The 144,162-nt window shown below is 45.0% G+C and overlaps 1 protein-coding gene across 1 annotated transcript; it reads right to left on the bottom strand.

The window, feature by feature from the left end:
• Positions 1-37,376: 37,376 nt before the first annotated feature.
• Positions 37,377-102,195, bottom strand: ABCG1 (ATP binding cassette subfamily G member 1). The gene is made up of 15 exons (XM_072847072.1): positions 102,039-102,195; positions 98,509-98,752; positions 58,989-59,106; positions 58,093-58,225; positions 56,616-56,666; positions 52,102-52,247; positions 51,282-51,405; positions 50,100-50,214; positions 49,254-49,402; positions 48,969-49,070; positions 46,235-46,403; positions 45,358-45,458; positions 44,728-44,886; positions 43,211-43,329; positions 37,377-41,803 (listed from the first exon to the last, which is right to left on the bottom strand). Exons 1-15 carry the CDS (start codon positions 102,078-102,080, stop codon positions 41,575-41,577), a joined length of 2,001 nt encoding a protein of 666 aa, XP_072703173.1. The 5' UTR covers positions 102,081-102,195; the 3' UTR covers positions 37,377-41,574.
• Between the last annotated feature and the right edge of the window lie 41,967 nt (positions 102,196-144,162).

The following is a 144,162-nucleotide window of genomic DNA, read 5'->3' as shown; positions in this document are numbered from 1 at the left end:
TGCATTGCCAAATGCAAGGTCTTTTTCACTGGCAGCCCTGCCTGTTGTGTAATGCCAGACATCCTGCATGTGTGCTACACTGGGATTAGCATTTCCCACCTTTCTGAATCTGAGGGCCACAGAGTCATTTTAAACAAAGCTAGGGACCATCCTGCACCATGCAGCCAGGATTATTTTTTCGTTTACAAGTAGAGATGCTTCTTTATTTATGCTAGTTCCCTTTTTCTATTCACCCACCTATACACATGGGCATGCATTCATATTTATATAGAATTTTTTCCTTTTTGTTTTTTGGCAGCTGCTGTGCAGATCACCCTCTGGTCACTAACAGACTGGGACTGGAGACTCAGAAATGTTGCTCCAGATGATGAATTAATTCCCCTTCCCGTTGCAGTAGGACAGTAAGCAAATGCTGACCGCTGAGTCCCGTGGGACTTGAAGCTGCTCATTCTTGCCTGAGACATGTGTGAGCTGGAGGGGAGAGCAGCAACTGCTGTTCCCGGCAGCCCTCTGAGCGCTGCCAGCATCCCTTCGTGAGACCACAGGGACGTCACTGTGAGGCCCGTCCTTACGGAGATCTACGTGACACGGGGGATTCGTCACTCGCTAGAACTGCATAAATCACACACACACACACTGAAGTGTGAAGACTGTGGCAGAGCAGGGACAGACCCGGGGCCATCCCAGGGAAAGGCCAGCGCCCACCTGGAGCTTGGGGACAGCCCCCAGCCCGCACCGCAGGCTTCCCCCCAGGAAGGGCTCCTGCAGCCCAGCGAGGGCTGCCCGCACCCAAGGGCTGCCTGCACCCCAGGGCTGCCTGCACCCAAAGGCTGCCTGCACCCAAGGGCTGCCTGCACCCCAGGGCTGCCTGCACCCAAAGGCTGCCCGCACCCAAAGGCTGCCCGCACCCAAGGGCTGCCCGCACCCCAGGGCTGCCCGCACCCAAGGGCTGCCTGCACCCCAGGGCTGCCTGCACCCAAAGGCTGCCTGCACCCAAGGGCTGCCTGCACCCCAGGGCTGCCTGCACCCGGCTCGCGCCTGCCCAGCATAACCCCTCCACCTATGCTGCGTGGCAGGCAGCTGTGTCACCCCTTTTGCCACACCGATGTCACCAGCTCTGCGATGTTGACTGACCCTTTATCAGTCCTTATGGATAGCATCTGCAACTGCAATGAGCGTAATATTTTACAGGCCTTTCTTTACGCCCTGTTGAAGTTCCTGGGAAGCAACAGAAACCACAGACGTACATGGGAACTTGACTTCTTCCCGACCATTTTGCGGTTGATGTTTTTGCAGCATGAAGAGGAGAAGTGCAGCTCCACCTGACCAATTCTCCCAAGTGCTACAGACAACCTGCGTATGCTATCCAGCAAGGCAGCAAGAGCTGGGAAAGGAGGGGCTGATGGCTGCTCCTCCTCCATTTACCTGGGAGTACATATCTACCAGACACTGTTAAAAGAAAGGAGGGGTAATAACAAGCCCCTCTGCAAATCCATTTGCGTTTGGTTCTGTGCTTGTGTGCCTCACTAAAGAAGAAACCCCATTTCTTGCTTTTTTTCCCAGCACTTGCAGCCGCTGTTCATTTTGTCCCTGGACAGAGCATTATTTGAAGGCTCCCCATCACCTGCATTTTAAGAAGTAAATAAAAGATATCGCTGTGCACACATATAAAAGCATTGACTTGGTGATTCACCATGTTGAAGGTAACTTATTTAGCAACTGGCAGGACACACACCCAGTGACAAACAAAAACTGGGCTAGCGCCGGTGAGAATGACCAATTTGGTGGTTGAGCCTCCCTACGACACAGACCTGACACTGAACTGGGTATCGTTGCCAGCCTTTGCCCAGGATCAGCCGCCCGCCTGTTTATGGGACACCAGATGTGCTAACAACATGTTAATCAAGAGTGACTAAAAAAAATAAAACAGCCAAAAAGCTCCTCCTCAGGCAAATGTAAATCGGAATATTTGGACAAACACAACCGATATAAAATAAAAGCCTCAAAAGTGACTTTTTTCTGTGGACACGCATCCTGCCTGAAGTCTGCAGACGGAGGACAGCCATGCAGAAGCCGTCATTCTGGCTCCTCACCACCCCACTGGCTGTGGGGCTCAGCAGCACCCCAGAGAGTAAGCGCAGGAGTTTGTCTATCAGCATCCAGCAGTTGTACCGGCTGTAAAATCAAGCCTTCTGAAATTAGCCTGTGCTGCTAAATAACATTTTTCATAGGGAACTTGCTTCATTATCAAGAAATGCTAAACATTAAGTGAATATTATGCATGTAGGTGTAAAGCTATGTGCAGAGGTAAAACATAATTCAGTACAGGATGATGAAAGCCATGATGGACACAGCAAATTAAGACCTTTTCAGTGTCGTTCCTGTCAGAAGGAGGGAGGGGAGAGATTGGGGCACCAATGATTTGTGTTTCTCTTAGCCATGGTAGCACAGTCACATGCAGATCTGCTTTCCCAGCAGCGCTGCTTTTTGAGCAGCTCAAAACTAACATTTTTCTGAATCTGGTCAGGAATTACTGCAGCTTTTTTTTTCTTTCTTGAGTTGGTGAAAAGCAGATTTAATTTTGTATTTAAACCATTCAGCAGCTCAAAGGGAGCAGCCCCATTCTACTAGCAGAGAATCAGGGAGTGAAGCTATGTAGCTGCTTTCAAACTGTGTATGGGTGCCGCTCACTCTGTTGTGTATGTGACAGCAGGAAAAAATAAAGTGGCGTTGAGAACATCCCTAAAGGCTTACATTACAAAAGATCTAATCAATTTTCATTCTCCAAGTTAAATGAACTCAAAAAATAAGCCAGTATTCAGAAGTAAAGGAGATTTTCTAAATGTTTAGTTAATCTAGTGTTAATAATGTAAGGAAGATTTATTTAAATAAGTTTGTACGGCATCATCCTGTATAATCCTTGCTGTACAAAGCTCAGAAACGTTCCTTACGCAGGTGCCTTCAGCTCCCCTGGCAAAGGAGATGTATAAGAGCCACAGGGTCAGTCAGAGAGTCTCTCAGGTGTTTACAGTATGACGTTTATGGGCAGTACTCTATAAAATATGAAAAAAGGATTCCTGCTGGGGGTGTTCGTGCCCAGGCAGGGTGCGACAGGCTGTCATGACTCAGACCTTCTGGCTCGATCTCTGGTCCCTGGGGCATCCTCAGCGAGCTGGCTGTAGCAGAGCATTTCCAGCGGAGGGAGGGGAAAAGGCCTGGCTTTGCCTTGGAGGGGGCTGAAGGCAGGCACCCCACCGACCAAGCCCATCGTCGCTGCCGCGCTGGAGCTGAGACTTTTTGCATGAGCCCCCTTTGCTTTTCACATGGACCGTCCCTGACACATTGCCTGCAGTTTCGGTGGCATCGCTTTCACATTACAGCCAAGTCATACCCTGCTTCATGTTTACACCTAACCAGCTTTTAATACCTGATGTTTACAACTTGCCACCACTGTCAGCAGTCTGTTTCCACAGGGAAACAGAGGCTTGGAGACTCCTTGGGGAGACGTTTAGAGGCATACCAGTCTGCACAGCAACCTTATGGCCGTACGCACAGGTAGGTGCTAGGGACTAATGAGATGAGAGAGAAACCATTAAACTGTGAAGATTAGCATATTCCACTTCTGATGGCAGGCCAGGACCATAGCCTACTTCACTAAGTAGCCCTTTGCTTAGAGCATTGACCTGTGTTGGGCCTATTTATAGTAAGAGGCAATACACCCCTGAGTTCACAGCTATTTTTGATATTTGACCAGGCAGATCAAATATCAAATGCAACCCTGGAGTGGCTGCATTTCCTAACTGATTAGTTAGGAAAAAATATTTATGTGTCTCTATGCTTTCATACGTTTTTATATAAATGTATGTATATATGCGTATGCATATGTTTGGCAAATAGATATATATACATGTTGTTTACCTTATCCTTTGCTTTAGATAGACTGTAACTAATGTGATGTGCACCCAAAAGCAAGGGAAAACCGTGGCTTTCTAGGCATCACAGAGTCACCACGATGCTTACAACAGATGTGTTGCTTTGGCCAACCACCCCAGGTGTGCCCTGGTGCTTCAGACCTGTCTCCAGGCGGTCAGTATCCACCAGAAGCACTGCCAGTTCTCCTCAGTTTTTAATGACAGGCCTTTCTGTCCGTGGCTTTCTCCTGGACCTGCGCTATGCTGAGGGCTCAGCACTGGTGCATCTGCACTTTAAGACTTGTGCTGGACCTTGCAGAATGGATCCCAGGGCCAACTAAACATCACACCACCTGCAGCTCTGTTGCTCTCTGGTTGATAGCACAATGCCATGGGTTGAAGGAAAGCGGTATGCGGTATAGGGACATGGTTTAATAGTGGACTTGGCAGTGTTAGGTTTACAGTTGGACTCGATGATCTTAAGGGTCTTTTCCAACCCAAATGATTCTATGATCCTATGATATAGATATACGGCTAGCTACCTGCCAACGTGCGCAGCAGCAAGGGCAGGTATGGCCCATGAATGGGAGGCCAAGGAGAGGCTGCTCCTTCCCCTTCCCTCTGCTGATGCCGGGGCCCTGTGACTTGCAACCTTCAGGTCCTGCCAAGGAGACAGCCTGTGCTGTGGTGCAACCTTGGTGCCTGATCTACCAGGGCTGCAGCGTGGGAGGAGGCACTTGGGAATACCGGGGAGGCCAACGCCACTGCCTGCTTATAGCAGAGGTCTCCTCCTCCAAGCGAGCACAACCGGGGAGCAAGAACAAGTGCTAGGAGGAACTCGGGGTTAGCCACGTACTGGCCTGAGCCAAAGTAAACAATTCTATCTTGAGGCCATTAAGTACACGAACTAACCAGAAACAATTGATTTCTTTCTCTTGCAGCAAGCTGGAGCGCTGTGGGGCAGCTCAGGCACGGGTGTGCTCAGCTGGTGGTGGAGGGAGGGAGGGGAAGGGGGAAACAGGAGGATGACCCCTCGGCACCTCTGGTGCCCAGATTACAGGAACCGTTTGAACAAGCAGCACTAGGTCACCTGTGCGCAGCAACCATGACAGGGAAGAGAGGCTGAGGGCTGGACTGGGTCGCTCACACCTGGGTGTTGGGTGCCCTATAGCAAGCCCCCCAGGTCCTGTGTGATACCGACCAGCACCCAGGAGTGCCGTGGACGCCATGGGGTAGTGCAGCCAGCGCTAGGGGTGCAGACAACCAAATCCAGCCCTGATGCAAAGCTCGCAGGGCCTCTGGCATGCCCAAACCCACCAGCAAGCACCATTGGGGTCATTTCCCAGGCGCAACCCCCAGAGTGAGGTTTCTGCTTAAGGAGACCCTCCCACCGGGGTCTGCCCCTAGGCAGCTGGGGCAGGAGGCTCCTGTCAAAAGAGAGGCAAGTGGTCCCCCTTGCAGAGAGGAGCCGAAGCCCCTCCAGGCGGGTGAGCACGGCTGGGGAGAGCCGAGTTGGCAGCAGCGGGGCCGAGAGGGGCTCAGGGCGGGCAGGGTCCCCCATTGCCAGCACCAGCAAGCAGCTAGCAGCCTTTCTGCAGGGGACCACCACCGTCCCTCCTCTTCCTCCCCCTGCACAGCCGGTCCGTGTGCCAGAAGGGGGAGTGCAAAGCCCACTCATAAAGCAGGGCCCAGCGCTTTGGAAGATCAGCGCTGCCTAGGTTAAAACGTGCTCAGTTTAAAAAGCAAAAAATAGAGACCCCTATCCCTGGTAATTAATCCCTTCATATTTCCTGTCTCAAGATTGCTGAGGAAGAAAAAGCAGGAGGAAAACACGGGGTTTGCAATTACCAGCCCTTGCTGTGCAGCCCTGAGGGCTGGCAGGGCAGCAGCGTCTCCCCGGCGCTGCAGCAGCTCGCCCGGGCCAGGGGCCGCCCCAGGTCCGGGGCTGCAGGCAGGGACAGGCAGGGACAGGCAGGGAGCGTCCAGCCATGGCTGGGGCAGCGTCAGCCCTTCCTGTGCCTCAGTTAAAGCTGAACTGCTGCCGCTTGAGCCATGAACACTTGTGTTTTGATGGGAATTGGGGGAAAAAGGCTCAGGCAGCACAAGGAGCAAGTGGATCTGCGGATAGCCCCAGGGGTCGGCAGCCTGTGGTCCTGGCTGTGCTCTCTGGCAGGCAGCAAGGTGTTGGTACAGGCAAAGGCTGGGGCAGCAGAGCTTTGTGCAGGCTGCAGCGTTAAACCTATGGAATACGGACACTGTGACCCCCGTCTCTCTCCATCTCCTGCAAGGATCTTGCATTTCAGAGGGAGTTTGCCCCTATGATTTCAACTCCGGATAATTAACCCTACCCTAGAGCCTGTGGAAGAGGGTTTGAAGAACAGTTTCGCTTTTAGGCCCAGGAGGCTTTGTATGGAGGACCAGAGAGGAAAGACATCTGCTAAGTTTAAGTGCATGGGAAGGTGGTGGGCTAAAGGACCTGCTGAAATCTGCCTTCCTCCTGCTCCTTTTTGCTGAGGGGGCTTGCTGCCTATGTCCTCGGAGCAAACTGGGCTAGGCAAGACCCTGGCGGGGGGGGAGGCTGGCACCTGAAGCTCGGGGCGGAGGGCTGATCCAGCATGTGTGACCTTGTTTCTCCAGGAGCAAGGACTGACCCAGCGTGAACAGAGGGGCTTGAGACACCCCTGCTGCCTCCTGGTTTGTGAAGGCAGGAGGAAAGGTGACTGGCCATCTAAGTCTGGGGCTGCTGTCACATTCCCCTGGACACTAGTCCAGGGTGCATCGGATTAAAAGCCACCAGCCCAAACAGGAGCAAGCCAGCAACATTAGCATAAGCCTGGGCTGGGCTGTTTTCCCCTGTGGCAAGGTGCAGTCACATCAAGCCCTATGAAGCTATTGCTGGCCCACACTGAGCTTCAGGTGACATGTAGTCGGAGGGGTAACCTGTAGTGCAACCAGGAACCTGAAGCCCTTAAAGCAAGTATTCACTGTCGCATGTATATTTTTCATTTTAAAATGTCTATAAAGGTAAAAGGATACTCGGAGAAAATTATTTCCTTCTCCTAAATCTCGTCCACTTTCTAGCTGTGTCATGGGAGAGTAATGAGTTCAAGACAGGGATGGCCCAAATGTTAGTGTAACAAAGCACAGGATTTAAAGCACATCTGCTTTGTAGAGGTCTATATGCCCAGGGGCACTTTGATTTAACCAACTAAGAAGAGAAAGAAAGAAAACAAAGGAAAGAGAGAGAGAAATAAACAATATTTAAGGGTTTATTTTCTCCCCATCAGTCCTCCAGATAGATGACTCACATTTCTATATCACAGAGGAACATAAAGATGACAGATGGATCATATAAAGCCATTTGTCCTCGTCCTGTCCTCATCCACCCATTTCGCTACAACCACAGCACAGAATTGGTCTCTTCAAGAACACACATAAACTTGTTTTCTTTCTTTTTGTTAAAAGGTGAAGTGAATGAAGTCAGGCCAGTAGCAGAAAGTCCTGTTGGCACCAGGATGACCAACGTAATGTGAATGGGAACCAAACATTGGTGCCGAGCTGAAGCCCTGACCCTGGGGCCATTAAAGCCAGCGAAGCTCACCTTCCCAGCTCCCTCCATGGCCAGACAGGCCCTTTCAGAACAGGAGCAAGCCTCATTGCCAAGGTTACCCTCTGCAGACCTCCCTGTCCTGATGGCATCTCCCACTGGAAGTCTATTTGAAAGCTTTTTTTTCAGGAGCATTTTAGCTGAGGGTATCTCATCAGGGTCACTACTTCGCACCATCTGCAGCTCTGCGTTTCCCAAGGGCCAACAATAGGGATCGTTTGTTTTGAACATTGAAAATCTCTGAGTCTAATGTAATACCAAAAAATTGACCAAATTAGCCCTTAAAGAAGCAATCATTTTGTTACATCATGCAGTTACAGTGGCCAAGTTTCGTTACAGCATGGGAAGAAAATCTCTGACTGAAAATTTCTGACCAGTGTGTTGGCTCCCATAACTGGGCAGGGAATGATCTAATCAAAGTTTGTATAAAGCTACACTTAGGAATGGTAAACAAAGCATTTACTAAATAATATTTATTCTGAATAGACCCCAACACAAACATCAGGGTGGCTGTATAGGTGGCAACAAATGATTTGAATTAAATTATTGGCAGAACTTTTTCTTACTGCTAATGTAATTTTACTAAGTAAAAGTATTTTAAAGGGGCAAAGGGACTGAGCCAGGGATTTACTTCCAGTCCACGCTAGAGGAGAGAATAGGAAAAAACCCCAACACCGAAACCTTTACATGAGGGCACCTGGCCAGGGCTCCCGACTTCTGAGGCTTCGTTCTGACTCACATAGTTCCCCTCTCAGTTTCTCCCCTTGCAGGTGGCCCTCTGTAATGCAAACAATTAAATGCGCATTAGGTGAAACTGGCTGATCCTATTGCCTAATGAGAAGGACATTTGGCAGGAAGGGAAGGGCTCCTGCTTGTTGTTCAGAAATCAGGCCCTTTCTTATAGGGGCCTCATGTTCTCCACCTTTCTAAAGCTCTCCTTTGTTATTGAGGAGATGAATAAAGAGGTTTTGAACCTCTCCAAACAACGTCCAGCCAGCCTGAGACTAAAACCCAGAAACAGCGTTTGTAGAACAAGGTGACAGTGGGTTCCAGGAACCAGAAACTCATCGTCCGGTTTATATGTAATTAAACCTTGCTGGCCCTCCCGTCAGCAATGGGTGCTGCCATTGCAATGGCCTCGGCCGCAAAGTGCTGTGCACCTGTGCTCTGCACTGGTAACCAGCTCAGGATGCGGCACAGGGGGTCTCTAGGGGTGTGGGAGGGGGGCATTTGCCACCAAAGAAGTGTTTTCAGTGGGGCAGGACTGGTGAGAGGGCTGGCCTGCTTTTCACTGCCTGCCTGGCGCGAACGTGCCTGTAAGGGCTGGGCAAGAGCCTGTTCCTGCTTTGGGAAAACTGGTTTCACTTTGGGAAAAAAGCAGTCTTCGATCTCCAGCTGGTGAAATGAGAAATGCCACGGACTCAGCCTGAAGTCCGCCAGGTTTGCGTGAAGTTCATCAATGGCAAAGCCTGCCCTCTGCGCACATGTGCTTTTGCAGATGTTGTTGCTGAAAAAGGCCATCCAGAAGCCTCGATGGCTCTTACAACAGGTCACTGAATCTCACCGGCACTTCTTCTCCAGCCTGGGTGTGGTTAATGTGCCTTCATCTATGAACAAAGTGCAGCAGAGGGCTGTAACGCAGATACCACATGTGATACCCAGGGGACCAACAGGAAAAAGAGTTGGGGACGGCCGGGGCTGTGCGCACAGCCGATCCCAGCAGCTTTGTCCTCCTTCAGCCCAGGGTGCAGGTCTCCCCCAGCATCCCTATGGTGTGGGGTAGCCCCAGGGGAGCAGCAGCCCCTGAGCTCCCCGAAAGCCTCCTACAGAGCTGGGGCTGGGCCAGGCTGTGGTGTACGCTGTCAGGAAGCAGCTGCCTGTTGGTGACTGCCAGGGTGGCCAAGTGTCACTGGAGGTAACAGAGCGTCCAGGACGGTGTGGTGCTGTGGTTCAGTATTTGCCTTCCCCCTTCAGGAGGGATCTGTGATGTTACCTGACAGTGATGCCTGGTGGGATGGTTTGCTGCCCTCTTGGTTAATCAAAACCACAGATGCAGCCCCTTCCTTGAGAAAAGGTAAAAGCCCACAGGACATCTCCGATTCTGCCCTCGAAACCTCTCCCGGAGCAACATTGGTTAGCGGTGACACCAGCGCACCCCCAGCCCTCTCCCTTCCTCGGCCTCCCCACACACCAGCGTCCGGCTGTCTGAAACGGCGCCCGGCGTACTGCCTGTTTCCTTTTTCTCTCTCTGTTCTTACTTGTAGTCCCTTCATCATTAGTTCCCACAGGACTATCAATAGCATATTTGTCTGACGCAGACAGTTTCACTGCTATAAATTCTCCACAGCCCATTGAATAGAGACTTTTTAATTAGGTTTTAGAATTTTTTCCATTAGCAGAAAGACATTGAGAATTCAGGTCTCACTTCTGAAAAGCAAAATATGATAAAGAGGGAAGCTGATTGATTTACTGCAATATTAACATTTTCCTCCCTGTATTTATGGGCATGAATCAATTGCTGTTTTGCTACTGTGGACAGAAATGTGTTTGACAATTTACTTTATTATGCTACAAATGAGAGATTTAATCCAGTGATCCAACGTGAGAGCCCTCCTAGGCTACTGTATTGTCTGTCTGACATATACAGAAAATATGAACAATATCTTTTATCATAAAAATTTGATTGCTTTCCTTTTGGCACCCAAAAGGCCATACGTTCTCACTATTAAAGGATTTTTCTGGCTTTAGCTCTCACTTTGCCTCACAGATCTGAGATTGGGCCTTATATGAAAGGGGAAAAGACTGAGCGGGTGCCACCTCCTCGACAAGTGCGAGAGAGCAAAGCTGTGCTGCCTTCGGCCCTAGACACCGGCCTCCATGGTCACAGCAAGAGGGCAAGCGTTCATTGCTAGTGCACTCCCAGCTGCTGGGTATTCCTGACTCAGGGAATTAATGAACCAACTGTGATATTTTTGGTTCTTTTAAAAGCCCGGATGGATTTTCCCTTCCAGGAACTGTTGCAAATGGCTTTTTGTTGAGCTGACAGAGAGCTCTCTTGCTTGCTGTCTGTCACATCCCAAAACACCTTCAGATCGGGGAGAACTGTCATGGCAGTGTTTTGCCAATGCAGTCCTCGCAGGCATCAAGTTTCTGTTTCAATCTACTCATCCTGACAAGACTGCTTGTTGAAAAAAAGTCCCAGCCAACTCTAACGAGCAATGTTTTAATCCTGCTGGGTCCATTTGATCTAGTTCTGGCACCTCAGCTACAGCCCAGTGTGTTGCCTCGTCTTCTGTCAGGTTACACCGGGTAAGCAGGACGCAGCAAGGGCAGCCTCAGGTGCCATTTCATCTGCCGTGGCATCCTTCATCCCAGTTGGAGCCCACCAACATGCTCGTCTAGGCCTGAGCTAAAGACCTTTGTGGCTTCTGCGATGCTCTCACTGGCAGTAACGTGTTATAAAAAAACACAGTAAAGAAAAATGTTCTTATTAAGATTTTATAGTTTCAAGAGGAGGAAAATATTTTTTTTCCTTTTCTGATTCTTGCCAAAACTTTACAGTTCACTTCATACGCTCACTCTCTTTAAAATCCTTAAAAGGAAGGTTTCGAAGGAATTTTGTAGCTAGCCTTCTTTTTTCTTTTGAAATTTCTACTTTTTTCTTTCTACTTTCTACTTTTTTCTTTCCTTATTTTGTTAACTCCTTTGAAGAATTTAACTATATAGAGAGACAGTTTTCCCCTGAAGTAGCTCTCCCATTAATTCTCATATGCTCTTGCTAACATTAGAGCTTAATATTTCTCCCTCTATTTTTAGCCACATTTAATTGGTACAGAAGAAACACTTCCTGGCCAGTATTTCCTTCACTCACTGTCATCAATGAAGAGAGCAATAACTGAAACTTGCTAAAAGCAGCAGTGGTCTTGACTCGACTCTGCCACCACAGGAGGTAATTTTTGCTAGCAGCTCAGCTGAGCCACTCCAGGTCACTTTCTACCCTCTAATTTTTTTACAGACCCTGCCACACTCTACCTCCCTCCGAGCCTTCTCCGGTCCTCACCATTATTTGGAGACAGCAGTTCAGGCAGTATCTTTTTGCCACCCGCTTTTGCAACGGCTAGGGCAAAACTCTGAAATGACCTTTTCCTCCCACATGATGTCTTAGGCTCACTTATTATTTCCTAGGTTTCCTGCTTCTCCTATTTCAAGAATTTCTCATTTGTATTTCTCTCTTTAGCTGTTTGTGCCAGAAATAACCTTACAGCCCTTTGCCTGCTTTGCCTGGTTTTCAAAGTTTTGATCACCCACTGTTCCCAATTGTAGCAAATGAGAACTCCAGATTTTTTTTCTCATGTGTCCTGAATAATATTCAGTCCTTGACATGTAAGGTGAAAACCACGATTCGCAACGCAATCTGCTCTAAGAAGCTGCAAGAAAACTAAAGGGGGAACATTGACCTTTAGCTTACAGGATTAATGGCTACTAACCCCTGCATGCTATTTATTTTACCACCTGCTCTGACATTAATGAATGAATTATGCTAAAATAATACAATACAGGCAACATTTATCAGCTGCTCCATGCCATTGCCCTCAGCACATCCATGTTTGGAGCTGCTGACCGCTCTCGGTGCCTCCCCGTGCCCTGTCTCGGGCGCAGGTAGGAGGTGTTGTCCTGCTTGTACCCCTTGCTGGCTGCACCGTGGGCAATGCATTTCCCTGCACCTGCAAGCGTCCCTCCTGCCAGTCACTGTGGGAGGGAACCAACCCAGAAACCTTCCCCCCTTCACAAGCGGTGCTCGAGTTGGGTCTTTCTTCCAGTAGTCGCAACCGATCTGCGGGGGTGGGTTTGCTTTGGGTTTTGGTGAGTTTCAGAAGCATCCGTGAAACTCCACCCATCACAGCATTTTCCATTCTCCAAACTGGGACATTTTTACCAGATTCAGAATTAAAAACAAACTAGATTTTCTTGATTTTGAGCTCAAAACTTTCACCAGATGATTAAACTCATCAATTTGGGAGAGTTTGAAAAGATGCTCCTAAAAATGATGAAAATCAAAAGATGCAATGATAAAATCATAGGATTGGCCAGACTAAGCCAGGCTAAATCTATTCCCAGCCCAGTTCCCCATGCCATGTGTGGCCAGTCACAGTTGCTTACAGGAAAACTTCAAGAAGGAGTACAGAGAATACAGTCATACACTGTATTTTTCTCATTTACAACCCCTGCCTCATCATTTCATTGATTGTCTTCTGGTTGTTGTATTCTGAGAAATGATGAGTAACATTAGCTAAAGTCCAGCCAGCCAGTGTCCTGTCTTCAAGAGCAGCAAGAGTAGTCATATGGGCAGTGATACTTTCCCAGAATACTCTTCCAACCTCCAGTGATTTGCAGGTTAGATATTCCCTCATAGACATATAGTTTGTGGATTTAATAGCCCCAAACAATTTTTCTTCAATGAGTTCATCCAATTGGTTTTCAGATCCGTGTGAAGTTTCAGCATCCACAATGTCCTGCAGAAGGGAGCTCCACAGCTGAACTGCACCATACCCACGTGCTCGGTGAAGAACCGTCTTCCTTCACGTGATTCTAACCTGCCACTCAGACTTTTATATTAGACGAGACAATGAGCTCTGCCTCCTGTGACCTGTGTAGACCTCCCAGCCTGGAGAGACCTAGTGTACGTGGTCGTTCCTGGTGTGGATGCTGTCCCACACCACCGTCCCTGTCATGGGACCTTCTACAACCTGGAGATTGAAAACACGGCATGAAAAAAGTGGACGTACTGTGGGTTTATAAGATGGCATACCAGTGTGAATCTATGTGATTCTCTATCCCTTCCCTAATAATTGTTAACCTGCCATTTGCTTTTCTCACAGTTGCTAAGCACTGAGCTGGTGTTTTCATAAAACTCTCTGTTATCCTCCATATGCTCATGTCATACTTACATTGCACTTGCACGTACCCAAGTGATCATAATCGGCTCAGGGCCCATAATTTTATTTGAAATGGTAGGATTGCTCCTTTCCCAGGTGTGCATCACTTCATATTTACGGACATTAAGCATCACCTGCCATCTTGTTCTGCAGTCATTCAATTTTGCACAATCCATCTGAGCAATTGGCTCATATCTTTGCCACCACAGAAATACTGTGTTGTCAACAAATTTTACCCTCTCACCTCCTCTTCCAGATGGTTTATGAGTTTGTTAAGCTGCAAAGGTCCCAGCGTAGCTCTCTGCAGGAGCCTCCTCATGATACTCTCCCTGCAGTGAAAACCGTCCACTGGCTCCCACCCTCTGCCTGTTACCCTGTTATTTATCCAGGAGAAAACTTCCCCATCTGTCCTATGACAACTTAGTTTCTAAGATCCCTAAACTCTTCAAAATTTTTTTTCATAGCTCATTGCTCCCATGAGCCAGAGGGCTTTTCTCAGCATCTCTTCTAATTACACTTTCTCCCTCTTAACTTAGGGCAACCAGAACATCACAAAGCGATGCAGGCATGGGAGCAGCAGGGATTGTGGCAGTGTCAAAATTATGTTTGTCACTTTGTACTCAGTCCCTCTGCTAATAACTGCTCTAACTCAATTTGCCTTTTTGACACTTTGAATATTCATTTGGCATATCCACAGTGATGCAAAGCTCTCTGAGTGACAGTAGCTAATTTGCAGCCCATCTTTGTGTTTATATAATTAGGTTACTCTTCCTCCATGAACTTTACTTTGCACTTACCCACTCCGCCTTTCATTTGCCATTTATCACCCAGTCACTCAGTCTTGTAAGACATTTCTGCAACTGTTCAGCTACCTGCACTTTTGAAAAATATGAAAAATATTCTGAATCATCAGCATATTAATTGCCTCATTATTCACCAACCTTTCCTGATCATTTATGAGTATGTTGAACAACAAAAATCCTCTCCTCTCCCTGGTGATAGCTGACCTTTGTCTCCTGTCTTAAAAGAAGTTATTTGTTTACCTCTTTATGATTTTACTTTCCTGCAGTCAGGTTTTTTTTCTCTGTTTTCTTTATTTAGCTTTAAAAAAAGTCTTTTTTCTTCTAGTAGCTTCCTTTACTCTGCCGTTTACTTATTCTGGGTCTATATGTGTGCCTGCGGACATCCTTTTCTTTTTTTTTTTTTTGTTTGGTGGTAAATATTTACACTGAGTCTTTCATATTGTGTCTTTAAATAGCACCCTGCTGTTTGCGAGCATTTCACCCATTTTACTCCTCCTTTAAGTTCCAGTTAATAAGATTCCCTGGTTTATATATTTCCCTTTTTAGAAGGTAATAGATCAGGATTTGGGCTTTTTTCTTCCTTGGGGCATGGTAAACTGGAATACATCACAACCACTATCATAAAGAGGCCTTTCAATGGCCATGTCTTGAACCAGACCTGCATTTCTCAGGCCGAATTCAAGAGTTTCTTCCCCTCTCTGGGTCACTGCAAAGACTGATGGGGTCTAGAAAAGAGATTAAGACTACATCTTTCCCTGCCTTGCTGGTTACAGCCAGTGTGCCCTTTTCTCCACAGGCTGGTCCCCACCTCATCTCAGGAATGACAAGCATTTTCTGGTGTTGCTTTGGTGCTCACTAAAAAAAGGTGAATGCTGGCAATGCAGGTATCATGTGCTGCCAGGAGAACCCAGAAGCATTAGGAAAAATAATAGGCTCGGATCTGTATTTCTAAATTGGCACTGAGCTTTGCAGTAGCAACCAAAACTTTTTGCAAAGTATTGGATGTTGAAATTCACGCTTTTGGGTCTGACTCAGCTCTGAGTTATACATTTGATTAACTTCAGGTAATTATTTTTTTCATTTTACTTTGGGCAAGGATGTTGGCCACAGAAATGTGACAAAAGCCCTCCTCCGGCACTGCCTCTGGTTTGTAGAAATGACATATTCTTTTACAAAATTCCCCTGAAGGAGTCTGTACACACCAGCTTAAAGTTGGTTTTTGACACCTGCATTAGTATATCTCAGGTAGGTATGTTTATCAAAGTGGTTTATCAATGGTTACTTTGAACTGTCCATTCCCAGAATTAAGATGTAGGGTTTTCTCTATTTTTTGAACCCACAGTGTTATTTGATAGATAGGCAGATAAGATTCTGAATTGGGGGCTTTTGTGTGCTAACTCATCTAGTTAAAACATGTAGGATGCTAATGGCCCTCTCCCTCATTTACACCAGAAATGCCAGGGGTTTGCCACTGCTCCCAACCATGGATCAACACACCTTACACAACAGGTTGTTGGAGACCGTACAGTACCTCTTATCCCTACTACTTTCTTCTTCTTTTTTTTTTTTTCCTTTGCAGCTCAAGGATTCTTTCTCTTTCTGTAGTTCCTTCTCCAGACCTGTTCAGATTTTAATCCCACAGAGTTAGTGAGTTTAGCAGCTTGGGGAGACAAGAAGTGCGGTGGGACACTGCCTGCTGCAGTAACCTACATCCGAACTTAGGTGTACGTGAGGGTCGCAGAGTTCCTCTCTATATCCAATTTCTCCTGACTCAGTGCCTCCCCTGTTTTCCCTAGTGACACATATCTGCCCCTGCTCTGATGACTGATGTTTATGCAACAGGTTTCTCTGTAGCGTGGCTTGCAAAAGTAAGCCAGGCAGCAGCCATGCAACTGGAGCATTGCAAAACCTTTGGCTCGACTCCAGGGGCTTACATATGTAAATGAGTGTTTAAATTTTTTCCAAACATCTCACCTGTCCTGTATTTCAGCCTGTGTTTAACAACGTGCACAGGTTCAAGCTTTAGAGTCTTATGCACTATAGTTAGGTCTGGCTGTGTTTTCCCAGATGTGGTATTTTTAAGCTTCCCTGTGAAGCATTGCTTGGCTGATTGCTTCTGAAATGGGGGCCACCCTGAAAGAAAAAGGGAAAGCCATGCCCAAGAAGGGTGACCCAAGTGAGCGGCACAGGTCATACTGCTCTGCCCGGAGACCTCCAAGCTGCAGCACAGCTCCTGCCTGCTGTGTGGGAAACAAAATTTTTGAGCATGTTTTACAACACACCTATATCTAAAAATGACATGGTTAGACACCTCCCACACACACTCAAAATATCGATCTTTAAGCTTCAAAAACACGGGAATTTCCTGTGTGGGCTAGAGAATAACCTCTGCTAGGGAAGCCCAATACAAATCTGAGACCGTGATGCTTGTTAGGGGCGTTGAGCTGCAAATGTTACTGGGAACCTCTTCCTGGTATTTTTGGTTCTGTTCAAATGCATGCTCCTGCCCAATCCCAACAACCTTGCTGACCTCTTGGAAGTCCCATTCTCAGATGCGTTTGGCACAGAAATACATGAGTGCAGTCTCAGAACAGGAAGGAACGTTAGGAATTGACTGCAACATTGCTTAAAGTTTCCGTTACAAGTTTTTCAACCTCAGGGAACTATAATTTACACCAGGGACTGGGGAGGACTGGAATGATTTCTGCTATTAGCCCAGGATCCTTGCTGCATGCAGAAACCTACAGCTCCAAATCCAGCCCTCTACTTTATTTATCTTTATTTAATTTTCTCTAGGTTTTAACAGGAGCAGCAAGGAAGCTCATCGCTGTACCATGCCTTGCAAGGACAAGTGGCATGTGGGAATGTGCCTATTGAAAACACAAGGGTCCGCAGGATGGTACCTGGAAGAGACCCACGTCCCTAATTCCACAGCATCTCATCCAGAGATGCATGCTGAGATGAACGTCCCCGCATCGGGAGCCCAGACCCTGCCCACAGACGCAGCAGCTGCCCTCTGTGCGGGTACCCTGGGTACACACACACATAGGCGGTTTGCGTTGGTGCCTGCTCTGCACGTGGTTTGCCTGCTCACCGTCTCACCCATTCCCCTGGGCACCGCTGCCACGAGCTGCATGGGGGGATCGCCTCACCTCCTTAAGGCAAAAATAAACCCCAGGTCCCAGTCACACGCCTGCTGTGTGAGCCGGCGGCTGGGACCTCCCAGCACAGGGAGAGGACGAGCCCGGAGTGCTGGCACAGCACAAAGCCCGTGGCCAGGACCGCAGCTCCCTGTGTGCAATTCCCAGGAGGGATGGGGACCCCTGGGAGCCCCAGCCCCCTGCTGCCCCTGCCCTCGCTGATGTCCCTGCCGCCCTCTTTGCACCAGGACAGGGCCAGGTGCCGGCAGTCACTCGGGGGTGCTGCCAGCCTTCGCAGAGGGTCGTCCAGACCCCACGGGGCTGTCGCGGGCAGAGTCATATCAGCTCCTAGCCCTGCTCTCTGCCTCAACAGGGTCATCACAGGGATCCGACGTTGAGATACGCCCCTCTGCGCCCAGCAGCTGAATGCCAAAACCTCCGTACGCAAATCACCCATATACCTCATCAGGGTAGAGCAGACCCACGGCACAGTCTTATGGGCCCCAGGGAAAGTACACCCTGGAAAATACACCCTTTAAACGTTGTGGTCCTACAGGCCATACTGTGGTGGAGAGCAGGCACCTGCGCTGCCTGTTCCCCACCTGAACCCTTGTGTACCTGCAAATGGGATGGAGCAAGGGAGATATAGCAGGGCACCAGTGGCCGTTGGAGCAAGGCAAACAGTAAGCCTAACGATAAGGGAGGAGAGTATTGCTCATTGCTATGGTTTCTAGAAACACTCTAATAAAAACTGGTATTGCAGTGAATGAGTGGCATGTAGTGAGGTTCACCTAAGCGGTGTTGTCAGACTATCCCTGCCCTGAGTCTCTCCACCTGCTGAACGCCCCTTGCACAGCTGGAAGGAGCAAAATTGCTGAAGACTCCCTGCCTCTTTTGTCTCTGATTTTTTTCTCTTTTATGATGATTTATTTTAGGGAGCACTCAAAACTTGGGATTTATTTTGTTGGGCTCACATGCAGTGGTGTTGGCTCAGTGACAGATTTCTCAGGTCAGCACTCATACTAAGTTACCCCAAAAGGAAATTCCCTTTAGGACAAAAAACTCCCTTTAGGATGAAAAACTAATTTGTGCTGTTGTTTGCTGGTTCGTTGTTTTTAAGTTAAAAGGAAAAGAAGAAAATATGCACATCCTTTAAAAGTTCTGCAATATCAGAATACAAAGTTGCAGCCCGTTATTCACCCACAGCAAGAAGGTCCGTGCCAGCCATGGTGATTTCTCATTTCCTTGCTGGGAAGGAAGTGAGAGCACCACAATTCAGCTAAAAGCCCCGTGGGACTGGAGGAGGGTGGTGAGGGAGGACACGGAGGCTGGAGAGGAGGGAGGAGCCCTCCAAGCCCCTTCTGGCCATGGGCACTTGCTGAGTCCAAGCACCCTACGCCGAGTTACCAAAAAGTCGAGCTAGGTGCCGGCCTCAGGGTAGGAAACACGTTTACAGGAAAACCCCAGGTAATTTTCAAGGCTTTGCTATATAAACATATTAAAGATGTTGAAGTAATCCACTGGCAGAAAGCAAAAAGCTTATTTCTGTCGGTATGTTTGTTTTAAGATGCCAATCAAACGCTCTTTCCGCAGCAAAAACTCGGTGGTAGATTTGCCTTTGTGCACGCTGTTGGGATCGGGCCCAAGAAGTGACAGCTGACAGATAAGGACTTAATTAATGTCCAGTAAGAGGCAGGAGGGATGAATGTTATCGGCAGTTTCACCTGACTGATGCGATGGGCCGATAATCTACTGAGAACTGTTATGGAGGTCTGAAAGCAGCGTGGTCCCCCCTGGGGATGACCACTTTCCTTTCGTGCACGGGCAATGTTTCAGCCAATCTCGCCCCCTGCACCGTGAGAAGAAAGCTGATGGAAAAATTGCTAATGACTTTGCTGGACCAGGCATCACGATGGACATTTGGGAGCGCTGTCGATGTTGCACATAGGGAGAAAACTGGATTTTGAAGTTTTAAATCTGATGTTTTCTCCCAGTAATGGAGGTAAAAGGTGTGATACGAACTGCTGAGTGCTGGAACACAGTCCTCTTCTGCCTGCAGCTTGGTATCTTGTGAAATGAAAGATACACAAAATGTTTGGTTTACAAATCATGACTTTCAATGAGAAGCACCATCAATGTAAGGATGGGCATAAATAAAGTATTAAAAAAGTTAAACAGCAGGAAAATGAGCTCTATTATTTTTTTCCTTGTAGACCAAAATCCTTCCTACAGGATTCGGAATACTTTTCAACAAATAAATTAACCTTCAAAACACAACCATAGAAGTTAAAAGTTCTCACTTTGAACTTTGCCAAGGAAAGAGGCACAAACCAAACTCATATATTAAAATCAAAGGCATGAAGACTCAATTCTGTCAAAGATCAAAAAAATGCGTTGAATCCCTTTTCTGGTGAGGAACAGGAAGAATTCCCTGGCAGTTTTCCCATGGGAAAAGGGACGCTGCGGAGCACCACGGGGCCTGCGGCCGTCCCTGCCCGCTCTAGGGGTGCCTCCTTTGGGAGGGTACGGAGCTGGTCCCACCGTCCCGCTGCTTGTCTCCCGCTCCCTGGCACTGCTCCGCTTGTGTTCAAGCATTGGGAAGGAGCTAGAAGTTAAGAAATGTTACAGTAAATGGTAGAAGAAAGTCCAAAAGGGAGATCAAAGCCTGGCCGGGCAGCCCAAGTCCCAAGGCCCGTTGTCCTGACACAGCCCAAAAGCTGTGTTAGAGGGCACCTTTGAAACCAGGAGAAAAGCAATCGGGAAATCAATAGGTCAAATGTGGTGCTTCAGAAGTTTGTTTTTGGCAAATCACGTGCCTGTGGTGTTGGGCGGGTTGCGAAGCAATACGCTGCTCTGGGGACCGGGCAGAGGGGACGGGGCAGCCCCCACTGCAGCCCCCCTGGGGCAGGACCCGCAGGCTGGGAGTGGGTCTGACCCAGGATCCTGACCTTCCTCCTTGTGCAGGACCTTGAGTCCAAATTATCGGCTGGGGTGCTCAGGGCTCGACCCCTGGACGAGCACAGTGCCTTGTGGGCCAGGCTGAGATCATACATAAACTCCTTTCCTCTCTCGAGTCTCTTTATGCTGTTGCCTCTCTTGGTTTTTTGTTGTTTTTTTCCTCTGATCTTACTTTCTTTTCCTATTCCACAGTGGTGTAAATTGCCTCATGTGTGGAAGCAAACAGCAGCCTCAGCTGGGCTTGGTATTTCACGGTCACACCTTCCACGTTCTCTGTTTATGTATTTCTCCAGGTCTGTAGCAGCGGTTCTCGGTTCCCCAGCACGGTTCACCCTGAGGTCTCCTGAAGCTCAGAGGTGTCACACCGCCAGCCCTCCTGCCTTACCCGTTTCAGAGTAAGCATAACCAAAACCTTAAGGCCAGGGAAAAATTCAGGCAGAAAAGGTACACTTGGATAGGAAATATATGTATGTATTTTTCAGTAGTGGCAAACATCTAAAGCTGCCCAGAAGTCTGAAATACTCTTAATGGCAATGAAATCAGCTAGGGCTGCCAGAGGCACCCAGCAGCATCCAATTAATAGATTATGGGATCACGTAATAGATATGTACCTATAGGTACGTAATACATACGTGATCAATAGATCAAGGGAGCCTAGAAATTTATCTCAGGGATATCAAAATATGCACGGCAACATTTCCTAATTAAACAAAAGAAAACCCAACCTCTGGGTGAAGCATCGGATGGAACAATGTTATCAGACCTCGCTGGGCAAACACAAGGAGCGTATAAAACAAGCTACTCCAAGGGAGAGCGGCACTTCTCCTCCACCCACCTTCCAAGAGCAATGGATCTCAAAGTGATCTGTGTGCTCTCCGTCATCCTCGTTGTGGCCCTCAGCACCTTGGCAGAGGGACAGAGGTTACCAAGTAAGTACATTCATCTGCTGTTGCCTTCACAGGTACGTATGTGGGCCTGATCCTACTGACTGTAACTGCAGCAAGGCCACGTATCAGACAGCGAATGTCTTGCTCTGGTACTATTACCAAAGTTGGAGTCTACTTTTTAATTTTTCCAAAGGAATCTATGGCAAAATAAAAAAGGCTGCAGGCGAGCTCTTGATTTGGTGGTATAACCAGGAACCAGCTACAAAGGTGGAGGGACAGACATGTCCAGGAGCTCTCCAGAACAGGACCAGGACAGGAACAGGAGCTAGCTTTGTCTAAATAGTCTTCTGACATTTATTTTATGCTACTTTGCCACATGAATACAATTTCAAAGAAGTCTATCTGCCTCCTCAATAAAAGACAAATCATTTAGCCAACTTAAGAATTGAAAGCAAGCAGATACCTAGGGACATCTCCAGAATTTCTTGGTTGCAGATGACTGTGCAGTAGACTTAAAATATTAAAAGGCGAGCTGCAACTATTTGCACGTAATCCTATGTTTTTACAGTCACCTGACGATAATGCAAAGATTTTGGTTTTTTACACCTGTTTGAATATCCACTGAACCCTTAAGTCTTTCTTTCTTCACATGGGATGGGCAAAGCAACAAACATTTAATAGCATGACTTTTGAAGTTATGGGTTTTTACCATTTGATGTGGTCTATTTGAAGTCCAGAGACCCCACTGAGCTGGGCTGGCTTGGCTGCAAGTGAGACCACAGATTCTCAAAGGGTGGAGTACGACCCTTACTGAAATTGGTGGGAGTTTAAAAGCAGCTTTTAAACCACACAAGTTCTGGTCTTAGCAAGTGACAGAAAAGGTGCACTTGCAAGGATGGACAGAGTCTAGGGAAAGATCATTGTTCCCAGTGGACATCTGATAAATACACCTCTGCTAACGAGTGTGCAAACTGACACCCAGTAACTTGCTACTTCTCTCCTGAACAGCAAGATGCCAGTGTAAACTGGCCCCCAGGGAGCGGAGGAACTGCGGCTACCCGGGAATCTCAGCAGCGGAGTGCAGGAAAGCTGGGTGCTGCTTCAACAATTCAGTCCCCGGCGCTCCCTGGTGTTTTGCTCCTAAAGCAAGGAAAGGTAATATCTCTGCCAGAAACATTGATTTACCTCGTGTTTGATTATGCAGAAATGTGTACAACCGGGGAGCAGCTCTGCTTTTCTTCTTAGGCCAACAAAGTGGGCACAAACCCCTATTAGAACACCACTGGTAGTAAAATGCAAAGTCAAATCTTGCTTACCCATCAGTCTTTTGTCTCATCCTCTTCACACAATATATTTCCTCTTCCTTCAGGCTTCTAGTTATCAAATAACCCGTGCTGATTATGTAAAAAGATTTCACTGCCATTTGTGGTCTTGTTCATCAGTAGAGCAAGGGATCCTCGGCACTTATTTAAATGGGTTTTCTATGTGGCTGAGGAGGACTTTAGCACTGCATGTCAAAGTCCTGAGTAGATGAGCCCCTCTGTAGTTGTTTGACACCTGTACAAAAGACCACAGGCATCCTGTAACTTCTAGGTTTTTTTCTCTTTTCTCCAGCCTGTTTTGATAATTGCTACTTCCTTCCTCTCCTGCCTGTTTCCCAGCATAATTCCACTTGGTGGTGCTTTTTTCATCTCCCAGTTTTGCTCCCAGTCTTCATTCAATGGAATCACCAAAATATCCCCGGGGAAATCCTTTTCTCCATTAGATTCTTCCTTCTAAAGCTTCTAAAGTCCTGCTTCCATTTTTTTGCCTTTGTTTTCTCAGAGATGGTAAGAACTGCTCTCCCAGTCCTTCAAGGACTGGGTGTATTTTTTACATAAGTGCTGAATGCAAGCTACGTTTGCTGGGCTGACTGCGTGACTCCTTCTTAGGAGAACTTCAGGGTCATCTCAGCATCTACACAGGTGAAATGAAAGGAAGTGAGGGTGCAAAGGCAACGCTACCCAATAAAAGAACTTGATATGAATCAAGATTGGTCAAGAGGGCTCAGAATTGTCAGAGGAAAAAAAATAATTTTGCTTTTGAACACTGTTTGCATTTCATGAAAATCTTGAAAAACGAATGGCAGCACCTTACAGTGTCATTTTCATAGAATTGCTTTTCTGAGCAGAACTGTTTCAGGACAGGAAAACTGAATTATTCAGGCTGGGTGGTATAACCTCGTTACCTATGATTTTACTTTAAATTGCCCGGATGAGCTGTGATTTCTTCCTAAATGACCTATGTCCTTTCCATAACTCAAGTTGGCATGCAGAAGAGGCTGGGTTTTCCTCTCCCTGCATTAGCCAGGCTGCTCTGGGGTTAGCATTGGGTCAGGTCATGAATATACCTGGCCCAAGGCCAGCATCTGCTGTACCATTACGGGAGACACAGGGCTTTTCACCCCGTTGCTGGATCTAGGAAAGGTAAAGCTGGGTCGCTGCCTACCAGACACTTCTAGGGGTGAATTTTGCCCCCTCTGGCCCCTGGGGTACAACAGCAATTCCTCAGTACTTAGTTTTGCCTGACAGGCATGGTGAGGATTTGGATGAACCTGCTGCCTGAAATTGGTATGGAGAAGGTCACCACGGCTGTCATGTCTGCTCACTGACCTCACCTTTGTGGCCTGCTTTTTATTTGTGAATTATGCTGCCAGGTAGACAGAGCATAAAGTAACATGGCCTCCTTCCTCCCTTCGTTTTTGCTTTACGCAGTTAGGAAAGTATGTCCCAACGATCCTCACGCCAGGATAAACTGCGGCTTTCCCGGCATCACGGCTAAGGAGTGCAAAAGGAAGGGGTGCTGCTTCAGGGCATATCCCGCTGGTGTTCCCTGGTGCTTCTACCAGCGCGTGGTGGAGGAAGGTAACGTCCTGCACGAGACATCGTCCCCTGCGTCCCCGTGGACGCACCATGGCTCCTGGCAGGGTCCATGCTGTGCCCGGGCTTGGTGTGCTGCGCCAGCCCGGCATGGCGGGAGGCCACGCTCGAGGGAGCGAGCAGGACGGGGTCTCCTCCCCTTCCCGGTGTGGGTGCAGAGCTTTCTCACCCAGGGTGTGAGTGGGGAAGAGGTGGCTAAACCCTAAAAAGACCGGCTTCTTGCGCAGAGGGGTGGGTGGTGCTGATGCATCCGAGCCAGGACCTGTGAGCAATGCGGCTGCACAGGTGGCTGGGGCTCAGGTGTGAGCTCAAGCCCTCAGCTGATGCGATGGCAGAGGTGCAGCTACTGAACTCACATCTACTCCATCACAAGAGAGAAAAGGCTTTGCTTTAGAAATATGGAATGAAACTTACAGAAATTTCTGATCCGCTACTTCCATTTTTTTAATTAGGATTGGCCTTTCAGCATATCTAACGTAGATAACCAATAGCCTCTGCCAATTCCAACCCACCCCGCAGTGTATTTTGTACTGGAAACATTTCACCATAATTTATTTTTACTGATCTGAATCATAGTTAGGAAACACATGTATGGGGTGGGAGGGGCAGGGGGGGAAGCAATTGCTAAAACAATGTGATTGCCTTTTTGATGTCCTGCATCTAGGCTAAACTCTTCCTAGCATCTTGTGGAATTCGTGGAGAAAACATGTTCCTTAATCTGCTTCTCCTCTTTCCCTCCCCAGCTTGTTAAAGGAGAAAATTCCATCAAGACCCTTGCGATCTTTGGACCTACTCCAACAGGAAACAACAGCCAGAGGTCCCAACTCAGACTTTATAGTTTGTAACAGCTATGACTTCTAATTTTTATCTTGGATTGACTGCTTTCTGATGAAAAGTTACTTGCAGCTTTTATTCTTTCAGTAGGTTAGTACCGTGCAGGTTTTCACTGTAATAAAAGAACTAAGACACAATTCTCTGCTATCTTTATTTTGAAGCTGTGTATTTCTCTGTTTCCCAGGAAATTTGGCATCTTAGCGACCTGCCGATGAGAGAGTAGTCACTAACACTTCCGAAAGGAACATGGCACTCAGCTTTTTGTGTTAGTTACACTTCACACTTGCAAGTGACTGCTTGCATTTGTTAGCTGATATGTGGCTTCACAGAGGCCACTTTCCCTTCTGAATACTGAAAATATTCAGTGTTTCCCTTTATATAGCTACAGCTACAGCTGTGGGTTTGGGCTTTTTTTTCCCCCCTCAAGACATAGGGAAGGGTACCTTTGTTAGCCGACCACCGAGCTGGTCTGCTCAGACACCTCCTGCTCTCTGCATCACCGTGTCTCTGGTGCTGCCGGTCCCTCGGTGCCACTACCAGCGGGGCACAGAGCAGCTCAGGAAGGCAGTGCCCAGCTGGTACCCTACCTAACCCAACGTGGGCCCCGGCTGCTGATGCAACACACAGCTGAATCGCCGGGCAATATTGGTCATGCTCAGGAAAAGTCTCTGCAACGCTAAAAGTGAGAAAACAGGTCCTCCTGACCCTGACCTATACCTGAAATAGAGCCTGCTGTGTCTCACCAGATGCAGGAGAAGCTCCTGGTCCTCAGGTGAGGGTGACTGCTTTCTCCTGGGTGTCTTCAATGCCAGGCACCACAGCTTGAATGCTTCCCTGCCTCAGCTGAGTGAGAGCACAGTAAAGAGCCTCTAAGGGCACCGTTGGGAACAAAGTGGGTAATGCAAGACTGCCCCGGCAGCAAGCCGTGCTCAGGGCTTAACAGGAAAGAACAGTTGTGCAGGGTTGTGCTGCAAGGAGAGAGAAAATGGTCTCCACACATGCCTCCTTAGAGATTTCTCCAAGTACACTTTTGTGATAAGTAAGTTTATCCAAGCGGGTAAAAATTAGTCATTCATAAAACTGCATTATCTCGCACTTACAAAAGGCTCAACAATGTGATTTGGATATGGTAGGATATTGGTTGTAATATGAGCAATAAACTGACAAGTCTACTGAAGGTCTTTGAAGGTCTTTGCTAAGGAAGGTTTGGCGCTGTGGCCCAGGTGAATTGGAAGGCCTAAGCACAGTGTAATCACGATAATACCGCACTGCAAAATAGCACTGCAAAATCTGATGCAACAACTAGGTGCACTCACCAGGTAACGGGGCCTTCATAGGAGTCTCTTTGGGAGAAAGAATGAAAATGCAGCCACGCTGCAAAGAGTAACCCTAATTAGTGCTGTGGGAAATCATCTGCAGGGACTGAAATTAGGCTGCCAGAGTCAGCGCTCTTCCAGGGCAGAGCTCTCACTGAGCCGCACAAACTCACCAAAAGGCTTTTCCTTCTGCAGAGGCACATGCTGACGCGCACAACACGGAGTGTAAGGGGGCACGCGGGTGTTTCAGGGGGACAGGCTCAGATGGATAACTGCTTACTACTCATCTCACCCTCCCAGATCTCTCCGCTGGGGCTGTGCCAGTGAGGCAGGCGCAGGTCTGTGGTCCTGCTGAGCTTCCCCCACCACAGCATACCAGGGCTGTATTTGGCTTTGCAAGAAGAATTATGAACAGAAATGTGTTAGTAAGGGGGGTGGTGGGTACTGTGGTGTCCTCTGCTGCAAAACCTGATTGGGAAACTCAGCCTGGCAAGGCACAGCAGCTGAAACTCCTGGGAACTGCTTGAGCCCCTCTGTTGAATGGTCTGCATGTTGGCATGGAGAAAAACAGCTGTGATGGTGCAGGAAAGCTACGCTGACAGCAGTCTAACCCCAAAGGGATGAAGCATGAAGGGCTGAACTTGCTCACTTGCTGTCCCTGGACATGGCATACCTTGCAAAAACCATAACTGCTGTGTGCTGACCAGCAAACCATTCCCAACAGCATGCTAAGCCAAGGCATTGGGTCATGCCGTTGCTCTGGACATTTGAGGTTATAAATCAGAGTTAGTTGCTCATAGCACAGAGAATTATGACCTAAGGATCTGTCATCATCAGTAAGTCCTAAGGGACATTGGCTATTCTGGGAATTTACATTAAGTAAATATTCGAGGTCTCTCTATGTAGACTGTTATCCACACTCACCCAAATGCACTTGAAAAAACTGCCTAGAATTCTTAAAATTAACATTTTTGGTGAGAAAATAAGCTGGCAAAAACTGAATAAAAGCCACAGCCACTGAGGATTTGAAGATGGCAGGCAGAGCCAAGGTAGAGCAAAGTAAGATCTCAAAAGAGGAATGCACACCAAAGAGGAGTGTGCAGGACCTGCAGAGATGTGGATACAGAAGGAGGGACCTTCCTCTCCTCACCTTCAGGGCCACACTGCAGGCTCCCCACACCTGAGTCAGTCACCACGGACCCTGTTCACAGCCCTCAGAGAGAAAAAGACACCTCTGGGCTGGAAATCATCTGGCTCGTTCAGATGTCCCCAGTAGGGCGAATTGAATTGCCCAGAAAGACCTTCCTGCTCAGCTCCAAGGGGTGTCTAGACAAGCAGCTGTATCTGCTCTCCTTCCTTGGGTTTTCCCATCAGTGCCTCTTGATGCTGGAGAGAGCCACTCAAGGGACAGGAGAGAGAGAAAGATGGGGAACACCACTGCCCTGGCACAGATTTCTGACTTGATGCTAGCTTTCCTAGCCGACCTGGTGGCAGAGGCCCAAGAAAGAGAAATCACTGCATGGGAACAGAGGCGTCCTGGCTGCTGGCAATTGATTGCCTTTTGGAGCTCACAGTCTGGCCAGCAGATAGACACAAGTAGATATGTGCAGTTTGTTCATGTATTTTGCATCAATAGATTGACAAGCTTCACTAGCTAATGTGATTGAAATAGCTTCACATTATTGGCTTGTGTAAAGTCTGTCCTTTTCTGTCCCTTCTTCATCTTTTTTTTTTTTTCGTTCTTTTTGCTTGTATGTAGCTCTATGCAGCAGTAGGAAGAGAAATTAAAACAGAAACTTTAAAACTGTTTTTAGTGTTTCAGGCTGGTTACTTTACCCAATTAATCTGTATAATGGAAAGACATTCGAGTGCACCCACAACACCTTGAGACTGATGGGTGGCCACAATGGGTCATTTCAGATGTTCATCTAGCCCTCCGTCCGTCAGTGACCAAAAGGGTTGCCTAGGGAGAGGTGCAGGATAAACATATAACAAGGCTTCTCTTCTAACAAAATGCAGGACTGTCACAAATGTGAATCAGTTTTAACAAGCAAATATGAGCAGCCCAAATGAAGACTTACCCTTTGTATCTCTGCAACTCTGCTTGCATACCCACATCGCTGTACAGCGAGTGCTGAATAAGTAAACAAAGTTCTGAATATTTTTCTGGGGAAAAAAAAAAAGTAGGTCAGCTACATGATTTTCGTCAGCAAAGGTGGTACCATAACAGGAATCAATTCTCTGTGACACAAAGCATTTGTGCTGATTAGGCTATTATGTGGATAGTGAATGACGTTTAAAATCACGAACGCCTGGTAGTCCTAAACTGTCTGTAATCATGACAGCTGTGTGCAACCAATGCTTCAGCTTCTACTAAAGGCTGAATAGAAAATGTTTGACATTGCAGACTGATTGCCTGTGTGGTTCTTCAGTGAGTGAGGACATTCTGTGCTTTTTTTAAAGCAATTGTAGCCAAGGAAAAGGTCTCAGAAATCATTCATTTTGAAGCAATGCAGGAAAGCTGTATTTGGCCGACATGGAGAATTAACAGGGGAGAAAACTAGGACAGACAAGGAGCTCAGAGCAGATGGGTGCTAGCAACAAAGAACAAACCTATAGCAATGTGAAAAAGAGATATAACTGAAAACACCTCCAAAAATGTGTATTTTAATGTGCCCACTTACTTCAGATCCCATTCCCAAATGTGTCTGGAAAGGGTATGCTTCCTGCTACAGCTAGTATCACACATCTCCTCTGGCAAAGCTCCCGTTCAAAAGGAAGGTTTCAGACAAGGTGCTAAACCAAAGCGAAAAAGAATACAGAAACTGAAATCTTCCTCTCTTGAGAGCAGCTAAATCGCACGGTTCTGCCACAAGTCTCTAACAAGCTACTGGTTCTACTAAAGCTTGAAAACTTGACCATGATGCCATTAAACAGCTTGGAAAGCGGAAGGTAAAACACAAGAACCAAATCTGATTCCCTGTGTTAAAACCAGGCAGAATGATGATCTCAAGACCCAGATTCAGTTTCCAGGAGGTTGCCCTCGCTGCCAGGCTGAGTCCAAAAAGGGGGACTCACTGCTCTGAGGTGCGGGTTGCAAAACCTTCCTTATGAGCAAAGTTCAGGCGAGAGTTTCAGAAGCTCTCAGGTGAGTTTCCCAAGCAGCTCTCTGCCAGAAACAAAAGTCCTCTTTGGGCAGAACAGTCCATTATTACTCTGTAGGCTTCTTTTTCCCCATCTGAACCTTCTTCTAAAGCATCTGAAAGCTGCCAGTGTCGGTATGCAAACCCGTGAGCTGCCCGACTACCTAAGACAGCATGCATGGTCCCTGTCCCAGTACACTCCACTGGGTACACAATGGGAGGATGAGACTACACACGTGTGCTCAGTACTAGAAGACACTGGCCAAACAGATCGACTTTGCTCTAAAATGTGTGCTGCAATGCGTAATACATTCAAGTGCTAGAACTAACTAGTAGCACTCACACATGCTATTGAAGTGAATGCTGTTTAGTTCAAGTGTTTCCAGTCATTTGGTGCTACTCCCCCTGCTAGTGAATGGTAAAATTTCTGTGTGCCTATCAGAGGTGAGCAGGGTAAGAAAACAAAGTACTTTTCTGCTGAAGACTAGTGTATCTATTCATCTAGCTATAATAAGTTCTTGTGCTTTGTGAGCACCCTTTGTATACCCATTGTGGTACCCAGAAATTCCCCTCAGAGAAGACACTAGACAAAGACAGGCTCTTTCAGGGTCTTGCTCCCATTTGTCTCCGAGTTAGGTCTCCCAGGCTTCCTTAAACGTGCGCTTCCGTCCCTGAGCGTAACAAAAAGTTGCTTTGGAAAACAGAAGTTTTGAAGGATTTAATACTGAAGTACCACAATTGAAATGAAACTCTGGAAGTCTTGAATCAAAACATTTCACTACAGCTGAGCCAAACACCTTCGTTGCTGAACTTGTTGCAGAAACTCTAGGAAATTCCCAGGGTTCAAAGCCCGTGAAAATTAGTTGGGTCTGACTAAACACAGGAGTGGACTGATGGTTGTTTGAAAGCAGGTATCATCAGTTTGATGATTTTGGCCAGTGGTGTTTCCAGGAAACTTCATGATAGGTAAATTTGGTAAGTAAAACCCAGCCAGGACGCACGCTCCCTCCTGCCACAAAGTAGGATTTCCCCTGCTTCTTACCCTTTTTCAGACTTGGCATTATGCCCCATCCAAGGGATGCTTCACCAAGACTCAGGATACGGGTTTCAACAAACAGAAGGAGTAAAATCAAAAGCTTTAGAGTAGCTTTTGTTTTTTCTCTAATTACTTTAGGGCTACTTTCTGATTCTTACACAGGAGAAAGACAAAAAGCACCTGCAAGACTCTTGATAAAGCAATGAAATCTACTTAATATTTGACTCTACAGATGCTGGTGGGGATGAGCGAGAAGGTCCTAGGAACAGGTAGAGCTTTATTCAACCTGCCCAGCAGAGGAGATGAATTGGCAATGGGACGAGAGAATGACTATGTGCTAGAAAGAAGTGGGTGGAAACAGTGCAGCTCCAAGGGGTGTTTTTGCAGTCAGAGGCTGACAATGGATCAGCTTCACGGGATCAGTGTCATGTTTTGACAATATTTTCCATCTGTGGAAGAGATCAAGTATTGACTTCCTTCTCAGCCTTCCTGTGCGTGTGTGGGCACAGGCACAAAACCAGAATGTCAGGTGCCCAGCAATGCCATTGCACAAAGTTAACATTGCATAAAAAATTCACAGATCTTGAAAAAATCTTTGAGGCACAGAAAAAAATAAAACAAAATGAGGCTATGAAATTTAAAATAAAAAAGAAATTGATGCAATTAGTGCCAATCCAGCCCTTGACAGCTTTTCTGCTGTAAACAGAGCTTGCAACAGACGCTTCCCCGCCAAGCCCTTTATTAAGGCTCTCCCAGGATAAGAAGTCAGTGCTAGCGACTGGCAGCACGACGGCTGCTCATTGCTCACCTGGGCACTGCACAGACCCTGGTATCCTCCCATGCTGAAAGAGGCGATCATTCTTCCCACAGCAGCTTCCCTGGCTTCCAACGCCTTTCAACCTGCATTATGAAGCAGGTTTTAAATGGATAGCTATTAGAAAATACAATATAAAGTCTCCTTTATTTTCAAACGCTCTTTCTTTTATGAATCCATTTGGAGTACACAGTGGATGGTAATTGCATGTGAGGTATATTAATTTTTGCAGTGTTGCTAATGAGAAGTTTATGGTTGGCTTATTTGATAGCATTAACTGTAATATAAAACACTTAAAGTAATTTATGTTGCCACTCAGGCTACAAAGGACTCCTGTTCCTCCTCTTGCCTTCCTGCTCTATGGACAGTTGGTGTGGGGAGGCATCTAGTTTTTGGGACCGTAATTCCTTCAATCTAGTATTATTTGCAGGTCCATAAAACATAACATAAAGTATTATCTCTGTTATCATTAGAAAATTGTCTTGCCATTAGTTTCGAAAATGCAATCCTATTGTGTCCTTACGGTACTTTATCCTTTAAGCATCACTGCTCACGTTATCTAGGACCGGGCACTTAACTCACTTGTAAAAGTTACAGCTGTTATCCTTGAACTGTGGTGACCAATGCAGGTGATTTTGTTGCTGTGGCAGTCAGGAGGGGTGGCACAAGGACAGCGATGTTGTCTAGGCTTGACCTTAAGTCCAATATGCAAACAGGCAGCTTAATAGCATGAAAAGCCACCCAGCCAAACAAAGTATATGGCAAAGCAAGGGATACCTACATTGAAACCCTTCTTCTGATACTGGGCTGTTCTTGGAGCCTTACACAGGTCGTGTTTTCTGCCCAAGAGTTTCCCTGCCAGTGCAATAGGAAGCAGCAGTCCCAGTGCCTCATGGAATGTATTTTGGGAGTATGTATTTTGGAATGTATTTGTTTCTTCAGAACAGCAGAAACAGTAAGCATGTCATTTCTTGGACAATGTGGACCTTTAGGAGAAACATGAGAGGAAAAATACTGGCTTTTTAAACTAGCTGAAGAGACCTTTCATGATGACAGAAATGCACAGAAGGCTGCAGAGGAACATAGCACGAGTGTTGTGGCTGAACAAGGGAGAACGGTGTTTTGTAAAATGGGGAATGGACAGGTGTGACTGGCAGAATAAAACATGGTTTATCTTCGGCTGGGAACAAGGGAGGAGGAAATCTATACATTCCAGAGTGCCAAGCAGAAGGTAAAGCGGGAACGATCCTTTACTGCCTCCTGTAATGCAAGAGCATGGGGAACATCTGCTGACACTTGCAGGTAGCATGGTCAAGATGAACAGCAGATAAGTCTGTGGAAGAAAAATCCATCAGAGGCAAGAAAATACAAAGATAATCCCACTGGCTCAGGAAGTCCTCGAATTGTGAAGGGTTTGTCAGGGAAGCACCCCTTGTTCTTGCACTCTTCCCTGTGCGGTGCTGTGGTTCACTGTCAGGTACTGGTCAATACAGTGCCTTTGCTCTGAGCCGATGTGACTGCACTTACATTTTTAAGAATTTTTACTGGATATTTCTGTAACCTACCTGTATTGGGAATTACCTGAAACCACCACAATGTACATCTGAAACAGGCAATTCGATGTCCTTGCTGGTTGCCAGAACCTAGGAGTAGGCAGTGAAAATGTATCACTGCCAACACACCTGCCACTTCCCTTTGAGAGAGAACAGGGACAAAGGCATCTGTCTGAAAATAATAACACTTTATTTGATTTTTTTTTGTTACATTATCATAAATGTTCTCTATTCTCAGAAAACAAAGCCCTAGTTTGGAAAATAATGCACATACAAATCTCTTCTTACCGGTATTAAGTATACAGAAATATACAAAGATTTCTCTATTATTGTAATATATCATCAGAATGCCCCACATCCCACAGTTTTACTCAGGTCCACTGTACCAGTAAGCGTAAACTACAAAGGTAACAAGCAACCTGAAAAAGACATGGTTTATATAATATAGTTATATATATGTATATATATATATCTACAACAGTGCAAATATATCACAGCGTGCAGGCAGCAATAGTCTCTAGAGAAGCATAATAAAATTGATTCATAGTAATGCAAATGCATTACAGAAACAAGAGACAACAATGACATATTAGATATACAGAATATGCACACTTTAGCACGCTGATTTAAAATGATACCTTGCATTGACTCTTGCTTTAAAAACAAAAGAACAAATGTTAAATAATTCAATAACAGATTCAAGGGCAGTATCTCACAATAAGGTCAACTGACTCAGATAAGGTATTTCACAAATCTTTACTGACACAGGTAAAGGCGTGGCTACACTGCATGACTTGTCTGTCTTCTTTTTAGATATATCAGTGTAATCTTTTCCTTAAATATCATTTACTTTTATGGTAATTTAAGAGCATTTTTTCCATATTTTTTAAAATTGCTCAACAACTAATTCACATTTGTAAAGGTTGGTACAATTATCATTGAGGCCAGGAAAGCTGGTTTTTGGAATAGAAAGGAGTTTGTATAATGATTACCCTAAATAGGCTACTAAAATAAGCTACAGTGGGGTCAGAATAAAAGACATCACAGATGCCACTAAAGTAAAAAAAACCATCAACCTTAAAAGTAAAGATTTCCATGTTCCCTTGCAATCTGCTTAAAAAGACATTTTAGATTTTTTTCTTCTTGAAAGAGTAAAGCACACCCATAGATCCAGCACATTAGGTATTCGGTAGCTCAAAGAAGTCTAAAAGTCATCCCTCCACCTCTAGCTACCTCTCGCTGTTCCCAAGCAGCTCATTTTTACACCCCATGTGGACAGCAACCACGAATATCTAGCCATAAGCACACAAGCAATTGGTAAGCACGGGCTGAGCTGCATGGAGACCCCCAGAAAGAAAATGGGTCGACAAAATCTTGATGTATCTTGAAGGCATAAACAATGCAGAGAATGCAGGCTGGCAGGCTAAGCCATGGGGATTTCTTGTGCCAAAGGATATGTATTTTGACTGGTCACCCTTTGTTTTACAGTGCTGGCAATGGGTCTCAACAGAAATCTAAATCTCTTAAAGGAAGGTTCTACAGTTGACAACTGCATAAAGTTATGGTTCGTTATAAGATTTCAAAATAATAACAACACAGAAGCTAGATTTCATGCTCTACAGTACCATTACTCCTTCACAAACTCTACATGAAATGTGTACAGAAACAGAAATACGCTAACATATGCACAGAATTACAAGGAAACTTGTCATACTTGCAGGCTCAACCTTCACCTTTTGGACATGTAATATGCAGGGTGATATCCGGGGTTATAAAAGCCACTCAGTGGGATACATTACAACAATCTCGTTATATATTATCAAAACAGGTATTTGAGAACAGGACAGTAGGAGTTGATCCCTGAAAATGCTACTGCCCCTGTCCACGAACAGCAGAGCTCATGATTAATTTCAGTGACACTCAGCACTTAATTTATGCACGCACTAGTGCTGTGTGGCAGGATTAATAGGACCGGTGTCACGGGCACAGCAATGATCAGCCTGTCACAAACTGCTACAGAGGACATGACATGGTGTCATTTTCTGCCTACTTCTAGTTCCCAATGGCTTTTCAAAATGCCTTTTGTTATTATCATACTTTATGAATGGCTTTCCGTACAGAACTAAAGGAAAGAAATTCCTGAGCAATGGCACCCCAGCGAGCTCTTCTGGTAGGAAAATGGATATACACAAGAAGATCATTTTCTCAAAGAAAAAAGAACAACATGTGGGATAGTATCTCTGCAGCTACCACTGAGATCCCCTCTGCAGAAATACAGACTGATTATCTATCACAGTCAACCTGCTCTGGAGGAGCCTAAGGCTAGCTACTGCCAAAACCAACCTCAATGTTTTCTAATATTCTTGCTTTTGGCAGGGATCTTTGCTGCCTTGTGTGAATGTTAAAGAGAACAACAATCCTGATACTCGGGGCAAAGCCCAGACCTTTTCCAACTTACAGTAGGGCTACAGAAACAAGATAACTTAAAACACCACATCTACTTGTTAAGTGTGCTATGGTACCCACAATGCAAGACCAGTTTTAACAAGTTTCCATTTTAGCAAGGAATTGCTTGAACTTTCAGCTCCAAAGATCTGAGCTCCAAAGGTCTAAGTGCCAAAGCTTTAAGCTCTAAAGTTTCAATGCACAAGGGCTTGTCTCCTCTAACATTATGTGTCCAGAGCAGGTAGGCAGACTACCTAAGGTACCTTCCTTGGCTCCCTCGATCCTCAGTGCAAGTTATGTACCTTTCTGAGGGTAAACCATACTTTTTTGTCACATTACCTAATTCCAAATCTTCTGCCAGTACCCAAAACACAGGCCTAGGAAAGATCACAAAGGAGATGCTACGTTCAGTGTGAAGAATTGCTTCTGTAGCTGCCTGTCTAGTCCCCATTAACTAGAAAAGGAGCTTGGGAAACCAGAAGAAATGCATAAACTACAGCTCACTAAGTCCAGAAAGCTGAGTTACAATGCTAACATTTCAATTTATCCACTTCAGGGCTGTTGCAAAAACTGGAACCACACTGGCAAAACGAGGATCCAGTCATGCTCCAGCTGACATTGCCATGAACTCCCCTGGGCACAGGCGTGACTACAAATGTGGCAACTGCTATAAGACGACTCACCGTATGGGCCAGAATTCAAGTCACTAGGAAAAATACCTACCTCAGGGAACCATGGAAGTACCATTTGTCCTGGAGATGGCCGTTTCCTTCCTTTTATTACAGAGAAAAGTAGATGATTAACTTAGACTGAGCCTCTTGTTTTTAGACAGCTGTGGTTCTGTGAGATAAGCCATGTCCAAAACCAATATCCAGTTGATGAAAATGAAAAAGAATTTAATTTCACTGGCCAAATCACCATATCTATAGTTAAAAGCAGCATGCATATAATTTCCTCTTACTCCACGCCTGGATCCTAACAAGTAGGCCACTGCTGCGGCTGGCCACCTGTACCCCGAGCTCTACCCATGCATTCAGAAGGAAGCTCTGCCTTGCTGCTACTCCTGCAGCTGATGTCCTTTTCAACCGTGTTCATACTACCTCACAAAGCTTGGCCCAAAACAAACACAGGTCAAGAGAACTGTTCTGTTTGGGAAAGCATTTGAGTTTGTGCTTACATCCCACTCAGCCCAAGACAGCTGATGCACTTCAAAATCCTCCGTGAATGAGGATACACCAGAGTAGAGCCAGTGCCAGACTGGGACAGAAAATGTTGTGCTCAACCCCTGCGAAGAAGACTCCAAGCCAGCTTCTGCTGCACTAAGATTAAGGAGCATCAGAGCAGATCCCACAGGTATCAAAAACTCCACACAGAACTAACTTGGCCCCAATGAAGGAGCTGATAACCAGCCCTGCAGTGCTGGGGGGCTCTCCTGCATTACGCAGGACAAACACGCGTGACCCTCTGTCCCACACAGCCATCAAATGAGACTGGACCTGAAGCTCAGTGAGCAAAGGCAACGTGGAAGAAGGTGCATCAGGCTGCAGAAAGAGGTATGCATGCCATTTGCACCCTCCTCACACATGTTTTCTGAGGAGCATTGTTTGCAAACATCATCATTGCACCTCAAGTGTCTCCCTCTGCCCTTTGTTATCATTCCGGAATATGATCATCACAGAGCAGAAGACAAAAGAATAAAATCATATTCCAATAAAAGTTAACACTGAAAAATAATTAAGATCCCTTCCTGCTTAGTTTGGAAAGTAAAAATAAATGGTGACATTGTTCAAATGTAAAGCAGTCCTGGATTGGCATTTCTAGTACAGAAAGAAAAAACATAGGAAGTTCATTTTTCCTTACCAAAACTATCCAGATAACAAAAGCAATTATGCAAAGCAACAGTAAATACACAGAGAAATATGCATTCATCTCCATGCTTGATTTTCATTCTCCTCTTCTCCTCAAAAAAAGTGTTTTATGATTTGAAGAGATTAATTCAAGATCACTGTAAAGCTGTAACCTCCTAGAGACTAACCCAAAGCAAATGGATTTTTCAGTATAGTCTCTGAGTCTGTTTAGACAGCCAACACCTCAGTCTTCCTGTGCAATACAGCCCTCACCCAGCAAAGCACTTAAGCCTGGACTTTATTTTAAAGACATTAGTTGTTCCACATGAGACAATGCAGATGTGAGAAGTTATTAAGATATTTAAGCCCTTTGTTGGAACAGGGCTTCAAAGGATCCCATTAGAGTCAAAACCACCCACCCAGTGTTGAGTAAATAGGACAGATAGGACCTCCTCTGTGAGGATCACTGGGGTGGTACAGGTCAGTATGTACCACACTGCTTTCTAGAAACAGATGTTTAATGAAACATTCATTTCTGTTGACAACACAGACTTTGACACCAAAGAGTAGATCGAAATGCCACTCATCAGATACATCCAGTACTCAGACTCAAGTGTTCATTATCTCCCACTTACATAACCAGCTCTCCCTATTATGTGTATGTATATTCCTCTCCTTCAATGAACAAAAGATATCTTGGGCTCCAAATATTAAGCAGTGGACAGGATTTCAGCACCAGGTATTCTTCTGTTACTCCCTTTGATCCATAAAGATGAAATTTTCTCAATTTCTTATGTAAGTAGAACCTGCTTTCCAAATCTTTTATTTAATTATAAATAATAATGTTTTAAGTTATTTTTAAAAAATTTCAGGGTTTTTCAGATTACATGGAAGTTTCCGCGAAGAAAAACAACAAAAAATGTTTGAAGCACATAAAGTCTTAACTGATGCACACAGTAACCAAAGCAACATGCACAAAACGAGTCCAAATAAAACAAGGAGGCCAACAGAACACTAAAGTCTTCCTGCAATCCCAACAGAAATCATACATTCATTCTTCAAGAGACCTTTAAAAAACCTTTAGCCTCTTATGCAACTTTTAGCCAGATTGTGACTGTAATAATGGCACTGATTTCAAGCAGTTTACGGCTATTTATATATGGCTATATAAACTGAGGATCTGAAGTCTTTAGAATCTTGCTGGCCTCATTATTCTTTTGCATGAAGCCTCCAGAGCTTCACAATGTGCTTGCTTAACACTACAGCACGTGCATGCTCAGTCCATTAAGCTGGGAATGCATTTTATAGCAGCCTGTTAGAATTTATTTCCACATAAACAGAAAAAAGCCAAGTTGAGACTATGTTAAAAATCTTTGCAGTATATGAAACCATAATTGGGATGGACTTTAAATACTTCTGTCGCACAGCAGTGGCAAAAGATATCATTAGTTAATTTTAGAGCTAAGGAGGGAAAGAATGATTCTCTCATTTATGTGTAGCACTGAGTTTCAACAGAATTAATTTATTTCTTTACTGGGATACTACAATTTGAAAGTGTTCCTTAGAATAGTAACTTTCAGCTAAATGCTGCCAGCAGATGGCTGGGAAAAAGCATATCTAACAAAAAAAGGAGTGACAAAAATTATTCCAGAGCATGCATTTTCTTAGGAACATCCGTGGAGGACGAGACTTTTGGCTACCGCAATACAATACAAAGTTACACTACAGGAGGCCATGATACAGACTAAAGAGGTAAAATAAGAAAGTCTACAAACAGAGGAATAGGCACAGATAACAAGACAGTATCCAAGGAACTCATACTGCTAAACTGGTCTAGATGGGAGAAGACAGCATTGTCATCACGTAAGTTAACAGTGTTGAAATGTCAGCAAAGTTACTTAATTTGGTAAATTGCAAATGATTTTCAATGTTGTATTTGGTAAATGGTGTTGGTAAACACAAAACATGAACCCTGAAGGTATTTAATGCCATGGATGTCACACTCTTTCATACTCAGCTAGCCTACAGCTGGACCAGCAGTGTGCAACAAGAGTAATTTGGCAAAGGTAGTCTTTTGTCTGCTTGCAAAAAGCATTTGAACCACCTGTAATATTCACAAATATTTTGAGAGTCTTGAAATAATCAAGGCACGTTGTGCCAAGGGATTTCAGCTTGTGACTTATTTAAAAACTGTTCACAGTTATGAGTATTATTTAGAATAGTCAAAATTCTTAATTTCTCGTATCTGACAGCCATATAGGCCCATACATGCTTGTGATTATGCCTGGAGAAGCTGCAGAGCTGTATAAAAGCTCTACTGGCTCCAGGACATTTTGTGAAAAAACAGCAACAAAACTATGCAAAGAGGTTGTGTAAGGATTTTTTTTTTCTTCTACAGTAAAGATTGACCTTGCTTTTACAGGTCAATCTCATTTTCAGGGAAAGTTCAGCTAAGCTTCCTAAAACATGTGACTTGACTTAAAATCTTCCAGAACACAGTCTTAACTCAAGCATCCTGAGTTTAACAGATACACATGGTCTATGTCTGTATTGGTAAATTAAACAGAGCCTGGGCATGGGCCAGGAAAACTGGGAAACAGTTCTCTTCAGTGCTAAATGGCAGACCTGCAGCCCAGCACAGCTAGAGCTTTTCCAGACAATGTTTGGGCTCTGTTTAGAAGTTAGTACAGTACAGGGACCATTCCTATTAGCCCCAGTTGTCTGAGGACTAACAGAGCTGGCCCCGGCACTATGCAGTTTACTAGTATAGAGATAGCCATGGAGTCCTCAAAAAGAGTCTGTGAATTGTGACTGCTGGTGACCAGCAGGTGCGCAAGGTCTCTCTTCATCTACTCTACTGTCATGAGCTGCTGAGCTCCTGAATGGTTTGCTGACATCTAGCTGCTTCCAATATACAAGACTTCAGCATCTTGATAGGAATAATGCATTTATAGAATTCATAGGTCTGACTCGAAGGTCTGTGACACTAAGGTAAACACACAGTAATGGCAGAAGGTAGTGGAATTTGCACAGAAGTTCACCAAGGTGTCCAACGTGAGTATGGGCCCCACAATTTCATTTTGGGTTGAAAATCCAAACCCATGACAATCAGTGACAAAATTCACATCAACTTGGAACCAGAATTCCCCTTGCCAAGTTTACAAAGGTGAGATATTAAAAACAAATGCATGCTTCTTTTAATGGTTTCACTGGTGTTTAGATCAATTTGCTATTAACTCCCATGTCACGCATGAGGACTTCGGGATGAGAACAAAACTGCTTTGCATAATTAGACCTGCAGTATTACAAGGTCATTTGCATATTTTGAGGAGAGTCCTACACGTAGTGTGTTGCAGATATAATGAACACTGCCATATGAGGCAGTCACAAGTGTTTTAACACAATACCCCAATGTCTGAGCTGTGGATAGCTCTTGAGCTCCATCAGGCTTTAACAATCGCTCAGGCTTTAGGGATAGATTCTGCTTTCACAATTTAAGAAAAAATGAGCCTTGGAGTGCTTTGATTTTTTCATTTGCAGGAGGTAGATCAAACAGATAACGAGCAGAGTTAGTATTTTAAATATCACAAATATTGAGGATTTGAAAGACACTGCAAAATAACATTTTTTCAATCATTCAGCAACAGCTTGAACATGTCTGACTGCCTGTCCTATCTATTGTTGCTTCCAAATATGGACCACAGGTTGAGTGCAGACTCAGAATCTGCCTTTTCCTCCTATCATTACAATTTTCAGATATGAGACCAGCTCAGCAAGTAAAGCACCAGAATTCTAAATTTAGAGAGAAACAAAAATAATGACTTGAATCATTTAAGGTTTGTTTTAAAAAAGTATCCATATTAAAAAGATCTCTTTACCTTATTAATTAATACATTTACAGACTTTTGGCCAGAAGGGGTAATTCTGTGGAAAAGAATTGCAAAATAATACATAGGAAACTGCAAAGATGAAACTCTGAATTTAAAAAGATGAGAGAATCCTATTTTCTTTGCATTCCTCATTTTGCATCTCATTACCTTGTCACCTGTAGATGACATTATACTATTCTGACTACCAGGACTAGTATTACCTTATCACGAAACTGTTTTTCATAAGGAAAGTTCCTGCAGCCAGGTTTTTTATTACAGTTACATTGCCTCAGTATTGATATTCTCTGGTGTAAAATTCCCTTCTATTTCTTCTTCCTAGTTAAAGCTAGAAAGTGTAATGAAAACATGACCCAACCCAGCTGGACTGATTGGTTTAACACTATATGTCCACTATCCCATTGTGGTTCTCTATGGGCTAGGTCATAACAGCATCTAGCTGGGCACTGGAGACTGGCCTGCCACAGTGAGACAATGTCAAGTGCCCTCTACAGCATGTCTAAAGATCTTCTTACTGCATCATTTTAGCTGTTTTTTCTTTACCTCTCTGCTCGGATTTTGTATCTGAGAACAAAATAGGCAATCAGGCGCAGAGAGAAGAAGAAAATTCCAAGAACAATGAAGTCCAGGTAAAGTTTGGCATTTTCTACATCCAGTTCTCTCAGAATGGCCTCTGATTTTTGAAAATGGCAAGTATCATCTTTGTCACAATGCAGATCTTCTCGATCCAGTCCATAGATGGAGAGAATAACTCCTTCAAACCCATATCTGGAAAGAAGAAGGATGGATTACAAGGAAAAGTCCTGATGATCTGTTTAGAAGTACTCCACCAGCAATATAATCCCTATGAGAGCTCGGCTGGAAACACCGAGGGGTTCAATCTCGTTCTGACACATGTGTCTTGGGGCAAGTTCTATCCTTGTTACAATCAAGCAAATGACATGTCACTGGCATTTTACATAGACTGAACAAAGACAGAAGTTTTGCCTTTAACTGCTTCCAGTTAGTGTATAGTGCAATTTCTCCAAAGAAAAATGTTAAAGTACAAAGCAGACTAATTTCATATGCAGAAATTCCCCTTTTAAAAGTGACATCATTAATTCCATTTTTTGAAACTAAGCAACGGGGATACAGTTATGATTTGAAGTCAGAAATATATTAAAACTGGCATAAATCTAGAACATCTCTTCTCTTTCCTTCCATGTGCTATAGTTTCGCTAACAACGCACAGTTTCCATGTCTCCCCTGGCACCAGGTGCAATTAGGATTTGACTTTGTGAGCAGATACACCATCATGGATCCCGTGTGTACAATAGCACCCTCCAGCTTCAGGAGACCCCATGTGGGCTAGACAACAGCTTAAGGCCTCATCTTGAATTCTAGCTACTAACTCAGGGGGTGTGGTCTCTTAATCTTTGATAGGTCTCTGTGTAAGACCTCACTTGCCAAATGAGAGGATATTTTAGCTTGGATTTTCTCAGCAATAGTGCAGCTTGGGCAGGGTAGGGAAAAGGGGGATGGGAAAATTCACCTGACTTAATTTCAGCTATAAACATTTAAGTGTCTAGTCTAAACTATTCCTCCATGCTAGCCTCCACAGGTTTCCTGACGGCAATCATCCCATCTTAAGATAGCTGTCTCAGACAGTGAGAGTGACAGACATAGATAGGATATAAGGTGCCTATGGGTCTTAAAACACTAGTTTAGATTAGAGATGACATAAATCCCATGCCTCTTGTGGCAGTGCTACTGCAAAACTTAAAAACAGGTCTTTATGCAACAAGTCTACCTAGGATACAGCACTCATTTATACCACATTTTCTTCCAAAATGAGGTGCTGGCATCAATTTCTCAGTTGGGCATACTGTCCCTATTATTTCAGAAATCTGCTATTGCAAAATCCAGGAAGATTTGCATGCTGTGTAATCCCACTGAATTCAAGGGGACTGACACAGACTTGTGGCTGATAATCTGTACTGAATGTTCCTATTTATTTCACATCATATACAACATAAAATGCTGTCAGATAATGTGGTGTACATCATATGTACATTTATACTCTAAAAGAATGTGCTGTGAACATAGGCTCTTTGGCACCCAAAATAACCAACTGAACAAGCAAGGGCAAACAAACAGCATTTCCAGATGGGAGGTTAATGGGCTCCCTAGCAGTACCTGACATAGGAAATGTAGGACATCCACTGGAGGTATGTTGGGATGGTATCAAAACTGACAAAAAACCCAGAGAACAGAAGCACCGGGATGGCAGTAACTGGGCCCACAAAAGTGGCTACCTGTGAAAAGAAGGAAGAGACAGTCTCTTGTCAGACAGCCAGAGAAAAAAATAAAAATTAACTTGCTCTTTCATCTGATGTCCTGACCTCCAGTGAGGAAACCAGCCTTTAAAAGAGCACTCTTTCCTTATGGCAAATCCTCTGTTCCGTGCCAAACCCAAACAGGCAGTGGAAACTTACTCTTTAGGCAGTGGGGAGCGATGCCATTCAAGTCCTTCTCATAATGCTACTCCCCAGAATTATCACCGTCCCAAACACTAGGAAATTACTCTTTTTTTTGGATGAGATTTCTTATGAGGGGGAGGTTAGATGCTGTTAGTGGAGGAAAAGGGGTCCCTCTCCTCTTCCTAAACCCCTCTACTAGTTGACGACACTGCTGTGCTGGGATCTATCCTTTGAAGGACTTGAACCCACCAAGAAGTTTACAGAGCAAGATGGGCATTGTGATTCCCTTGCTTCTCAGGGTACGAGAGCCCTCTTTCTAAATATTATTCTTTCTCACTCACTTCCCACTGAGGACACACAGACCTTCCTCCTCATTAACCCCACATGAACAGTAGCTTCAACTAGTGCTAATAGGTTGTGAAGAGGATAAGGAACATCTCCAGCTGGGTGGCTTTGGTGGGGAAGACAGGTCTTGACCCAGCTCCAGCCTGTCCTCTCTATATCCCCTCCAGGGCAAAGGGCCATATAGGTATCTCTGGGGAGAGCAGAAGCACAGGGATCACACAACAGGGTTATGCTGGTCTCCACAGGGTGGCACAGAGAGGGAATTAAGTCTTCTACTGCGGAAATCTTGATAGCATCAATGTATATTAATGTCAGTATCACCTGTTATCACAAGCACCACAAAACAGTTCTGCTCTGGGATGGTCACCTCAGCACATCTCCTGCCAGGATGCAGAATGGAGTTACACGGCCAGCTTCCAGTGTGATAGTCATGCCAACAGCTGCTTCTCTCCGTCCCTCTACAGAAGTTTAGTTTCTGGGCAAGCCTCTTCCTACCTTGCCTCCTGCAACCTTTTTGTATGTGTATGGAAGAACCCTCTGTTGAGCTACTGATCCTCAAGGCCTACCTCCACTTTGTAGATGCATAGAAATGCATCAGTTTCTAGGACCTGCTCAGCCTGGGATGAATAGCAAGTGATAACCCACTCAAGCAGGGGCAGGCACAGCCCCATTCAGATGGGGAAGGACCTTCAGAGCCTCACATCCAGTCCGTGTATATTCTGTTTCAGTTGATGCTAGTGGGAAGCATCAAGTAGCTATATCAGACCAAGACAACTTTTTGCCTGTCATCTCTCAACATATGTCTTGGGGACACAACAGCAGTCACAGTAAGCAGTCAGTGTTAGCAGACAGCAGGGTTCCTGTGAGACCACAAAACACCATCAATACCTGGAGGGATGTAGAGGCTGCACCTATGAGAAGACCCAGAGACTGAGCCACCAGGGATGTCATGGTTCCCAAGGCTGCGAAGAGGACAAATCGGAGTGCATCAGATGGCTGTGAAGTCATCCAGTACACAATGCTGCAGTAAGCCACAGGAAACATGATCTGCAAGGAGATACACTTGGAGTTAGTTCATTAAAGCCAAACATTCACTGTTACTCTGAATAAGATAAAAACATGGCGAGTTCTAGTTAATCCACAGCTTTCAGCCTTTCCATTACATGACAGGCATGGCTGAAGAGAATAAATACATCTGCCACAGACTGTGATATCTATCTAACTACTTGGGCATTAGAAAACAGATCCCACTCACTTACAGCCTTTTTCAGTTCCCCTTCTGCAAAAAAGCAAAGATGGTCATCTGTTCATTAAAAAGTATTGGTCAGGTCTCAGCTTTTGTGAAGTCCTGCTGTTTACTCTTAGGCTGCTTCTGATTTGGACCTGAAGCTTCAGCACACACATATGGACAGTTTCTCCACTATTCAAACGGATGAAATACCAGTACTGATCTTATCGGCAAGTAGACTTGCCATGAACTTAAATGGTTCTTGTTTTATTGAAGAGTAGAGCATATACCTGAAAAGGAACATCAGCCATGGTTTTGGCGAGATAGTAGGCTTTCAGGCTGTACCAGTAGTTCAGATGCTCTCTGAGAAATACTCCCATCTCAAGAGGAACTACAGAGAACACAAATTACTAAGTTAGGTTGTCAGTGTGCAATATTGTTGCACATAATAACATAGTTTTTATGTTATTAGATCCATATCTAATCCTGCACTGCTGCAGTCCCATAGTGGGACTAGAACTCTGAGGCCTTTGATAGACCAGCAATAGCTTCAATGATTTGTAATGAAATGTAAGAGGTCAGCCCTGAGAGTTGCTCACTGTTTAGACTATGTACCAGTCTACTCAGATGATCTGAAACTCCCTCAAAGAGGCTTTTTGAATTAAAAGTCGTGTCAAAACTTAAAGAACCTGGTTATTCCTTCCAGTCCAACAGGGAATCCAAAGTAACAGTGCTCCCAGAGGAAGTATGGAACAGTCCATACTGCAGGAGTTTGCTTCTGACACCACATGAATACACTGGTCTTATGCAGGAGTCATGACTTGGAAGTCCTAGAGAAATTATTACATCCTCCCTAAGACCAACCACAAGCTCATGACACGGTTGAGACGCACTGGCACAAGGGAAAATTCCAGTCCAGGACTGTAACAGTGAACTGTCCAGGTTGAGAAACACTGGCAAAACTGGGGAGAGCAGTGCAACTGGACAAACCTATCTCTGTTTGCCTCTACAGAGCAGTTTAGTGAGTGCAAGATTTATCCCCACACCTGTCTTAGAAGTAGAAGCACAAGTCAAACATTATCTTATATGAAACAGATACATTACAACACCCTCCCAGCTTACTGCAATCTCCTTGTCCATTGATGTAACAGTATGAGCGGTACTCACAAGTAAGGACAGTTGGCATGAGTGCAGCAAACATAAGAAACAACATGGAAAAAAAGAGGAAGCCAGAGTTGCTGAGGACTTTCTTAGCTTCATTGCCAATGCCTAAGTAGAGCAAGCCGATGAGCAGTCCAATGCCAATGTGTGAGGTGATACGCAAGTGTGTCAGGACCTACAAGCACAGAAAGAGTAGTATTTCTGATCAGAAAGTCTGGGCTCAAAAACAATGGCAGTATCACTGAAATCAGATATACATATTGCAGAAAAGGAGTACTTATGTCCAGAAGAGCTTACATAGAAATGTTCATTTCCTACTGGCAAACTGGGCTTCAGCTAAGGAAAACTTACTGTCATGAGCTTCTCAGTGTCAATCAGACACATGGCTATTACAGTACAGAAAACTTCTTCCTGTAAACACAGGCAGAAACTGCAAATGCTGCAACCTGAAATCTTACTGTCTGACAATGTCATGGAGCCACTGGCCCTCATTCATCAGAAGACTTTCTCTCTGACTAAAAGACAAATTTCCTAGAGCAGAAGAGAGACAGAAAAGGTATTTCAGGCTTGTATAGACCAAACTAACTTAATCAGGCATAAATTAGCCTTCTGTGCCTTCTCTGCAATACACTATTCCTACAAGAGGTATGGAAGAACAAAAGAAACAATAAAATTTGGAACAACTGCAAGCCTTTACACTTGAGCAGGAAAAAAAAATCTTAAAAACAACACTGTTCTTCAATCTATGCATCAGAAAATAAGTTACAGTTTCCGCTTGGTGGAGACGAGGAGAGGACCATATGATCCGCGGTTAGTGCTCGCACAGCTCTGAGATATACTCTCCAAGTGTACCAGAGACAATCTGATCAGCTAGTTGAGCAGCACGGAGAATATGAAGCTCTATGTATGCTTTGGATTACAAGAGCCCTCCCACATGAACATGTCAATTTATTTTTGATTAAATATTTGGTACTAGACCAGATGTGCAAACTATTCCAGATTGCAGGAAGGCAAAATTCAACAACTTAATTAATCCTTGAATGACAAATACACTATAACGTAAAACAGCAAGGGAGAAGAAAGAAATGCACTGTGGCAAAGAAATGCACTGGCAAAACAACAAATGGGCATGATATATATGGTCTGGAAATAAGAATATGCTTCCTAACCACTAGAATTGCATGATTCTGCCATATCTTCCCAACCAGAGCAGTGGGGAAAACAGCTGACTGCTTTTACTATGGCATTCAATACAGTGTTTCCCCTTCTGAAAGGGAAGGAATACTGTGGTTATCTCACAGCAGAGGCCTGGACACAATGGCCGAGTAGGTTTCTTCCAGGCCTGTAGTTCTGTGTGGACTGGAAACAGTAGTGTCCCAGAGAGACAACTGCCTGGGTGGGGCAAAAGCAGTGCAGCTGCAGCATCTGGAGCTCAGTGAAGCTCAGCGTACACTGTCACAAGGGTAACTTACTCATGCTGAGATCCACATGGCTCAACTGCTTTTGGTTTCCAAACTACCTTATCTGAATCCACCATGTGCCCACCAGTATTGATATATTCTCTGTCTTTCCCCTTTTCTAAAGACAGGTATGTCAAATTAATGCATGAATATATATTAATGTATACATTCTTTCCGCCCCTCATGTAAAGCACTGAAAGCCTTCCAACACACAGAAAATGCAGCAGACAAACCCTCCTCAGATTTATCAAATTGCAAATTTGCCACAGAGCCACTTTGCCACTTGGCCAACCAGCACCAATTATACTGTACACAGGTGAGTTCCTTGGACAGGTGTGCATGTAAGGTCTAGTTGAGGAAGTTCATCCCCTTAACTCACACCTTTAATGAAGGGACAATCCTATCTAGAGGACATTTCAAAACATCAATCAGACAATGTAAATAGTCCTATGTCTTAAATTTACAAACAACTCAGCTACTTAGAGATAAAAACTTCCTTGAGTTAAAAAAAAACTCTCAGTGCATTTTTTTAATGCAAACTAACATCAATCAGACAATGTAAATAGTCCTATGTCTTAAATTTACAAACAACTCAGCTACTTAGAGATAAAAACTACTTGAGTTTAAAAAAAAGTCTCAGTGCATTTTTTTAATGCAAACTAGGCACCCAAAACATTTAATGAACACACATGAAAACTGCAGGGTTTCAGATTTTGAAGGGGGTTGTTTATTTTTAAGAAAAAAGGTGAAACATATGGGTTTTTTCCTTGGGAATGAAGAGTTTCATTATGATACTTACTTTATCTTGATATTAAATGTATGAAAACAGAAATGTTCCCTTTTCAGAGAAGGAAGATTTTTATTTATCAATTTTGTGTTTCAGAAATAAAGACTTTAAGTATTAACCTTACATCACATGGAAATTATTATCTCTGCCACCCTGAATTTTCTAGAAAAACTAATTTTGTGACACACCTGTACAACTTCTCACTCCCTTTTCAGTAGGATAAATAACTTTATAAGGGACCTGCCAGCAGAGAAGGGATTTACAATTTACATTTTTAGGCCAGATGCTTCTGAGTTCCTGTGAAGAAAACTGTTGTTCACAATGAAGATGCTACAGTTAATAGCAAGACTGAAAGATCAGTCTCTTTCCTTTGAAATTCTGTGATGATCTTCATGCATGGGCTGTGGACAGGACCTTTAAGGAGAATTACACTACATCACAACCAACTGAATAGACCTTTTGGCTAGAGAAGTTATTATAAAGGCAGTCTTACCGAATCCCTCATGATGGTGAGAAAAGTTCTTTTGAAGAGGATACAGAACTGGGTTAGGCAGCTGGCAGAGAAGCTGTGGCAGCCTTCTGTGGAGGAGGAATCCTGCGGAAACACATAAAAGAATAAACTTCTTTCTTTGCAGTATCTTGCTTAGTTTTCATTCACAATACCCCACTCTTATCAGCTGAATGAGCCCAGAAACCTCCTCCATTGACCGAGGATCTAAATTCTCTTCCTCCCCCTCCAGCCTCAAGCCATGCCCATTAGTTGTGATACACAAAATACCTCTTCAGAAGGTCGGTGCCAGAGGAAGGGATTCAACTCATTCTCACCACCAACATCTCTCTTGTAGTCTGTGTCACATATCCTCTCCTGCACTGCCCTTACCAGCCGGCTGTTCTGGTCTCCATATTCACCAGATGCTACTTCCATAACTACAAAAAACAGCAGGTAAGTTACTGGTTTACACTACTGACTAGTTACAACCCTTATGATTAAATCCCCTTGATTCTGTAGCATTGACAGAAATGGGATTTTTGTCTAGAACGGGCTCTAAAATGCCACATGCAAATTCATATGTATACACACATAATTTGAATGTATCTTTCTATAAATCTTCAGAGAGTTCTCTTCATCGCGGAAGTTAAATGAACCATTTTAGAGGAAAGGCAGTGAGTATGGGATAGTCTTGGTCATAAAAAATGACAAAGTCTATTTTTGTGGTCCTTACTGCTTCTTTGGAATTAAGAAACAACAATGAAAAAACCCTCAATGCTATTAGCTGTACAATACTACAGTGGTATTGTTCGAGATAAAAAACCAGAATACTGGAGCCACTTTGAAAAGCCTCTGAGATTAATTACTATGAAACACTAAAGAATATGTTTTGTCTTTCATTTCCTGGACCTGGACTTCCAGCAGAGAGAAATATTCACTAAATTTTACCACTAGATGGCATTCAAATTACTTAGAAAAAATATGAATAATTTTATTTTGAATTTTGGTTCATATATGTACACATGGAGACATGTCTATACGTACAAAAGTATGAAACACACCATGGTCCCCGTTACCCTGAAGGTGCTAATCAAATACAAAATAAATTAAATAAACTATTCAAATTGTCCTTACCAAAATCTGCTGGATTGTGGTAGGTTGGGCAATTCAAACCCAAATCTCTCAAGTAAGGGACTAGGTTTAATACCTTCCCACGGTAAATGCATTGACCTTGACTTAAAACATAGAGCTGGAAAACAAGGCAAAGAAAAGAAAAAGAAGAAGAAAAAAAAGAAGAATGTGAAATAGTATCAAAATATTTCAACCTGCTATCTGTATGATAGCAATCCATGAACCTAATGACCTCTTCTTGTCCCTGTGGGAAGAACACCTTGGGAAGATTTATCACCGCTTGGAACTACCTTTGCATGGAATTACAACTAATGGAAAACGAAATGCTTAAGGTTTGAATTCTGCAAACATTCCCTCCAGGACTTAAAACATATTAACACAGAAACAGACTAATTCCAGCCTTAGACACATGCTGAAAATAGGCAAGAAACTGTAGAGCAGAGCCATCTAATTTCCACACATGATGGATATTTTGGGCTGGGAGACAAGACTGGTGAATGCAGGAATTGAAGGAGAGGTGGAACAGCACAGAAATGGGAAATAGGTTGGTAATTCTTACTTTTAGCCACACTATTGACTTTAAATAAACCTCCTTGCTAGACTGGCAATCTGCAAGAGCTTGTTCACCTATGGTGTATTAGATTTTCTCTTAGCTCTCCTAACAAGATTAAAGTAAATTTAAACCTAACCTAAACGTGCATGGTCCACATCCTATTGTTAGGTTGGAGAAAGGATCTCCAACTGACTTCATTTCAATTATTATTATTTCATATGAATAAACTCTTCTGAATTTACACCTGTGTAGCTAGGACGAGAATGTGTACTAGCAACATTGCAGACATTGGCACTAAAGCTCTCTTGCTCTTAAATTACTCTAATTTACTTTACTGGCAGCCTTGTGCCCAGGAGCAGTGGTGGGTGAAGGCATGAAAATCACAAGTGCGATAATCATGATTTCACAAACATATCAGCCAGATGCTTTAAAAACATTACATGTAAATAATGGAAACAGGCAGAGAAGAAGAAAAAAACATAATCAAAAAGTATATTTTGCTCTTATTTATTTAATTTTATTTGATTTGGAACCATAGACTAGGATTATTCGTGTTTTTACTTAAAGAGTGTAGCCTTGAAAGTATAACCTACCTAAACCACACATAAAGAGAAAGAGTTTGAGAATAATACCTGATCAAACAACTCGAACAGTTTAGCACTGGGCTGGTGAATTGTGCAGATGATGGATCTGCCACCCTGGGCTAAAGCCTTCATCAGAGAGACAACCTGAAAACATGATGCACTATCCAAGCCGCTGAATAAAAAGAAAGAAGTTTGTTATCCACAGGTCCATAGGCACTACCCAAAACTAGCACACCTATTTGCTACTTTGGTCTCTCACTATTATCCTTTTATAAATTTTCTGTGTAGCAGTTTAATTTTATCATATGCCAACCTTATGCTTGTATTTCTCCATCAGTCTCTTAATTAAGTTGGAAGCGTGCCTGAGAATGAAAAATAGAGTATTCTCAAAGCTGCCTTAAGGGACTTCTACATTTTAGGACTGCAGATTTAAATGCTCCCAACTTTAATGAATAGATACATATTCATAGCTCTCCCAGCCTCCTCCTAGACTGATCACAAAATTTGATTCTAAATATGCTACATTCATTATTAAAAGTCACACTTTAAAATGCTTATATTCAAGCTATCTTTGCTTGAAAAAGAAAACTCATGCCACAATCTGAAAATATTTTCCTCTCTCTCTTCCTTCCTGTTTCAGTTTGTGTCTCCCTTAAAAATTATTTCTAGTCCTATGGTCCGGCAGTTACAGCAGTGACCCAAGGCACTAAGTATCCAAATCAAGTTATTTCTTGTGGCCTTATTTAGTACTTACAGGCAACACAAAATGAGCATTTTCGAAGGACTTAGAGGTGATTAACCATTCTACAGCACTGCGCTACTACATAAAGCAGTATTTGTCTATCTTTAATTTTTGGCCTTGAAGTACCTGGTTGGTTCATCAAAAAACATGACAGGAGGATTGTTCACCAGCTCCAAAGCAATGGCAAGACGCTTTCTCTGGCCTCCAGAAAGACTCCCAGTCCTCGTATTGGCACATGTCAGCAAACCAAGGGCTGTCAATATTTCCTTTACCTAGAGGAAACACAACAATGCATCACTTAAAATTTGTTAGCATAAAAGAAAAGCCTCTTTACTGATTTTCATGGAGAATGTAAACTAGCTCATGACTTTGTTTCACCATCCATACACTGAAGCCTTTTTCCATCTAATGTAGCATTTATTAGATTCAGTGGGGCTTAACAGTCTACCATTTACCATTTTGACACAAATTCTACTTGTTTGTCCTACATGACCTGTCTCAGTAAGGACGCCTTGCCTGGGAAAATGGAGTGGAAATCAGTTCTTTTATAGCACCCCTTGGATATGGCACTGATATCAAAAGAGCTTTGCAACATGTGAGGAGTTATTACACAGTGAAACCAAGAAGCTTCTTTCAACAGAACTTCTAGGCTGTATTTACAAGGGACTGGAGAACTGTATAACAAAAATCAGTGGTTTCTATAGAGCAATGACCTGCTCTTATCTCATCTGTTCTTCACAGTCTAGTCTTTAAAGTGCAGCCATTGATTTTAAGTGTTTTCATTCTCCTCAGAACCAATTCAGTTGTCACACGTACTCTCAGATGTTTGGGATTTCCTCAAGGCACAGGCTCAGGAAGGGCACAGTTTGTCCCAGGGTCTTTGGAGCAAAAGGAGAACAATCCCAGCTGCTACGAATTTTACTGTTTCAGTGATCGTAGATCTGGCCTGGTAGCTCTATATAAGGAAAATAGCTCTTTGGCATCAGTAAAAACATGGATGTAAAAATGAGTCCAAGTTACATTGCTCATGCAATTAAAAAATCTACCACGTAAAAGGTAGAAAGAAAGCCCAGACATTTCATACTTCACTGAAGTATAGTAAAATGAACCCATTATTTTTTAAAGTAATAGTTGCTTGGATGGAGGGAGTTTTCCAGAAGGGGTGGCTAACATGGTAAAAATTGGTTAGACCAACCAGGGCCTGACCCTTCACTTGTCCTGATTTTGATTTCCAGGAGCTACCTCTCTCAGTGAGAGGGGGTGAAAAAAGAACAAAACCCACTGTCCTGGTTTCAGCTGAGATAAGATTGAATTTTCTTTATTGTGGCTGGTATGGAGCTATGTTTTGGATTTGTGCTGAAAACAGCATTGATAATACAGAGATGTTTTAGTTGTTGCTGCACTACTCAAGGACTTTTCAGCTCCCCATGCTCTGCCAGGTGCAGAAGAAGTTGGGAGGGGACACAGCAAGGACAGCTGATCCAAACTGCCCAAAGGGCTATTCCATACCATATGACGTCATGCTCAGTATATAAACCTGGGGAAGAAGGAAGGGGGGGACGTTCGGAGTGATGGCGTTTGTCTTCCCAAGTAACCATTACACGTGACGGAGCCCTGCCTTCCTGGAGATGGCTGAACGCCTGCCTGCCCATGGGAAGTAGTGAATGAATTCCTTGTTTTGCTTTGCTTGCATGCGCAGCTTTTGCTTTCCTTATTAAACTGTCTTTATGTCAACCCACGAGTTTTTTCACTTTTACTCTTCTGATTCTCTCCCCCATCCCACCGGGGGGCAGTGAGCGAGCGGCTGTGTGGGGCTTAGTTGCCAGCTGGGGCTAAACCACGACACCCACTAACCCTCGTTCTCAGAGAGAAGAGCCCAACTACCTCCCTCCCTTTATCTCTAGGAAGGATGCTATGGGACATGGGCAGCACAAGATAGGTCCACTAGAAACATAAACTATGGTTCACTGGAGGATTTTTCACTTGTCCCTATTTTAAACAAGCATCTGTAATCTTGCTAACACAAGTGCATAAATTCATAACGTTTATTTTTGATAAACATTTACCTTACAATTTACAACAATAAAATGAATGATCTAGTCCAGCACAGGTCAGTAACACTAACCAGAATATGACCGCCCTTCTAATATGTGTTGAATAAATGCGTACAGCACAGGTTTTTCCTCAAAGAGCTGTTTGTAATTACAGTGACAGTGCAAACAAGTGAATTAACTTGCTTGGCCTAACTTACTAAAGTGTAAATTAATTAAGACTTTCAAAGTACAAATAAAATTAACAGCTGTTTCTAAACAAATGTATGTTCCAATAAAAAATCTCTGTTTAGCTTATTTAAAAAAAACAACAGTATTTGAGAGAATCAAACCAATCTTAAGCTACCAAACATATGTTGATTCCTGTAAGTTTCCCTCTCTGGAGCTCCTTCTGATTTTCAAGGATTCTCTGAGATTGAAGAATTGCCAAATGTTCCAATGTGGAAACAAATACAGACAAAAGACAGACACAAAAATGGTCGTTCTACCTTTGAAATTGCCATAGTTGTCACATTTCAGGCAAAGGGTATACTTTTCACCAGGTGGGTCAGAAGCAGTTTCACCTTCTCCTTTATAAACCTCTGCTTAGGAATCACATGCCAGCTACTATCAGAGGCATCTTTTACTAGAATAAGAGACTCCTCTGAAATGATTAAGTCCAACAAGTCAAAAAAATAAATCAGCTAAAAAAAATGAATTAAACTGGCATATGGGGAAGAGCAGGAAGCCTCTCATGTTCCTGAGACAGCAGGCCACAACTTTCTCATTTCCATGCTCCACTCCCACTCCTGTGTCCCCTCATCTCCTTCCTCTTGCACAACTTGGTTTCAGTTGAGTCCTGCACAGTGGCTTCTTCCAGTCACCTGCATGATTTCCTAATTTGCCCACGGAGGGTCTCCTCAGTGCATGGCTCTGGGAGCACAAAATGCACCAAGATGAAAATCTCAACCTTCTTTCTATTTATGAAAAAGAACACTGAAAAATCATGGAAAACCCAAAACTTGAACTTTACAGGAGTAAGTATAGCAAAAACATTGGGAGCTTCCTATACCAATAGTAACTCCCTTTTCATTGGTGGGACAACTGAGTTGCTAAGCCACTAGAAGACTTGTCCAGAGTAACGAACATGTCCCTAACAAAGGTAGAAGGAGCAGCCAGCTTTCTTGGAAGGTAAATCTCAATGTTAGCCATGAGGCCATGTTATCACATGAGCCCCATTAGCCCTCAGCATAACCCCCACATAACAAAGGCTTCCTCCTTGAGGAGGCAATGTATGAGAGATCAGACTGTCTCCTTGTTGGTGCTGTCTTATGCTGGACTGAAACATAGCTTGAGGCCAGCCAAAACACCTCCAAACGCTTTCTGAGCTACCGTTTCACTTTTCATGACTCTCTCAACAACCTGAACCATCTCTGCTTTTACCAGTGCCATGATTTTTTGCTTATATTTAGCTCCAGACATTATCCTCCATGGGCATATATGGTTTTGAAACATGCTGTGCAGCACTGAACTGTTCTTCTCCTAGGCTTTGGCATGCTCTGGTAACTCCACCCAAGCACAGAGATGCCTGAGCTCTGAGTGTCCTTAGGAATACACAAGCCCAGACATTTTAAGTGCAGAATAAATGTTTAGAAAGGGCACATTTCCAGCCCTTTAAAGTATAACTGAGGTAACCAAATTCAGTTGAGAAAGCTGCCTCATGCACAAGCTAACATGTCAAAAGCTATTTTGTCTGGTCACACACCTCCAAGGTATTTTCTTTAAAAGGACAGCCCTGTGTCAGAACAAATGACAGGGAGGAATCGTGGCAATCAGATGGGTGAGAGGAGCACACTTCCTAGTGCAGGTCCAGATGGGTTATAGGTCTCTGTGGGCAAAACCACACCAGGACTTCCCTCCCACTCAGGAAAGTCATATGTTGGCCACAGGCAGAAGCAGGACAGTGCAGCAAATGCGCAAGAGTAAATTCTGCAACTCACCCCCAGTGTTTTAGAAAAGATGTGTGCCTGGTTTCCTACTTGTCCAAACCTCAGTCACCCAACACAGCTTCAAAATACATTAGTCTGTATCTTAGCTGCAACTGCATTAACTTCTCCAGTGCAACAATATGTCCACCAGCATAGCCATAAAGATTAATGCTTTTCAAACACAAGCACAGAAATTTCTGCAGCAGTTACAAGAACTGCTGAGTTTTTCATTAGTCCCTGGAAAAATTAAGGCCTACACTCACCATTGCCAGACATGACTGATTTATCTTGCCACACACAAGATGCCTGAAGCCTCAGACATGCATGTAAGAGAATCTAAGGTCCTAAGGTACATTAAAAGGAATCCTACAAAACCTGTTAATTTATTTCAGTAGATCTTTTACAATTATCTACTCAGTCTCATACTGAAAGCAACTTTCATAGAGACTGTAGTAAACATTCCCTCATAATGATACCTGTCAACTTTGAGGTTACGATTTATTCTATCATTACAACTCCAATGCAATTCAACGTTAGATAAAAATGTCTGCTTTACAGAGCTCACTTCATGGACCTCTTTGGCATCCCCCAAAATTCTCAGTTTGAGGGACAGTATACATACCATTTCTCTCCTGCCTTCATCTTTCTCTTGAAGTTTCAGATGAGCAGATACCTGGAATGCAATACAATAAAATTTGATTTTGAACTGGTCTGAAGCACAACAACCAGTTACAGTGGATGTCTCAGGCGCAACATCCCAACATACCATTTAAACAACTTCTTTCAACCCAGTCAGGAAAGTTGAAGTTGAACTATAATGTTCAAATCACAAGCATAACGTATGCCTGTGCAGTAGGTAACAGAGTATAATCTGACTTAAGCAATCACTCAAGCATCTGACAAAAAGCGTATTAGAAAGAAAGGCCATTCTGCAAGTCAAAGAGCTTGAGAGGAAGATAGGAGAGTCATGTTTTTTCCATAGCCACTAACTTCCGAGGCAATGCTAGAATCACAGTTTATTTGTGCTTCAGCCATATCATAAGGATAACCAAACTCTGCCATTCTCCAGGATGTGAACAAATGAGTACAGAAATAAATAATCTTGTGACAGATGTCATCTGCTAAGTCCTAAGAGGCAGCTCCACTAAACATTATGATTAACCCTTATTAGAAGCAATTAAACTGTTAAGTAATTATTTTTGTCAGAGCTTTGATTGATTAATTTAGACAGCCAGTATCATCTGGGCCCAGTTCTACAAAAGTGGTCCTATGGGATTCTGACTACAATGCTCAAGTAAACAAAAGAGAAGAAAAACTTCCTCACAGAGAAGAGCCTTTGCAGAAAATTAGCCACACAAAAACTACAGTGATTTCTTCTGGCCTTAAAATTTGTGAATTGATGCTGGCATACAGTATGAGCAACCTCAGCCTTCTTTTGATAACATCCTCTGAGAAAAATTGGCTCATTTCTCAAACTGAGCAACAAGCACTTCTAGACTGATTGGTCAAGCTGGCAATTAGTGAACTTCTTGATGCTATGAAAAACAGGAAAAATAATTTATGTTGCCTGTAAGTCTTGGGATTATTCTGTTCCTGTTGATTTCCTGTGAAGAACTGGAAGAGATTTTATACAATGCCTTTATTAAAGAAAAGGCACAAAAGAGCAGAAGTAGCAGAGACCATGCTTAAGTCAAAATAGCACTTTGCAGTCAGAACATGGAAGATGGGGCAGAAGAGAGAGACAAGGTTACTCATCCACCACCTAAGAAAAAAGATGATCCCTACAAAGGCTCATTCTGTGCAGAATTTCAGGTTCCATTCTCTAGGAGGTCTAAGGACTAGAGCCTTAGATCTTCTTCCAAATCATAACGCTGGTCACAAACTGAAAACGATAAAGCTAAAGAAGCTCAAACAGCCCCTAGAAGGATAAGCCTGAAACAGAATTCAAGGCATCATCTAAGTCCAAGCACTTTCATTGAGCAGGATCAAACAGAGATAACAGCTCGTGGCATTACCAGGGGTAAGAACATATGCACAATCCACAGAGGTTTTTCCATTTCTTCCCACCCAAATAAATTAGAGCAAGGAACAAAGCTCACCATCATAGCTTCCTGGACAGTCAGATGAGGAAGGAGCATGTCATCTTGCATGATGTAGCAGGAGACTTTGCGAAAAGAGCGCAGGTCACGAGGCTGTCCATTGATGAGAATTTCTCCTTTCATTCCCGTCTCTCTGAAACGAACCAAGAAAATCACCAGGGGTGCATTTTGCCTTCACTTGTGCTGCCACAGGCCTCAGTATGTGGAAGTCTTAGGTAATCATTGCCCACTATGGAATAAAACTGATACAGTGGATAGAAATTAATACTTCACGATTACGTTCTCTTTCCTAAGAGGCTTCATGCAATGTTGCTGAAAATTTTACTCCAAGTTAGTACAAAATGTGTGCTGTATTATATGAATGTCTGAAAAAATATCAAGCCATTCAAGTGATTTTTTTTAGGTTTCTCTGTCCTGTTCCTTATGTTGTAATGACAACAACACAGAGACACTCCGTAGTTGGCCATACAACAGGGGATTCAGGAAGATGAACCACAGTCACTTCACACATTGCAGTTTGGTCAAAAAAACATTAACATTATGAAAGTGGCGACTAAAAAGGGTAGTTTTTTCCAAGTGTTTACAAAATGTGATTTAAAAAATATCACAAACATAAGACACTGAGTCAGATTTGTTACACAGCCGGAAAGGAGACAGTTTTTTGTGTTTTGGACTTTAAATTGCTTCCTATTCTTGGATCAGACTTGCTAACAGATAAATCCTAAGTGACCACAACAGGACAAACAGAAAAAAATATAAGCAATAAGAATCTCCTTCAAAATCTGTGAAATCCCTGTTTTCTACAAACATTGGGGTAAGATTTCTTCTGCTGTTGTCTCCAAGGAGCTATCAGGCTAGGTGATCTTATCTTACTTGGGATTTTCATTGTTACTGACCTGTATCCTGCCAGAATGTTCATGAGTGTTGACTTCCCAGCTCCTGAAGGACCCATAATTGCAACAAGTTCTCCACTGCTGAACTTCCCTGAAATTCCTTTCAAAAGGGTCTTATAACCTGAAAGAAGAAAGAAAAGTTCACTGAACCCCTAACAATCATGTCTGGGAGGCAATGGAAGTTCATTTCCACTAAACATCAGTGTGTTATCAATATTATTCTCATACTAAAATCCAAAACACAGCACTATACCAGCTACTAGGAAGAAAATTAACTCTATCCCAGTTGAAACCAGGACAACAATGATGACAAATAGGCATTAGCAGGTACCTACTGAGAGGCTGATGATAAGATCAGCACACTGCAATAACTATCAAAAGCCAAATTCTGAGTGGGAGCGGCAGCCTCCTCCCGCTACACAAGTAGTATGGTGGGATTACAGGATCACACGCTTTTGATTCACTCTAGGAAAATTTTCAAACAGGGCTAAGAAGCCTTGCTGCCATTATCTAAGTGTCTTCTCAGAGTATTTTCCTAGGATGCTGGTGGCTCTGTTAAAATATCTAATACTGCAAAGCTAATGTAATTCCACAGCCCTGGAGCAGACTGCCCACCAATCACTGCAGCTTCAATACCAAAATTCTGCCCTCTCACCAAAACAACAACTTCTTGGAGAGTAATAGCCATGATCTCAAAGGCAAAGCCCTATGCTTTCGTTCGTTCCCCCCTAAAAGAGGTATGACAAGAAACACAGCAAAAGGAGACATACAGGAAAAGACAAACCTGCTTCATTTTCTTACCATAAGGACTCTCTTATGATTGTAAGAACTCTAAAGGTTTGTCTAGACAGGGAGGCCGACCACAATAACTCTGTAAAAATAATTCCTAGGGAAATACTTATTCCAGATTAGGAACATGCAGGGTTTTTTCTCATTTAGATTAATCCACTTCAGAAGTTCATGCCACAATAATTATGTCCTCAGGCAAAGCTGTTCTAGAATAACCACAACACCAACTTCAAATATCTCACCTTATGCCTGAGTAAATTACCTTTGTCAATAAACCTTAATTTAAACCCCAAACTCCATGTTACTCTAGGTGTATGCAAACTGGACTCCAATAAGAATTCCAGATTCAGACTTAGTTGCATCCATCTTGTCCTGCATGATTCCCATTTTAAGGCATAAGGACTGGGGGGGAGGGTGGAGAGAGCCCTGACTGGCATTTAAACTTTTCCAGATCTCTCCCCCCCCCTTTTTTTTGTTTGCTTACTTCATTTTAATTACCAGTGCTTTTAGTTAAAACTTTTAATAATAAAAAAATGTTAAGTAAGGTGTCAAAAAACAATCTCGTATGTTGAAAATGTTTCTGTAATTTAATTAAAACCAAAACAGAAGGGTGGAAGATCCATTTACATGCAGTGTTGGGATATGGCAATCCATTTTGCCATACTGGTGATATGCAGGCAGCATTTATATTCCACATGTAAACTATCCCAGTCCTGTGATTATCATTAGCATAGGTTGTAGGTGGAACGTTGAAATGCTGTAAAAACATCACATTGTCTGCACCCTTCTAGAAAATGAATGGTGGATTATCTTCTTCTGATTTCTTTTTCTTCCTGACTCCATAATTTCTTGTTCCCCTTCCATCCCCGCTTAGCATTCTCTTTAAATTTTCTTCTTTTCTCTAGTCTCAGTTCACATTCTTTCAATGCCACAGAGAGCAAACTTTTGCACCATAAACATTAATCTCATGCTGCCATGGGGTCTCCCAAATCTACAGCAAATACCCTCCTCTGAGCATTCCCCAGCTCAGGAGGAAAGCAGGAGCCACAAAAGCTCTCTAGAAATATTTGATCCTACCGTTTTCATGGCAAATGTCCTAGGAAATGTAATTGACCAAATGTATCAAAATAATAGTTTCCTCGAGTGCCTTTTTTTTAAACAGGCCAGTAATTTTTCACTCTAAAATCTTGTCCGGGACTTGAATGAAACAACTTGTTTGGAAGCTACATGATATAATGGGTATGAAAACAGCAGTGTATTCACATTGCCTGTTTACGGCACAAGTCCTAAGAACAAAAGCAAAGACAGTCTATCAAAAGGAACAGCTATTTCAAAGAGAGAAATCCGTGGCACCCCGACAAGGTCAATAAGCTTGTCCCTCACACCAATGTCACCATCCAAACCAGCGTTTGAAGGAAAAGTTCAAGGAAGAGATCAGACCTTTCAAACATGACAATATTTACTAAATGGCATCTACAGAGACAAAGTCCTTCACGCTATCCCTCAAGTGTAATGAGAAACAGTTACCTCCCAAGCCTATGAAATTTGTAAGGGACTCAAACATTAGACTTTACCACCAATTATTTGTATTACACACACACACCCACCACACACACAAGTTATATGCAGCTAGGAACTCTTTCTCACACTGGTCAAAAGCTGGCCAAGTTGGCCTGTTGTTAACTTCCACTGGGATAGGATTTCTTTCACCGGGTCCCACATGTAGTGCACGGGTTAAAGTACTCATTGGTGTCTGTCTCTATTCCCTGTCTGCCCCGCAAAGCAGTTCAACATGACAGAACGTCACGTGGCAAGTCCATTACAACAATTTCTATTGTATGGGCTTGTTCTGACCCAGATTTCCAGGGTAAAGGGTTCTTGTCAGAGTTTCTTAATAGTCAGCTCATCATGAGTTTCAAGATCAGGACAGTAAATATTGCATAAACTTACAGGGGAGCATAAAGAATGTGTACTGCCATGAATACTGAGGACGGTACAACCTAAAACACACACTCACGGCCTGAAAACATCTATCAACATACATACCATTACCTAAAACTGAAGCCTTTCCTCTCGCTACATATGACTGTGAGATTTAACATTACATCCATTAAAGTCACTTTTCCAAACATAATTTCACAAATGATAATCAGTTTACCTTTAATTGCAGTACCTTCCCCCTCATTACCTGCACTTGCTTCTGCCCCTCTGATGGAGATTTCCATTTTAAGTATCCTGCACATAATGTTAAATCAGAGCAGGACACATCTCTGCAACTCATTTGCAAAACAGTAGAAGAACATGATTTAAGAAGAAATAGAAAAAACTAGGAATTTTAGATCAGGATCCCAATCATTGGCATTTTACATTGCTACAAACTCAAACCCATCTCTTCTTTTGACTGGAAGCACATAAGAAGCCTTTCTATTACAAAGGTTAATTTAACAAACCCATAAAAAGATTTGACACTGTAGCAGTAGCGTGGTGCCCAGTATAATCCTTTCTAAGGAATTAAAGTCCATAAGTAACTACAGCCTTCTCTTTCAGAATATTGAGGCTAATCTTTAACTGAATCAGTTGACCTAAAACTTCTATATTGGGCCACACGTCTTTCACGAGAAACAGATTATGCATTTGGAGGGGATTGTATTCTTACACTACAGGGACTGTTTCATATCCATTTGCTGTATATTACAAATTTCTGACCATCTTCAATCCCGGTTTACCTGGCCCACCTCATTTTCCTTAGGCCACCAGTTCATGATCCGTGCAGCAAGGAATTTTGGTACCCCAAAGTTTAATGAAAAGCTGAACCTCAAAGCGAACTCACCCCAAGATGGGTGCATTTTATGGGCCATTCAGTTCAAGCACCACAGCGGCTGTCATCTTCTTTTGGGCTGGACTTACATCAAGACCAAGTTTAGCATCATGACTTTCAGTTATTTCTCTTAAAACCTTTCCGATTTCCAGTGGAAAATAGCTTGGACCCTTTCAGTTTTCCAATGTCCCCTCCTGGAGTTACTGTGACCTCACCCTTAAATATATATTTAGGGGCCAACGCCCACGGGAATCCAACTACCAGTTTTCAAGAACTACTTAAAATACGAATTTGTCAACAGGACATTAATACACCATCACCAACCAGAACAAGCACTCAGCAACTTTCTCAGTCCAACGCACTAAAAATAGAATACAAAAAGAAATCAAAACTGAAACAGAAAATTCAGGTGATACAAAATTTTTTGGTCTTAATTTCACCTCACATTACATTCCAGAGTTCAACTGTTTCTTCCGAGAATCGAAATGTGTTTTGTTTTCTGTGGCAGCATTTCCCACTGAAAGCAAACTCCGGGCTCTCTGATACTAGGCTAGATTTGCAGCCAGAAAAACACGCCTGGCCTGAACAGACGCCCATTCAAGAGGCGGATTTCCCTCACTGCCTGGCTGCAGCACAAAGCCCACAGCAGCCCCTTGTTTAATGAGCTGATCGAGGGTGACCTCTCGTATTGATGGAGATACTAAGGGGAGCTCTCGTTGTTCAAGTCACCAAAATTTTTGCTAATGGATTCAGCAAGGGAGAAACGTGTTGATGGTTTTATCTGCTTCCTCATGGATTCTACAAGAATTTCTGGGGAGATTTGGTTTTATCATTCTCACAAAAATTATGATTAATCTGGAAAGAAGCAAGCCACCCCCTCCCCATACTTAGGGTAGGAGCGCATGCTTCAGAATGTGTCTGAATCAGCACCAAAAAAATAATAACTACAACTCCTACCCTTACAGGGAATTTCCTCAGGTAAATACCGTCTCTAGGTTTTTGACTAAAATGCTTCATTCATTTGCATTTCATTGCCAGTAATATACTCGTTTGTTACTCAGAGAAATGTCACACAAACTCCTAGAAGTTTCTAGGCATTGTAGCCTAATTCTGCATCCATCAATAGGCACCAAGAGCCCATCTTGGGTCCTGGGTGAGCACAGCAGGCTTCCCCTGCTCGCTGCAACTGGAGCAGGATTTGCCCTTCCCAATATATCCAAACTGTTTCTCTTTCATCACAAGCTCTTCTGAAGGTAGGAAGTAGCTGTTGGTACCCTGCAAGTACCACTGGCCTGAAATTGCTCAAAGGTTTCTCAGAAAATTCACTATAGGAAATAGGTAACGTAGGACATTTCAACTCAAACAGCTCAAGTTTGGCAAAACTGTAAATGACTGAAAACCGAGTCACAAAATAATCAGCGTTTGGCAGTTAAATGTCAGAACCAAAGGCAGCATAACCTGCTCTTTCCACGCTCCCTACCTGCACAGGTAGAAGTGCACCATTTCTTTATTAAAAAGGACTATATTTCTGTGTCTTTCTGTGGTGCTTTTTTAGATGGGATGTGATGTATTCCTGCTCAGAAACATCCAGCTGGAAATAGAGAAGACACCTCTGGCAAGTACTATATTACTAACCTGCCTTACTTTAATACCTTCAACAAGCAACATACTTTTTACACAGCAATTTAAATTTAAATACACAAATTTGTTCATTTACAGTACTATCAGTCAAACTGCTTGTTAAATCATGAGGAGAAACTGCAGCAATTTCTTGGCACTGTATACCGACCCTGTTCCATTAAAGAAACTCCATTGTATTTGCCTATTCTAAAATTTATAGGCTTGATCCTCATCTCATTTCCTCTTGTATCAATCAAAAATACTATGTCAAAGTCCAGGGAATTCTCCAACACAAATCCTAAATAGGGGAAGTGGAATCAAGGCACCATATCCACACCTTTCCCCTTGAAGCAGGAGTAGAGTCCTCCTATTATGGAAAAATGTTCCTAGCAAATCCATGACTTTGCTGCTGCCCCCAAGATCTACCCTCGATGGGTAGAGACCCACACTTCAATGGGTAAAGACCATTCCCTGCATTACCTACTGTGCAACAATGCAAGTAAGGGAAAAACAGACTAAACAGGTCACATATCATATTAAATGGAAAGTTAGTGACTTATGGATAAGAGAAAGAGCTTGCAGAAGTCCATCCAGACGTGGGAAACGTCCTCATGATGTCTGGCAGACATTTCATTTGTAGACTCTTTAGATTTATATCAGAAAACCGAACAGCTGGGGAATGCTGGCAGAAACTCCAGAGAAGCACAAGACGAGAAACACACACAGACACAGATAACAGCCCAAGGCCAGATTTATACTAGGAACATCTGTAGGTGTAATAAAACATTAGCTAGGAAACATACTTCTTTATCATTTTTACACCAGCAAAAAAGCTTTTTCCATATACCTAGATGTAAATGTAGCAACAAGAAGTCCTCTTGCCCAATCCTTCTCTAACTATTATTCACTTTCTGCATTTCAACTCTTGTTCTCACCCGTGAGAAGAAGTCACTGTCATAGCAAACCAGCTACATGTTTTTACTGGGAGAGACTATGCCAGCCTGCTTCATCTAACAGAGTTTTACCCCCATGGGGCAGAGGTAAGCAAGGAGTGGCAGCACAGAGATTTACGTGAAGTTCCCAGAGAAAGGTACCCCATATCGCTGTCCCATGGAGTCTCTCTCGGTCTCCTCATGCTTTACTTCCTTTGTCCCTCCCTACACTGAGTGAGCACCTTCCTAAACCCCAGAAGCAAGTATGCGCTTACAGAAGACCAGCAGGCTGGCGCTGCAGAGCATTGAGGGCAGTGACAGTACATACCTTGCATTTATTGTGCTTACTTTGTGGAGCGCACAGTCATGACCACATAGTCTATTTGCACATGAAAAGAGGTGCAGGTTCCTCTTCTTTGCACATAAATAATGTAATCGTGCATGTAAATTAGTTTCTGATGATTTACAGTTCCATTTTACAACTTGGCAGTCACACAGCCATCCAGTTTGTGCATGTAAACATGACAGCTGTACAGATACCAGGAGATGTGCAGAGTGACTAGTAGCTATTGCAAGGCAGTGGCCCAGTTTGGGGGTTTGCGGCTGTTTGGAGCATATAGTTTCAGAAGCAGCTTACAGCAATAGAAGATTATGTGGTTACTGAAGTGGGCAGCGTCCTTCTGCCCCTTCTTCCCAGGACACCTTCCCATCACTTTTCCTGAGCCGGCTTTCAAGTGCACCTACACAACCAGTGAGGACAGCAAGCCCATCCACCTGGAAACGTTCCTGGGAAATTAAGAACAAAGAGGGTTTCTTTCCAGCTGCATGGGCTGCAGGACTGTCACTGCCAGGACTAGACAGCATGGTTCGCAAGAACCAGGGCAGGGAGGTGGGACAGCCCCTTCAACAGCTGGGGACCTTCCAGCAGTTTGTGCCACCCAGGAATCTGTCTCTTGAGATACCTTTTCTTTTCCATTCTGAAACACAAATAGGACTTACAGCTAAATGAAATTACCCCTTATGCACAAGTCATGCTGGGCCACTCAAACCATTTCATTCCAAACTGGATTGCTTGTTTGCTTTATTTTAGTATAAAACAAAAATTAAATCACTTCCCAATGATAAGATGAAGATATTTGGGGCTTTTCACCTAAATCAAAGTTAGTTTAAAGCCTGGATGTTTCCATAAGCTGGCATATTGTCAGGGAGATGTTTTCCATATATTTCTAATTCTGCTATTAACCAGCCAGGGCACCGTGTTCCTCACTCACTACATGAGTACAGAACGCTTCCCTCTCAGTGCTACGGACAGGGTTTGTTAATGTTTAAGTAAGAGTTTGTAAATTCTCAGATGAGAGGGATTATATGTATCAGTTAATAACTATTTAAATAATTTTAATTTAAAAAAACACTTGATGGGGATTATTTAAATGGACATTTCTTTCCCAGGCTCCCCACTGAGTTCAAACAGGCTTAAGTTAAAGTGAATTACAGGTACCGATAATTGGGAAGAAAAAGGGGCATCTTTTAACTTCCAGAAAATGTGTGGGGCAGAAACAGCTTTCCTGACAGAGTGAAAAAATATACTGCTTTAATAATAGGAACTTTCCTAATTGTATACTGGCCTGAACTATACCTCTATAAAGCCTGGGGGGCAAAGTCATGCTAGAAATAATAAGGTAACTGTCCAGCATGTAAAACCTGTATGTAAACTCACAGGTCATTGGTTCATGGCTTCCACCCCCTCATTTGTGTATCACAAGTGAATAAAACTTTTTAGGAATCATTTTTTCCACTTTGGCTTTAGAATCCACACATCCATGTATTTCTATTCTATTCACACCTCTCTCAGGGATGTAGAACAATAGGATTTTCCATTGCCTAAGCTCTGAGCCCTGCTTTAGGACAATTAAAGGAATTTACAATTGTAATGCATTCTTGTACCTTGCCTCAGAGAAACGACCTTCGTTATGTAACTGTCTATAAAACAGCATGCCAGGCACCAAAACATCAGGACAGAGAGGGCAGAAAAGCTCAGTAACTGCCTGAAGTAACCAAATCAAATTCCTTTGCCTCAAAGTCCTTTCCAACTCGGAAATGAGGAATCCATTCCCCTCAACCTAAAAATATAATGTGTCTTTCATGCTTTACAAAAAAAAAAAGAAAATAAAAAAAAGAAATCCCCCTGGGCAGCAAAGCTCTTTCTTCGTGGTGGACTAAACTGCATTTCTTAATATAGCCCACAACCAGGCCTTCTTAAACATACTGCTCTTGATCCACAGCTGATTTCCCACTTAGTGATCATGGGACCGATTATTCATAACTCAGATGGAGAGCTTAGCCCATGCTCACAGTGAGCCTTGTAGCATTCAATCTACCTAATTTTATAAATCTAAAAGTTTGATGCTTGACCTAAATTCACTGTTTAGGACCCATAAATTACCAATAGAGAGAAACAGGCACACCTATCAGGTAATTAATTCTGCCTATTTTGCATTTCTATTCTGGGAAGGGATAAATAACCCACTGGAAATGCATTTTCTCTTAAATATATCTTAAATTCAGGACAATTAGCTTAGACTAGACACCAAACCTCTAGATGCTGGGACAAATCTCATCCTTTGCCAACAAAATCATGGCTGATTTCAGTATCAGTCACAAATAAAATGGTTATCAAGACATTTTCTGTGTTTTTTAAATGTCAGTTTGATCATGGTCCCTCATTTGCTTGCACGATTGCAGTAATTAAGCACACAAATCGCACACTCAAAATCTTCAAGTTGGATTGGCACTCCACATGTTCAGATGCTTCCTACGAACATATCAAGGAGAGCATCCTGCCCATGTTCAGGATGTACAAATGTATCAGACGTTGTGTTTTTACTTTACCATTAGTATTTAGCACTTACTTCACACTCTGATAACTGGGGACAGCTCAAAACTCTATGAATTTTTGCTTCAAGCTATCTACTAGCTCAAGAACACAGCACTGTATTGTTAGCACTTGGTTCAAACTTAACCAGAATATCTCAAAGCCTGAAAAATCCAAATGTGCTCTGGAAGATTAGATGTTAATCAAAAGCTAAATGTTTGAGAACAAACTTTAAAGCAGTTTTTGAATTTTGTTTGTGCGGGTGCCTAAGATCTGACTTCTATCAGCTCACTTCCTTTGTGCTAAACGTATCAGCTAACTTCCTTCTGTGGCAAGTCAGTAAAACGTACGGTAAATTGGAGCCTAAAGAGGGATCATGAGCCCCCAAGCCAAGATTTATGACATGAAATCCCTAGTTACTGTAGGCCATGTTGTATAATAAAAGAGAATGTGTTGATGAGAAGATGACAATCCAGAGGAATAACTGAGTTCTAACAGAGGGAGAATCTTAAACCAAACTGTAGATTATAAAGAACCTGAAAAGTCCCTTTAATTTCATTGTTCCCTCAGATCCCTGGACTAGATATTAAACTTATGCAAGACATTGGATCTGACAGTCCACATTGTGCAGTCAAACAAAAAAAGCCCTGACTAAGTAAAGATTTCACTCTTTTGAAATTTTGAAGTAAGAGTTGTGTGCACCATGCTCTTTCTCTATTATGCAGGCTGCTCATCGCATTATTTTAGTATCTGAATACTGCTTTTCTTCAGCATAGCTAATTAGATATGACAGTCTGTTAGGCTGCAAGCTCTGCAACCCCCTAATTTTGAGTTTGAAGGTTTAATAGACTGTACAACCTCACTCACCTTGTCTGGCTGTATCACATCTCCTGGCCAGGCAATGTTTCTCCATAAACAAGATGGGGTTTATGCACACAGAACCCATACCACCAAGTAACAGGAGACTGAAGTGCTTGCAAGCAAAGACTTTACAGACTTTCTTGAAACATGCATTCCTCCAACAGCACGGAGGAGCAGAACAGGAATCAGTAGCATCGTGGGCATACCTCCTTGCTCCTGCAACTATTGATTACACCTCCCCACAATGCTGTGAGATGAATGGGTTTTGTGCCAGCCCTCTTTAAGTCTACGCTCTTGATGGCTATTACCAGGCAGAGCTGAAGTATGTAAGCAACCTGTCGATGCAACCTGAGTGAATAACAGGCCCAGGTACCTACTAGACACCCTTCTGGTTAAATAAATACCTCATATTGGTTGATAGTAGTCCCACTTGGAACAGCTGCTCTGAGGCTTTCCTTTTATTCACCTTTTCTGTATACCTCCCTGTCCTGGTTTCAGCTGGGATAGAGTTAATTTTCTTCCTAGTAGCTGGTATAGTGCTGTGTTTTGGATGTAGTATGAGAAAAATGTTGATAACACACTGATGTTTGAGTTGTTGCTGAGTAGTGCTTCCACTAGTCAAGGACTTTTCAGCTTCCCATGCCCTGCCAGAGAGAAGCTGGGAGAGGGCACAGCGAGGACAGCTAGCCCCAACTGGCCAAAGGGCTATTCCATACCATATGGCGTCATGCTCAGTGTATAAACTGGGGGGAGTTGGCTGGGGGGGGGAGGTGCGACCGCTGCTTGGGAACTGGCTGGGCATCAGTCGGTGGGTGGTGAGCAACTGTATTGTGCATCGCTTGTTTTGTATATTCTTTCATTATTATTATTATCTCTTCCTCTGCTGTCCTATTAAACTGTCTTTATCTCAACCCACGAGTTTTACCTTATTTTTCCGATTCTTTCCCCCATCCCACCAGGGGGTGGGAGGGGAGGGTGAGCGAGCGGCTGTGTGGTGCTTCCTTGCCAACTGGGTTTAAACCATGACAGTCCTTTTTGGCACCCAGCATGGGGCTCAAAGGGTTGAAATAATGACAGATCTGACCAGAGTGTGTTAAAACAACTCTGTTATAAGCATTCATTATATTAGTTTAGTAGTCACTGGTCACAATGTTGATTTATTTGCTCTCAGATTTGTTGTATTTGTTCTCAGAGTTGTGTTATGTAACACCTTACTTGCCGTCTATACTGTTTATCAGTATTTATGTGCTGTTTATCACCTCTGGGAGGTGGATTAAGGTTATTGCTTTGCTGTACCATGTAACCCTGACATATGGTATGGTAAAATTATTGGTCATGAGATCAATCTGGTATTTGTACTCAGCACTGCCATCACCTCTGTACTTTGGGAGCCATCTATTGGAAATTATTAGTAATTACACTTTTTACCTTTTCTCCTCGGAGAGCCAACCTATGGGGGAGACACCTTCCTCCATCTTCCCCTTCTCCTCCAGGCTAATTACAATAGCTCTTGAGAATTTTGAACATGCTTGGGATGTTCAAACCAGCATGTTCCTATTGCTATGTCTCCTGAATGTGTGTCAGGCCTTGCTTAGGGTTAAACAACTATTTAAGAATACTGCGTTTACTGCAACCCCAGCGACAGGCACTGCAGCTGAACCAGAGAACCAACCTGTGCTGGTATCAGTCACCCTCATACACAAGAAGAAATCTTGGAAGCGAAAGTCAGCTTGTTTAGTAAAGGATGAAGAACCTTCTCCTAAGAGGGAGCAGGAGGAAGAGGAAGAACTCATCAGCGAGATAGCAACCGCCCAATCCCTATCCCTGAGTGAGCTGCGAGATATCCAAAAAGATTTCGGCTGTCATCCAGGCGAGCACATTGTCACCTGGCTGCTCTGATGCTGGGATAACAGGGCCAGTAGCCTGGAATTCAAGGGTAGGGAAGCCAAGCAGCTGGGATCCCTTTCTAGGGAAGGGGGCATTAACAAAGTGATTGGAAAAGGGGCACAAGCCCTCAGCCTCTGGAGGCGACTCCTGTCAGGCATGAAGGAAAGGTATCCCTTCAAGGAAGATGTTATATGTCACCCAGGCAAGTGGACGGCCATGGAGAGAGGTATCCAGTACCTGAGGGAATTAGCTGTGCTGGAGGTGATTTATGATGACCTGGACAACAAGCAGTTATCCAAAGATCCAGATGAAGTCAAGTGCACATGACCCATGTGGTAGAAGTTTGTATGGAGAGCACCAGCATTGTATGCCAACTCATTGGCAGTAATGACCTGGAAAGATGGAGAGGGACCAACGGTGGATGAATTGGCTGGCCAACTCCAGCAATAGAAAGAAAGTCTCTCTTCCTCCCTATGGGTATGCGTCTCAGCTGTGGAGAAACTGCCGGACACGCTAGCTGAGAAACTGTCCCATGAGTTCCAGCAACTCAAAGAGGATATGCCCTACTCCCCACCTGTACGAACCAGTATCTCAGCTATAAGGAGTCAGCGTTCCTCTGCTCAAGAGAGAGGCTATAGAGGGTACACGCCACAGGCTACCCTATGGTTTTACCTGCGTAACCATGGAGGGGATAGGAGAAAGTGGGATGGAAAACCTACCTCGACCCTAGAGGCACGGGTATGTGAGTTACAAGGAAAAACAATCACACAAGGGGGTTCTTCCAGGAAAATTGCTGCTCCAGTTTCCAGTGGGCAGTTCCCCAGACTGAGTAGAAGGGCTGATCTTACTCCTGATTTTAATGAAGGCACTCCTGACTTGTATGTACAAGAAGTGGGTAAACGAATACTATGACCAGGACTAGAGGGGCCCTGCCTCCAGCCAGGTGGAGGAAAGGGACAACTGAGTTTACTGGACTCTGTGGATTCGATGGCCTGGCACATCAGACCCACAGGAGTATAAGGCTTTAGTGGACACCGGTGCACAGTGTACCCTAATGCCATCAAGCTGTACAGGGGCAGAACCCATCTGTATTTCTGGAGTGACAGGGGGATCCCAACAGCTAACTGTGTTGGAGGCTGAAGTGAGCCTGACCGGGAATGAGTGGCAAAAGCACCCCATTGTGACTGGCCCAGCAGCTCCGTGCATCCTTGGCATAGACTACCTCAGGAGAGGGTATTTCAAGGACCCAAAAGGGTACTGGTGGGCTTTTGGTATAGCTGCCTTGGAGACGGGGGAAATTAAACAGCTGTGCACCTTGCCCGGTCTCTCAGAGGACCCTTCTGTTGTGGGGTTGCTGAGGGTTGAAGAACAACAGGTGCCGATTGCCACCACAACGGTGCACCGGGGGCAATATCGCACCAACCAAGTCTCCCTGATTCCCATCCATAAGCTGATTCGTTGACTGGAGAGCCAAGGAGTGATCGGCAAGACTCGCTCACCCTTTAACAGCCCCATATGGCCAGTGCGAAAGTCTAATGGAGAGTGGAGACTAACAGTAGACTATCGTGGCCCGAATGAAGTCACGCTGCCGCTGAGTGCTGCTGTGCCGGACATGCTAGAACTTCAAAACTGGAGACAAAGGCAGCCAAGTGGTATGCCACAACTGATACCGCTAATGCGTTTCACTCAATCCCTTTGGCAGCGGAGTGCAGGCCACAGTTTGCCTTCGCTTGGAGTGGCGTCCAGTACACCCGGAATCAACTGCTCCAGGGGTGGAAACACAGCCCTACATTTGCCATGGACTGATCCAGAAGGCACTGGAACAGGGTGAGGCCCCGGAACACCTGCAATACGTTGATGACATCATCGTGTGGGGCAACACAGCAGAAAAGGTTTTTGAGAAAGGGAAGAAAATAGCCCAGATCCTCCTGAAAGCAGGTTCTGCCATAAACCAAAGTAAGGTCAAGGGACCTGCACAGGAGATGCAGTTTTTAGGAATAAAGTGGCAAGATGGATGTCGTCAGATCCCAATGGACGTGATCAGCAAAATAACAGCTACGTCCCCACCAACTAGCAAAAAGGAAACACAAGCTTTCTTAGGCACTGTGGGTTTTTGGAGAATGCATATTCCAAATTACAGTCTGGTTGTAAGCCCTCTCTATCAAGTGACCTTGAAGAAGAATGATTTCAAATGGGGCCCTGAGCAACGACAAGCCTTTGAACAAAGTAAACGGGAGACAGTTCATGCCATAGCCCTTGGGCCAGTCTGGGCAGGGCAAGATGTAAAAAATGTGCTCTACAGCGCAGCCAGGGAGAATGGCCCTACCTGGAGCCGCTGGCAGGAAGCACCAGGGGACACTCGAGGTCAACCCTTAGGGTTTTGGAGTTGGGCATACAGAGGATCCGAGGCCCGCTATACTCCAACTGAAAAAAGAGATATTGGCAGCATATGAAGGGGTTCGAGCTGCTTCGGAAGTGGTTGGTACTGAAGCACAGCTCCTCCTGGCATCCAGATGGTGCTGGACTGGATGTTCCAAGTGAGGGTCCCCTCTACACATCATGCAATGGATGCTGTGTGGAGTAAGTGGGTCGCACTGATCACACAATGGGCTCGGATAGGAAACCCAGTCACCCAGGAATCTTGGAAATGACCATGGACTGGCCAGAAGGCAAAGATTTTGGAATATCACCAGAGGAGGAGGCAACACGTGCTGAGGAGGCCCCACTGTATCATAAACTGCCAGAAAATGAGAAGCAATATGTCCTGTTCACTGATGGCTCCAGTCGTATTGTGGGAAAGCATCAGAGGTGGAAGGCTGCTGTATGGAGTCCTATACGACAAGTTGCAGAAACTGCTGCAGGAGAAGGTGAATCAAGCCAGTTTACAGAGGTGAAAGGCATCCAGCTGGCTTTGGGTATTGCTGAACAAGAAAAGTGGCCAGTGCTCTATCTCTATACTGACTCATGGAGGGTGGCAAATGCCTTGTGGGGGTGGTTGCAGCAATGGAAGCAGAGCAACTGGCAGTGCAGAGGTAAACCCATCTGGGCTGCTGCATTGGGGCAAGATATTGCTGCCTGGGTAGAAAACCTGGCTGTAAAAGTACATCATGTAGATGCTCACATACCCATGAGTTGGGCCACTGAAGAACATCAAAACAACCAGCAGGTGGGTCAGGCTGCTAAGACTGAAGTGGCTCAGGGGGATCTGGACTGGCAACTTAAGGGTGATTTATTTATAGCCCATGACACCTCAGGCCATCAAGGAAGAGATGCAACATTTAGATGGGCTCGTGATCAAGGGGTGGACTTGACCATGGACACTATTGCACAGGTTATCCATGAATGTGAAACATGTGCTGCAATCAAGCAAGCCAAGCAGTTAAAGCCTCTCTGGTATGGAGGGCGATGGCTGAAATACAGATATGGGGAGGCCTGGCAGATTGATTATATCACACTCCCACAAACCCACCCAGGCACGTGCCAAGTGCTTACAATGGTGGAAGCGGCCACCAGCTGGCTGGAAACATATTCCGTGCCCCATGGCACCGCCTGGAACACCATCCTGGGCCTTGAAAAGCAAGTCCTGTGGTGACATGGCACCCCAGGGAGAACTGAGTCAGATGAGGGGACTCATTTCTGAAACAACCTCACAGACACCTGGGCCAAAGAGCACGGCATTGAGTGGGTATATCACATCCCCTATCAGGCACCAGCCTCCAGGAAAATCAAACGGTACAATGGACTGCTAAAGACTACGCTGAGAGCAATGGGTGCTGGGACATTCAGACATTGGGATACACATTTAGCAAAGGCCACCTGGTTAGTCAACACTAGGGGATCTGCCAATCAAGCTGGACCTGCCCAATCAAAACTTTTATGTACTGTAGAAGGGGATAAAATCCCTGTAGTGCACATAAAAAATATGCTGGGGAAGACAGTCTGGGTTATTCCTGCCTCGGGCAAAGGTAAACCCATTTGTGGGACTGCTTTTGCTCAAGGACCCAGGTGCACTTGGTGGGTGATGCGGCAGGAAGGGGATTTGATTTTGGGTGAAAATAGCCAATGAACTGAATTGTATGATGTTAATTGCTACATAATACTGTATGTCATCACTTCTATGGTTGCTATATGCCATATCAACATTGGTATTACAGTAAGAATCACCCAGATGAAAGAAGAATGAACTCTGATGAAACCGAGCAAAGCGCAGCGGTGATGGAACCAGAACTGGCTTCAGCATGCAACAATCCAACACCACACACCACCTCTCCTGCCCTGAAGGACTGTTATGACAGATGGAGCCCAAAGTCGTGGACTAAATGTACTCAATGGACATTTTGGAGGGATGGCCCATAGACCAAGGGAATGATATGTGTGTGTATATATCAAATGGCAGGAAAAGTGGTGCTGAATAATTGGCATGTATTGGAAAGTGTGAGACCTGGGCATGACGTAGATGGTATAGAATAAGGGGTGGATACTGTCCTAGTTTCATCTGGGATAGAGTTAATTTTCTTCCTAGTAGCTGGTATGGTGCTGTGTTTTGGATTTAGTATGAGAAAAATGTTGATAACACACTGATGTTTTAGTTGGTGCTAAGTAGTGCTTCCACTAGTCAAGGACTTTTCAGCTTCCCATGCCCTGCCAGCGAGAAGCTGGGAGGGGGCACAGCCAGGACAGCTGACCCCAACTGGCCAAAGGGCTGTTCCATACCATATGACGTCATGCCCAGTATATAAACTGGGGGAGTTGGCTGGGGGGCAGCAATCGCTGCTCAGGGACGGGCTGGGCATCAGTCAGTGGGTGGTGAGCAATTGTATTGTGCATCACTTGTTTTGTATATTCTTTTTTTTTTCCTGTTCCTCTGCTGTCCTATTAAACTGTCTTTATCTCAACCCACGGATTTTACTTTTTTCCTCCAGTTCTATCCCCTATCCCACTGGGGTGGGGGGGAGGGTGAGTGAGCGGCTGTGTGGTGCTTCGTTGTCGACTGGGGTTAAACCACGACAGTCCCTTTATCTGGTCCTACAGCAAAGTTACAGCCTTCTGCTGAGGTTTACAGGATGATTACGATCGTATATGGGTCCTGCCTATTAATTTTAATCAGATACATCCACAGCAAGATTTGGTTCTTGTTGGCTTCTCTGTTGAATGTTTCTGCCTGAGAGAGTTAAAGCTGTTCATCTTCCATACGCATGCACATGAAGCCATATGCCTGCAAGTGAGGATAGAAAATGACAATTAAATGGGTCAATGAACGAAAGTAACCTTCAAACATGAATGCAAATAAATCTGTACTTGCAGCAAGACCTGATGGCTTCAGAAGCAGTATTTACATGTTGAAGCATCTGGAGATCTGGGGCATAGCTTGTACTTTGCCTACACAGAAAATAGCTACCCTAATTTATCTTCAACCCTCAGGAAACATGAAAGGGGGGAAAAAAAAAACCATGTATGAATGACGCACAGCTTCATCTTCTTCTGAATCTAGTGGAAATGCCTTTTCAAAGCAATATCCATAGCCTAATCCTTGTTTGATAATTGGTTTTTGCTGCCTTTTTTTTAATTGCCTTTGTTTCTGTTACTTAAGCGCCCAAGAAAGGTCTTTCCTGACAAAAGAAGAGCCAACACAATTTAAAATGAAAGGCTGACACATTCCCTCGAATGACAAACTGAAGTCACGAGCCTGATACATACATTTAGAGATGAAAGCTGTTTATGTATGCCAGTCAGGCAGAAAGCAATTTCTCATAATTGCAGTACCTTTATACCTCAAGGTACAAATAGTATTATTCACAGTCTTACAAACAGATAAAACCAGAACCCTTCCCAGCATCCCTTCCCTTTTGAAAAAAATCTTCAAGTAGGAGATATTCCAAAATAGCCCAGCAGCTGTTATGAACTGAACTGCCCCATCTGCCTTCATTTCAAAGTGCAGATCCAGCTGGGTCACTCTGCAACAAGGGAGACAGAAACCCTTTCTCCCTCAGAGAAGACTGCTATGGGTCTCCTGTGTTGATGTTCAGAGTCACCATTTTTTACTGTTGCTCTCTCCCTTCCTCTTCCCAGCCTCTCCCCACCCACATGCACGCACAGAGCAAGACAGTGGAAAGGGAAAAAAGCGAAAGTAAAACTTTGGCTCTCTCCTCCTACCCACCTGTGTAAGAGCTAGAGAGGAAGGCCCTGTGGCTTTCTAGAGTTACAGCAGAAGCAGCTGAAGTTACAGAGCACCTCAATCCTCCAAGCTGGGTCTGATGGCAATATCTAGTCTGAAGAGCTTGGTGTGTAAAGAAAAGCTTTCCCTAATACTTCTGCGTACATCTTTATCACAAACTCTAGGTTACATTGGAATATGATGGAATGTCTCCTGCAAACTGCATAGGAAAAAACCATACCTTTTCCCAGACTATTAGAAACAAGAATTGTTTAAAACACAGATTTCTCCGATGACTCACATGCTCACAAGACAACATTTTGTCCCTAGCCCTTACAGAAATGGGGAACCACATTTCTTGGATTTTGAAAAATGTTTTCAGTCCTGGTCACTGCAATTTAAAAGCTGCCACAGTGCCTGAACTTTAACAATTCGCAAGTCAGCCTCAGTAACTCAAAATATTACATTTGACTCCAAACAAAATGCAGTTTTTCACAGCAGTCTTACTCAACTGCAATAGTGATGATAGTTTTTTCTGTCGGAAGTCTGCCAACTTCCTCTGAAGAACAGGCAACTGCTGAGCACCTTGGCCATCCGACCTTCTGAACAACTCCTGTACATCCTTCTGCCTCTTCCCACCCTCTCAAACCAATTGTGCACCACAAATTGCAAGAAGCGCTTCCACCTCGTCACAGTCCCAGTGCTCCCATCCCATTCTCTCCCACAAGCAGGCTGAGGAACGCTTGGAGCCAGGAGGACCCTTTGAAACACACTCAGAGGCAAATATCAAAGGTGTTTTAAAAAGTAAATTTTAAACTCATGCATTGAGTCTTTAATTCTACTATATACACCCAGGAGCAGAGACACTGATAGAAACCTCAGTGATTGGCCTCCAAAACTGGAAGAGCTCAGTGAACGAAAACAGGAGTCACGTTCAGAAGAACCGCTGAGGCTGAAGAAGCTTCTATGGCAGTGGAACATCCCTGTGCCCAGCCGTATGGACGGCTGGAGCACGTGTCCTGGGAGACTTTTATTTTCAGAAATAGCCATACTGATTCTGCCCATTTCTCCTCAACACTCTCAAGACTTGCATGAAATAGAAACACAGGAGAATATATTTACTTTATTCTAGCACTAATCTAGTAACAGACATAACCTATGATCCTGAATGTAAAAATATAGGAAAACCTGAAGTGTGTGCAGAAATAAACCCTGGATTACCTCCAGTTCTTGCATTTTACTTAGAACACTGTGTTTTTATCTCTCTTCTTGAATATTTACACTAATGAAGTTGCCCAAATTAAAATACTTTTCGTTGTCAGCAAACTAAATATAAAATCCTCTAAACACCACTGAACTAATTATCATCTTCTACAGCATGTCAGTGCCGAATATGTTACAAACAAAACCCACTGCACAGGGCATTGCTGCTTCTGGAATGAAAATGAATTAGAATGAGCGCCTTTCAGCAGTCTGATTTCTGCTTTTTTCGCAGTTCAGAACTGGAGAAGTTGGCAGCCTTGTGGGGACATACATCCATTGAACTACCAGAATCTACTAAGTTTCCATCAGTTTTAAAAAGCTCTAGCTGACCTATATTTTATATTATGGATTAGCTGAAGCTTACAGAGTAGCATGAACAAAGCTTGACTCTTGCTGCTAACCATATATCCTAGGCAATTAAATGTTTTATCAATAATGTCCCATGTAAAGATGAGAGTTTTCAAGTGGAAAACTCTTTGGCATTTCACACACAAAACAGAAATAATCATTTGACAGATGCACTTAGGTTGCAGTATAAGTATCATCAAATTGATTAACTTTTATTTCACATACTAAAAAAATTCAAATGTATACATTAAAATTATTTGAAGTTTAAAAAAAGGCTAATGAACTTTAATTCACAATTTCAGGACATGCTAAAATAAGGCATCTTAATCATTCAGCATTTTGGAAATCCTGTCTTTTCTGAATTATCTACAAAATGATTAGTAAAGCAAGTTGGGAAGCAATAACTCATTTCACAAAAGCATGACTTCCACCTCAAGTTTACATTTTGTTCTTATTCTGAGGCAGAGAGAATACTCAACTTTGAGTTTTGGTGGTGGATTTTTTCTTTGGTTGTGTTTTTTACAAACCAGCAACAAGTCATTCCAGAGGCCAGTGGAACACACTGAGATGAGGGTGAACCAAGTCTAAGTCCTTGAGTTAGATCAAGAACTCCAACTTGGGTCTCTTACATTTTCAAGTGCCGTGGTTTAACCCCAGTCGACAACGAAGCACCACACAGCTGCTCACTCACCCTCCCCCCCACCCCAGTGGGATAGGGGATAGAACTGGAGGAAAAAAGTAAAATCCGTGGGTTGAGACCAAGTGCCCTGGTCATCAGCTTGATCGGGTTTTCTCTATTCCTAACTAGAAAGTCCTCGACCTAACAAATCTCCATGAAAAGGTAGTCAGAAAAACATAGTGAAGAAACAACATGTTTCTACTCTGATGCACCACCATTTTCCAACAAAAAGAGGATATTGAAAGTGTCCAGAGGGATTTTCATTATAGGCTCATCAGGAGACCCTCTGTGTTAACTGTCCTTTCACTTACACCTTATCTCTGCATTGGTTCATTTCCCAGTAACACCTGTAACTTCTTTTGACACTTTTTGTCCTTCTTTACAATTAGGTTATTCAACTGTCCAATGAAAAGGCAAGGGGTAAGCTATGGACAGACTTACGCTGGATATTGGCTGATCCAACTGGTCTATTGGGACAGGAAAAATTTGGTAGTGAAAGCAGTTGCTTCCTCCACAAACTGGAAGTCCATCAAAAGAAATCAGCTATGTTAATGGCCTGAAGACTCATGTATATCACTAGTAAGAGAGACTCACATAAAGAGTGTTGGTCTTCTCACATCCTTCTAATTAGATGTCCCTGTAAACCATATTCCGAAATACATCTGTTTTCCAAAGTCAAGACGACATGTTTCCATTTTTTCCTGACCACCAACTAAACTGACAATGACATTTCAAAAAAATGTCAGTTGGATACATTACCAGAAAATTAAACTTGTCTCTTGAGCTTTCTTTATTCTCTTACTGTATGACTTCTATATGACTAGTCTGCCTATGCTTAACATGCTTCTTAAGTCATTTATCTATGCTACCTATTAACACACCAGTACACACAGGAAAGAAAAAAGGAGATAAGAGTCCAGGCTGTTTACATGGTTTTCCTCGCAAATACTGTCCCTTTAAATGAAATAATGAAGAGACAAGTTAGAACAAAGCACATGCTTTGATCCTAAAAACCACAGGCACTCTCCGGACTCAGTTCCTGTAAAACAACATGGCACCACTAAAATCAATACAGCAGCACAGGTTTATGCTAGGTCAGTAGCTGACACTACTAAGGCTAAGGGATCAAAGGCAGAGATTCATGACAATCTAGACACACAGCAATATTGCAAGATTCAAAGACTGGAAGGTAGAAACCTTCCACGTAGGAATATTGATATATCAGGAACTCAAAATCTCAAGATGGGATTTATTTTAACCAGCTGCAAACATCTACAATGTAAACATTTGCACGTGAGCTATTCTACTGGGTCTGCTTGGGATGGAGTTACTTTTCTCCAGAGCAGCCCCTACAGTGCTGTCTTTTGGATTTGTGACTAAAACAGTATTGATAACACACTGTGTTTTGGCTATTGCTGGGCAGTGCTTGCACAAAGTCAGGCTTTCTTTTTTTAGAGTAGGCTGGGCTGTGAAAGAGCTGGGAGGGGACACAGCTGGGACAGCTGACCAAAGGGATATCCCATACCATACAACATCGTGCTCGGCAACAAAAGCTGGGGAAAACGGGGAGGAAGGGGGGACGTTTGAGGTTACAGCATCTGTCTTCCCAAGTGACTCTTCCATGTGCTGAGGCCCTGCTTTTCAGAAAGTGGCTAAACATCTGCCTGCTGATGGGCAGCAGTGAATAAACTCCTTATTTCGCTTTGCTTGTGCACACAGCTTTGCTTCACTTATTAAACTGCCCTGATCTCAATCCACGAGTTTTCAGCTTTTGCTCTTCTGGCTCTCTCCCCTATTCTGGTGGGGGGGGACTGAGGGAGCAGCTGTGTGGGTGCTCAGCTGCTGGCCGGGGCCACCCCACCACAGCTATTCCTCTTAGTAAATGTGGAGAGTCACTTGTTCAGCTCGTTTTGGATTAAATGAATAGTAACCTACACTCCACTGACCATCAGTGAAATCTTTTGTCTATAAAGAGAGCCTAGGCTGTTGTCTAACTTGGACACAGCCTCTTACACAGTAGAAAATTACATAGACTCAGATAAATCTGATCATCAAGCCTGTCTCTCTCTGCTATGAGATGCCCAAGGAAAAATGTGGTCTACTATCTGTTAGGTATAACCACTCACGCAATCCATGTTTTCAAAAATATCTGATATACCTAAGTATAATTTAAAATCTCATTGTGAGATGAGCAGCTTCATCACACACAGTGATAAAGCAACTGCAGTCTGCCAGGCTACAGACGGTCCTTCTATGGGCAGTGCATTCAGTGCCATACGGGAGATGCACAAGTTCAAAGTTTTCATGCAATTTTTTTAAATGTATGTGACAGAACAAGGGAAAGTAATGACAGCTGTAGCCTGTGCGCAAATGGAAAAATAAGCACATCTCTAATATTGTTAGTTTTCATTTCAGTGCTAGCTAAATGCTTTTGATCATTATGTACAAGTGGTGAATGCACCACCTGTGTCTTTTTTGTCTTTGTGCCAACAGGTGAGATTAAATTATGCTGACAGGGGCTGCAACAAGCCAGGCAATGGCACAAGTACAGAACATTGCTCCGTCATCAGATCACAACATTTTCAAAATATTACTATTTTTAAAAATTTCTGTATGTACGTGTTAAAACTGAGCCACCACGCCACTTCCAAGGAAGACCTGGGTGAAACCCAACAAACTGCTTTTAAGCTCTGCTATCTACCCCCAACCTATGAGTTTCCACTTCTGTATTTGTAATATTTGTAAGAGTTCTTGTGTATTTTACAGTTGATATTACTGTTAGCGCAGTAGCCTCCACATGCCCTGGGCACTCATGGTCCCATGTTCTTAGTCAACTGACATAAAATATTAAGATCAAGATCTTCGAGCAGGGACAGAATCTGATCTACTCTACTCTTCTCTCCGACACTCTCCATTTATTTGCTGATGATAAATTGTCCCAATACAATGAAAGGGTTTGCTACAGTACGTTTTCCTACAGGAACACAAAGCACTGCTCTAAGACCCTTATATGGCAGTAAAGCGAAGGTCACACCAGGATTAGTTTCACACAGAGTGGTAAATTCAAAACTTAATCAAACCCACAGTTTGGCTTTGCCCACAGAAATCCCACCATCTGTTATGTTAGAAGAATGCTTGGGGACACTGCACAAGATGTGCTCTTCTAGAGGGATGCTTGCTGAACCTAAAGCAAAAAGTCATTTGGGAACTGATGCAGAACCAAAATCAGAGAATCAGGCATGAGTCCCAACGTGTATAAACCCCAAGAATGGGACCTATGAATTATGTAGCAACAGCCCCAGCTGCAGTATCTCCAAATATTTAAACTACCTTGGCCATTTTCTGCAGTAAGGCAGAGCAACTACTGGGTGACAAGAGTCCTTGTTCAGGTAAAGGACCTTTTCTGGCAACTGGAAAAAATTCCCCGCTCCCTCCCATTGCCTCTCCATCCAGCTTATCTGAATCACGGCTCCAATTCCCTGATAAAGGCTACCTGTGCCTGTAATAAAATACCATAGGTGATCTGAAACCAGCAGACCCTCTCCTCAGGGTCTGACCCACTGAATTCCAGCGGAGCTGTTCTGTCTCTGCCCTGGCAGCCCAGGGACCAGCAAAGACAAGGGACACCCGTGGGGATTGTCCAAAAGTCAGTGGTTCAGGGGGGCAGAAGTGTCTTTAAAGGCAATGAGCGTAAGGAGAACATGCAACTGCCTTTGGGGAGGTTTACATCTGTCACTTTTTCCATCTTGCAAAGCCGCAAAGAAAATGGTGTAGGTGGACGGCTGAAGACTGTTCTTCTCAAAGGCTTCCTCCTGAAATGGGTGCCTACGCTCTAATACTGACTAAGCCGCAGGGCTTTGCTTCTGATCCAATTAGATAATGATACTGTGATACAAAAGGAGAGGTTAATCTTGACTATATCTTCAATCTCCTTTCCTTGTGTACAGTTGTAAACACCCTGGAAGCATCTGAAGCCACTTCTTCCTATGTGTTTTAGTGTCAGCACTTGCACAGAAAGCCTACAAGTGTGGATAATTACGGGAGCTGGAGAAGAGGAGACAGGAGAGACAATCTTTTAAAACACACTGGGCAATTCACACAAATCCTGAGGTGTATTAGCGCCAGTGTGGCTAGCAAAAAAGACAATGACAACAACGCAGCTCTTGCCACCCTCATCCCTGAGAGGAGACCACGGACGACTCCTGCTCACACCTCTGAGATATGTCAGGCGTAAGGGGAACACAGTGTGGATCCTCTCGAGGCTGACCACAACCAGACAATATCCCCACCAGCCCTCTCCCTTCCCCACAACAGGGGTGCTCAGGGAAGGCAAATGCAGCCACAAGGGAACGTGGACAGCCACCGTTTGCACGGAGCCATTTCTGGGAAGTGCCCTCCATTTGCAGATCTTGGGTGCTGTTATTTGCTTTCCCTGGTGCAGTCAAGGGACGTTTCTAGCCCCCAAGAAAATCAGCCAGAAGAACACCTCTACCATATTCCTGTTCTTTGCACCATTCTCTCAGTGGCTCTTGAAAATCAAAGCTCGCGTTCCCATTAGCTAACATAAAACCTTGGTATTTTCCTTCTGCACTCCAAGATACACACTCCTTCCAGTTTTCTGTCACCAGCAAACCACTATTCAAACAAACAGAAGTAGCACACATTTATCTGGCACGTAAGCTTACTCTCCTTTACACCCAGCAGGAAAGTGAGTTGCAGCAATGCTCAGCTAATAAAGAAGGAAATTCAGACAATGATGATGGCAGATATAAACAGGCAAAATTGCCCAAACATGTATTAATTGGACCCACCATTGAGACACATGAGAACTCCAACCCATTCTTTCTTACAACTTCTAAAGAAAACAAGAACAAAGCACAAGCAATCTGATTACGAGATAAATGACTGAGAGCAGAAAATTACTCAACTTATGTAATGCAATAAGTCCCTATTGAAAAGCATCAGCAAAATGCTGTCTTTCTTTATACCATTCTTTACACCACTGGCATTCAGGTGGATAAAACAGCTTCCATTTTACAGTCATTTTTCCTGCTATTTTAGCTTGTTATGCCATTAATCCAGAAGCAACAGATTTGAACCACTTCTAAGCAACCAATATTCTTTTGCTTTTCATTTAAAAAAAAATCAGGTTGTTACTGCTTTTCTATAATTGTATCATCTTGTCACTACAAAGGAGGAGGAATATACACCTCTATAAAAATGTTATCTTCAAAATATTTCTTATAGTGATACACAGCCAGTTTTTGTACATAAATAAATTTACCTGAGTGTATGGGCATACATATACGCATATCTGTATGAAAACAGAGATAATATATATATGTGTATATATATACTCATACACTTATATTTACACATATCTATATAAATATATTAGGTGTATCTATATATATACATTATATTGAACGTATGTATGTCTATATATAAAGAATGCACATACAATATACTCATAGATTACTATAAAGAAAATTTAGAAATCTTGGTAAGAGGCAATACATTATTCTCTGCACTCTGAAAGGGGGGCTTCTGATGCTTTGAGACATGCCTATATTGGATTATGTCTGCTGACACACTTCCACTACCATATAAACGTGCCTTGCACTCTCTCATTTGTAATGCTGAATATCTGGACAGGAGTTGGAATCCAAAACAGAACAAGTTTTCTTAGATTAAAACTGTGGGTGATGGGAGGGAGTGGGAAAAAGGTGTCCTTTGCTTTATTACTCTGGTAGTCAAAAGTCTGGTTTGGCCTGAACAGCATATTGGTTGACATACAACACTGACATTTCACATGAACTGTATTAGTTTCTGTATTTTTTAGAAAGCAGTTTTAGCAGTAAACCATACTAATGAGTGAAAAAATGTCTTTTAAGTATTAGACCATACTCTTCCTTGAGCAAACTTTATTCATTTCAGTTAATTTATATCAGGGATCAATTTCGTCCAAAATGTTCTATCATAAGACAACACTCCTGGCAGACTGTCGATACCTGTTCCTTGAGTAAACTCTACCCATTATGCCACTGCGGTGATTTCAAGGTTCATTTGGCCTTGTACTTTTAAAACAGTATAGTATGAATGTCTGAGATGAGCTGTAGGTTGGCTTTGAAGTTAGTTTTATTTATTGCAGAACGTGTGACACTTTTTGCCCCAACTCACTTTGCTTGGGGAGTTTATTTTTACTACCTGTCAATAAGAATCAAAAGCTGAGTGTTAAAAAGCTGCAGCCGTGTCCTGTATGGGAAGGCCTGCTTTATTTTTGTTTATTTGTTTGGTTTTCTAATGTGTACATGGCGTATTTAGAGTATATGGGATTCAGGAGACTGATGCTAATACTTCCGTTTGGAGTCTAAAAAGTAAATATGTTAAGTGTTATTACGCATATTCTGAAGTTTCATCTTTCTTTTGGTGTCCCCAGATGTCATACTACTACTGGACAAGACAAGACACAATCACACTCTAGGAACACCTAGTCTTACAGTAATCCTAGGGTTCATGGGCTTGTGACTACTTCAGGTAATTTATTTCTCCTTGAGGTTTACCTCGTCTTTCTTCCTGACAAGAAATCAAATAGTCAACCTTCTTCAGGAATGTCTGTCAAGCTTCTCTGACTGTTTTTGATATAGCAGGTCGCACACATAGTCATAACTCAGCCTTTAAGACAGTAGAACCTGATTTATTACAATCACAAGGGGCAGCAACTCGATTCAAACTCACAACTTTCCTGAAACTTTCATATGTGAGGGTAAAAACGTGCCAGTGTGAGTTCCACTTCCATGATTTACATTACGGGGAAACTTTCCATGGGCTTAAACAAGCAATTGGCCAGCCACGTTATTTAATTTATTTTTAAATAGAAAGCTTAGAAAAATCAAATCAGCCAACGTGGTCTAAAAATGGTCTTTGCTCAGTTATGTGATAAAAGGCCACTCACACTGAGCACAGAGACCAAGTCGAGGCTCAGAGGACCAACCCTACTAACCTACCCAGTGCAAACGCAGCTCCCTGAATTGGCCACTCTGAAGACGCTCAAAGGAAAAGGACAAGACCACTGTTCCTGGAGGAAAGCCCACCAAGATGCGTCAACAGGGAAACTCTCTCCCTGGAACGCCATGCAAGCGAGAGGGGGCTATGGCCTGCTGCGGAATAGGACTTACCATGTCATGCAGGTGGAAGACAAGTTTGGGATGGTGTAAAACCAGCCATGACGTGGCTATGTGAATTACGGAGAGTGAGAAATACTTACCACAGGACGTTTAGGGGAATTGCCAAAGGCAGGGAAAGGGATGGATCAAGGACTGAGGAGGAACAAGCCTGAGAAAATAGATGGAAAGGGGATTAAAGGGGCCAGACGCATGTGAACAGGCAGCTGGTCAGTACACCTGTCTGACCAAGCCCTGCCCCTGATCACCACAGTCCAACCTGCACCCCTGCTAAACACTATTCCCAACTATCTACTGTGTGAATGCACTCTCTACTGTGAGCCCATGTGCATGAACTCTAGCAAATATCACGATGGACTCACCAGTGAGTAGCAGAAGTTTGCATGCCAGCCGCTGGAGTGAGAGGTTGCAAACCCAAAGGGTTGTAGGTCCAGGCACCAACAACTGGAGGAGACCGAAGTCTGGGCCAGTGAATGGACTGACAGAGTGTCCAAAACCCACTGGTGGAGAGACCTGCCTTGTGTGCGTGTGCAACCCACAAGCAGCCAGCGGAGAGGAACGGCAGCCAGCCATCGGTGGCGGTCAGGTTTGCACAACTGCTGTCTGTGTTTAGGTGGGTGCTGTAAAGGCACTACTGTCCTTGTGCTGGTCCTCACGGCTGGCTGAGTGTATTGCATGTATGGACATGTGCATGTGCCTATTGGAAGTATGTGCCCTGCCTTGTTACTAACTGGACCTATAAATACAGAACTGAGGCTGCCGCATACCAAAGGGGCTAGGGCAGGAGGAATCCCCTCGGGTCCTGAAGCCTTACCAGATTCGGCTACTGCCAATGGTCTTGTTTTACAATCACCACAATTAGAAACTCTTGCAGCCTTCTTGTGAAGAACCCACAGTTCTAATTACAAAACAAATCTGACCCAACTGTTTTTCAGAAAGGTCTCTGATCCAGCAGCTGCATGCTTAATATTTATTTACTGTCCATTTGCTCCTCTGGGGCAAATTCTCCTTCAAGTAATTCTCCAAGGCTCCAAATTCTCCAAACCAAAATTCTCCAATTCTCCAAACCAAAACCCAAGAGAGTAACTTTTCCTGGCCAGCTGTGCACAGATACACCCCTCTGCACTCTCCTTGTCTTTCTGACTCTCACATTTCTCTGGTGGCAGCATATGACCTTCACCCCTCCATGCGGAGAAGGAAGAGGAACTCAGTCCCAGACAGACACCCACAGACTTCAGCTTTATGAGCCTCAAATAGTTATTTTAGACAGTCGAGCCTCAATATTCATATTCAATAAGCTGGCTGAAGTTCGTGGCTTTTTGACCCAGAAAAAATAACTGCCCTTCCTCTAACAGCAAATATTTACCTTCAGTCCCCTTCCTTTTAATTGTGTACTCATTTACCAATTCTAGCCCTGTCACGCTGGTGCTATCAGAGCACTTAATTTCCAAAGCACTTGAGGTAATAACTGGATCATGACTAAAAAAAGTATACTAGCCATGCTCTGTCAGTGCAGCCTCATCCACTTGACTGCTTCCACAAGCACAAAACAGATGCAACAGGGCAGAATTTAACTCCATCGCTCAACAAGAGTATTAAAACCTTCAGATTTTTTTTTCTTCAAATTTCATATTAGCTAGGTGCATCAATTCATTTGAAATTCCATTCTTCTCTTGTCTGGCATAAAAGCCTACCCTCTGAAGATCAGCAAGAGACAGAGCAGAGGTCTCATTCTCATTTACCCAGGAACCTGACCACTGCATGTTCCATCTTCTCCTCTCTCCTGTAGCAGATGTACTGCAATTATAAACAACATTTGTTATTATTCTAAACATGCAAAGCAGCAAGAAATATGATTCTTACACAAAAGATGTAGGCTGTAGATACCAGATGAGAGGCAGATGGTAAATTACCTTGTAAAGCCAAGGTCTCTGCCATTTATTTTTCTTTGGAATGGATATATAACAAAAAACGAACAAACAAACAAGCTGTTAACTCAGTTTCACTGTTATGTAATTCCACATACTTCTTTCTGATAAGAATTTGGACAGCTTCATCCCTATCCTCTCTGAAGAGAATTAAGTCTTCAGAGTGCATCTGCTTCTCCCCCTGAAATCAGCAAAGTCTAAATGAACTGTAAATGAGAATACAAGCCTAACAGCAACAAGAAAGTCCAACTGGGAAACACCATTACAAAGGTTGCCGCAGTGTGACTCAAGACATACTGCAACATGCGTCTCCAGCCACACCATTTCCTAGGCAGAATTATTTTGTCCTCATTCCAGAGACACTTACACAGCACTAGTCCTTCTGTATTTTATACTACCACTTACATTCTGTATCAAATAGTCATTCTAAAATCTTCTTTTCTAAGAGACGAAGTATCCAAAGGCCAAATTAAATGCAAATGTCTGCATGAAAGCACATAATTGACAAGGGGGGCATTTTCAAACATCAGAATCGCCACCAATGGGATATTTCAACAGGCCTCCTGATAATTATTTCAGGAATAAATGAAATGTATAAGAACATCTACCTGTAGGAAGCTATTGAGACTCAAATAGTTACTGAAAACAACCAAAATTGCTTGGCCTTGTATGTATGTGCTGTGACCCTTTTCCATTATACTTAACATGTCATTTTGGGGATGAACAAGTTAAAGAATTGGTTGAAAAGGGCAGTAATTCTTCCATACATATTTTATTATACAGTAAATTCTTTTCATGTATTTGAAAGTTGGTGAAAAAGTGACTACATTTGGACGGACTGGGGACCCTCAGTCTTTCCATTTCCTAATTAACATACGTTTTGATATCAAGAAGATGCCTGCTACAGCTTGGTCCTGGGCTTGATGAGGAAGACTCTGCCAGTCCTAGGCACTAAAGCTGTGCTTGTAACTTACCTTCATACTAGAGAACTAAATTTTCCAGATGGTACAGTCTAAGTAAGGGCTGATGGTTTTGCTGTCCCCTAAAGCTGTTAAACAAAAATTGCTAGCTTCTAGGTTCAAAGCCAGCACAGTGGGCAGGCAATCTGAATCACTAACATCTCAGCTTGTTACTGTCCCAATGGTTTTGACAGAGAAAAAAGAGAGGTCTTGTGCAGAAGTCTCTGGTACAAAATTTGGTAACATAAATTGCATGTGATGTCTTTTGGAATTAATACCTAAAAAAAGAGGGCCATTTTGTCACCTTACATGGATGTCATGTTTCAACAAGGTCTTTTATTAAAGTTCTTAAATAAATGAATCTGATAAGAAGGTAGATGGCTGGTTCTCAAGCAAATGAGAAAGCAGATAAAGCAACAGGAAACAAAAGAGTAGGAGTCAGTGGTCAATCAATGAAGAAAGCTTATCCTCGAGTCTCAGGGAATCTTTACTGGACTAGGTGCTGCTCACCTCACTCCTGAATGGTTTGAAAAAGGAGGCACATAGTGAGGTGACAGCATGAACACCAAAAGCCTGCTTAGGTTCAGAGAGCAAGTGAATGATTTTACAAAAGAAAAATCCATTGACAGCTAGTAAACACAAAGATACTACACCTAGTTCAGGAAACCTCTGAGCTGCAAGCTGTGAGAACCCAGGGAAACACCACTACATACTTGCCTGCACTTGAACTCTTCCCCAAGCATTCAGCTCTACCTGCTGTCAGAGAAGGGACGCTGGGCCAGGTGGACCTTCTCTGACTTTGTATAACGGCAAGCTGACCTAAACTCCCAGCTTATTTTTATCAAAAACTCAGTCTCATGTTAGACATATATCCTTATGCACCTCAAGAGTGCGCAAGTCACAGAGGTTCTGGGGATAAGGCATGGCCTTTTTGGCTAATGCATTTAAGTTTTGCCTCAAGGACATTAATCTTGAGACTGAACACCCACCCTTCAGTTTGCAATGCTTTAATTTTAAATCCAGATCAGTTCATTCCCGTGTGCTAAACTATCATGTAAATTTTGCTGGGATTCTCCTTGTCTGTTGTTTGGAGTAAGTCTTGAGATGTTAATAGTAAGACCAAACACTGTTTTCTAACAGAGGACAAAGGTAGCCACCAGTTTAATGGGTACAGTTGTGAATTATAATGCAGTTGAGTATTCCTTGTGAGGGTCTGCCACATTTTGAGTAGTATCACATTCCCTGAACTCTGTCTTCCCAAAGCCAGCCAGTTTACCTACAAGAACAATGCTACAGGGAAGTGTGAAGCAATTAATTTCTTAGAGAATACAGAGCTGAACTCTGAGACATTAAATCCCCTGAGAACAAAAGACCTGCCTTAGTAAGCAGGTAAGTTTAGACCCCATGGGCTTCCAGAAGGCACTTTCCAAAATGGCATGTAAATACACAAGTGAAAATGGACTCTAACAGCATTTTTACTCTTGAGCTAGTTTCTATTCTTGGTTGCTTTTGTGATTTCTCTTTCCTTTTACTTAAGTTATGGAGAACCCTGATCAAACCAGCTGATGGCTGAAGCCTTCAATTGCAAAATGACTCTTGCTTCATCTTCCTTCAGACTTCAGACGTATCTTCAGACTATGGGCCGAATTGTGAAATGTGAAAAAAGTACACCCATACGATGGTGCATGCTGTCTCTACCTCCTCAACACCTTGAGTAAGACATGACTGCGTATGGGCAGAGGATAGCAAAGCATTTAATCAAATCCCACTCAGTGTACAGAAAGTTGTAGTGGAGGGCTGTCAGGGTGAGTTACAGACAGCCCCCAACACACGTTTACTGTGAGATGGAAACAGTGGAGACCATAGCTCAAAATCCTGGCAACTCATCATCACCACTGCCATTACCACTTTCCTGGCATAAAAACTCTGAAATGTTTTAATTGGTAACTCTCTAAAACCTCCTTCCTCAGCCACAAGTTTTCACAACAGCAACTAATAAAACTGATTGTATTAAAACATTAGCTAAAATGAAAAACAGTCAGGTCTTTGTAATGTTTAGTTTTAATAAGCTATACAGCAAAGAGAAAGAAGAAAAATACGTTCTACTCACACAGAGACTCAGTGACCAAAACTCACTGAGTCAAACTCAGACACATTTCCAAAAAAAGCTCCAGGTACAAAAAAAACCCCAAAAAACAAAACAAACCCACAACAAGAACAATGGGTTCTGCATGGAGGAAAAGAAGTAATGCTGAAGTAAGGTCGTACTCAGCTGGGAAACAGTAGAAGGATCAGACAAAGGGGCTGACCAAGACTTGTCCCCAGTAACCTCTATTTTATACAACCCATGCAAGAGGATGCTAGGAAGAGTTATATATCACTTAATAAAATGCTGTGAACTATTCCGGTAACAGCAAATACTCTGTATATTTTTACTATTTTGAGACAGCTTAAGTGTTAAAAGAAAAACAGCATGGATTTTATCAACGTTGAAACATGCATTTAGAAATCCTCTGCTAAAAATCACGTTTCATTTTCATTAATTTTGCTAACATTTTAAGTCACTGAAAAAGACTCCACAAAATACTTGCTTAAAGAGCTTTTTACTAGTATCACAGTTCATTTCAACCAGCTTAACTTGTTTATTCTTTCTAACATATGGATCTTAATTTGCATACATCCTGCTCTCAGAGATGAACACGCTCTCAGACAAAGCAGGCAAAAATGGATGAAAACAATACAGCCCATCTGTCAGAGAAAGGCGGAAAAAAAAAACCAAAACAAAAAAACCCAAACCCTCTTTCGGAAAGGGGGTTTTGCTCTTTACTGTTCTGCATCTTTTCCTCCCATCGTAGCAACAGCGCCTGGAGCAGCCAACCAGGGCCGGGGCGGCGGGGCCAGAGCATCACCGCCGGGTTACTGCAGTGCATTGCCCGCCAGTAACCGCGCCGGGCGAGACCCAGACCGGGCATGCGGCACCTCTACCGCAGTGCACCTGCTGGGGATGAGGACAGGCTTTTTCCGACTCCTCCAGCAAGGATTAGCAAATAATTTAGGGCAAATCCTCCCCTCCTCGCCCCCCCTCTCCTTCTTCATTTGGGTCTTCAGATATCTCCGGGGGGGGGCTGAAATCTTTTAAATGAAGTCACAGAAAGGATGCAGCAGAAAAAGCCTAACTAAATACAAAGAAACAGGTCTGTCCAAGCGAAGTACCAGACCTGATTCGTAACAGAGCACCGAAGCAAACCAGTGAAACCCAGCCTGTTTAAATCTCTGCTGATGATCTGACAGTGGGTTAAACTTCCATCTTACGCAGAGATCAGTATTAACATAAAATACAGACCTCTTTGCTGAAATGTAGGTATCTAGCTGTTCTGATGACTCTCGGACTGTGACAGCCACTTTTCATGTTTCATGAGTATCAAGCAACCTGGCAAAGACTCCGTGTTTCCCCATCGGACATGACACAGCCATCCACAATAAGCACGGTCCTTCATTCCCCTCCTTCCACTCCTGCCGTTTAACGTGCTGAATCTCAAAGCTAGGAAGCGGCAACCTTGTGAGAAAAGACAGCACCTCTCTGGCTGATTGTTTCCACAGGGTCTGAGCCATTACAACAAACCCAAAATAACAGAAATATCACATTTTCTGCTGAGCATGAATTTCTGTATTGCTACTAAACCGCTCTACAAAAATACCCGGCCGCATTTTGACCGGCTGGAGCCCGATCCCTCAGAGGTTACTAAAGACCAAATCCTACCAGAACTTACACTTGAACGCAGCACAAATGAGTCATTACGGTCCTAAAAATAACAACGGAGAAATTTCCAACTAAAATGTTGCCTAATTAACCATGAATACTGACAAGTAGGAGGAAAAAAAAAGTAATCCCTGAGTTGTTGTGGAGTTTTGAAAGCCAATTTATTACTACTTTCTTCCTGGATGCACTCAAGTTATGTAGGAACAGTATTTCCATTTCCATCCTACATTGTAACAAAAACACCTAGAAATAATAGGACAAATGTCCTTCGGTGTGGATATAGAATGTATGTATCTTTTCAAAGTGAAGCTGAATGAATTTGACCACAACAGAAGGCTCCAAAGTACTTTTCACACCCTCTTCGTATTTAGGACTATCCATAATTTTATCCTCAAACCACTCATTCTATTCAGATTACTTTATGGCACTTTTAACAAAAATGGCAGAAAGCTAAGGCACTGACTTTTCACCAAAATCCTCTTGCAAACAGTTTTCAGGGAGTCCTAGAATTAAAAACTACGCGTCTATAATTTTTCTATAAACTGGTAAAACCAATATATGTTTCTGTGGTTTGCATTTCAAACTGCAGTTTAAACAGACGGTTCAGAAGCCAAGATAAGATCCACTTTCAGATCTCTTTCTCATCCCTTAGATAAATAGCTTTGTGACAAGACACTGAAATTTTGGACATGGTTTGTTCTGAAGCTCTGTGGATCTTGCTCTTTCTCATTTAAGAAGCCCATACTGGATCTAATGGAGGACTCTTCTCTTTTTCTTCCCCTCCATGCCAGCCAGCTCCCTCTTCCTAAAAGAAAGGAGAAGGCATTCTCGGACTAAACAGCCCTATTATTTCTTTGCATGCTGAAGTTTCCTTTTTCTGGCTTTGACAGCTCATCTTAATCTTACAACACACTGTCTCTGCTCGAGCAGTCCTGCAGCTCTCTTACACAAACCTGGAACCTTGCTGACTACGGGAGACCCCTGGCACATGCTTGAACAAAGGCAGGATTGAAAGATCAAGGCACGTTTTTGATTCTGGAAGATACTTACCCTCACAAGATCTGCATTTAATCACTTATGAATCTCTTCCCTTCAAAACTGAAGAAATAGTTGATCCTACCAGTCGACTAATTCCCTAAAAGCTTTATGGGAAAAATGCCAAAGTCATCGGAGACCTTTTGAAACTTTTACCTCTGCAACCTCTTCCAAATTCCCATATCGGTAAGAACTCCTACCGAACGGAATGGGTCAGATACAGCTTCTTTGATCAAGGACTCACCTACCAGATTCCTTCCCTGTTAATACCACTGACTTCAAGAGGAATTACACCATGAATGAATCAGGACCAGAGTCATACCAATCTTTGCTATGAATTCGATAAAACCTCATTAAAAGGAATAGAACAGCATTTATCATACAAATCTGAGAATTAAAATGCCCTTCCTTACTTTTAAAGAGAAAATGAGATTTAATAGATAAATTAGGCATTTTAAGGCTGAGACACAAATCAATGAAAAATTCTAATTTGAAGTCTACGATGGCTTATTTAGCTGCTTTGTTGTTGACAAGCAATGCAAATTCACATTTCTTTGTGCTTTTAATAAAATGTAAATGATGTTACATACCATGAGTTTCATTGTCTGAACAATACTGCTAAGTACAGAACACAATGGCAGCATTACTAATTATTCCTCCTTTTGTTCATTTAGAGCCTAACCTTAACATTACTTTGCAAAACCATTTTTACTGAAGGGAGTACATTTTTTTGTTGTTGCTCTTTAGTTGACTTCCTCTTCAACATGCTGGCACAGATTGTCTTTGCAAGGAAACTATACTTCTCCCTTTGTGATCTAACACTCATGAAAGGTTTTAACTAATTCATTACAGTCATGGAGAAAGATGTAGAAAAAGCAGAATTTTTTGCCAAGCTCCGTTTCAGAATAGAAACACCATTAATTTAAAAGGCACATTTTCATAACAGCATCCCTTATCGCTTATTGCCATGACCAGCACCCAAGAACAACGTGAACTGACAGACCTCTCCCATTTTATTTTTTTTTTTCAGCTTGTGCATACAGGTTTCCTGTTTTTTAAAAATCAGTTGCGTTTCCTACACTGGACTTTGTACCTTTAGGAATGTGTTTTCTGCTACTCCTCTCATAAAAAAGTGAATTTAAAAATTTCACATCATGGCAATGACAGATCCTTTTAGCACAGGGAACCCCCAAGGAGCATAGAGCTAAAACATCCATCAGTGTTTCAAGGCACAATATTGCCCTTTTGTTGAGCAGAGACAGATTAAAATCCATTGCAAAGTCCCAGTTTCCCACTGGAGGAGAAACCAGTAAGAGGCATTCAGAATAGTTTTACGTGTAATGCATTCATCTGCAAGCCCACCAGTTTTAAAGAGAGATATCCCAAATTGCACACAAACAATTCTACTGCAGAACCACTAAAACAATTCAAGGAATCTGACAGTTCATTTGAGACAATTTCAATTGAGACATTCATTTGAGACAATTTAGACAACTGAGTTTTCTATTTCTCTAACGGAAAACTTTTTCTATTAAAACCAATACATTGGGTCAGTCCCTGGAGTAGGGAACATGGCTGGGAGGAAAGTTTGTTTATTGAAGGTTTCTATAGTCTGGCTAGCGATTCACTGAATCACAGAAGTGTTGCTTGGAAGGGACCTTTGGAGGTTGCCTAGTCCAGCCTTCTGCTCAAAGCAAGACCATCACCAACACAAGATTAGGTCAGCTGTGGCTCTGCCCAGCCAAATTTTCTACACGCCCTGGCATGGAGAAACCACACCATCTCTGGGTGACCTGGCCCAGTGCTGCACCAACCTCCTGGTGAACGGATATTTGCTAATGTCCACCATAAGCCACCCAAACTGCAGTATGGGGCCATTAGCTCTTGTATATCAGCTGGCACTACTGACAGGACGTTGGCTCTGCTGTCTTTATAAGTGCCCTCTAGGTAGTTGTATGCCAGAATGAGATCATCCCCCAGCTTCCCCTTCACTAGACTGAACAAGCCCAGCCTCCGCAGCCTCTCTTCGTAGGTCCCCTGACCAATTTTTTACCCCTCTGACAGACCCCTTCCAGCTTCCCAATATCTCTGTTGACCTGGAGGGCCCAAAACTGGACACAGTATTCCAGTTGTGCTCTCACTGATGTTGAGAAGGATAACAACTTGCCTCCATCTGGCCAGGTCCTCCAAAGGTAGCTTATTATGTGGTTTACCTTACTTGCAGTGAAGAGTACACTTTGGCTCACATTCAGCTTGGCATCAACTGTAAACCCCCCAAGTCTTTTTTTAGACCCTTGGCTAGCAGAAGAGTGCCAAGACCCGCTGGCAGAGAGCATGCCTCACAGCCACTCAGAGGCTGTCCTTAGTGGTCCGAGGAAAGACATATGGTGCAAGACCAGGCGAGGAGGGGAGAATATGAACTCCTGCTCACAGATAGCCAGAACAGTTTCATCTCCTCTTTCAAATCTAAGTGTAGTGACACAGTCATAGCCAGCTATGCCCTAGAGCTAAATACTGCAACCGGTCCTTCTCAGCAGCAGGACATTTCGTCAGGATGTGCCATTTTGTTCAAGCCAACTCACTTGGACATGTCAGCAAATGTGGACAAAGGTTTTTGGTCTAGAATCCCTCGATCATTTTTGGCCAATAAGAAAGAGATCCAGTTAAAAACCTCAAGTTTTTAAATCTTACATGAGACACTTTGGCATAGTTCCATTTCTTGGTGGAAAAAAAACTTCAATGTTTGAGTTCGTTCTGATAAGATAAAAAATAATTTTGCATGTGCGAAACTTGCTGCCAAACCAAGTTGTTCTCCTATGCACAGTATGGCTACATGCAGTTATAATAAAGGATTAAAAGAAAGCAGGTGTGTGCACATACAGTTTTGATGTTGAAAAACCCATTAAAGCCTCAAGTTTGCACGTCCTTCAACAAATGCATAACTGTATGCACAAGCTGTCCACATACAGTAGCACTTCCATGGCCATAGATCCAGTGTTTTTCATACCACACGTTTTTTGACTATTAAAGCCTTGGTGTTGTGATAATGACACAATTTCCAGACAGCAGCAATGTACTTTGTGAAACAATTTCAAGTGGAACCTTTAAGCCAGTGGATTTACAGATTCAGAGCAAGTGCAGGTATCAAGTATGGCTCAGGTGAGCGGTGCATTGGCAGGGGCTTATCTCTTAAAAAGAACTAAAGCACACAACCATACCAATTTACATTACTAAGAGAGAATTCCTCAAGGAAGAGCAATTATGTCATTTAGTACCCGAAATTCTCCTGAAGATTTCAATATTTTCTCTTGGGCTTACTTCTTTTTGCTAGCAGTAATTTACTGCACGACCTAGTTTTCCTTTCAGAGATGACTAGTCACACACACAAAACAAAAACTCTCTAGGAAACACATGGCTACACAAAGCAGATGAAGGTATAAAAAGAACAAATGCAAAGCAGATGAAAAAGGACAGAGCCACCTTACACGCACCTTTCACAACTGGAATAGACCAAGAGCGTATGAAGGAGAGAGCTAATACGCCCTCCTTACTCCCATCAGTCAATCAGCACTAGAAGAATTGTCTCAGAGCCAGCCATAAGTGAAACTGGATTGTGAGAGGAAAGTGGTAACACTTCACTTCCTTGAGATGGATTTGATAGCTGTATCATTCTGGTGTGCCCCGTGCTGTAGGCTGTGAACTCTTTGCGGTGTGTTATTAGCAAAGTAGCTAGCAAAAGCATCCTGGTCCTTGACTAAACCTCAGGATGCAGCCCTAGCAATAGCCAGTGATTTCATCAGTTTAAAGAAATGGTAAGCTTAGAGAGAGCCGTCGTAGAACACCACGAGACATGGATGGGCTCACATTCCTACAGCTCTTACTTCCAAACACAGCGTTTTACAAGAATAATTTCTATCCTGGTTTCAAATGCCTTCTGAAATTCTGAGATGCTTGCTGTTCTGCAAGAGTACTGAAAAAATAACCATTTCACACAACAGCCAATCGCAAAAGTAAAAAAAGCATCCTCTTTCCCCCCACCCCCATCTTTAAATTACTGCATGCTCTACCCACTGTCAACAATAAATTGCAGACATGCAAGATCACAGGACAGATATTTGGCAGCACAGCAATACTATATTTACTTCAGACACTTTAGAATTGGGAGGCAAAAATAAGCAGTTGTATGAACTACTGCATCTACAGTTTCTTGGAGTGCAAGGGGCCATACCCCACTGCCTCGGGCTCCGGGAAAGTTCCCTGGTGCTGGCTGGGGGACAGTGGGCATATCAAGAAGCCAAGCAAACAGCAGCTGTGAAAACGCGCTCCCTTTACTCGCTTTGCTTCGCCGTCCACAACAGATTCATTCCACCTATTATGACCACCAACATGGGCAATAATATTTGTATGTTAGCCAAAACATTAAGTTTTCCTTACCTTTCTTCCTCCACCATGGCCCTTCTTGGATAGAGTACGACAGTTCTTTAAACTCAATATTCACAGCTGGTCTGCGGGGTAGGTAGGAGAAACGATGAGCTTCTGTCAGAGTATTGTCCACCTTTTTTAAATGTCCATTCATCAGTCGAACATCTTGGTTATCTGTGCCATTTGAGACCACTTCATCCACCGAAACACACACTGACTTTGGCTCGGCCATGGTACAAGCAGAATTGCTGCCGTTCTACAGGCAAAAAGTTGGAGAAAGGACAAAGTTCACAGACTTTTGTTTAGGAACACGTTTCAAAACCTTCTGCCTTAGAAGAATTATTATTTAAATAACACAAGGATCCAGCACAGTAATGCGCTGAAAGGTGAAAGGGAAAAAAAAATAAAACAATCCTTTGTTTGTTCTGCCAGTGTCTTGACAGAAGACGTCAAAGAGCTCTTGCACTTGCAGCATACAAAGGGCAGTTCCTTCAGCACCAGTTTACCCTCAAAGGGAATATACACAGCACATTTGTATCTTCAGAACAGAGTAGCTCTTGCACCAGATTAATACAACATTTGTAAGTTCAGTCCCCATTGTATTTGGTTTCTCATGCACTCAAAGAATTTTGTTCTAGTTACTCTGATTCCAGGGCTCATATTGGGACAGAGCTGAAGGGGAAAGGAAGCTAGCTGTGCGTTATTTGTGCATTATTATTTGTGCATTATTTGTGCAGACATTTCAGAAGACAACCACTCAGAAAGTCTAAGAGCTCTTATTCCTTTGGATCCGGATATACTTCTGTAAATGTGAAACTGCACAAGCTGTATTTCTGCAAATTTTGAAATGTACTATTTTGTGGCCTTATTTGCTCCTGCACTGATAGTTCTGGAGACTTTGCAACCTGGAACAGTACAACTTCTTTCCTAGAGGTCTGTTAGGAAAGCACAGCGCTTTCCACCCAAAATCGTTGCACGCTTTCCTTGCTTGACAGTGATCCCTAATGGAAATCTTATCAGCTACATAAACATATTAAACCCTGCTCCAGTACTTGCACCATTCACACTGTAAGGTCAATGCTTTACGCTTACAGCCATACCTCTTACTATGCTTTGCCCATCGTACCACTCAGCACAATTCCACATGGCATTTTGTGGACTGAATCTCTTTCCCCTCCTCTCCTGACCATGACAATGGCCTGCCACCTGCCTTTCTCTTCTTTTTTATTATGCACACAAAATCTGAACTTTTTCCATTCCTTTTACCTGCATGGGCACCTTGCACCAATAGGAACAGGATGAGTATAAAGCCAGAAGTAAAACAATCATGAATTTCCTTCAGCTAAACAGGATTTTCAACAGCTCAGAGGCTGTTCCTTGTCATCTGTTGTTTGGAGTATGTCATAAGCAGGGCCCAACACCTGCACAGTTGTCTATTAGAAAATTCATATTTTTAATGCAGATCTGTATTGGAAAAGCCTTCTGTAGCTGACTTATGTGCTAGGCTTTCCATGCTGTCACATCTGCCCAACAATCTACATTTCCCCAAACATATCTCTCAGAAAGCGTATGTGCTGCGCTACTTTTCAAGGCATCAGTGTTGAACACCCTCAAATAAAGAGCTGTAGGTCATGCCACTGTCTCCCCCTACTTGTCCTCCAATGCGACTAAGAAGTCACATTGCCTCCTTTTCACTGCGCCATTTTCACCCTCTCTGTCATGGTTAGTGGTCTTCCCATTTATCTTGTGAAGGCAGTACTGCTCAGATCAGTCACCTGTCATGAATGCTGATGAAAACCATAAAAAAAAAAAGTCCTACATAACCACTACATAGCTAGCGTCTTCAGGTTCTTCAAGCACAAGCCCCAAGTCCTGGATGTAAAAATCAGCTACACCTATCACATTTTCCCAAGAAAGCGATTTTAGTTGTGTTCTCAACTTAATCAGAGGTCAGGTATCCAGTAACACTTACTCCCATTTTCTTAAATAGTTGACTGTGATGGCATGTAATTTGAACATAACAAGAGTAATGTGAAACATCTTAGAACTGAACAATTAAAGTAGAGGAACCTCCCTCTTCCCTAAAAAATAAGAGAAGGTGAGTTAACAATATTCTTTCCTGAATGTTTTCAAGGCTTACTTTGGCACTTAATAGCTGTTTGGTTCAGAGGAACCACTGAGCACCTTCACATGTCAGAGGGAATATCCGAAAACTAAGACTCAATGAGCAGGTCACCTTGAGTATTCAAGGGATGGTCAGAGCTTCTCCAGTTTAGATCAATTCAAAAAGCAGCATCCTTTGGACAAAGTCCTTGTCTCTGCCTACTTAATCATCTGCGAGTATGAAGCCAGAGACTTTTGTTCATGGGACATTAAACAAACCATTTCAATCACGCAGTGGACTGAAATGCCTGTTTTCAGCAGACGGTGACAGAGTCCAGTGCCAGCCCTCAGTCACACGCCTGCCTCCTCCAGGGACCACCTGCTATGGGCGAGGATCCCCCTCAGGGACCACCTGCTATGGGCGAGGATCCCCCCCGGGGACCACCTGCTATGGGCGAGGATCCCCCCCGGGGACCACCTGCTATGGGCGAGGATCCCCCCCGGGGACCACCTGCTATGGGCGAGGATCCCCCCCGAGAGCCTGGGGTGGCAGAAACGGCTCCCAGTGGCGGGATCATCTCTGCTTGCGAAGAGGTGGGCAACTCCCGTCGTTACGACAGGCACAGACTTACCAAGCCCTGTGCAACTGCTCCTCAGACACACCTGAACTCCCTTCGTATACCCGCTAACACCAACAAACCGTTCGTTTCTCCACTGACATACCGACCTGTACGTACAGCCGTGCATTTCAAACTGCTGCCCATTTCACCCCCCCCTGCGCACCAGACATGAAGAGCGCACGTTCTCAAAGACCGCGCTCACCTCTTAGTTGGCTTCATACAGCTTTGTTTCCCACACGGTTTTATTTCGCCCGTAAGGAGCTGGACCGCTTCCCGGCGCCCACCGGGCACGGCAGCAAACGCCCGCCCGTTCGCAGCGGCAAGACGGTCCCACAGGCTCTGCCCGCTCCCTCCCCAGACGCCTCCCCGCTGAGCGTCCCCCCCGGCTCCCGCCCGTGTGCCGCTCGCCCCGGGTGTTATGCAAAGGTTACGGTCCCTCCGCAAATCTGTTTTGAAAACGACGGGGCGCAGCGGCGCAGGGAGCATGCTCGGAGCAGCCGCTAATCCCCCGGCCTTAGCTACAGCCCAGAGGTAACCAGCGGTCAAGCCCCGCCATGCGCCGCCGTCCCCTCACACACCCCCGCCGCCCATCGGCGGCTGCCTCGCACCCGCCACCCGGCACCCCCCGGCGGGACGCAGCCCCGGGCCCGCCGCCCGGCCCCAGTTTTCCCTCAGGGAGAGCGGGAAGGCGTCCCGCGGAGCCTTCGCTCCGTGCTCCCCCAGCCCCGCACCTCGCCCGCCCCGGCCGCGCAGCCCCCCCACGCCATCCCCGCGCCGCGGCCCGGCGGAGGGAGGCAGGGAGGGCAGGGCGCGCCTTACCAAAGCGGTGCCCAGGGAGAAAGCCGCCATCAGACATGCCATGTGCCTCGCTGCCCGCCCGGCTGCTGGCGGCGGCTCCCGCTCCGCCGGCGCCGCGCGGAGCCCTCGAGTGCCGCCTCTCCGCCCAGACTGGCTGCGGGAGGCAGGCAGGGAGGGAGGGAGCGGCCTCCCGCCGCGCTGGGGCCGCCTCCGCCCCGGCCCGCCGCAGCAGGCACGGCCCCCGCCCGCCCCCGCGGCCCCGCCGCGGGGCTGGGGAAAGCCGGCGGGGCGGTGCCGGGGGTCGGAGGGTCCCAGCCCGCAGGGGTGCCCCTCCGCCGCGGGCAGGCGTGGGCAGCGTGGCCCCGCTGTGGGCACCAGCCCGTCCCGCGCGTGGCCGTGGCTTTGCCGAAGCCGGCGGCAGACACCTTTCCAGGGGACTGGCCGCTGAGGACGGCTGGTCGGGACATCCCTGCGGGGAGCTGCCGGGCATTGCCTGCGCAGTCATAACTGGCACAGCTTACGGCCCGGCTTCCTCATGAGCTCCCGGAGGGGACGCGGGATGGCATTCCCCGAGGAGACGGGGAATCGAAGCTCCATCTGATTGTGCCTTGTGCCATCTTGCCCGCATGGGGAGGAGACGGCTCTTCTGGCCCTGGAACTCGCCCGCCATTGATTTATAAGCAGAGCAAGCCGTTGTGGTTCAGAAATGGATGGAAAGAAAGGTTGTCACTGAGTTTCCATCTTCATTCGTTTTTCCTCAAATCAAAGACCTGCATTTCAGCGAGGCTGTGCAAAGACAGGGCCTGAACCACACACTTGCCCATGAAGTGCAATGGGTGGTGTTCACGTGCCGTTAGGGTTGCATTGGCACTGCTGACTTGAATCTAGATCCGTGACTAGGTTTTGAGTTAGACTCCTTAGCCATGCTACCTGGTGGCAGAAAGCTCTGACCAACCAGTTCACCAAGAAGCCAGATACTGGAAGACCCACCAACCGTCTGAAGTGCCTCTGAAGTTATGTACCTGCTGGGCCTGCTTTTGGCGTGTGCTGAGGCTCCCTCTCTATTTCTCTGGAAGCAGCAGGAAGAGAGGATGAATTATAGCAGGGGTCTGAGAATTGGATTCAAAGCGTCTACCAAACGTTATAGACACAAATTCGTAATCTGTGAGGAATCTTCTAACCAGGGAGCTTGCCATAATGCTTGGTGCTCACGTAGCACTGTACAGACACAGAGGTAATCTTCACAAAGCACATGGAAGGTAGGTAAGTATTTTATCCTTGCTGAGCTGTGGAGGGGTGTTTACTGCAGGCAGCACAGCACTGCGGGGAGGAAACTGCTGCACAGAACATCTGCGCTGGGTCAGAGGGGGGCCCATCTCCTGCAGTACCCTCCTTCCTGACAGTGGCCAGGAGATGGATGCTCAAAGAAGAGCTTAAGCACAGGACTGGCTTGTATCAGATGGCTTCCTGATGCTCTCGCAGCCTACAGCCTTTTTTGGCTCAAGGACTTCCTGACATAGCTGTCGCTTCTGAATATTATAATAACCCTCAGTAGATATCTCTTCCATGAGAGAAGACTCCCTCTTGGAAACATATGGACTCTTACCATCCACCACATCCTATTGCCAAGGAATAGCGTGTGGAGCCTCACTGAGCTTGACCTTGGATGCAGTCTGTAGATGTTGCAGAAAATTATTTTACTTATAACTCATGTATTGAGGAAGAAATGCCTACCTGCTGTGGAATACCAGACCAAACATGGATGGGCCCATCCAGAAGTCCTCACTGAAGGCTTGAACTGTGTTTGAGAAGAAATTTGAAATACAATTATCTCCTAATATTAGAAATAAAGATAAATTATGAAGCATTCTTCCAGTGAGGGTCCAGGGCTTCAATTAACTTGATTTGGAGCACGTGTCTATAGCACCTAAAATTTATTCAAGCTTGTTTCCTTTATTTTCCCCTGGAAACATTGAGAGGGCCGCATTATCTCCTTACAGGTCCTGAAAAGGACTGTGAAATACTGCTGTATATGTTTAAGGCATTTACAGGGTAAAACAAACTGCTTAAAGGCATCATGTCTTTTAAATGTGAGGTGGAACAAGATACAGAGAGAGCAAGCAAGAGATACCCTGATCTTAGTGAATGTGTGATACAAACCCATCATGATGCTTACTATCCTCTGTTTTGACATCTTAAAGGCTCAGGAAGAAGCAGGGAAAACAAAGGCTGTAACGGAACTTAAATGTACAGTGCTGAAATCTGCTGCACAAACAAAAGTTTTAGCTCTGTTTGTAAGCAGCTTATGGTACTAAGGGCTGAACTGTGCCTTTCACGAATCAGCCCTTCGCAGGAAGGCATGTGCTGCCCATCGGCTGCAGGGCTGCCCACGCTGCCTGCCTGGGCTTGCCCATGTCACGAGCGAGGTCGTGTTACTGCCCTTCGTTCACAGGCCAGCAGCGTGCAAGGAGGAGCATTGCACCAAGTTCATGTGGCATTATATGCCCCTGATCAATAAAGTGATGGCTTCTCTATCAATATTATGGCTGAAGTAGTGTGGGCTCAACTGCATATTTGCCATAGTGCTTTTGACGGTGTATGTGAAAACTGCCCTTTGCTCTGTGAAGTGACACAGGGGCACAGACGTTAGGCATGATATGAAAACAAGTGATGGCTTGACCGTGCAGCCTCAAGCACTGCTCCCATCACCTTCCACGAGAGTTTTTCCTGAGCAAGAGTATGTGATCAGATCCTGAGGACTTATTTTTTTTCATGGTGGCCGCAGTATCAGTATCTAAGGGAGCCTGTAAAACATAAAATTTATGCCTGTAAGACATAAAACAGGTTTCTCAGAAACCAAGTTCTATTTGGTATCTATTTTGATACCACACAGGAAAAAAATGATTACATAAGACGAAGCATGCTAAAAATAGGAGTCTCCTGCATTCCTACATTCCCTCATTAACTCTTCCATTAACTTTACAGGTGATCCCCTGGTCCCTGCAGACAAAAAGATCAAGAACACAACTCTGTGGAAAAGAAAAAAAAAAAGAGGAGAGAGATAAAACCGTGTTAAAAAAAATTCAGGACAAAAAAAAAAAAGGAAGCTACAAATGAAGGTGAGGACAAGCAGGCAGGGACAAAACTCTGACTCCTAAAATAGATGAGGAAATAGTAGTAGCTTCCAGGCTTTACAGCAGGTAAGCATTACAGACAGTAGACTGGTGCAGCCCACAGGAAAGAAAAAGGACATCGCAAGCAGAAATGCACTGGGAAGGGCAGGGCAGAGTGGAAACGCACCAACAGCAGGAGAGGGCAGATTTACAGCACAGCCACAGGAGGCATTTTAGTGCAGTACTGATAGCTCTGGTGTTTCTGTACAAGAACTAGTTCATGTATAGAAGCGGTGTAGCCTGGGGAAATGCAGAGGCCAGCATGGACTTAACTGCTGAGATACAACATACAGGAAAAGTTCAACCGAGAAGTGTGGAAGAGGCAGATGAGAAAAAGAAAGTCTTAACTATAAAAGGCAAAATATTTTAGATGGTGTTTTCATTAAAAAAATACCTCAGCTTTAACTATTTGCAACTTGCTGTTAATTTAAGCTGGTCTGGGCAGAGTTTAAGGAATTCTATGGAAAAGATTTAAGGAGCTTTTGAGAAAAATGTCCTTTTTTAAAAAAATGTTTATCAAAGAAAAACATTTGGGGTTTTCATTTCAGAATTACGTTTCCAAATCTCTAAAAAGTCAAAGGAGCTGAGAGCACAACGAAACATATCCCACTGTGAAACGCTCCCGCAGTTATTCACCTAAATAAAAATCCAACGACAACAGTTTATCCCAGACAGAGTGTCATTTTGCCATTTGAAAATATACACTGTTTTGGATGGTTTCTGAAGTATGTTTTCTTTCTTCTTATGCCCTACCTCAATTATTTCCATAGGTTTAGTGAAATAAGAATGGAAAGAATATCAGTAGGTTTGAACAGCCTAAAGATGAAGTTGAGAAAAAACTTATGGTCTGATCCTGAGAAAGGCTGAGAGCCTGCGTTTCTGGCAGTTAGTGGCCGTGAGTCTGCATTTTGCTTTAACAAAAAGGGACAGAGGAAAGGAAAGCATAGCGGGGGAAAAATCAGTATCTTACTGGCAGAGAATTATTTTAACTAAAGAGATATTATTCTCTGTTTAAGTTCCCATGTATTAGGACTTGATAGACATCAACATACATACTACTTTCAGGTGATACATCAAACAAACCACCAGTGACATATCAAACTTTCCTTTAGTGCTAGGAAGTTATTAGCAGCTTTGCAGCCAGTCTCCAACTAAAAAGACTATTCCAGTACTTTTTGGCAGTGGGCTGGAAATTTGAAGAAGTGTCTTACTAAAATACAGTAAATCCCCGACTTAGATCACATTTTTCTTCTCCCTTCCTGTTGTTCCCCTTCCCTGTTTATTGGAACAACAGTCATAACCCCTCTCAATTTTGTCATGTCTTTTTGTACACGACATTAATAGTTCCCTATCTATACTGGAAATATTCACATAATGCTATTTGAGAAGAATGTGATCAGTCAGTTTAAACAGATCTGCCTTCAGATCTATTTAATATTGAAGAACATAATCAGTCATTCCTTTCAGGTTAGGTATACTCTGTATAATGGGTGGGATTCATCTCTAATTTTGGCTGCCTAGAAAATTGGTATCTAAGCTAGTCATGCAGACTCTTTTTCAGTCAGTGGAGAGAAATGGGCATCCCCAAAAGAAAATTCTGTCTTTCCTTCTGAAATATTTACCTTGATTTGGGATGGATTCTGGATCCATCTTGGCTTCCCTGTCAGCTGGGGAGGGCTACAGACACCTAACTTGGAATAGCCATGGCCAGTGTTACAGAGATGGATACCACCTAAGCTGTGTTCTTATGCCACTTTTGTCTTCAACTAACATTTCCAGGAATAACGCAAGGGGTTTCACATGTTTATTTTACATGAGATTTTATCAGTATTTTTATGTCTGGGTACTCAAATGCCCCTCTTCTGAGATCCGAAGGCAAGAAATTCAAGAGCAAAACACCAACCTATTTCTGACCGGTTTTAGTTGCAATTCATTTCTATGGCTACTCTCTATCGTACTCATGGGAATCAGTAGGGTGTACAGCGCTCACTTTGATGCACGTGTTTTGGCTCAAGCAAACTGAGGGGGATAACACTGGAAAGAAGTAATAGTAGGTGCAATGGATTAGCTCAGCTCTGCAAGAGATGGTGGTCCATTAGTCTGTATCTAAGTAGCCCTCAGTTGCCATAGCTAGCTGATCCCAAGACATGCTAGGAGAGAGCAAGAAAACGCATCATCAGTCTTCCTGTTCGAACAAATAGAGTTATTTTGTCAGAGATTGAGCATAATTTATATGAACTCACTACTTTCAGTTGATGGCAACATAGCACGCTCACAGCAAATTTACTTTCCCTCAGTTATCATGAGAGGAGAAATAGCAAATTTTTCCGTCACCCATATATCATGTTGGAAGCAGACAAAGGCTCTAGGGAAAAGGTCCCCAGCACGGAGGCTATTTCAGACGTATTTCTGCATTCCTACGGTGCAGTCCCCCTCAAATCATACTGCCCTCATTATAACCAGACATGCAGACACATTGCTCAGACTAATGGCCGGAAATCACAGCTAAGAACAGCTGGATTTTAGGCATCGTGTCTCCCCTGACTGCACCTTCCCAGACTGTAGCCTCAGGGTCTGGACACAAGGGAGCAAGTGACAGCACTCATGCAGCGATAGCCAAGGGTAAAAACTTCAGCAACCCTGTCGTGAGCAGATTAGGTGAAGAAAATATTCTTGCAGTCTGATGAAAAGACTGCAGTCTCAGTTCACAAGGCAACTTGAAAATTAGACATGGCACCAATCTTCTGAAATCCTTTGCCAGCTTAGGCTCCCTGTACAGTGCCAAGGGAGAGAGTCAAGCACCTGGGAAAGGGATGCACAGACATCAGCAGGAAAAGTCCTCAGCCATGACACCAACTCCTGTTTTTCTCACAGAAAGCTGCAAACAGCACCTATCCCATTACACCCAGTAGCCCTGCCACTGAGCACTCCTCCTGGTGCTGAAAAGTAAATCTCAAATTCAGTCTCTGCTTGATTTCAGGAAAGGTTTTGAACATGCCTGTTGGGACAGGACAAGGTCTGAGTCACTGAAATTAAGTATTCTGTGGGAAAAGCATTGGGTGTCTCTTCCCTCGCAGTTGTTCTGCTTTGAAAATGCAAGTAAACACCAACTGGGGAACGGATGTGAATGCCACGCTCCTCTTTGTTTCTGTGTGAAGTGGAGTAACTTCACGAAGTCCAGAGTTTCACCCCAGGATATACAGCTCTTCTACAAAGGACAGGAGACTCCGAATAAAACCCCCTGCTCCAGGTTAGGTGGAGCAGTTACTGTGCCCGCCAGAAAAGCACTCTAACCATCCACATCAGAAGGAAAAACAGTCATTTTCCCAACCCTGTCTACCTCAAGGCGTTTTGTACATGGCTGGTAGCAGAAGCGCAGAAGATTTGGGATTTTAGACTCTTTCTGAGATGTGAGACTCAGCAGAGAAACCTTGATTATTCTGCACGGCCATGCCGTCTGGCACATCTCAAAGATCATTTTATGAGTGACATGAACCTCCCTTGGTGCTCACTACATATACATTTATACATTTATTTCCTACAGCACTGAAATCCCTGGGAGATAATGACCATGATTCCCAGGCAACAAAAGCAGTCTGTTGGAGTCTCAGTCTCATAGAGAAGTTGCATGTTCTGCTTTAGCTCAGGGGAAGAAAGCTTCAAAACCCCTCAAAACTATATAGTTACCAGCGAGGCATTGGAGAAGTTGTCCCACTCGCTCCTTCCAGTAGCTCACATGAGACTGACAGGGAACAAAGCACAAACACACTTGTATCAGCCGGGACTGCATGCAGAAAGGAGCGTAGCAGGAGCTGGTAAGCTTCGTACATGCTTGTTTGCTTGTTACCTGTATTTGGTAATGCGTTTGTCCAAAATTACATCTAGAAACAAGAAATGAGTGGGATGCACTCTGCAAAAGGTGCCTGGTCACCGGGAAGCCTCCTGAGGAAGCAGAGCTGTCACTACCCGTGAGGGAGCCAAGCTGCAGGCCCTGAACTACACTCAAATTTGTCATGGTTATCAGAGTGACAGTCTGTCAGTTTGGAGAGATGAGCTCCATGGAGTCGCTGGCACAGCTAAGAGAGGCTTGAGAGTGGTGCACTTGGAACCCTGCAAATAATTTGGCACCGTCACAAATCTCACAACCATAGCATTCAGTAGTGCCTGACTTCCTTGGTCAGTCCACAGGCCCGACGTGAAAGCCTTTCATGATGAGCCTTTCCTAATCATACATATTTGGCCACTGATAGACTGATACATGTCAGACTAAGAGGCCATATCTGCTAGGCTAGTCCCTTGTATGTCACTGGTCCTTCAGTCATGCTCAGTTGCCCTGTATGGGAGTCAGTAATGTTCAGCGCTCTTCTGGACAGGTATTCTGGCTTTATTTGAAGGTACCAAATCAAAGAAGGGCGAGGCTACCTTTGATAGTTTATTCCGCCAGTTTGTCATTTGCTGTAAAATAATTTGTAGAGTATTTATGTGTCTACTCCAGTGTTCAACTATTTGTTTACATGTGTAATTAACTAGATTAAGAAGCCCTTTACAGTTTGGTACTTTTTCCTCCCCCAGTCCCAAGAAGGTAGCTACTTAGCCATAATAATCAAGTTGTAGCCAATCTTCTTTTTGTTAAGCTAAATGGACTGTACCCCTTAGGGCTCTTTATAAGGCAGTTTCTCCTACCACCTAATCATTTGTGGCTCTTTTTTATACCCTTTCAGCCTCTCTTTAGAGAAGTTGATGCCAAAACTTGATGTAGCATTCCAGTGTTGATCCCACTAATGCCACGTTCAGAGTTAACATTACCTTACTTCTGCTCTGCTTATGCGCTGTTAATCCAAGCATCCCATTAACCTTTTTTGGCCACAGCATAAGTGTGGGAGCTCATGCTGATTTGCTTATCCTTCGATTGCCAAATCCTTTTCTGAGTCCATTCCTGCTGGGATACATCATCCTATTCTGTAGGCATGACCTTCGTTCCTTATTCCTAAAAGTATATCTGTGCGGTCAACTACTTAAATACATTTCACTTAAGTAGGTCAAGCTTATCAAGAAGTCAAGATCGTTGCATGCAACAGTTCTAGCCTCTTTGTTTACCATTCTGCATAAGTCACACACCTTAATCAGCGGAGGAGTTATATTTACTTCTGAATCACCGATGCAAATATTTAATCACTTCAGGCCTAACACTATCTCCAGTGCAATCTTAATCAAAACATGCCCATTAGAAGCTTCCCCAGTGATAACTGCCTTGAGGTATGTTAGTTTACCAGTTGCTAAACTATTTATCTTATTTTATGATATTGTGCAGTATTGGACAGATTGTCATAAGATACTAAGTCAAACCTCACAAGAATGTAGCTATATCACGTGTGAGCATGCATATATTTTCATACATCAGGCTGGTACCTGCTCATAGAAAAGGGCTGACCTGGCTAGGGCAGACTCTGAAGAGGACAGTCTTCTCAGCGCATGGCATTATGCATCTTGTTTGATATTATAGTTCATTATTAAAGCCATTCTGTTATTTTGCCTTGAGCTGGTGTCACAGACCCCAACCTAATCCAGCCATTGCTCCGGTCTTTTCTGAATTCTGGTGCAACATTTTTAGGAATAATGACATTTCCTAAGGACTCCAAATTTTATTCAACATGATCAAGGTTATCCGTAGAGATATTTTTAGGAATCACGACTGTAAACTATCCAGGCCAATGTTTTACAAGTTTAGTGCCAGCAAGTGCTATGCAGCATCATCTTCCATCCTAAGGGCCTGAAAGGTACTTCTTTGTCTTCACTGATTTACTCACGCCATGCAGCTCCTTTCCAGGCTTTATTAAATTACTCTGCTATTTTCTGCAGTGCTATGAGTCATGTCAGGTTCATAGTGGGTCTGTCCCATATACAGAGCACTGCTGGGACTCTTCCCTTGTTGCCTTGCTTGTAAACAGGCAGACTGGCATCAGCAGTGCCTCCACAACCACTGGCTTCCAGTCCAGTGAGACAGAAAGTACCTAGCTACTCTGTGTTGGGCACAATGCTTTTAAATGTTACCAAACCAATGCTTTTAAAAATTCCAGCATTGGTTCACTACTGACAGCTGCAGACTGCAGCATGTCTCCCGTGTTAAATCTTTCTACTTCTATTTCCACCAAGGTGCACTCTGTGTAGTGCATGGACAGTAAGCATCCATCTGTTTCCTTTTTCTGTTTGGAACCATTCAGATCTACTTTCCACATCATCTGTGCATATACTGTGGGCATCTGGAGTTTCCAGATGTAGAGCACCCTTGGTGAGAAGCTCCTTGCAACCCTGCATGCATATGCTCATGGTATAACGTATGCTCAGTGGCAGCAGGCTGTGTCGTTAAGGGCAAGAACACACAGCTGGGCATTCCGAATAACATAGCAGCTCCTCAAACTCAGCTCAGATAACTTTTCTGAGTAGGAGAGGACAGGCCTGGCAGACATGACAACGTAACCCCACAGCGGATGGAAATGTCTCAGTGTCATTTTATTCAAGATATACTTCCTGTTTTTTAGCAGCCTCCTAGCTTTTTGTTGGGAAAGGACGGTGAAGAGGAGAAGAGGGTTAGGGAAAGAAGGAGCCTTCAGGCAAGTCATGGATGGAAGTTTTCACTGCCCAGCTCCCCGCCAGCGTAGCTGGCACAGTGAATTGAAGGCCAGCACCTCAGCCTCCCCAGCCAGTGTCTGAGTAAGCTGACAGGAAAACAAGCGGGATCCTGCAGAGCTGTTTGACTTTGGCAGTTTGCCAGTGTAATGCTTTTGGTCTGAAAAAATAACAACTAGGTGTGTACTCTGAGTCTGTCAGAGGTAATTCCAAAATTGAATAGCCATTTCACTCTCTTTTAAGCCTCTCAACTCCCCCAGCTCTTCTAAGAGCTGAGTAGTCAACTAAAAAAATAAAGAAATCACTGAATGTGGTGCTTGTAACCTTAAGGCGAGAAAGACTAATTAAAGTCATCATGAAATAATTACAAACTGCATTGTACAATGTAGAGAATGAAAAGGGAGACCGTTCCCAGCTACCCATGGAGAGATCATTTAATAAAAGAGAATGAGACAGAGACAATTGCAATACAAGCTGTAGGACAAAGCAGGAAACACCATTTCCTCATATTTAAGATATCAATCACTTCTGACATTGCACAAGCAGAATAAAATCAGATGACCCTTTACAGTGACCCCAGAGCTTCCATTGCTAGGGTTTTTTTGGCAGTGACAGCCTAGACCATATTTTCCTGTAAGTAAGTGAGCTGTAAAGACACCTTGCACACATTTGCACCATCGTGCTGCAAAAGGTGTTAAGGACAACCCAGCAAACACAGAGTTGTTACAGCGAAGCAGGAGCAGGAACCAGTTACTAGCATGAGACTGAACAAGTCAGGGAAAAGGGAGTTTTCAAGCATGGCATAAACTGCAAATTCATTCTCTCTTCTAACTAAGTTTTTCAGCACTTTTTGCTAGAATTGAGGAAATTGTTCACAGTGTGACCACACTCATTATTAATAACAGGCCAACCACAAGGCTTCGTGCCCATACAAAATATAAAAGAAGAGGAGGAGGGTTTTATCTGGTTTCCATCACACTGTCAGATGAGACGTCCGCTGCCACCAGCTTGCTTGTCTGAGGCAGGCACGTTGCTAGCAGCACGAATCAGAACAGGCGTCTCCTGTCAGGCTTGCACAATAATAAGATGTCCCTGCTTCCTCGCTGCTCTGAGGGCCCCACGCAGTAGGCACAATGGGTTTGCAAGGCTGGGCAGTGATCTGTCATGAAGGAGTGAAGCAGTCACAGCTCCCCTTAACTAGTTTCCTTAGCTCTACCCGTATGCACTGACAAGTTAGCATTAAAGGAATTTTCAGCTTGTCCTTGCTTTAATCCTTTTTTTCTGTCTTCTTCACTCCTCCTACATAATCTGCACACACACATACCTTTGTTAGGTCCTGGGTTGCCCGGTCTTTGCTGTTACACATGATCTGGCTGCAGTTCTACATGCAGGCTGCGTAGGATGGGAGGCAGCAGCACTGCGATGGAGACAAGGGCACGTGGAATAGTGCGCTGGTGCCACAGCACATCTTCTCTAACGTGCATGTCGGGGTCAAGATGCATTCTGACAGGCATGGTGAGAGGGATATGGGATGGAAAGACACAAGGGATGTATGTCCTATTGCACATATCTTCCTCCAAGGCCAAAGTCCTGTTAGTGAGACCTCCATCCTGGTTATACTTGAAGCGAAGAGGGGAGGAAAGACACCAGTCATGAAAGGCACTGTGGCAAGTAGGCCCTGTGGGCCATTAGTGGCAAAATCCTGGAAAAGAGAGAAAAATTCTTGTGCCAGCTGTGTGCCTGCAGAGCCACGGGCTCCCAGTTCGGTGCTGCTGCTGCTGAACTCCCCATGCTTGCAAAAATTGCTGCTCTTTCTCCGTGACCCAGTATAATGCACTGCCCAGGCCTATAATGCCACGGATCTGCTGACCGACCTCACCAGGTGTTGGCATGATAGACGAAGCTGGTACCTTCTTCCAAGGCATGAAAGTTGGGGAGGAGGTTTTCTTCTGAGCATCTGCAGCTGTCTTACAATGTAGGTGTCTATGAGTTAGTGTTGCTCTAGGTTCCCTTCAGGGTCAATGGAGAGAAACAGACATTTCTAGGTGATTTCCTCTCATCTGAAGCAGACACCTAAAACAGGGCAGATGAATCATGTCCTGAAGCGGCTCATTTTTCTCTGTTGACAACAGAGGTCAGCCCAAGGCAAGACAAATGGCCTCATCCCTGTCACAACATCACACAGCAAATACAGCTGCATCTCTGGGAAGGGACAAAGCGGTGGCTCCTGCAGGGAGGGCTCCCTCCTCCTGGACAGCCCTGCTAGGTAGCAGCCCCCAGTCCCCACCCCTGGCCAAGGGTGAGCTGCTCTTCCCGAGTCCACTTCTTCTGAAAAGACAGAAAGGAGAGCTGAGAGATTATACCCCCCATCCCTTTGGCCCTGTAGGGCTGTTCACTAGCGCATGGCTATAGGGTTATAGCATATTACTTGCCCTATAGGCTGAGCGACACAGCAGTGACAAACCTGAGGCAAGCGGATAGCCTCCTGTTGCCATGTATTACCAATCATGCATTCTTACCTCCTTCCAGGGATGACTTCAGTGAGTACCAGTCACGGATTTAGGCACCGTTCAGCAGAAGTGAAGGAAAAGGATCTTTTCCTTAAACACTAATTGGGATTTAAAAACTAATGGTGCAATATTCAGGCTCTTGTATGTGATACTCAAGAGCAAGCAAGCTCACTGATAGCTGGCACTCCACAGCTATCCATTTCCTTAGACAAGAGGAATGATTAGACATGAGGAATGACCTTAGTGATAGTTAAGGAAAATGACAGTTGGAACATCACATTTTTTAATTAGCTGAGAGCTAATATTTAATTACATTTTTGATTCATAGGGTGTTTTTTACACAGATAATTTGGCCATGCTCATAAAATTATATCTTTTTTAATATTAATTTACCTAAGTTGCTGATTCAGTGAATCCAATGTAATCTCCATGAGGAACAGCTGAAAAGATGAAGAGTCCATATGCTGCATAAGCCTTCTGAATGTGAGAAGACAAATCAAACTAAGATTTTGAATGTACTTGATGTACAGTTAACCTTTTCATCAGAAGAATAGGATGTTTATTGTTGCAATGAGACGAATAAAAGTTTAGGAGCTGCTATCAATACCGGACCACAGTGACAGCGAGTTAGTGATTTGCATTGCCACAACAGCAATGGCAAAGTCCAACAAACACATCAGTCCCTTGCCTCAGGCTGCAAGTGACTGCTTCTTGCTCCCTGACCACAGCACTGGCTTCATGCGTTGCTGACGTGCCACCCTCCATTCTCACTTCACGTTCACCAACCCAGAACATACAAAAGCAAGCATAAGAGGAGTGCACAGAGCAAACAAATCAAAACCTTTTTCTTTAAGTCTTTTCACAGAGTTCAGGGCTATGCTTTAAGCTGGCATGTAGGCGCTCAAAGAGACAGGTAGGATCACACTGAGATTCCCACAGACACCTTTATCCCTTCCTTTTTTGGCTGTAATTCCCCCATGAGCTTAACCGCGTGTGTAACTAGAGAGCTGCGTAGCTCTTCGTGCCTGTGACAGCACGGCCACAGAGTCTGCTGCCAGGGCACAGCCAAGGTGACCTGCAGGCAGCAGAAGCTCCTGTCCAGCATCTCTTTGCTCTATGTCACCTCTTCAGAGTGATGAAATTTATTCATTTCCTAACTCTTATGCCATCTCACATGCTGGAAAAGAAGACACTTGGATAGCTTTAAAGCAGGACTGAAGTGCACTTAAGCATTGCAAAGACTGCTGAAAGGGAAGTGAGTTTCCAGGCTGCCTTGTCCCACAGACTGAGCCAAAAATTCAGGAATTACTGAAGATTTTAGTGCAAGCAGGTCTTGGAGCAGCTGATACAGGTACAGGGAGCACCATCTGGTGGCTAGTGCTGCACAGTGCAGCATTTTCTTGCTCTGAATCCTTCATGAATGGATAGTTTTCCGTCCCTGTCGAATCAAGGTATTAACAAGATTTTTGGAAGCTCACATGTAGTGTTATACTCATCCAGTCTCATCATTAAAATAACCCCTTTCTTTATGAAGTTGGAAGTGTAGGAAAGGGAATAATTGCCACTAAAGTAGCTTTGAAGTCTGCCCCCCCCCCCCCCTTTTTTAATTAACCCCATAGATGTTTTTGCTTGACTGTGCACATCTGCTGTGGCATCACACAGCTGCACTGACTCACTGCAACAGCTCAAACCAAACTGGGAGAGCACAGAACTGCAGAAAAGTAAGCTGAACTTGTCTTCAGCGACTTGAGTGGTCATGTAGGCAATGCTTTGAACCCCTGGCAGGACCAAGTCTTCCTAAAAGCATCCTGAGTTGTTTATAATCCTGCCTGACCTGCATTAGTGCTGCTGCCAGCACAGGATCACAGTGAGCTTAGAACAGGGCATTTGCAACACCAGAAGCAAAAGCTTATGTTCATCTGAATTAAAACATCCATTTTTGCTACAATTTCAAGCACAATTTCACAAATATTCGACCATGCGAAGATCAGGTGTCCCCCAGACAGTAAGAGTAATTGAAGAGAGATGTGACCTACTGCACAAAAGAGCTTCAGTTGCTCAGGGCAAACTTTTAACTGGGGCCATGAGACAGCCAAGTGGACGTGAGCTGGCCAAATCCCAGTTTCTCACTGCAAGCTTTCTAACCACAGGTTGAGCACAGCCCTAAATTTCTCGAATGTTTGGAAACTGAGTCCTTAATAGAACCAGTTAACACTGGAAACAATTAGTAGATGGGCATGTTTATACAGCAAAAATGTTTTCACCCAACCCCTTTTCAGCAGCAGTGCTGTCTGGCTCTGCTCATGAAGTGGAAACTGGGTTTCCAGCAGGCAGATGCACCAGCTTGATCCAGTTAATGGTGGCTAAACAGGTATGTTATTGATTTGGGTCCCCAGAATGCAATGTCCTGGGATGACCCAGCTCTCAAAGATCAGTAAAAATGATGCAGGTCTGCTTTGATTACCAATGGTAATATTTCTGTTGTTGGATTATTTCCGCGCTATTACACTTTAAAGCAGATGTCAGCAGGTTTTTTATTACAAAGTCAATCATAAGAACTAGCTGCAGTCCCCAGTCAAGCTGGGCGATATCGTGTGCAGGTAATGTGGGCCTGAGGGACTGGCTGGCTGATGTCTCTGCAGCTTGTGCATGCTTCCTGGCACCAGCTGCCAAGGTCCTACCCAGACCCAAATCCTGCAGTTCATTTTTCCAGTCCATGCTGAGCACGTGCATGCACTCCTTAGTCTATAGGTCAATATATACTTAGGATATCCTGAAGCCCTTGCTGTTTGGATCCCAATCTTGCTGTTTGGGAAGAGGTAAGCAAGCAGGTAAGCCTGGGGAAGGCACATCACTATGCTATTGGCTTTGATCATCTGTAGCTTTGACCCCTCTTGTTGCTATTTTGTCTAACTTCAGTGTCTTTAGATCCTTTAGTGTCTCACTTCAGTGTCTATTTCAGCACACAGTAGAGCCAGCTCTCTGCAGAGGGAACTTCTGGCCTGGTGGCTTCCCTGTGTTCATCAACCAGTTCCTTCTGTTCCTCTGGCACCTGGCTCACAGGCTGGAGGAGAGCAGGAGAGAGATGACATTCCTGGTGTTTCCCAGGCCTCTCTTGTTTAGTCTGAGAGCGTGTCCTATTGCTTTGCTCCTGCCTTTTAAAGAAGATGTAGTTCCCACTCTCCATCATGAGCCTACAATGATAAGGGCACTAAGAGAAATCCCTAGCATAGCCCACATAATCCCAGTTGGATAGAAGATGGTGACTGCACAGCCTGCTCTTCCACGGCGTGGCTAGATCCCGTCCTGAACTGCCTGTGCCCATGGGAATGCAATGCAACAGCTGAGTATGGTCCTGGTTTCATAGCACCATCATTTTCATCACAAGATCTAGTAACTTACTCATGAAGCTGGAGCAAAGCTTTTGGTTATTGACAGCAACTGGAATCATAAATTATGGAAAAGGGAAATTATTTAAAAATCAACAGAAGACTTGAGTCTCATCTCATCAGTTCCAGGGCCATCACATGACATGACAGAGGCCAGAAGCTGGCTGGGGCCTCAATCTCACCAGGAAGTCAGCTGCCAGATTGCTATCGGTTTCAGTACGAACAGAACACAATATTTCCTAAGACCTTGGTCTTGATCACAACATGCATGAAGAGAACGGTAGCTTAAGTGACTAGCACTTAGAAGCTAGCTAAGAACCTGAACAGCAGAGACTAATACCACCCACCACAGGATGGGACCCACAAGAGAGAGAGATTGCCTGTTATCTGAAAGCTGTTGGAGCTGGAATACTGGATTAGGTGGGTCTTGTCTTCTGAGCTAACATAGCAATTCTCTACATAGCAAGCTGAAGGATTTCTCTAGATACTTATACTCCTGACACTCATAGGAAAAACAGCATGTCATGAGCCCCTTTGGAGGCTAGAAGGCTAACACTGCCAAGAAAGGGAACATCCACATCTTGGAATTGTTGCAAAACAGGGTAGAAATTTAACAGATGTGGTGAACCTTATCTGAGACTTTCATTTGAATGCTAGCTCAAAGACTCAGAGGGCACATCTTGCAGAGGTTCACATGAGCAAAATGTATTATCATTATCTGGCTACATTCCTGCTGTCTCTACAAAAAATGGGTGATACGGTTGGTGTGCACTGGTCAGTGTTCTACTTTCAGACTAACACATATTTCATGCTGTCCTATAATATATGCTTTCTATCATTTTTAAATTTCCACTTATTGCTTAGTTTATTATCTTCCACATTTATGAACTTAAGCAATTTACCTTTAATTTTTACTGTTTTGTAGAGCATCCCCCTGGGCTGGAAATCCCATCAGTCCCACAGGTGAGTTGTCCCAGAACCTTCCTCCCCTCTGCACCAGTATCTGCAGAATTTCTTCTGCTTGAAAACACTTTTCTCTCCTCCTGCATGATAGACCATATAACTGGTGAGAGCCTCTTCCCACCTATATCAAAGTGAGGTGATAAAACATACACAGAGGGCTGATGCACTTCCATCAGGCTTCAGTGAAACATGAGGCAGGAGAGCTCCAGGTTGCTTCTCAGATGGGAAACAACAACAGCACCCAAGGGCCAAGTACGGTGCTACATCCCAGAAGATGATGGCCCCAGTAACCCTTGTTGGCTCAGTTCCTCTGGCAGCCTCCAGGCTGCCCAGCAGGCTCCGCAGCAGCCCTGCTGCCAATGACATGAGAGATCCCCAGCGTGGGAGATGCGTTTGAAAAGTTTGGGAGCACTGTGTAACTCCCAAGCTAATGTTTAGCCAGGTATTGTTTAGTTTACCTGTCTGAGGAGTTAAGACTTGTGTGACTGAGCTGACAATCGGTCTACCAGCCCATCTGTCTGTTCAGCTGTTGACCTTCCAAAAAACTTTTGCCAGTGTTGGCCAATTGCAACTAAACTTGAAACGATGTAGATGCCTCCAAAGAGAGGCTCAGAGGTCTCAAGTATGCTGAGGTGACTGAAGTATGGTGAAAATCAGAGGCTCTTAATACTGCTTGCACTAAGGGAAAGCTCAACCATTACCCAGACTATGCCATCTCTTGCACAGCCAAACAGGTCTAGAGGATGAGAGGGAGGAGGGAAGACTGGAGGCACTGTGGGAGAAGAGCTGGCACCATGGAATGACCATGGACTGGGGGCAGGGGAGGTCATGGAGATGGGAAGGTCTGTTACTGCAGTGGTGGGGTATAGAGCATGCAGGATGCCAGCCCCTAGGACAGCAGGCTTGTGTAGTTCTGCTGTTCAGACACCGGCTCATCCCTATCTCTTGAAGCCAGAGCCGCTCAAGTTTTTCTGGGTAATAATGTCAGTCAGTTCCAGGGAAAAAAATGTGAGTCTGAAACTGGCAAAGGGCCTTTCCTCAGTCATATAGACCCTGACCTACAAAGATGTAAGGGGCTGCTTAAATCCCACTGATATCAACAGGAGCCAGCTACCTAGATACCTTTGAGTATCTTAAGCGTCCGCCATTTATTTCCCTGTCCCACTTGCTGGGCCTGCATCTCTCTGAGCAGGGAATATGCACGAGCCTGCCTAAATGCTGCTTGGAAGCAAGGAAGCAATCCCCTGTGGAAAGGGGAGTTCTGGCTACTCCTGCTCTCATTTTCAGAGAGTTCTCAGAGTCTAGACACCACAGTATGGTGGTAGGGGGACTTTTATTGGAGTAGGGGAAAAACAAGGCTAGATCCATTAGATCTAGCTTCTCTTGTTTAATCTAGCTCAAAGAGATCGTGCCTCTGTGTAATTGTATACTGGGTCAAGGTTAGCTCTGTTGCAGATAGTATTGGCCACCCTCCACTCCTGCAGCTAGAAGAGTCTCCAAACTACACGACAAAATAAGAACAGCAGGTGCCTTCAGAATGCAAAATTGTAAAAATAGAGATTTTATTTGTAAAGCATTTTTGAGAAAATAAAATATCACTTTTCTTCAGAGAGTTTAAATATATTTTGCATGAACAAATCCCAGAATTCCATAGCACAAGTCTGCTGTACATGGTCTTTATTTCAACATTATTTGCAAGGACATCAGAAAGGTTTACTAACAATGAGAGTTTGCTATTCAAAGTAGACCCCTCAAAAAAGAAAGAAAACAGTATTAACATAAGCAAGACTGCTCATTTGTATTTTCAACACACAGCTCACTGGAGAACTTGTATTTACTGACAGAATACATTGTCAAGTGACTGCTCAGTGAATATAGCACGAGAGCTAGCTATGTTTAAAACCCACATAAAATGAGTTTAACAAATATTAATCATGCTGACTTTCCATCAGTGAGGTGGGCTGTGACTCCATACTCCAGACCTGAGCAGAAGGACAGCCAAGCTGATACTACATGGAAGGAAAAGGAGAGCAAGTCATGCAAGACCCCTTTTTCATAGGTCCCTGCAAAAAAAAAAAAAAAAAAAAAAAAAAATCCCAGACAGGAATATAAACCACCAACACAACTCTCTGTGCAAAGGTGCCCTAGGTACTCGCACCACCTTCCCTTCTCAACCAGCACAGCCCATTGGCCTCACACAGTGACACTGCTGTTAAGCCAAAGCCAAAGACAGAGGAGCAAGGCTGGATGCGACTTCCCTCATCAGGGTGATGATACAGCCTGAACTAAATCAGCCTTTCTGCAGTAAGGCCAGGGCATAAGATGGCTTCACCCTTCTGCTTAACCAGGTTCCTCCTCGACAAGATTCTGCCAGGAGCCATACTGTAGCACAGGAAAGGAGGTATAAAAAAAATTAACACTGGCTGCATGCAGAAGACAGCAGAGTTGCTTGTGTGCCACTGATCTGCTGAGGTCCTTCGTCTGCTGATGTCCCGCAACATGCCACAGTTCTGGACACCTCCTTACTCTAACCCATGCCAACTAACCATAATGTAATCTGCAAAGACAAAGGGCCTGGACTGTTCGGGGGGCATAAGCCAGGGCCTCAATATCACAGGATACTCAGTGCTTCAATAGGAATGCAGAGCATTGGCATACAGACAACATATACAGACACAGGGAGAACTGGTTTGAGATGAAATACATAAATTCTACTGAAAATATGTACAACAATATACTGCCCTTTATCATTTGTTCAACAACACATTCCAAGCAGAAAAAATACACCACTGGAGAAACAGACTGCAACTTCACTGGGACTGCAGGTAGGAGTGGTGAAAACAGATAAAGGCCATTTCTTTTCATTGCTCTAAAGTGCAAGGTCTGGTCCAATGCCACAGGATCCTTCACGTTGCTTTTAGCAGACTCTACTTTGGGATTATCAAGAGCAAGGCAAATGGCACTGTATGACACATAATTGCCCAACCAACTGTTTCTGACAGGCAAAAATAGACAAGTAAAATACTTCAGCCCAAATTCACCTTTTGTCTCCCTTCCCCCATCTAGTAACATGTTAAGGCTGTGCAATTACTGATTTCCTATTAAACCACACATGTATTTAGCATGCTATACATTTTTCACATAAAGGCATTTGTTTCTTCATAGCCCAACAATTAAATAAATTAACCTTGAATTCAGAAGCCTCCAGATCAAATCCCTGCTCTACCAGAGACTCCCATAGCAAGTCCATATAGCCCAGATCAATCCCACTGCCCTGCAGACTCCTAACCAACCTGCACATGCTAGAACATTAATTGCTGTGAGCTCATTCTGCAGCTGCTGGAGAGAAAGAGGCATCTTCATATGGTGATAAAAATCTCAGGTGAGGTGAATCACCCTTGGCCAAGTGCATAAAGCCCAACAGGATGACTGGGCCCAGCTGTGTAGTCAGGTGACCTGCCATAGGTACTAAGATCAGTCACTCCATTTGCTGTGTCATCTAAATATAAGAGAGTATTGAGTAGTTTGGATCCTGTCTCTCTTTACAGTCAATGGTTAGGAATCATTGCAATACCTGCAGGGGACAGTCTGAACTGAAGTTTCTCTGTGCCTCACTCTACCACGTGTACAATGGGGAAAATTCCCCACTCCATACCTGAGAGCAATGTTGAAAGGATGATTCATTAGAGGTTGTTAGGAGCTCAGGAATTTGGTGATGGATATTAGGAAGGAGAGGGTAGAGTTATCTTAAGTTAATATAAACAAATAACATAGAATTTTAAGACAAATATATTAATTTTTCCCCTTACCCAAAATATGTAAATGAAACTGATGTCATATTATAAGTGCTTGTAGACAAAATTTCCAAGGAGTCCTTCAGGTTCAACCAAATATTTACCCGATCTTTTCTTCATATAGATGTAAACCACAGTTACCAGAAGGATCAGCACTAATGCAACTCCAAGTAAAACTCCAAGGACAATCACTGCCACTTTCCAGGTGGAACTTTCTCCAGTTGGTGACTGAGCAGACAGAGCTGCAAATTTAAAACACATTTTAGAAATGTTAGCTAGAAACAGTAAAAAGTAGTTGGGAGAAAGCTTGGAGCCCTAAATGACAGCTGCATTTTACTGTTTGGCAGGTTTGAAACTTTTGAATAATATTTAAAAAGTTTTTGTATGTAGTAAAGATTCGTTAACTAGAAAATTGTATGGACCTCTCTCTCTCTGAAGGTCCTCGTGATCTGTTGGTGACATCCATAATCAGCAGCTCTGAGGATTTGCTTGGTGGAAAGTATCTGGAAGGTTCTGGGAGGAGAGAACTCCAGTCTGTACCTCAACAAAGAGTCACTCCAAGGTGTGAAAAAGAGCCATGAAATGGAGCTGTGCATAATTTAACACTCACAGTCCTTCTTATACTTGCACAAGCAACTTTGTGAAGTTAATTGGGACCTGGTCTGCCAGCTGTATGCACATCTAGCCATGTCTTGCTCCGCGAGACAGTCCACTGAAACCAAAGTCTCAGGCCTATCAAAGTCTGATAGGCCAAAACCAGAAAGCTTCCTGATTGCCAGATAAAGGCAATGAAAGGCCTTTAGCACATGTAAGCATACCTCATCTCTGTGGTAAAGATGCATGTAATAATGGTGGAAAGGCACATAGAATAAATTATAGTGCTAGCCAGCATTTTACGAAGAGAGGGTATTAACTGGGGCAGAAGGAGCATCTATGTTGCATGAAAAGTCCCCAACTCATAGCAGCTCAAGGCAACAAGCACATTACCACTACCATGAGCATGACAGATACTGTATTTTGGGTTAATATCCTTCTGCACAATTTCTACTTTCCCTCTCAGCCTCTCTGCATCTCTGCAGGACTTTGTGTTGCTAAATCCACACTGCCTCTGGCGAGGGAAGCAGGGGCCAAAGGATTTTGAGGGTTGTCCGACAGAAGAGCTGGACCCTTCCTTCACATCTCTATCCAGAGAGAAGTATTGCAGATGCCACTGCAGAAGAAGCCTCCACTGAAAGCCAAACTTTTAGAATCAGCGTGGAGGGTACCAAGGTGATACACACTGCAACAAGAAGCTCACCTAACCCTCCTTCTATATGAAGAGAACCCATCCTTTGAGTCTGGAACTGGGTATGTGCAGTGGCTCTTTAAAACAGATCCATAATCTACATGATAGCTGGACTATGTGTTCTGTGAATGTTTAAATAGGTTATCTGAAATACCTGAATCTCTTAAAAGAAAGAAGTTAATTTATCAGCTTTTATGAAGAGTTGGAGATCTGACCCTTTAATCCCCACAGCATCACAGAGAAGCTGTTTCAACATCACTTACATTGTACAGTTACTTCAGTTTGGTCACCAAACTTGTCCTTTAATATTTGACTTAAGTACACCTGCATAACATTCACATCGATGGGCTCTTGTTTTTGCAGTAGAGAAAGAAAATCAGCAATCACACTCCCAGGTCTGAATCCAAGTATAATGATATCGAAGTGGTCATCTTTCAGTTTAATGCGCATTTCTCTAACAACCTGTGTAAATTGAAATTGATATTTGTTCTGTGTGTCAGTCAATTGAGGCAGAGCAGGAATGAACACATCATACACACATCAGGATATTAATCTTCTGCACTTCTCATTCTTTCAGGGTAATCTCTTTGGAATGACAAATAACTGCATAATGACAGTAATTTTGGTCTATACCACTGAAAATCTTACTGAAGGAGGATTCTGGAACAACACACAGTCTGTGATTGCAAATATGAAATCAAAGTTTGACTACCAAAGCAGTAATCTGTTTAGCTAGCTATCAATGGATAATACTTTGAAACTAGTTCTCCTCCACAGGCTACAAACCCATATGGGACCCTGACTGTACAAAATGTGGAATCTACAAAGTGTACCTAACATTTCTAAAGTCATCTTCAGTGTCCCCTAGCTTTTTTAACATGTACAACTAAACTTCAAGCATGGTCATGCACACACTACCAGTGCAGAACTTGACATTAGAGGTTTAGAACAGCTAAAATGTTTTTGTCACCAAATTATCAGAATCATGGTGTTACAGAATAACTATGCAAAGAGAGATGAGGGTCTGATTTGTCTCTTAATCATTCTGGCATAAACTAAGTGTAACCCCAATACACCAGTTGGGATGATTTCAGATTTACAGTGATGTCTCCAAAAGTACAGTCTTGCCCAGTGCTTTCATGTGGATACAGGGCAAGAACACGCAGTCCTCCCTTCTAAGTAAGACTGGTTGAAACATTTCTGCCAGCACTGATCTTTACAGAAAATTAGGTTTTTTATTCAACCCATTAAGAAAAAGGCATCTTCTTGCTGTGGAAAAACATGATATTTTACCTGAAAATTCTGAAAGATTACTATTTTTCATAGACGATAACAAACTCTGTTCTGAATCATTGCCCGGTTGTCTACCTCATCTTTCTCTATGGGATAAATCCCCACTGCAAACTACATGTCACATTAAGTTCTCTGGCCAGAGACTCCAAAAATGCTTTTCCTCACCACGATGAGCAGTCTAGATGGGAAACCTGGCCTATGCAGGTGAAAGTGTAAAATTTCAAAACTACAGCTACAGAGTGATAGTACTGTGGAATTTAAAATAAATAGTTCAATATTCAAATTGTAAAAAAAAATGAACACAGAAATTGACTACATTTTCCGTACAGCTTCTCCTTGGTTTTGCCATTTTTTAAAGAAAAGTGTGATAACAGTCATGCTGGCATGTTGCACAGGGCCTGAGTGAAAGCTTATTAAAAGGCACTCAAGGGACTCCTGTTGCACTCAGTCAGGTTGGAGGAAGCCTTTTAAATTCAGTAAAGTAAATTTTCTGTCCATGAAATGGAGATGCTAGCAGTCATAAGACAAGGTTACAAGGAGTTGGCGTTGTGAGAACAAATTAATTACTGCTTGTGAAATCCATGGAGACTCTTAGCTAAAAGGTACGATAATCGCACTAGAAATAATTTTCTGTGTTAGTTATTTAAAAGTGGTCTACCCTGATCTTACAGTAGTTTTACCTTTCCAACAGGCTCATGTATATCAGGATTCCTAAGAGGTGTGTAAATTATTACTCCTTTTCTTTAACGTCCTGCTAAAGACAGCAGAGCGGCAGACTGCTGCTTCTGCATGTCAGCTTTACTAGGCTCATCCACTGTCTCTAAGCTTCCATGTTCTCTCTTCAGTTCCTCCCTGATGTGGTCCTCTTGATACCTTCTCCAGTCCAGCAACCGCTACCATGAAGCAAATTCACAATGATCTGGACTAACAGTACACACTTGTAGAGGTCCCATATTTCCAAGTATGTGTTGAAATGTTATTTTTGAGTACTATTCTTTTTCTATCTCCACAGACATCTGCTCAGTAAGGTGGGAGGAAATAAACAGAATGGGATGCTCCTTGTGCTTTTAAAAATATAATTTTAAAGTGCCTTTCACTAAATATCTTACATTTGAGGATGAATTAGGGAACATACCCCTCCTCATTGGACAACATGCTTTCTCTCCTTTGCTCAAGACAGCTCGTGTGCTTCCTGTACTGTTTTCTTCTCTGAGAATCTTGACTTAAGAATGAATCTAGGAGACTGATGTTGCTAATTGCAAAACTTTTCTTAGTTGATTCATAATGACAAAGGAGATTACAGCAACTTACTTCTGTTGTGATGCTTTCAGACATTGTTTTGTAGCCTTCACTATCAGAGTTATAAAGCGTATGATTAAATGTCTGTCCTTTTAACAAAACACTGCAGGCAAATGCTTGGTAATCTGGAAAAAAAAAAAAGTGGAACAATTAGGTGAATCCCAGGATGTCACTCCACACTTGCTTTTTGAACTTTATTATCTCATGTATTTATAATACTAATTGACAAAAACAGAAACTAATCAAATAATAAGAAAGCGTATCATGTAAGTCTACCTAAGGCACTGGCTTCTGAACCTTCAAGAGTTGAATCTCTTCCTTTTCAAATTTGTCAGCCATCACAATTCTCACAACTTGTTAGTCGTTTCTATATTATTCAAGGTGCATCCTACTCCCTAATTCAACAGCCACTCTCCCATTGATTTCAGCAGAAGCAAGATCAGTCTATTAGATTCTGCAAGACACTGAGTATGTTTCAATCCTCCTGAGTACGTGAATGAGCCCTAAGCCAAAAGAAGTATGCTTTACATAGAAAAGTCCAGACTAAAAATAGAGCTGGAAGCTGACACTGAAGTTTGATGAAGGCAGCTTCCTTACCAAAGAAGTGTGAACTTCAGATGCTATGTGAAGTGACATGATAAAGCAGATGGCAAAATACTCCTGAAAGATACTATAGTGTGAAATGGTACCCCATAGTTATGAATAAACAAATTTTAAAATTCTGTAAAACTTACGTGAGCATACAACATATTTTAAGTCAGGACAGCCAATATTTTGTGGTAAGCAAAACTCAGCTCTGTTGAAACAGGAAACAGGATCTGTAAAATAAATTTAAAAATCAAGATAATTGCCTCTGTGCATGCGTGATTGCTGCTAGTAAGAAAATGATGGGGTGAAAAAACCCTCTTTGCGCTCCACATAGTGCATGATACTTCTGCACTGAAATAGGTGAAAGCATTTAATCATGGCCAAGGAATCACCTAAGCAGCAGTTCCTTTTGCCCAGTGAGAACTTAGATCTGCAGATTATAAAAACAGAGCATACCAGAAGAGAGGCAGGTGGTGGGTGGGTAGGTGGTATTTGAGAACTTTACTGAGATAATGTTGAGAACTCTAATTTCATATGGGAGTTAAAGAAGCAGGTTGTGCTGTTACGTGCTTGTACAACTCAGGTAAACTAGGTAGAGTTTTCAGGAGTAAAAGTCACCTGCCATTTCATTTGAAAACAATATGCATAATGGAGTCTCAAAACCTCAGTATGCTTGTCCGGACTGGCTAATCTGAATTGTTTATAATGGGTCAAAATAGTAGTAAAGGGTGGTACTGCAGTTTTTATATGGTTAGCTCATTTGGTATAGCTCTAGTTCTCCTCACAGAATTGAACATATTCTTTAACTCCACATAAAATCCAAATGACTTGGTCTTCATTGCTCTTTTTAATTAGCTCACAAACACTTTTCTGGTAGCGTAGATGGCTTCAGATTACAAAAGGAAACAAAATTCCTGGTTTTTTGAAAATAGGGAAACTAGTAAATGAAAGCCACTGGACTGAAGTATTGAAAGATTTGAATGGAAGTCATGATGAGCATTCCTTGGCTCTGTGGTCCTAAAGCCTACCATAGAGGCTAAGTCCATAAGAAGGAACCCCACATTTAACTGCTACAATAATTGCCCTAGAAAAGTTTTGAGAATAATCAGACAATCTACTAGGGAACTGAAAAAAACGTTGCAACAAAGAGAGTTATGTTTTAGAGGTCAAGAAATGCTCCAGAAAGTAACAATTGTCAAAAGTCAAGTTAGATCTTTCAAAGGATATTAAAAGAAATCATGAAAATTTTCTCAGACACAGAGAAAGTATGCTAAAGTGCAATACAATTTTATCCAAAGTGGATCATGCCAAAATAACCTAGTAGCTTGCTTTGACAAGCTGACTTTCAGATCTCTTCCAGTGATAGAAAAGCAATATTACACAGTGCTAAGTGGTAATTTGTTAGTGGAAAAAGATTGTCTAAAGGAATTGGCTCACGGTGAGATGGCAATGGGTAGATTTAAAATAAGAAACCTTGCTTTAGAGGGATATTATGTGTGGTGTTCCTTGAGAATCAGTCCAGGTGTAGAACTTGTTCAACCTTTCCATTATAGATCTTGCCAGAAAATGCAGGAGTTTGCTCTTAAAATTTGCTGATGGCACAAAGTTAGTAGGTGTCGTTAACACAGGGGAGAATTGTGATACCTTCCAGAAAGAATTGGATGAAGCTAAGGCTGGAACAGCAGCACTGGGATGACATTTCCTTAAAGTTGTGAATTTAGGGATTAATAATAAAAATGTCTTCTCTAACCTGGCATTGAAGAGAAAAGGACTTCAGTGCCTGAGCTGATCACAGCTGTGATGCAGCTATGAAAAAAGCATGTGTAGTCGTATGACGCATCATTCAATACATTTCCAGTAGAGACGGGAATGGTAATGATATGGTAAGCACAATGGTCCAAGCTTGCCTGGACGGCTGTGCGTAATCCCAGTTACCCACATTCAAGAAAGATGACTTCTATTTCAAAAAAACGAAGAGAAGAGTGATGGGGGCCTCCAAGGCAGAGATGAATTCTTCTTAGGAAGGGAAACTAGGAAAGAATGGCTTGTCTAGTCTAGCAAACAAAGGCTGAGAGCACTGTCTGTAGGAGAAGTTTATAATTATATCAGGGAGGGAGAACATAGTATGAGGACAGGAAAGGAGGGGAACTGTTTAAGTTAGAGGGCGACGTTGGCACAAAAGCAAATGGATATGGATTTGCCATGAATACTTTTAGGCTGGCAATTTGATAATGTTTTCAGCACATCAGAACATTGCAATTCTGGAACTGCTTTCCATTTGGAATAGCTGAGGAAAAATGCCTAAGGCCTTTCAAGGTGGCTTATAAATGAGTTGAAGAGAACCCTCTATAGTTTTTACCTTGTAACTACACAGCTATACTTAACAGACCACTTGTAAACCTTGCTAAGAGGCAGGTATGGATCTCAGGCTCAGCACTGCTCTAAGGGTACTGCACAGCTTTTGTGTGGTGAGCAGAGGAAGATCTTTCAAGAAAAGCAAGTTCCTGTCTGCCTGCAACATTTTTTGCAGAGATACCCATGACATGATGACTATTAGTGCACAGACATTTCAACGAGGAAGGTCTTGTTGAATGCCCTGGATGCTAAAATGTTGGATCCAGGTTATATGTACAGTCCCTAAATGGCTTGTAAGAAAGGCAATGTCACCTGGGAGGCCCTGTACGTGATATGAAAAGTTTAGTCAAAAGCATTTGGCTGAGGGAAAGGATGTAAGCATCCAGGAATATATACTTCCCAAAAGATACTTTCCAGGTATATCTGAAATTTCGAGACAAAATATAGCATATGTTCTACTTTTTAGGATTTAGTACAGTGATACAATTAAACAGTCTGTCTTAATGTCTCTATCCTAGGATGAAATTTAAAAGATAACAATGACAGTTAAGGACTGCCTGCATTCACAAAAGCATGTACAACCTAAACTTCACATTACCAGAATATTTACTGTTAAATTTACAACCAAAATATCTTGACTTTTTGTACTTTTGTTTATCTGGTGTAACAATACAGCATGGTCAGAAATCTTACAGAATAAGCACTTACTCTTGCAAACTCCTGTTTAATCCAAGTAGTCCTCTCCAAGTAAGAGGATGAGTCAGATAAATAAGGATGACTTACAGGAATAATAGGCTATGAAATCAAATCCAAATCATATTGTAAAAAGATATTTGGAGAGTATATTCATTAAAAAGAAATGACAAGATGGTCGAGGAAATACCTGTTCGGACACTGACTGACGTCCGGCTATTCTCAGCACAAGATAATACTGCCACAGATATTGTGTATACATGACCAGGAAGTAAATGTTTAAACATAGTTTTTGTCTCTTTTGTAGTGGTTTTATTTATCTCCCAGTTTCCATCCATGATGGAGACAGTGTAGAAGCTGCCTCTGCTGCCACCAGTCCAGCTGAACTGTATAGCTTCCCCAGTCACATTGTGAACTTTGATGGACACTGGCACTGCAAAATGAAAAAGTTTCATGCAGCTGAGGGCAGTTCATTTCACTTCTGCAAACCTACGCATTTAATATTGAAGCAAAAAAACCCAAATTAAATCAATATAAATCTTTGTGAGAGTTTTTAGGGCTGATTTCAGCCTTTTAACCCATTCTCCCACAAGAGCAGAAATAAACCGTTTGCTCTATAGATGTAAATCATACATTAATATGTTTTATTTGATGGCTCCAAAACACAAATGGGTGACATTCTGCTTGCTTCTAGTCTTTCTCACTGCAGGCGGGGCAGCTGCTCTGAGTGTTCTGAGGGGGATTGCTATTATTTGACTCATACTGATATCAGAGTGGATTAATAAAAAGCCACCAGGTAACCCTAAGTTTAGGGCAGTAGATAGGCATTTAATAAATGTGCTTCGTAGTAACATTAAGAAAAAAATCACCTATCAATCACAGTGGTTTACCACTGGAGGTAGGCACCCAGTGGAACCTTTCTGCATCCAGGAGGGCTTTACTGAGGTGTACAAACTGCCTTGATTGATATTTGTATAATTATGCCTCTAATGTTCCATAAAAGGGAATTTCAAAACTCAGATAAACAACAATCAAACTTCCCACTAATATTACCTGACCTATGCAACTTAACTACACAGCATTTTCCCTCTATTGCACATTCCATAAGCACAAGGCGTGTCATTATGAACACAACTGCACACTAGGGATGCAATTTTTGAGAAATGTATGTTGATGCACTGATTCATATTCCTGGATTACATTCCCAAATTAAAAGACATGTTGCAAAAAGTTGAATTTCCAACTGAAACTTGCAAGAATAGAACAAAATTATACTCAATTCTTGCAACAATTCAGAAAAATAAATGTAGAATTATGTATTAAAATACTTACAGCAAGTTACAGTAGGATTAAGAGATGTTGATTTCCTAAAACTCGTCGTGGAGGGGGTCGCCAGGGATGTGGCAGGGAGGGAAAGGGCTGTCTTGGCATCGGGCTCAGCCGTCGTGCCGCTCCCCTGGTTCGTGGTGGGACTTTGTGCCGCGCCGGCAGGAGTCGTGGCACGGGTAGCCACGGAGGCCGTGGCCGTGGCATGCAAGGAGCTCCCCGTGGAAGGTGAAGTGGCCCCCGCCTCCGCCGTGGCCTTCTCCTGCATCAGGATTGTGGAGGTGAGCCACGCTGCCGCAGTCTCCACGCTGCCAGCCCGCGTGGACGAAAGGCTGGGCTCGGTGGCATCCGAGGCGGGGGACGTGCCGGAGGCAGAAGCCGATGGCTTGGGGCCGGGCGCACTGGGAGCCTGGCTGTGCATCGTGGCCCGTGCCGTCACAGTGCCCGACCCAATGCTCGTAACGCCAGGAGTGGAGGAAGGAGCAGAAGATGCGAGTGCTGTGGCTGGGTGGGATGTGGTGGCCAAGCCTGCCTCAGTGGTGCCGCTGGTGCTGCTTTGCTGCGGGCTGGGAGTCGCAGCTGAGGAGCCCGCAGGAGAGGAGGAGGAGGAGGAGCTCATCACTGAGACCAACCCAATGCTGGTAATGCCAGGAGTGGAGGAAGGAGCGGAGGATGGGAGTGGCATGGCTGGGTGGGATGTGGCGGCCAAGCCTGCCTCAGCGGTGCTGCTGGTGCTGCTTCGCTGCGGGCTGGGAGTCACAGCTGACGAGCCTGCAGGAGAGGAGGAGGAGTGGCTCGTCGCTGCCGAGCTGGGCCTGAGAGGCACAGAGGCAGCACTGCCACTTGCTATACCCACACCAGTGACAGTCGTGTCAGGCCCCATCGTTGGGAAGGTGGGGCTCGTCGCCTCACTCCCGGTACACACCCCGAGTAAGCTCCCTTCCTGACTTGACATCGTGGGCGCAGTCTCCATCCTCCCTTCTCTGCCCACCATCATCATCCTGGAGGGGGTCGCCAAGGATGTGGCAGGGAGGGAAGGGGACGTCTTGGGTGGATGAGTGTTCTGAGGTGGACTGCTGTTTGACTCATACTGATATCATCAGGAGTGTGGACTACTAAAATGCCACCAGGAAACCCTAAGTTTAGAGCAGTAGATGGGCGTTTAATAAATGTGCTTTGTAGTAACATTAAGAAAAAAATCACCTATCACAGTGGTTTATCACTGGAGGTAGGCACCCAGTGGAACCTTTCTGCGTCCAGGAGGGCTTTACTGAGGTGTAGAAACTGCCTTGATTGACATTTGTATAATTATGTATTTTCAGTGGTTCTCTCAGACTTCCCTTTCTGAAGTTATATCCAGAGATTTTACTTCACAGCTGATAGGGCTGATGAACAAGAGTATTGTATCTAATTTTAATAACTCATCTTGGATAATTTTTATTCTAGTACTCAATATTAAATATTTACTCACTAAAAGGTCCTGATGCAAATGTGGTCGTGAAAATTGAATTAGCTGTGGATCCTGTAAATCTCGCTGTAGCACTTTTTGGAGGGACTGTAGTCATCTGTTCTGTAAAATAGCAATTTGGAGGCAGTGAGTAGAATTTCTTTTAAAGTTTCACCAATTTAATGCTATTTATTTTCATAAACAACTTTCAAAAAACAAGCCGAGGAAATATGCTTCCATTGTTCGCCTAAATAGTTAACTATGGTACCCATTCTCACACAAAATCCCATCCATCAAAGGCCAGTGTAAGTAATCATAATGAACTATTACCTGAGGGAGGGTCAGGGGAGGGAAAAAAACCTTATATGCAATCTTTTAAAGCTTTTTTAAATAAAAATTATATAAAGCATTTACGTGAAGGTAGATTCTGCCTTTGCTGACAAACTCTCCCGGGAACTTGGGGACTGTTATCTGTGAATCCTTTGTTGCATTGACAGGAATAACTTGCTCCTTCAGCAGTGCAGGTAGCATGTTGGGAACAGTCATTTAATCCTGGCTGACAACTATTCCTTGCTACAGTGAAGTTAAACAAAACAGAAAAAGAACAAGGTTTTAAGTCAGCATTGGAAAAAGAGATAAACAGAATACTATTTGCAATTGCCCTTCCCCACCTAAATCCCATTTCACTGGATGTTACCGTCAGTGAAATATATACTATTACTTGAATTCACAGTGATGAATGATTTCATACCTTCTATAATAGTCTTTTTAACATCAACTTTCAATACTGTACTCATGTTAAGGGCCTCTGTAAAAGCATCTGAAATCTCTGGTTTTGTTATATTTTCTCCTACATCCAACACAATGTCGAAGACCACACTCACACTGCCATTCTTGATGCTATTAATTACGATACGCATTTTTTTTTCCTGTATTAATTCTAGGATCTTCTGTGGCAGATGTTTTTCTATCTGCAAGGTAAAAAGTTTAAGTTATTATCTCCTTTAACGTATTATTTTTCTCCTTTGACATAAAGAATTGTTAGATCAATATGCTGGCCATAATTCATTTAGAAGCATCTCTCACAGTAGGAGAATATATATAACTCCCAGGCAGAATTTCATTTAAACCAGGGCCTCAGAGAACCACAATATAAATGAGAAGTATGGCCTTAGTAAGTACTGCTTTGTTGCTAACCATCGCACAATCTTTCCTCTCCACACTTAAGATTATTCATACCCAGATCCTCATGATTATTTACATTAGGAAGAGCTCAACAGAAAATAAATTTTGGTTTAGAAGTCCTAACGAAAATACCTCCTTAATGAACTTAGTTTCAAATTCCTTAAATGCTGTACTTGATTTATTCTGATATTCAGGTATGAAAACTTCATTGGTAATCCTAGTGGTTCCACTGAAGACTTCAGCAGCTGTGGAGAAATTGAAGACAGAATAACCAGCCAAAGCATATGTATTGTTTAAAAATGGTTCCTCAGCTAAGTACCTCGAAGGATAAGAGCAGACCAGAGGTGAATGTAGACAGATTAACTCCCTGTACTACAGTTGGCCACAATATAACTCATACTCTGTACCACACAATGACCACTGTATTCCTCACTTTTTACTTGATGTGTCTCTGAAAGAAGAGCACAAGCTGTTACATGATGTGAAGGGGAAGGACCACCATACCCTTGGGTTATGTGCCTCACAGCAAGGCAGCTTTGAACACCAGTCCCTGCAAGAGGCCTGCCCTTGACCTGCAGTGCATTGACTCCGCTCCTTCCAATGTGCTGCTTCATGTACCGGGCACAGTCGCTCCCAGAATCACAGATGCTGTCCCATGGGAGAACAGCACAAGACTCCAGGTAGTAGATAACAGAATAGGTATTTCACTTGTGAACTTAACTACACTGACATATCCTACTGTAAGCACATTTGCCATACTGCAGCTGCTTCTTCTACTGAAGAAGAAGCTGGGATTTGCAAAGTGAGCAAGCAGTAGGAGGTGCAGGACTCTGGGCTTTCCTAGGCTAAGTGGCTACAGGAGGACTGTGGCTTTAAACCTGCTGGCTGCTATGTGACTGGGAACCCAAAAGCAGTCCCAACTTGCCTGTGAAGATGCAGGAGCAGGACAGGCTTGGGAAGTCAAGCGTATGGAGCTGGGAGAGACTGGCATGTTGAACCACTGTGGTTCTAGTTCAGTAAAGTTTTGAATTTGGCAGGAGGACAAGGGAGGCTTTGTATCTTAGCGCTATGAAAAATTTGCAGGCTGTCCTTTTGTGTCTGAAAGTTTGGCCTCCCTTTACGTATTCATTTCAGTATATAGCTTATTCATGGCTGGGTAGGTGCTTAATGAAAAAGGGCTTCATCTTCAGGCCATGTATGTCTTAGTCTGCTAATGGAAAAAAGAAGAAGTTCCTGAGGAAATACCTGTCCGAACTGTCAAGGAAGTACTGACGTTCTTAGAGCAAGTTGAAACATACACGGATATTTGGTATTCATGATCAGAAAGCAGATTTTCAAATGCAGTACTTGTTTCATTTAGGCTTCTCTTCATCTCAGGAGAGCCTCCCCACAGGTGCACTCTGTAAGGACTGTCTCTTGTGCCACCTTGAGGTTTCCAGCTGAACTGTACCATTGTACTGGTCACATTCTCTAACTGTATGGAGAAAGTGATAGGAGCTAAAAAGAAAAACGGAAATTCCTGTAAGACTTGTAGTGTAGTCTGTGTATTTTTAAAGAATAAAATATTAATGAAAAACAGATTTCCTAAGGAAAAAAAAGTCTCTGCAATGTTTTTATAAAGGTGTGAAAGGCCAAGTTATACCTTACCATGCATGTGCATATCTCCTATTGAATACATGAGAGCACTACAACTCCAAATCAGGGTAGGATTAACCCCTTAGATTTGTATTCAAACTAGAAGAATAATATTATGCTCTAAAAATGAAAATAATATCCCTATTTTTTTCTTTTTTTGGTGCAGAATAGAAAAAGAATGCATTCTGCTCTTGTCTGTCTTTGCTTTACTATTTTATCCGTAAACATGATGTAAGATTCATTATTGCATTTTCTTTGACGAAGGCATATAAACACTTGGCAAAAACAAAAGATTAAATAGAAGAGAACTGCTATTGAAACAAACAAGAACAGAGTTAGCACAAATAAATTTGGAGGAATTTTCCCAAGGAAGGAACTGCCTCCAATATTCCATAAAAGGGAATTTGAAACTCAGATAAACAACAACAATAAAACTTCCCAATAATATTACTTCACCAAGGCAACATAATTACACACCATTTTCCCTCTGTTACACAGCAAACAGCAAAGGCACAAGGTGTATCACTCTGGACAGAAATGCAGAATACAGCAGCAATTCTTGAGAAAGTATGGAGATTCAGTGATTTATCTTACTGAATTGAACACACAAATTAAAGGAAATATTGTAAAAAGTTAAATTTCAAACTCAAACTTGCAAAAATACACAAACCCATACTCAAGTACTGCAACAATTCAGAAAAATAAACGAAGAATTATGTATTAAAATACTCACAGCAAGTTACAGTAAAAGAAGGATTAAGAGATGTTGATTTCCTAAAACTCGTCGTGGAGGGGGTCGCCAAGGATGTGGCAGGGAGGGAAAGGGCTGTCTTGGCATCGGGCTCAGCCGTCGTGCCGCTCCCCTGGTTCGTGGTGGGACTTTGTGCCGCGCCGGCAGGAGTCGTGGCACGGGTAGCCACGGAGGCCGTGGCCGTGGCATGCAAGGAGCTCCCCGTGGAAGGTGAAGTGGCCCCCGCCTCCGCCGCGGCCTTCTCCTGCATCAGGGTTGTGGAGGTGAGCCGCGCTGCCGCAGTCTCCACGCTGCCAGCCCGCGTGGACGAAAGGCTGGGCTCGGTGTCATCCGAGGCGGGGGACGTGCCGGAGGCAGAAGCCGATGGCTTGGGGCCGGGCGCACTGGGAGCCTGGCTGTGCATCGTGGCCCGTGCCGTCACAGTGCCCGACCCAATGCTCGTAACGCCAGGAGTGGAGGAAGGAGCGTAAGACGCGAGTGCTGTGGCTGGGTGGGATGTGGTGGCCAAGCCTGCCTCAGCGGTGCCGCTGGTGCTGCTTTGCTGCGGGCTGGGAGTCGCAGCTGAGGAGCCCACAGGAGAGGAGGAGGAGTGGCTCGTCGCTGCCGAGCTGGGCCCGAGAGGCACGGAGGCAGCACTGCCACTTGCTATACCCACACCAGTGACAGTGACGACGGGCCCGGTCGTTGGGAAGGTGGGGCTCGTTGCCTCGCTCCCCGCAGGTACCCCGAGCGAGCTCCCTTCCTGAGTTGGCATCGTGGGCGCAGTCTCCGTCCTCCCTTCTCCGCCCGCCATTGTCGTCGTGGAGGGGGTCGCCAGGGATGTGGCAGGGAGGGAAAGGGCTGTCTTGGCATCGGGCTCAGCCGTCGTGCTGCTCCCCTGCTTTGTGGTGGGACTTTGTGCCGCGCCGGCAGGAGTCGTGGCACGGGTAGCCACGGAGGCCGTGGCCGTGGCATGCAAGGAGCTCCCCGTGGAAGGTGAAGTGGCCCCCGCCTCCGCCGTGGCCTTCTCCTGCATCAGGGTTGTGGAGGTGAGCCGCGCTGCCGCAGTCTCCACGCTGCCAGCCCGCGTGGACGAAAGGCTGGGCTCGGTGGCATCCGAGGCGGGGGACGTGCCGGAGGCAGAAGCCGATGGCTTGGGGCCGGGCGCACTGGGAGCCTGGCTGTGCATCGTGGCCCGTGCCGTCACAGTGCCCGACCCAATGCTCGTAACGCCAGGAGTGGAGGAAGGAGCGGAAGACGCGAGTGCTGTGGCTGGGTGGGATGTGGTGGCCAAGCCTGCCTCAGCGGTGCCGCTGGTGCTGCTTTGCTGCGGGCTGGGAGTCGCAGCTGAGGAGCCCGCAGGAGAGGAGGAGGAGTGGCTCGTCGCTGCCGAACTGGGCCCGAGAGGCACGGAGGCAGCACTGCCACTTGCTATACCCACACCAGTGACAGTGACGACGGGCCCGGTCGTTGGGAAGGTGGGGCTCGTTGCCTCGCTCCCCGCAGGTACCCCGAGCGAGCTCCCTTCCTGAGTTGGCATCGTGGGCGCAGTCTCCGTCCTCCCTTCTCCGCCCGCCATCGTCGTCGTGGAGGGGTCGCCAGGGATGTGGCAGGGAGGGAAAGGGCTGTCTTGGCATCGGGCTCAGCCGTCGTGCCGCTCCTGGTTCGTGGTGGGACTTTGTGCCGCGCCGGCAGGAGTCGTGGCACGGGTAGCCACGGAGGCCGTGGCCGTGGCATGCAAGGAGCTCCCCGTGGAAGGTGAAGTGGCCCCCGCCTCCGCCGTGGCCTTCTCCTGCATCAGGGTTGTGGAGGTGAGCCGCGCTGCCGCAGTCTCCACGCTGCCAGCCCGCGTGGACGAAAGGCTGGGCTCGGTGGCATCCGAGGCAGGGGACGTGCCGGAGGCAGAAGCCGATGGCTTGGGGCCGGGCGCACTGGGAGCCTGGCTGTGCATCGTGGCCCGTGCCGTCACAGTGCCCGACCCAATGCTCGTAACGCCAGGAGTGGAGGAAGGAGCGGAAGACGCGAGTGCTGTGGCTGGGTGGGATGTGGTGGCCAAGCCTGCCTCAGCGGTGCCGCTGGTGCTGCTTTGCTGCGGGCTGGGAGTCGCAGCTGAGGAGCCCGCAGGAGAGGAGGAGGAGTGGCTCGTCGCTGCCGAGCTGGGCCCGAGAGGCACGGAGGCAGCACTGCCACTTGCTATACCCACACCAGTGACAGTGACGACGGGCCCGGTCGTTGGGAAGGTGGGGCTCGTTGCCTCGCTCCCCGCAGGTACCCCGAGCGAGCTCCCTTCCTGAGTTGGCATCGTGGGCGCAGTCTCCGTCCTCCCTTCTCCGCCCGCCATCGTCGTCGTGGAGGGGGTCGCCAGGGATGTGGCAGGGAGGGAAAGGGCTGTCTTGGCATCGGGCTCAGCCGTCGTGCCGCTCCCCTGGTTCGTGGTGGGACTTTGTGCCGCGCCGGCAGGAGTCGTGGCACGGGTAGCCACGGAGGCCGTGGCCGTGGCATGCAAGGAGCTCCCCGTGGAAGGTGAAGTGGCCCCCGCCTCCGCCGTGGCCTTCTCCTGCATCAGGGTTGTGGAGGTGAGCCGCGCTGCCGCAGTCTCCACGCTGCCAGCCCGCGTGGACGAAAGGCTGGGCTCGGTGGCATCCGAGGCGGGGGACATGCCGGAGGCAGAAGCCGATGGCTTGGGGCCGGGCGCACTGGGAGCCTGGCTGTGCATTGTGGCCCGTGCCGTCACAGTGCCCGACCCAATGCTCGTAACGCCAGGAGTGGAGGAAGGAGCGGAAGACGCGAGTGCTGTGGCTGGGTGGGATGTGGTGGCCAAGCCTGCCTCAGCGGTGCCGCTGGTGCTGCTTTGCTGCGGGCTGGGAGTCGCAGCTGAGGAGCCCGCAGGAGAGGAGGAGGAGTGGCTCGTCACTGCCGAGCTGGGCCCGAGAGGCACGGAGGCAGCACTGCCACTTGCTATACCCACACCAGTGACAGTGACGACGGGCCCGGTCGTTGGGAAGGTGGGGCTCGTTGCCTCGCTCCCCGCAGGTACCCCGAGCGAGCTCCCTTCCTGAGTTGGCATCGTGGGCGCAGTCTCCGTCCTCCCTTCTCCGCCCGCCATCGTCGTCGTGGAGGGGGTCGCCAGGGATGTGGCAGGGAGGGAAAGGGCTGTCTTGGCATCGGGCTCAGCCGTCGCGCCGCTCCCCTGGTTCGTGGTGGGACTTTGTGCCGCGCCGGCAGGAGTCGTGGCACGGGTAGCCACGGAGGCCGTGGCCGTGGCATGCAAGGAGCTCCCCGTGGAAGGTGAAGTGGCCCCCGCCTCCGCCGTGGCCTTCTCCTGCATCAGGGTTGTGGAGGTGAGCCGCGCTGCCGCAGTCTCCACGCTGCCAGCCCGCGTGGACGAAAGGCTGGGCTCGGTGGCATCCGAGGCGGGGGACGTGCCGGAGGCAGAAGCCGATGGCTTGGGGCCGGGCGCACTGGGAGCCTGGCTGTGCATCGTGGCCCGTGCCGTCACAGTGCCCGACCCAATGCTCGTAACGCCAGGAGTGGAGGAAGGAGCGGAAGACGCGAGTGCTGTGGCTGGGTGGGATGTGGTGGCCAAGCCTGCCTCAGCGGTGCCGCTGGTGCTGCTTTGCTGCGGGCTGGGAGTCGCAGCTGAGGAGCCCGCAGGAGAGGAGGAGGAGTGGCTCGTCGCTGCCGAGCTGGGCCCGAGAGGCACGGAGGCAGCACTGCCACTTGCTATACCCACACCAGTGACAGTGACGACGGGCCCGGTCGTTGGGAAGGTGGGGCTCGTTGCCTCGCTCCCCGCAGGTACCCCGAGCGAGCTCCCTTCCTGAGTTGGCATCGTGGGCGCAGTCTCCGTCCTCCCTTCTCCGCCCGCCATCGTCGTCGTGGAGGGGGTCGCCAGGGATGTGGCAGGGAGGGAAAGGGCTGTCTTGGCATCGGGCTCAGCCGTCGCGCCGCTCCCCTGGTTCGTGGTGGGACTTTGTGCCGCGCCGGCAGGAGTCGTGGCACGGGTAGCCACGGAGGCCGTGGCCGTGGCATGCAAGGAGCTCCCCGTGGAAGGTGAAGTGGCCCCCGCCTCCGCCGTGGCCTTCTCCTGCATCAGGGTTGTGGAGGTGAGCCGCGCTGCCGCAGTCTCCACGCTGCCAGCCCGCGTGGACGAAAGGCTGGGCTCGGTGGCATCCGAGGCGGGGGACGTGCCGGAGGCAGAAGCCGATGGCTTGGGGCCGGGCGCACTGGGAGCCTGGCTGTGCATCGTGGCCCGTGCCGTCACAGTGCCCGACCCAATGCTCGTAACGCCAGGAGTGGAGGAAGGAGCGGAAGACGCGAGTGCTGTGGCTGGGTGGGATGTGGTGGCCAAGCCTGCCTCAGCGGTGCCGCTGGTGCTGCTTTGCTGCGGGCTGGGAGTCGCAGCTGAGGAGCCCGCAGGAGAGGAGGAGGAGTGGCTCGTCGCTGCCGAGCTGGGCCCGAGAGGCACGGAGGCAGCACTGCCACTTGCTATACCCACACCAGTGACAGTGACGACGGGCCCGGTCGTTGGGAAGGTGGGGCTCGTTGCCTCGCTCCCCGCAGGTACCCCGAGCGAGCTCCCTTCCTGAGTTGGCATCGTGGGCGCAGTCTCCGTCCTCCCTTCTCCGCCCGCCATCGTCGTCGTGGAGGGGGTCGCCAGGGATGTGGCAGGTAGGGAAAGGGCTGTCTTGGCATCGGGCTCAGCCGTCGTGCCGCTCCCCTGGTTCGTGGTGGGACTTTGTGCCGCGCCGGCAGGAGTCGTGGCACGGGTAGCCACGGAGGCCGTGGCCGTGGCATGCAAGGAGCTCCCCGTGGAAGGTGAAGTGGCCCCCGCCTCCGCCGTGGCCTTCTCCTGCATCAGGGTTGTGGAGGTGAGCCGCGCTGCCGCAGTCTCCACGCTGCCAGCCCGCGTGGACGAAAGGCTGGGCTCGGTGGCATCCGAGGCGGGGGACGTGCCGGAGGCAGAAGCCGATGGCTTGGGGCCGGGCGCACTGGGAGCCTGGCTGTGCATCGTGGCCCGTGCCGTCACAGTGCCCGACCCAATGCTCGTAACGCCAGGAGTGGAGGAAGGAGCGGAAGACGCGAGTGCTGTGGCTGGGTGGGATGTGGTGGCCAAGCCTGCCTCAGCGGTGCCGCTGGTGCTGCTTTGCTGCGGGCTGGGAGTCGCAGCTGAGGAGCCCGCAGGAGAGGAGGAGGAGTGGCTCGTCGCTGCCGAGCTGGGCCCGAGAGGCACGGAGGCAGCACTGCCACTTGCTATACCCACACCAGTGACAGTGACGACGGGCCCGGTCGTTGGGAAGGTGGGGCTCGTTGCCTCGCTCCCCGCAGGTACCCCGAGCGAGCTCCCTTCCTGAGTTGGCATCGTGGGCGCAGTCTCCGTCCTCCCTTCTCCGCCCGCCATCGTCGTCGTGGAGGGGGTCGCCAGGGATGTGGCAGGGAGGGAAAGGGCTGTCTTGGCATCGGGCTCAGCCGTCGTGCCGCTCCCCTGGTTCGTGGTGGGACTTTGTGCCGCGCCGGCAGGAGTCGTGGCACGGGTAGCCACGGAAGCCGTGGCCGTGGCATGCAAGGAGCTCCCCGTGGAAGGTGAAGTGGCCCCCGCCTCCGCCGCGGCCTTCTCCTGCATCAGGGTTGTGGAGGTGAGCCGCGCTGCCGCAGTCTCCACGCTGCCAGCCCGCGTGGACGAAAGGCTGGGCTCGGTGGCATCCGAGGCGGGGGACGTGCCGGAGGCAGAAGCCGATGGCTTGGGGCCGGGCGCACTGGGAGCCTGGCTGTGCATCGTGGCCCGTGCCGTCACAGTGCCCGACCCAATGCTCGTAACGCCAGGAGTGGAGGAAGGAGCGGAAGACGCGAGTGCTGTGGCTGGGTGGGATGTGGTGGCCAAGCCTGCCTCAGCGGTGCCGCTGGTGCTGCTTTGCTGCGGGCTGGGAGTCGCAGCTGAGGAGCCCGCAGGAGAGGAGGAGGAGTGGCTCGTCGCTGCCGAGCTGGGCCCGAGAGGCACGGAGGCAGCACTGCCACTTGCTATACCCACACCAGTGACAGTGACGACGGGCCCGGTCGTTGGGAAGGTGGGGCTCGTTGCCTCGCTCCCCGCAGGTACCCCGAGCGAGCTCCCTTCCTGAGTTGGCATCGTGGGCGCAGTCTCCGTCCTCCCTTCTCCGCCCGCCATCGTCGTCGTGGAGGGGGTCGCCAGGGATGTGGCGGGGAGGGAAAGGGCTGTCTTGGCATCGGGCTCAGCCGTCGTGCCGCTCCCCTGGTTCGTGGTGGGACTTTGTGCCGCGCCGGCAGGAGTCGTGGCACGGGTAGCCACGGAGGCCGTGGCCGTGGCATGCAAGGAGCTCCCCGTGGAAGGTGAAGTGGCCCCCGCCTCCGCCGCGGCCTTCTCCTGCATCAGGGTTGTGGAGGTGAGCCGCGCTGCCGCAGTCTCCACGCTGCCAGCCCGCGTGGACGAAAGGCTGGGCTCGGTGGCATCCGAGGCGGGGGACGTGCCGGAGGCAGAAGCCGATGGCTTGGGGCCGGGCGCACTGGGAGCCTGGCTGTGCATCGTGGCCCGTGCCGTCACAGTGCCCGACCCAATGCTCGTAACGCCAGGAGTGGAGGAAGGAGCGGAAGACGCGAGTGCTGTGGCTGGGTGGGATGTGGTGGCCAAGCCTGCCTCAGCGGTGCCGCTGGTGCTGCTTTGCTGCGGGCTGGGAGTCGCAGCTGAGGAGCCCGCAGGAGAGGAGGAGGAGTGGCTCGTCGCTGCCGAGCTGGGCCCGAGAGGCACGGAGGCAGCACTGCCACTTGCTATACCCACACCAGTGACAGTGACGACGGGCCCGGTCGTTGGGAAGGTGGGGCTCGTTGCCTCGCTCCCCGCAGGTACCCCGAGCGAGCTCCCTTCCTGAGTTGGCATCGTGGGCGCAGTCTCCGTCCTCCCTTCTCCGCCCGCCATCGTCGTCGTGGAGGGGGTCACCAGGGATGTGGCGGGGAGGGAAAGGGCTGTCTTGGCATCGGGCTCAGCCGTCGTGCCGCTCCCCTGGTTCGTGGTGGGACTTTGTGCCGCGCCGGCAGGAGTCGTGGCACGGGTAGCCACGGAGGCCGTGGCCGTGGCATGCAAGGAGCTCCCCGTGGAAGGTGAAGTGTCCCCCGCCTCCGCCGAGGCCTTCTCCTGCATCGGGGTTGTGGAGGTGAGCCGCGCTGCCGCAGTCTCCACGCTGCCAGCCCGCGTGGACGAAAGGCTGGGCTCGGTGGCATCCGAGGCGGGGGACGTGCCGGAGGCAGAAGCCGATGGCTTGGGGCCGGGCGCACTGGGAGCCTGGCTGTGCATCGTGGCCCGTGCCGTCACAGTGCCCGACCCAATGCTCGTAACGCCAGGAGTGGAGGAAGGAGCGGAAGACGCGAGTGCTGTGGCTGGGTGGGATGTGGTGGCCAAGCCTGCCTCAGCGGTGCCGCTGGTGCTGCTTTGCTGCGGGCTGGGAGTCGCAGCTGAGGAGCCCGCAGGAGAGGAGGAGGAGTGGCTCGTCGCTGCCGAGCTGGGCCCGAGAGGCACGGAGGCAGCACTGCCACTTGCTATACCCACACCAGTGACAGTGACGACGGGCCCGGTCGTTGGGAAGGTGGGGCTCGTTGCCTCGCTCCCCGCAGGTACCCCGAGCGAGCTCCCTTCCTGAGTTGGCATCGTGGGCGCAGTCTCCGTCCTCCCTTCTCCGCCCGCCATCGTCGTCGTGGAGGTGGTCGCCAGGGATGTGGCGGGGAGGGAAAGGGCTGTCTTGGCATCGGGCTCAGCTGTCGTGCCGCTCCCCTGGTTCGTGGTGGGACTTTGTGCCGCGCCGGCAGGAGTCGTGGCACGGGTAGCCACGGAGGCCGTGGCCGTG

The sequence above is a fragment of the Ciconia boyciana genome, chromosome 1 (genome assembly GCF_034638445.1).
Source record: "Ciconia boyciana chromosome 1, ASM3463844v1, whole genome shotgun sequence".
Classification (NCBI taxonomy): domain Eukaryota; kingdom Metazoa; phylum Chordata; class Aves; order Ciconiiformes; family Ciconiidae; genus Ciconia; species Ciconia boyciana.
The sequence above is the reverse complement of the archived record's forward strand: the minus strand, read 5'-3'. Positions and strand labels throughout refer to the sequence as shown.

Coding starts and splice junctions, on each gene's coding strand:
- ABCG1 (XM_072847072.1), bottom strand. CDS start 102,080: ATGGCATGTCTGATGGCGGCTTTCTCCCTGGGCACCGCTTTG. Junction 45,459..46,234: donor CATGCCAACTGTCCTTACTT/GTGAGTACCGCT, acceptor TGTTCTCTGTAG/TTCCTCTTGAGATGGGAGTA. Junction 41,804..43,210: donor TCCTACATTTCCTATGTCAG/GTACTGCTAGGG, acceptor TCTTCTTTCCAG/ATATGGGTTTGAAGGAGTTA.